Below are 144,179 nucleotides of genomic sequence, written 5' to 3' on the forward strand. Positions count from 1 at the left end.
ACAAAAATTATGACTCATATTACGAAAGCACAGCACTTGTGAAGGGTCCTGAGAAATAGCGCTGGGCTTTTAAAAACTGTTTTAGAAAGGCCAACCAGGAGTGCACAACTTAAAAAAAAAAACCAAAACTGGAATGTGCACTCCACCTTACTAAACACCACCCCCCTCATTGTCGTCAACAGTGAAAACGACAGTTTTCAACAATAGTTGAAAACGCTGAGTTGAGTTTTGTTTTTTGTTTTTTAAGTGTGAAGCCCAAATCAGCACTCATTCTTTTGGATGCTGCTTAAATTTTTCATGGGTAATACGAATACTAGCGATACCAATTTTGAAAACTATGGAACATTATATAAACGAAAAAAACAAGGTTATAATCCCACCATGCAGAGATGAGCCCTATTAACAAACTTTTTGTATTCAAACTTTTCCCACTGCGAATAGTTTCCATTTTGATAGTTCTTTTAGACAGACATTCTTTTTAACAACCAGTGCTTTTAAACAAAAATTACAGAAAGTATTAACAGTCCCTCTTTTTTTCCTCTAGCAGATGGGATCCAGAAATTGTTGTAGGAAGAAAGCGTTCTTAATTGAAAAAAAAAAAGTTGCACAGAAAAGTATTCAAAAAGAGAAATAGAAAACATTACGCCTTTATTTTGGTGAATTAGCAACAAAGAAAAGGATTAGCTTGAACGGGTTCTTTTCAAAAATATTTTTTTTCCTCTGGCTCCCGCTAGGGTGGAGGAAGTTGTCTCTGTTCGGAGAGGGTGGAATAGAGTGGAAGAACAAATAACTGGGAGGCTCTGCCTCTTTCGGGAGAGCGGGGGTCGGCTGCGGGCGCGGGGGGAGGCGGGCTGCAGAGATGGAGGCGGCCAGCAGGTGCCTGGGCTCCAGCCCCCTACCCCCACCCTCACCCCCTCCCTCATCCTCACCCAGAGCTTGGCCTCGCCCCCTGGCGGGCGAGCGTTAGGTGCCGAGGCGCGGGGGCGGGGGGCACAAACCCCGCGGGCAGCGGGAAGGAGGCCGAGGGGGGCCGCCCGGGCCCGACACACACCGAGAGGTCGGCACCCCCCGGCACCCCTAGTCCGCAGCCCCCAGGAATATGTCCGCGGCCGGGGCGCGGAGTAGAGCCCCGGGGAGGAGAACCGGGGGAGGGCGTGTGCAGTGGCGGCGGCGGCAGCGGAGCCGCTAGTCCCCTCCCTCCTGGGGGAGCAGCTGCCGCCGCCGCCACCATCAGCGCGCGGGCCGCGGCCGGAGCGAGCCCGGCGAGCGGCGCGCGCGGGGGAGGGCGGGGGCGGGGAGGGGGGTGGGCGAAGGGGGCGGGAGGGCGTGGGGGGGGAGGGTCTCGCTCTCCCGGCGACCAGAGCCCGAGAGGGAGACCCTGGCGGCGGCGGCGGCGGCGGCGCCTGACACTCGGCGCCTCCTGCCGTGCTCCGGGGCGGCATGTCCGAGGCTGGCGGGGCCGGGCCGGGCGGCGGCGGGGCAGGGGCCGGGACAGGGGCCGGGCTCGGGCCGCTGCTCCCGCAGCCCCCAGTGCCGCCGCCCGCGCCGCCGCAGGGCTCCCCGTGCGCCGCCGCCGCCGGGGGCTCGGGCGCCTGCGGACCGGCGACGGCAGTGGCGGCGGCGGGCACGGCCGAAGGACCAGGAGGCGGCGGCTCGGCCCGGATCGCGGTGAAGAAGGCGCAACTGCGCTCGGCTCCGCGGGCCAAGAAACTGGAGAAACTCGGAGTGTACTCCGCCTGCAAGGTACTCGCTCGCCGCTCCCCGGCCGCCCAGGGGGGCTAGGGCCCTGCCTGCGGGACCCCCGCCCCCTCCCCCTCCAGCCCCCGTCTCCGCCTCCCTCCTCCCGCCTGGGGCCGCTGCACCGCGGAAGTGCTGCTGTCGCCCGCGCCCAATTAGCTGCTTCTCGGACCAGAGTCCTGTTGGGTTGGACGGAGGGGATCGCGGAGATCGGGAGCCTTTCATTCTTACCCCTCTGCGTCTGCGCTCCTAGGCTGCCCTGGGGCTTTGTTGCTCTGTAGGAGCTCGCCAGAGGCACCTTTCAGAGAGTGGAGCAGCGCTGAGTGGAGAGCGCCCCAGGGCCAAGGAAACCTCTTTTGGGGTATCTGAGCGCCCCCTCTTTCCCCGTCCTCTCCGCGTGTCCCATTGGGAGGAGCTGAGTGGAAAGAGTGAGAGTGAAATAGGCTTCAGGACTCCCAGCGCTTTGGGAGCTTGAAGGGGCGGAACGCGCGGGGAGGGAACGTGGGCACAGCCCGAGGCCGAGGGTCCAGGAGCTCCCGGCTCCCTGGGCTGAGGGCGGAGGCGCTGCTGCGCGCGGTGACAGCCCGGTCATTATTGTATTATTACTTGTTTAGTTAAAACGCTGTCCCAGCTGCTCGAGGTGTAAACAGGATTTGGCAAGGTGACAGCCCAGCGCGGCGGGCCCTACTGCTCAGTTTGAGGACACGCGTTTCTTGCCATCCCCTTTGCGTCCCCGCTCTCGGCCCCCCGTAGTTCCTCAGCTGCAGATCCAGATGTGGGCGCCGTGCTCCCAGGGTGAGAGGATTGCCCGAGGCCGCGGGGCAAGCTGGCCCTGCGCTGTCAGCAGCGGCTTTGTTTTGACAGGGTGACAGCTGAGGGGGGCGGGGACTTGGCCTTGTCAGCTCCTGCGGCCTGTGGCTGAGGCGGGGAAGAGACACTCACACACCTCCCATGTATATCTCCGGCCTGCTGCAAACAGGGTCAAGTTCCCAGATTCCAGATTCCCACAACTAAGCTCCAGGGGCCACTTCTGAATTTTAATGTAAAGATTATTAATTCTGCTGGAACCTCTCTTCCAAGCGAAGCTGTTTTTAGTATTTACTGGAGCCTCTCAACCTCGGGAGAAGTCTGTGCTTACCCTTTTCCCCACACCATTCACATCCTCACCTATATGTTGAATGCCTACCGTGTACTTAACGCTATATGGGTTTAATAAATATCTGTTGGACAAATGTAGGATCTAGCTCTAGTGATTTTCAAACTTTAAGGTGCATAGGAATCACCTGGGGGAACTGTTAAAATTCTAATTCTGAATCTATAGACCTGGGTAAGGGGTCGGCCAGATTCTGCATTTCTAATGAGCTCTCAGCAGATGTGATGCTGGTCCAGTAACCACAGTTCAAGGAGCAAGTCCCTAATTCAGACCCGGGCAGTATATTATAATCCCTTTCGAATTCGGTCTAGAAAGCACACTGCCCTCCTCTGAGAGCAATACATGGTTGGTATTTATGGAGGACTGCGAAAAAGATAGAGGGGAGTATACTTCTAAGAAGGGTGACGGGCCAAGAGGTGGTTATAAAAAGACATTAAGACTAATGGCAAGACCTGGAGTGCAGTGGGCAGAAGGGAGAACTGTGCCCAGAAATGAAAATAAGCTCAGTTCCTTTGTGGACCTGACGTTCCGCACTCGGAATGGGCTCACATAGGAACTGTCAGTTCAGCTTTTCTGTCCTGGCTTTTTATTGGGTTCCCATGATGAACACTTTCTTTCCCAGCTGCCTGCTATTGCCTTAATACCTGAAAACTTCCCTGAAGTTTTGGTTCCCCAAACCATGAGCCTGTGTTATGTGCTCTGCATTGTTATTTTTGATCCTTTTGGATTTTCAGGAGTGAAATATTAGGCCCTTTTCTAACATTTGTGACTTGAGGGGTCCTGTTCACATTAACAACCATACTTTTAGGAAGGGAAAACTTCTCATCCAAGGCCTCTTTTTCTGGTCCTGGTAGACTCTGGAAGTGTCTGTTTTCATTTGCTCATTCATTCACTAAATATTTAGAGTCATCTCAACTAGGTGCCAGGCATTGTGCTGGATGCTGGGACTATGACCCCCAGAATGTGTCTTTCTGGAACTACTGAGTGTATGTGTATGTGTGCGTGCATGTGGGCATATGTGGGTTTGGGGCCCGGGGAGGTGGGCAGTGAACCATTTACAACGATCGGGGAAAAAAACCTGCTTTCTCAAGGTGCTGTTAGAACTCAGAGGAGAGCAGTTCTTGGGCTGGAGCATGGGTGGGGTAGGAATGGCTTCCTGGAGGAAGTGTCAGCGGGTGCTAAGGACTCTTGGCAGCACGGGGTGGGGTGACGCGAAGCTTCTTGAAGTGGAGAAACTGAAAGCACTTGTGAAAGCTTGGAGCTGGGCCAGAAGGAGCTAACACCGCCTTGGCAGAGGCCACCAGGTTGGGGGACAATGTGTGTGGCCAAGAAGGCATTGTGGAATCCAGGAATTTTAACCTGGAGAGTGACATTCTCTCTGATTTGCCTTTCCCCCCACCCCTTCTTTTTCTTTATTAAACTGCTTTGTTGGGTGTGAGTGGTTCTTTCTCAGCTTGTCTCTATCCTTCACCTGAGAAAGCCCCAAAAGGACAGATTCCTCTGCCTTTTGTCACTGATGGGCCCCTTGGCAAATTGGGGGGAGTAGAGAGGTGAGAGAATGAGGAGGGACCTGGAAAGAGATGAGTAGTTTATTGGGGGCTATTAAAAGAAAAACAGGTCCCAGACCTGATAAAAGATCTGGCCTTTAAACTTCACAAATGAAACAGAAGGAGGAGGGAGCTAGTTCACAGCTCTGGTGGTATGCCACACCCTGGAGAGGAAAAAAAAAAAAAAAAAGAAAGAAAGAAACAAACAAACTTGTTTTGCAGGATCCAGGGTAGAGTTCTTTGAACTATGTTCTGGCAAAGGTTGCTTCAGAGATTCCCTTTGGTTCTGTGTGACCCAGTCAGAGTAATCATTAAAAATGTAGATCTAACTATGTTATACCTCTGCTTGGGACCCTTCATTTCCCTTTGCTGTGGTCCACAGTGCCCTGTATTGCCTGACCACTATTATGTCTGGCTCCTTTTCAGTCTTCGTGAGCATGATTCCCTTCTACCTCAGGGCCTTTGCACATATTATTTACTGGGATTAAAAGCTCTTCTTGACTCACTTTCAAATTAATTCCCAACTCTTCCTGCGCATGTAACATTCCTTGCATTTCCTTTACCTGACTGGCCAGCCCTCCCATTGTAAATTGTTTGGAACCCCCTTGTGCTTATTTTTCCTTCCTAGTGCTTTTATCACAATTTTTAAGTGTGTGATTATTTGGTATGTGTTTGTCTCTGAAAGGATTCTAAGTGTTGTGGTTCTTGACTGGGCAAATGAACTAGAGAAGAGGAAACTGAGGAAATGATTAGTTCTTAAGGAGAGTAGTAGTGAAATTTTAGCCTGACTGCTTCTTGACAATTGGGTAGAGGGAATTCTTTAACATTATACATTTCTAGGTATTTCACAGGGGTCCACCGGACTGGGTTTTTAGTGTTAGAGAAAAAACTCAAGTAAATGTATGGGTAGGCCAAATCTCAGTCTCCTTGAATTTAAGTATAATTCATCTACTAAAAAACCCCACTGACTCTTCCTAATGAAATAGGCCATTTGTACCTGAAAGGAAGTACTAGGGTATAGTAACCAAGAGCATGTGCTTCTGTGTTTAGATTTCAGGATGTCCAGCAGTGTCACCTTGGACAGTAACTTTGCCTCAGCCTCCATTTCCTTGTGTGTAAAGTAGGAATAATACTACTGTCTCATTGCATAACAGGGAGGATTTAAACTGGGCTAATATGTATGAGGCATCCAGCTTTGTGTCTGGCCCATGGTAAGCCCCTACGGCAGCCCAGAGTGGGGAATACACTGCTAATGTAGAAGTCAGGAAGGAACGTAGGATTTAGAGAACCTCAGATCTCAGCTCTGCCACTGTGTGAGGCTGGGCCAAGTCATTCAGTTTTTCCCTGAGCCTTGATGACTTCCTCTATAAAATGGAGACTGTAACTTCAACCTTAAAGTTAAAAGAGAAAGGGTCCTCCAAAGTTCCTGGAACCTAAAAGTGTTGGATTGATGCTGGGTAAGTGGAATTGCTGCATTGTCTGTCAGTCAGTGGCCACAGAGCATTGATGGAGAACCTAGTTGCTTTGATTCTGGACTGATTGCCATACTTGGAGTGTGACACGGGCTATAAAATTAGGCTTCACTTAAAAAAAAATGGTTTATAATCTAAATGTAACACTGATTGTAGAATATGTAGAGGACAGAGGCAGAGAAAAATTACCTGCCTACCAGCTAGGAGCTGGTGAATGGGGCACTAGAGCAAGCCTTAAAACCGGGGAGAGCCCACAACACCCTTGTATTTGTCAGTCACTCCTCCAGAGAGCAAATTTCTTTTTCAACTGTCAAAATCTTGAGCAGTGGATCTTACCCAGAAGCTATTTTTACCCCCAACTCCCCAGGGGATATTTGGTGATGTCCGGGGGCATTTTTGGTCATTGTCAACGTGGGTGAGGGAGTGTTACTGGCAACTAGTGAATAGAGGCCCAGGATGTTACTAAGTATCCCACTCTGCACAGGCCAGACTGCGCAACAGTTATCTGGCCGCAAGTGACAGTAGTGCTAGAGTTGAGAAAACCTGTTTTAGAGGAAAACTGTATTGACCCATAATACCGTGAATACATTTGCAGCATAGGAAAAAGTAATGCTTTTAAGGTTAATTTGCATAACACTTGAAACCTGAAAAATGTCACCTTGTGAATCATGGGGCATATTTCTAAACAGCTTTACTGTGGTATAATTTATAGATCATAAAAGTCACCAGCTGTAAGTGTGCAGTCATGCTTTTGAGTTAAGGTTCATAGTTATGTGTCCATCACTACAGTTTAGTCTTACAACTCTTCTGTCTCCCTAAAAACTTTCCTCTGTCCTGGGCACCTCTTTAAGATGATACTTTGTATCAGTTCACAGCTTGCAAGCAGAAACCAAATTAAAAATATCTTTTTGGAGACTTGTAAGTATGATTACAGTAAAGCACAAAACAGGGAGGGGTGTAGATACAATATTTTTTTGGGTTTTTTGTTTTGTTTTGGTTTTGGTTTTTAGATGCAGTGTTTTTAAAAGAGTGGTCTTCAGCCACAAAAATCTATAGCATACAGCAATTTCACGTGTGGTGTCTTCTGGAAGAGCTGTGGTATCGTGGAGCCAGGCACACATAGGAAAAATATTTGGCAGGAGCAATACAAACAGCCGGAGAGAAAGATTACCAAATTTAATTGTTTCCTCATAAACTTTCAGGGAAGATGGAAATTCAAGCCTGCAAAGCCTTCAGATTGCGATTTGCAGCTTTATGTAACTGAGAAAGTAGTTTACAGGGCAAAAGAGAACAAAAATCTGCTGAGGAGTGTTTTGTTTTCGGAAGCATGTGCTTGCTAATAGCGTTTGGTGATGCAGTGCTGGTGTGTTGTTTTTGATTTTGATTTTTTGGGGGTGGATTATTTTGTCTTTTTTTTTTTTTTTTTTTTACACTGAGCAGATCTAAACCTGATTACCTGTCCACATAGGCAGGATTTAATTCTATTTCTGTCAGGTAAATCCCCAGGTCTAACCTATCATAAGGGAGTATTGAGGGTAAAATACCCAGTTTCATGTGAGGTAACTTGGAACGATCAGAACATCTGCTTCTCAGATAAAAGATTTGGATACTCTGTGCAGTGCCAATAAAACTCGGATTTCCAAGGCTCAGTGCCTTCTGATTTAGTTCGCTCCCCGCTCCAGCAGAGGAAGGTTGTTATTTAGGAATGCTTGTCAACCGTTTCTTACTCTTAATGGTTTCCTACTCCTAATCTGATTCAAACTCAAAGCACCTGTGGCAGCACTGGAGGCAGGCTGACTGGCCAGCTACTTGAGCATACTGGCAGAATCCTCCTCCTTCTCCCTCTGTGCTAGGTGCCTTCGGGCAGTCACGAAACAGTGTCCGGCAAGTGAGGTCGGAGTCGCGGCCCGCCTCATCCACTTACTGTGAGGATGGAGTAGGTTAGCGTATGGGAGAGTTCTAGGAATACAGGTAGCCCACCTACGTCAGTTTTAGTTCGCTTTTGGAAACTTTTCACGGGTATCAGCTGTTTTGTTGATAGTGTTTTGCCACAGTGTTATGTGCCTTGTGTCATTTGATTTTTCTACCTGGGGCAAGAGGAAGGTAAGGAAGGTCATTTTACTAGCAGGGAACCAAGACCCAAAGAGGTTAAGCAGCTTCCTCAAGGGCAGTGGTTGCTCAGGGAATAGCTGGGCCATGTAGTCGATTTTCTTTCCAGTGCACGATTATTGCATCCCCATTCTAAACTTGCACATGGGGTGAAGGGGATGGTCTTCTCCGTGGTTTACAAAGAGGATTTCGGTTCGGGCGTTCCATGGTTGTCATTTGACTTTTATTGTTAGTCCTATTGCGAGGTATGTTCAAAGGCTTTTCTAGTTCATTGAAACTGTGCAGGCCATAAAGCAGACAAAATAAGCGTTTTTTATTACTGGCCTAGGGCAGACAGATGCATGCCCTTGATTGTTTTAAAGCTGACAATCAAGAATGGTCACTGTGCTGGCCCATTAGAATTCCTCATTGAAGGAAGATGAAAGTGGTGGCTACCCAGGCTGTGGAAGGTGCTAGATGTGCCAGAGAGGTAGGGAATTGGCTTTCTTGGACTTCTAGAAGTCCCAAAACAGCTCCGTGGGAGACTGTACACAAAGCACTGTTATAGCGCAATTTGAAGGAAAGTCATTTTTTTCCTTCATTTTGTTATGCAGACAGTAACGTGCTCATATCGTAAGCATATAGCCTGGTGAATGTTCACATAGGCACGTGGCCATGCAGCTGCCACTCAGAGAAAGCTGTCCGAGCATTTCCAGCACCTCTCAGGCCCCCTTGTGTCTCCTCTCACCTCTGGTAACCCTTATTCTTTATTATTAGAGATCACTTTTGCTTTTCTGAAAATTGACGTAAATGGAATCATGTGGTCTGACTTCTTTTGTATCTGGCTTTTGCCACTCACTTGGTGTCTGTGAGCTGCATCCGTGTTACTGCATAGAATAATTTGTAAAGACACATGTTCTTAATGTAAAAACGAGTTTAAAAATCACCAGCCATTTTCAGGAATGAAGTCTTGGGATGTGGACAACTTCCTAAAATGAACTTTAATTAAATCTTTGAAGGAGAAGATGGGAATTCGATATTTCAGAATTTAGCATATGTGCAAGTTCTTGGAATACAGGGAAGAACCCATGAGGGCAGGAATGGGGACAAGAAGCCAAGGATGGCTATAGATTAGCACTGGGACGGAGGAGGGGCAGAAGGCTAGGGAGGTGGGTGCTGGGGGCCTGTGATGTCACAGCTGGTGGAATGCCCAGTCTGAAAAGTTCCTTTGCCTCTGGAATCTGTATTGGTGAGTCCTTACTCGTAAATATACGTGTGGAGCCCTGCTGTCCCACAAGCCTTGGTTCTGGAAGATGTCTAGAATTATCTGTCGTATCCTGCAAGCCATGCAGAACCATACGTGTTGGGAGCTGTGGCAGAGTTTCTAGAGGGTTGGCTACAGCCCAGCACCTAACACTCTGGTAGGCATTGACATCTCTGTGTTGTGTTGTGTTGTTGGCCTTTGGGATGGAGATGCAAGAAAGAGAGCATTTTCCTTCACCCTCCTTCCCCTCACATCCCAGTACCTGGACGTGTGAAGCCATCTCTTTTCAGGAGTGGCAGTGAGGAACACAGATTTACTCTTTTACTCAAAACATAATTTTGGCATAACAGCTCTTCTTTGAAAACTCCTGTGAAATATGTAAACTTACTGTTTAATGGAATCATATGGACTGTCCACTTATGAAGTAATCTGTTCTGTAGTTGATGTATTTAACACAACAGGATTTTTGTCTTTTTAATTTGTGTGCGCATGTACGTGGGCATGTTACATTTTACTTCTTGCCATTTATTCTACATTTATTACCATGGGCTGCTGTAAATTTCTGCTTAGGTAGCTCTTGTCTAAATTCCTTATGACAACTCACCTTTCATTACAATTGAAATAGAATTGAATCTTTCTATATTTTTAAAGATTTATTTTTTTAGAGCGAGTGAGTGCACACACAAGGGGGAGGGGTGAAGGAAGAGGGAGAGGAAGAGGGAGAGAGAGAGGGTGCCTGGGCAGCTCAGTGGGTTAAAGCCTCTGCCTTCAGCTCAGGTCATGATCCCAGGGTCCTGGAATCGAGCCCCACATTGGGCTCTCTGCTCAGCAGGGAGCCTGCTTCCTCCTCTCTCTCTCTCTGCCTGCCTCTCTGCCTACTTGTGATCTCTGCCTGTCAAATAAATAAATAAAATCTTTAAAAAAAATTTAAAAAAAAAAGAGGGAGAGAGAGAATCTCAAGCAGACTCTGCTGAGAGGGGAGCTCGATGTGGACCCTGAGATCATGACATGGGCCAAAACCAAGAGTCAGGTGCTTAACTGACTAAGCCACTCAGATGCCCCTTGAATCTGTATAATATTGAATTGCTCTCATCTCTGACACTCAGTTATATATGCGGATACCCCCTGCAGTGCACACTCTTCTTCTCCACATATTGGTGTGGCTTATTGTCAAGCCTCGTTCTGGTCTGCTCTCAAATACCAACTTTTCAGAGAAGCTTTCCTGACTACCCCCTCTCAGAAAAAGCAGCTCCCCATCACTCTTTAAGTTTACCTGATTTGTTTTCCTTTACTGCGTTTTTCAACACTTGGAAATCATATATATATATATATATATATATATATATATACACACACACACACACACATACATACACACACACACACGATATCATATTGTTTCCTTTGGGACAGTAGGGACTTTGGTTTACTTCCTTTCCCAGGTCTGCTGACTTTGCTTTGCACATAGTAGGACTCAATACATATTTGTTGAATAAATGGATAATTTCATATTCACAATGAATTTCCTATTCACAGGCTTTGTGAGATTGGAAGAGAGGAAATTGTATTGTAGAAACAAAGTAACTGAGGTTCAGAGAGGTTTAGTAATGTGCCCAAAGCCACGTGGTCCCAGGAGCAGGGCAACCCCCCACACCCTGTCTGGAGCTGGAACAGCATCTTCTGACTCTACCTACAGAGCTAAGTGCAGTTCCCTTTGAGCTTACAACAGACCTGGTGACCTTCAGCGCTTGTTTGATGGCCTGGATTTCTACAAGATGGAGCAAGGGGAGTCATCACACCTACTTTGATCCTTCTCTTGAGTGAATGATATGAGCTTCTCTGACCACCATTTCTTCTTCTGCAAATTGGAAGTAAATTCTCGCATGGGAGTTGTGTTGTGAGACGAGCAGAGTTAAAACATAGGAAGTGAGGGGTGCCTGGGTAGTTGAGTTGGTTAAATGTCTGCTTTCCGCTCAGTCATGATCCTGTCTGTTGTCCCAATCAGGATTGAGCCCACATTGGGCTCCCTGCTCAGTGGGGAGTCTGCTTCTCCCTCTTCCCCTGCTCCTTCCCTGCTTGTGCTCACGCTCTCTCTCACTCCTCACTCTCTCAAGTAAATAAGCAAAATCTTTTTCTTTTTTTTAAAAAAGATTAAATTTTAAAAAAGATTTTATTTATTTATTTGACAGAGTGAGGCACAGCGAGAAAGGGAACACAGGCAGGGGGAATGGATGAGGGAGAAGCTGGCTTCCTGCTGAGCAGAGAGCTGGATGGTGGGCTCGATCCCAGGACCCTGGGAACATGACCCGAGCCAAAGGCAGATGCTTAATAACTGAGCAAGCCAGGTGCCCCTAAATAAACAAATCTTAAAAAGACCAAATCCCAAAAACCCATGAAGTAAGAAAAAAGCCGTACCATATATTCTAAAAGCCTATATGGTGTTAGTGAACTAGAAAAAAAATCATCTACAAAGACATGTTTGCTAACTGCTATTTATATTTTTTGTTGGTTTCCTGCTCACTTAAACTAAAGGTTATCATGGGCTTTCTTTAATATGTTCTTCTCTTTGTATCCAGATGCCCAGACAGAGGGCTTATTATTTTTTTAATCAGGAGATGAATGCATGTATTTCGCAAAAAAGTGTGAATAATGTCTGTAATGATCCATTTGGAATGATATGCCACTTGACCTTAGAGGAGGCTTTGAGTAATCTCTTCAGTGACCTCGGGGCAGGACACGTGGGGTTGCTTCCATTAGTTCTCCATCCTCCTAGAAAGCCCCCATCATTGCATGCTGTCAGCCTGTGCAGCCTTCCACGAGGCTTCTGTGGTATGCCGGAGATTCCAGAAGTACAGGGATGAGACCTGAGTAGTATCATAGTGACTGATGGTGGCAGCTCTAATTTGCATTAGCTCTAACAAGCTGGTGTTGAAACTGGATGGCAGAATGCCAAGGAAGCCAAGGTCAGCATTACTTTGAAATAGCAAAGTGAGTCATGTAACCCAGGATTTGCACATACCCGCAGGACTACCTGACTCACCCCACCTCCACGGGAGCACATCCATGAGTATTTGTTAGGTGCCTGTGCCCAGGCTCTGCCCTGGTGGGTGGTGAGTGACAAAAGGAAGTGAAAGCCACAAGGATCCCCTCATCTTCCCCTCATCTTCCTGGGGAGACAGGTCTAGAGGGAAAGAAAAATTCAAGCGAATGATCAAACATGAAGTCAACACAGAGAAAACCCCTTATAAGTTGGGGCAGGTAGAGGTGTAGGAGAGAGGCTCAGCCGAAGTGGAGCAAATGGTGTAAAACAGCAGAGAAGCAGAAGTGAAGGGAGCAAGACATCAGAGTGGTTTGGAGCGTGGACCCAGGGAACTGACTGCCTGGGTTTGAATACTGATGTGCTGCTTCCTCGCTGTGTGAGCACGGGGAGATGCCTTACCCTTTACAAGCCTCAGATTTCGTAGCTGTAAAATGGAGAGCGTGATATTGTCAACTTCACCCATTCATTCAACAAACTGTTATATCATGTATCATGTGCCAGGCATTGATTTAGATGCTGGGGATACAGTGACAGATGGGTTTTTACTCTTGCATAGCTTGCTTCTGGTAGCAGAAGCAGACAGTAAACAAGAAAATAACAGAAAGTGGTAAGTGCCACATGCCACACAGAGAATGAAAACAGAGAAGTAAATGAGAGTGCCTGGGGAGTTCTTCCAATACATGCCCAGGAAGGTCTCTCTGTGGATGGGACCTGGTCTGGGGCCTGAATGATAACAAAAAGCCAGTCACTGGGTGTGTGTGTGTGTGTGTGTGTGTGTGTGTGTGTGTGTGCAGAGGGTGCCAGGTGGGGAATGCAAAGACTTGGGGGTAGAAAGGCTTAGCATACTCAAGGGTGGCCAGGTGTCCCTTGTGGCTAGATGGGGGCAAGGGGAGGAGTGCAGGAGATGAAGGGAGAGGTAAATGGGGCCAGATGGCTGAGTATGTATAATTTTCACATGGTGAAATGATTTGATTTCTAGTTCTGTTCGTTTTCACCAAATGCATATCAAGACCCAGAGCATTTTAATCACCGTAGAAAGTTTCCTTTTGCCCCTTGCTGTTCAAATGCCTCTCAATTACAAGTAACCACTAATCTGCTTTGTGTCACGATATATGAGTTTCGATACTCTAGAATTTCATGTAAATGATGCCACACACTATGCACTGTTCTTCCATTCAGTGTGGTCTGAGATTCATCCATGCCGCATGCCTTAGTGTGGTTAATTTCCTTTTATTGCTGAGGTACTGCACTGTAAGGATGTACTGGTTTGTTTGTCTCTTCACCTGCTGTTGGGCATCTGGGCTGTTTCAGATGGATTTGGAAAAGATTTGGGTCTTAAAGCATCCCCTTTGGCTGCTTTGAGGAGAGTCAAGTGTGCAAGAGAAGGAGATCCAATTGAAGTTACGGCCATGTAGACGGCGGCAGGGTAGACAGCGGATGGTGGCTTGCACAAGGGTGATGGTAGTGGAGGGGGAAAATAGCAGAAGCGACAGAACTGGATTTGTTGTGGGGGGTGGTGTAAGCAAAAGACAGAAAGGAGCCAAAGGTCTAGATTTTAGTTTGAGCAATGGAAAGGATAGTAGCTCCATTTACAAAGTTGGTCAGGACCTCCAGCGCAGCTGTTATAGAAGTGGGCAAGCATCAAGAGTCCTTTTTCCAGATGTGTTAAATTAGGTGTGTCTTTTAGTAGTCAAGTGTTGTTTTGATAATAAAATGAGGTAATCCACTTAGCTAGTTTGGTGTGGTATCTGGAATAGTCCAAGTGCTCGAAAAATGGTAGCTGCCGTTGCCGTTAAAAGCAGAGCTAAATGGTAACTACTGATCTTAATAAAGAGACCAGCCAAATCGAAGAAAAAGGAAAAACAAGTACACAGGGATTGTGGGGGGTGGGGGCAGGAAGGAGCCTCTGTCTGGGTAAAGAAGAAACCAGCTGATAGAAAGTCTTGAATTTCAGGTAGAAAATTTTGGACTCAATTCATTTGATAGTAGCGAGTCTTTGCACTTTAAGAAGGAGGAGCCCCGAGATATTTCAGAGTGCCAGCGAGAAGTTCTAGGTTTTGGTTTTGGCTCTCTGCTTCTTTGCCAGCTGGGGTAACTCAGGCAAGCCACACCCCTTCTGTAAGCATTGAATTACTTGTCCTGTGGGGTTGTTGTGGGGGAGGGAATAAGATGGTGTTGGCTATAATTGCCTTGGGAAGTATTAGGCAGGAATGCTGGACGTTGTTAGATGGCATTTTGGTTCGTGCATTTTAGATGGAGCGAGAGTGGGGATGTATTCAAAGTGAGAAGGAAGCTGTTTTTTCTGACCCGCTGTCCAAGGCCTGACCCAGGGCCCTGCCAGTGAGAATGGAGAAGATGTCAATCTGGGAGAGACTTGGAAAGAAGAGTCAGATGGCCTTGGGTGAGGGCAGTGAATGCAGATGTACTGAGCCTTAGGGACTGGGAGAAAGGGGGATGGCACCGAAGGGGATAGGCTAATTGAAAAGGGGTGTTGGGATTGAGGGTTAGCCTGATATTGACTTCCTGGGCAGAGATGACGGGTGTGGAAAGTTGGGGACAAAGCCTGGAAGTTTTGGTTTGCAGGTTGGGCTGGTTGTGTGGGGTTGCCAAGCCTCAGCCCGAATGATGCTGGGTATACCATGAGAGTGTGAGCTGTCCAGAGAAGCAGCATATGTGGCGCAGTTTGTTTTGCTCATCCCGCTGACCTGGTGCCAGAACAACAGGCTTAGAGTGAAAAATTCTGTCCGTCAGCAGGTTGTCCGGCCTGCTCCATGTCAGCCAAGCAGTTTGACAAGTCTTTCCACTGGTGAGGACTGAGCTATCTGTGCTGGCAAGAAGAGACTCAGGGATTGCCTGGATTTAGGGTTCTGGGATACCAGTTTCTTGGCCTTGGTGTCATTCAGGGCCTCTTGAGGCCCTTCCAGGGGAGAGGCGTGCTGGGGTTGGTCCTAGAGGCGTGACTCACTTGTGGTGCAGGGTCTGGCCCATCCCTAGGCCATTTAATAATGCTGGAGTCTTTTAGCAGCTCTTTAGATAATGCCTAAAGGTTGGGCCTTTCATTCATTCAGACCTGATAATTTAGCATAAAGAGGGCAGTTTGTGATTCAGCTCCAGCCCAGGCCTAGGATTCCTTCCGGACAGTGAGGTCAGGAAGGTTTTCTGTTGATAGGATGTTGGAGTCGTCTTGGAGAGCTTGGAAGATGAGCGTTTAAATAGAGTGTTAATACCTGGGTCATTTCCTCATGGCATAGTTTCTATTCCCCTTCTGTATCCTTGACCACTTTGCAGTATTTGCTTTGTGTTCTCGTGACTTCCCAGACCAAAATGGCACTGTTCATTAAGGTCTTCAGAGACGTTTCTGCCTGAATTAGCACGCTGGTTATCTTTTCTCCCCTTCCACTTCTGTTTTTACTTTCAAATCCGGGCAAATATATCTCCTGAGGAGAGTCTCCACACCCACTCCCACCTTCTCCTTTTCTCTTACACCAAGAGTACCCAGATTTTGGGGGGCCCCTGTCTGGCTCGGTGGAGCATGCCACTCTTGATCTTGTGGTGAGTTCGAGCCCCACATTGGGGCTATATATAGAGATTACTTAAAAAAAAAATCTTAAAAAAAAAAGTACCCAGTTTTTTAAAATCCCAGTTTCAAGTCCTAGCTTTATGGTGTCTGCTGGATTTCCAGGTACAACTGTGTGAACTGGAAGGATTTTCACGGTGGAGAAAGAATTTCTGTCCCAGAAAGGATTAGCTAGCCATTTACATTTAAACCGAATATGGAAACTGAAGCTTATCTTGGGAAAAGAGTAAGGTGTCAGCACTTCCATCAGACCACTTTCTTCTTTCAGGTCTTTGCTACTCCACGTGTGATCCTCACCTGGGAACTTTTTAAGAAAAGCAGGATCTTGGGCTGCACCTCAGACTTAACTGAATCTGAATCTGCATTTAAAGATTTCCTGGGTGATTCAGGAGCAGATTAAAGTTTGAGAAGCCCAGCTCCAGATCCCAAGAGCATTATCCAAATTGCTTCGAAAGCAGTTGGCTTCCAAATTTATTGGGATCACAACTGCTTTCTGGACTTCAGGTGGTGTTGTTTTAAAATAGGATTAAAAGATATATATAGGGCGCCTGGGTGGCTCAGTGGGTTAAGCCGCTGCCTTCGGCTCAGGTCATGATCTCAGGGTCCTGGGATCGAGTCCCGTGATCTCAGGGTCCTGGGATCGAGTCCCGCATTGGGCTCTCTGCTCTGCAGGGAGCCTGCTTCCCTTCCTCTCTCTCTGCCTGTCTCTCTGCCTACTTGTGATCTCTCTCTGTCAAATAAATAAATAAAATCTTAAAAAAAAAAAATATATATATATATATATATTTTTTTTTTCCAGAGTAACACGTGCACACCATTTAGAGGAAAATTCAGACAGCTCACTACAGTGGCAAATGAAAATGTTAGCCCTCTCCCCCAGTCTCCTGCATCCTGGCTTTCACTCCCTTTCTTGAATCTGCAGAACGAGTCTGTCTCCTCTCCCTCCCCCGCAGACTGCACCCTACAGTTTATACTACAATCCAAGGAGCGCAACTAGATTCACTGTACAGAAATCCATTTAGAGTCCGGTTAGGCTTGAATTGAAGCTGTGAACGTGCCAGAAAGTTGGATGTCGGCAAGTCTAGAGTGTTGAATGAGAGAGCCCAAAAGAAGCACCAGTGAATACGGCTTCATTATTATCAAGTTTTAATTGTTTCAAAGTCTCCATTCATTTTAAAAACAGGGCAACCTACTTAATGACTTACTCCCATCATTCCTCTTTCGCCAAGACAAATTCTGACAGTGGAACTGTGGCTACCTAGACACTAACTTTTTTTGCCTTTTCACATCAGGGGAGGACAAGGATGGAGACCCCCATTTGCTGGTCTTCCCCCCTCTCTCAATATTAAAGAAGCACATTAAGCTTCTTTAATGTTGAGGAAGCTTACTAAGCCTCTTTAATGTTGAGGAGAAAATATACCTCAATTTTGGGACGCATTTTTGGCAAAATTTTGCAGAAAACCTGTATTTGAAAGGATAATTAGTTATTAGCAGTTCTTGCCTTTTAATTTTTAAAATTTTATACTTTTTAAGACTTATTTATTTTAGTGGGAGGGGAGATCAAGCCCACTCTATGCTGAACTTGGAGCCCATCTCAGGGCTCAGTCCCATGACCTTGATATCACAACCCAGGGCAGAATCAGACACTTAACCATCTGTGCAGCCCATGTGCCCCAGTTCTTGTCTTTTTAAAAAACTTTAGTGAGATATAATTGGATGCCCTAAAAGTCTATGGTTTTAAGTTTACAATTCAGTGACTTTTAGGAAAATTAAGTTTTAGATTTCCATCTCCCGCAAAAGATCCTTATATCCATTTGCAGTCAAACCTGTTTTCACTTCAGCCTCAGACAAACCAATCTACTTTCTGTGTCTATATATTTGCCTTTTCTGGAACTGATATAAATGGAATTATACAGTATGGGCCTGGCTTCTTATACTTAGCATGATGTTTTGAAGCTCCTTCCTATGGAATATATATCACTATCTCATTCTTTTTTAACGGCAGATAATATTCTCCTTTGTGGAGATGCCGTATTTTGTGTATGCATTCACCAGTTGATGGACATTTGAATGCTTTCCGCCTTCGGCTAGCTGGTATGAATCATGTTGAGTGGACATGAGTGTACAAAGGTTTGTATGGGTATAGGTTTCATTTCTCTCAGGCAGCTACTTTGGTATAGGTTTGAGGGCATTATGGTAAATTTATGTTTAACGTTCAAAAACACCTTTTTTTAAGTTGTGGTAAAATACACATCACATAAAATGTACCATCTTAACCATTTTTAAATGAATCATTCATTAGCATTCGGAAACTCATGTTGTTGGGGCACCTGGGTGGCTCAGTCAGATAATCCTCTGACTTTGGCTCAGGTCATGATCTCTGAGTCCCAGGATGATTGGACTCTGCCCTCAGAGGGGGGAGTCTCCCTGTCCTGCTGCCTCCTCCCCACTTGGGCTCTCTCTCACTCTCAAATAAATAAAATCTTCTAAAAAAGAAGAAAGAAGAGACACTCCTATTGCGGTGCCGCTGTCACTAACGACCAGTATCTGTGAACTCATATCATCTTCCCAAACTGGAACTTTATACCCATTAAACAGTAATTCTCATTCCTCCTTGTCCTCAACTCCTGGCAGCCATCATAGTCTACTGACTTTTCTGTGATCTGTCTACGCTAGGCATCCCAAACAGATGGAGCCATACAGTGTTTGTCCTTTTGTGACTGGCTTATTTTACCCAACACACTGCCCTCAGGGTCCATCCGTATTGAACCATGTGTCAGAATTTCTTTTCATTTTTAAGGCTGAATAGTATTCCCTTCTGTTATATACTACAGTTTGTTTATCCATTCTCTGTCAGTGGGCACTTGGGTTACTTCTACGTTTTAGTTATTACAAATAATGGTTTTGTGAACTTGAGTGTGAAGTTAAATATTTAAGTTCCTACTTTCAATTCTTTGGGGTATATATCCAGAAGTGGAACTGCTAGATCATATGGTAATTCTATTTTTAATATTTTGAGGAACTGTCATACTGTTTTTCATAGTGCCTGGCCAATTTTCCTTTCCACCAACAATGCACAAAAGTTCCTGTTTCTCTATTTCTCTACATTCCCACTAGCACTTGTTCTTTTCAGTGTTTTTGTTAATAGCCATCCTGATGAGTATGAGGGAATATCTCATGGTGGTTGTGATTTGCATTTTCTTAAGGATTAGTGATTTTGAGTATCTTTTCATGTACTTATTGACCATTTGTATGTCTTTAGAGAAATGTCTGTTCAAGGGGCACCTGGGTGGCTCAGTGGGTTAGGCCGCTGCCTTCAGCTCAGGTCATGATCTCAGGGTCCTGGGATCGAGTCCTGCATCGGGCTCTCTGCTCAGCAGGGAGCCTGCTTCCTCCTCTCTCTCTCTCTGCCTGCCTCTCTGCCTACTTGTAATCTCTCTCTGCCAAATAATAAATAAAATCTTTAAAAAAAAAAAAAAAAGAAATGTCTGTTCAAGTCTTTTGTCCATTTTTTCTATTAGGTTGTTTATTCTTTTGTTGTTGTTGTTGAGTTGTAGGAGTTCTTTATATAATCTGGATATTAACCTCTTACCAGGTATTTGGGAGGGATTTTTTTGATTTGTTTTTGTTTTTTAACATTTTATTTATTTATTTAGAGAGAGACCACAAGTAGGTAGAGAGTCAGGCAGAGAGGGGAGAAGCAGGCTCCCTGCCGAGCACAGAGCCCATGCAGGATGCAGGGGCTCCATCCCAGGACCTTGGGATCATGACCTGAGCTGAAGGCAGAGACTTAACCCACTGAGCCATCCAGGTTCCCTGGTTTTTTTTTTTTTAATTCTGTGGTTTGCATTTTCACTCTATTGATTGTGTTCTTTGATGCACAGAAGTTTTAAATTTTGATTAAATCCATTTTTTTTCTTTTGTTGCATGTGTTTTTGGTGTCCTATCAAGAAATTATTGCCAAATTCAATATCATGAAGCTTTTCTTCTGTTTTCTTTTAAGAGTTCTATAGTTTAGGTTTTATGTTTAAGTCTAATCCATTCGGAGGTAATTGTTGTATGTAGTGTGAGGCAAGGGTCGAACAGCATCATTCTTTTGTAGGTGAATATCCAGTTTTTCTGGATTGAACCAAACTGTCCTTTCCCCATTGAATGGTTTTGGCAAAAATCATTTGATTTTTTTTTTTTTAAGATTTTTATTTATTTATTTGACAGACAGAAATCACAAGTGGGCAGAGAGGCAGGCAGAGAGAGAGAGAGGAGGAAGCAGGCTCCCTGCTGAGCAGAAAGCCGGATGCTGGGCTCGATCCCAGGACCCTGGGATCATGACCTGAGCCGAAGGCAGAGGCTTTAACCCACTGAGCCACCCAGGCACCCCCCCCTTTTTTTTTTTAAGATTTTATTTATTTGACAGATGGAGAGATAGCCAGAGAGGAAACACAAGCAGGGGGAGTGGGAGTGGGAGAAGCAGGCTTCCTACTGAGCATGGAGCCCGATAGTGGGGCTCGATCCCAGAACCCTGGGATCACAATCTGAGCCAAAGGCAGCTGCTTAATGACTGAGCCTCCAAGATGCCTCAAAAATCATTTGAATTTTATTTGAGGGTTTATTTTTGGATTCTTTATTCTATTCCATCAGTCTGTGTTTAAGAAACCACCAAACTCTTTTCTACAGTGGCTACTATTTTACATCCCCTCCAATATTGTTTGAAGATTCTCGTTTCTCCACATCCTTGTCAACATTTTTTATTGTCTGCTCTTTTGATTACAGTCATCCTTGAGGATATGAAGTTGTATCTCATAATGGTTTTGGTATTGACTTAAACATTCTACTTTGGTCTAACCCAGAGTGGAGAGGTAGTAAAATAGAGTGAGGACGTCCACATACAACCACAGGACCACAGACACCTGCCTGAATATACCCAGTGCTTCTGCAGGATAGACTGAAAAGGTTCAGGCAGATCTTAGAGCCTCAATTTTCTCTTCTGAATAATGGGAATAATTAATACTTTCCTCATACAGAATGAGATAAGAACAAGTGTTCAAGTGCATTTCTTATTGTGGGTGCTTAATAAATGTTGGATTCATAGTTTTACTCCATACATTTCCATTCAGTGTGTTCTTGCTCTGGGACATCCCTGTCACTGATTTCAGTTTTCTAGCAAATAGGGCTTCCCAGTATTTTAAGCATGACTGAATCCTTCTAGTCAGCTTGGCTGTCTTTCTCTTGTTCCTCTGGATGTCACCCAAATATCTGCACACCCATCTCATCGCCACTGAGTGAACTGTAAGCACTCTACTCACTTGTCTGTCTGTCCTCTGAGTCACGATCGCTTGTTTATCCAGTTCAGCTTCCTTCTCATCCTCTGTCCTGGCTTCTGCAGACTACAACAACGGAGGCTGTTGCATTCTTTTGCCATGTAACCCTGGATTCTACTGGGGCAAAACCATTTTTATCCTGGGCCTGTTGAAGCAATCCAGTGGCCTTTTCTTCTTGGTTCTGCTATGTCTGTCTTGGGGGAGACGAAGTCATCTGGGCAGCTTTCCCCTCCTTGTGCCCGGGTTGCTAGCTGCTGTGGTAATTGGCTTAGCAGCACAATCCCTGAAATGTTGTCCTTCAGCTGGTACTTAGTTAAAGCCGCAAGGCCAGTCCCCGTGGGAGTGCCTGTAGATAGCAGCTGTCTTGCCTAATTAAGGAGAGACGGGGAAAGGTGCTTTGAAGGAAAACTCTTATCTGGAAGAACAGTGGCTGGGCCTGCACATCTGGAAAGGAGATATAAAGGCCAAGGCAAAGGGCATGGGGCGGTAGCTTGGAACACATGGCAGAAAGTGCTTTGCTGGCAGTCAAGGATAATGGCATTGAATGTTTCCTAAAGACTTAGTATGTCCTCTTTAGTAAACTGGGCAAGAAGTCCCACACGTATTAAAATTTTTGTGCGCTGAGGTTTCCATGTTTCCCATGGTGCATGTACATGTGTAGGAAATGCTTTGTATATCCTGCCCCACCCAGCCACCTCCCCAAAATCCTGAAACAAGTGAGCCAAGCTCAAGGAATTTCCAGGTATCTCAGAGGGGTATAACTTGAACCACTTAGAACCACTTAGAAAATGTTGGGACTATTCTAGGCATAAGCTGTAAGGGTCTACAGCAAAGACTTGGGTTTTGGAGGTGGGGGGTAGATTCCTTTTAAACTCTAGTGCAGTGATGTCCAATGGAAATATACTATGAGCCACATATATAACTGAACATTTTCTACTAGTCATGTGTATTAGTTTACTAGCACTGCTATAACAAATGATCACCAACAAGGTGGGTTAAAGCAACAGAAAGTTCCCTTGTTCACAGTTTTGGATACCCGTGGTCTGAAATCAAGGTGTCAGCAGGCCACATACCCTTCAGAGGCTCTGGGAAGAATCCTTTTGTGCCTCCTGGCAGTCGTTGGCATTCCTTGGTGTGTAGATGTATCACTCCAAGGAATGAGTCTTTGCCTCTGGCTTCACATGGCCGGTGTATCTATGATCTCCCTCTCCTTTTTTTTTTTTTTTTTTTTCTTATGAAAGCACCACTTACTGGTTTCAGGGCCCTAAGTCCAGGATAATTTAATCTCAACATCCTTAAGTAATCATACCTGCAAAAATCATCTATTTTCCAATAAGATCCCATGTGGGGCTCCAAGTGGACGTGCACTTGGGGGGGTCACTGTTCAACCCACTCCAACACATTGAAAAAGGAGAGAGAAAAATCAACCGTTAAATTTGATTAATTGTAGTATATTCTTTAACTTACTACTCCACAAGATCACTGTAACATGTAATCAACAGAAAATAATTCTTAATGAGGTATTTTAACATTCTTCTTTTGCTTTTGACACTAAGTCTTTGAAATCCAGTATTTACGCTCAGGAGGCATTCCCAACCTGCTACCTTTTGAAGACTGAACCCCCACTTGTGGCTGCCATCCACATCCTGGCCAGCACAGTTGCAGGGCTGTGGGGCTGACAAAACGTTTAGACTTCTCTGTGTTTTTCCTGTGTTTTCTTCCTCTCTCCTTTGCTCTCTCTGTCCTTTTATCTTCCTGTTAGTTTTCAGGGAGTTTTCTATTTATTTGGAAAAAGTCTCATTTGTTCTAACAAAAGACATGAAAGTCTACTTTGTGAAAACTGCTGGGATCCCAGGACTCAGTGGGGGAAGCAAAGTGAGCCAGTTCTGAAAGAAAAAGTCCTTTATTCAGTTACATTTGTGAGTGTTTATTGTTGAATTCATTAAGCACTTCTGTCACAAGTAGCTTAAATAAGTGTGGTTAATATTTGGGATGTAACATTTTTTATTAGTAAGGGCAATACAAGAGTTTATTCTTCCCAAATCTCTCTGCCATGAGATCTGTGACCCATTTTCAGCCCTCCATGAAGGGGCCATTCTTCCCTGTCATGTTAAGACAAGAAGGGGAATAAAGTTTTCTTTCTGGGCTGATTACTCTAAGTCTGTTGCAATAGTGAAGTTAAGATTTATATCTTTAAAAATCTATATTGTCTTCTTCAAGAATTGCAGGCTTGTTACTTTTTGGCTTGAACCTCAGTAAAGGCTTTTATGAGCAACCCCATGGGAAGAAAAGTTTTGGATCCTTGAATTCGTAAATGTGGTTTGTGATAAGGATGTGTGGTTTCTGCCCTTCCTCCCCCACAACTGATTTATACCAAGCCTCTTTTATTGTCGTTGGAATTTTTCTGGAATTATGATTTCCCCTCAGATGAATTAATGTTAAAGAAAATTAGCAAGCAGCCCATGAATATGCACTTTAGAGAAGAATATAAAGTACAATGTGAATATTCCTTTTCCTCCCCCAGTTTTGCCCCCCCCCAATAAGTATGTATCTATCTGGTTTCTCTGTGTATCCAAATAATACATGTTTAAATTGCTTATTCACTAATTAAAAAAAAAAAAGATATTGGATTACGCTTTGAATTATTCTATAGTTTGGTTTTTCAGCTTTTTATTAGAGTACCTATTTTAGTTATAGAGAGGTTCTGTACAAGTTAGTTGTATGGGTAAATAGTCTGTGGTACCCATCTGCGTAGCTTTTTTTTTTTTTTTTTAAATCAGAGAGAGAGAGAGCACAAGCAGGAGGAACAGCAGGCTTCCTGAGGCAGGGACTCAATCTTGGACCTTAGGATCTTGACCTGAGCTGAAGGCAGCTGCTTAACTGGCTGAGCCATCCAGGCGTCCCCCAATCTACATAACTTAGTAAATTCTTTCCTTATTGATCAGATTTTACCTGACATGACATATATATTTCTTTTGTTCTATTAAATGGTATACGAATATCATTGAGCACATGTCAGTATGTCTGTAGGAGAGCTCCCAAGTAGTGTCCTTCAGCCAAAGGGCACGAACGTGGCAGTGTGTCTTCCCACACAGGGTATATGAGGCTGTGTGTTTCCTCACATCTTGGTCAACTTTAGATACCAGTGTCGACGTTTTATTTATTTATTTTTGCCAGTTTAATTAGTCTGAGGAAATATGCCACAGGGCTTTTAATTTTTCATTTCTCCAGTACTAGTTACTTGGACCATTCTGTTGGTTTATTTGCCTTTAGCATTTATTTTTCTGGAATCCTGGATTTGTGAATTTTTTCAATTAGACCGTGCCTTTTTCTTATTGTTTTATAGATGATCTTGATATATTCTGAATATTAATACTTTGTTACATATGTTATAAGTAATGATTATGAACTTACAGATTAATTAAAGGAGAACTGTTAGGTTTACAATATGGTGTCTTCCTATCATGAATACTGCATATATTTCCTTGTTGCAGTGAAGAAACTCATTCAATCTTTAGTAGAAAGTTGTAGTTTTCTGTATATAGATCTTACTCATCTCCTTAAAGATCGGTCCCTAAGTATTTGATGGCTTTCGTTATTAGGGTTTTTTTTCCTATTACAGTTTCTAGGTGGTTATTGCTGAGAAAGAGAAGGAGTTTTGATCCTATTATCCAGCTGATTTATTTATTTCTTTATAAGTTATGATAATCTCTAAAGATTGTATGCCAATTTTTATAGTTTTGTGTACTTCCAGGACAATATATATTTTTTAAAAGACTTTATTTATTTGACATAGATCACAAGTAGGCAGAGAGGCAGGCAGAGAGAGAGGGGGAAGCAGGCTATTGCTGAGCAGAGAGCCCGACGCGGGGCTGGATCCCAGGACCTCAAGACCATGACCTGAGCCAAAGGCAGAGGCCCAACCCACTGAGCCACCCACGTACTGCACCCTCTTCGAGGGCAGTACTGAACAGTGGTTGTATTGAGGGCTTCCTTGTTTTGGTAACTTTAATAGGAATGAGGTGTCTCTCTATTTAGTATAATGTTTATTTTCAAGTTAAGATTATTTTCTTCTATGACAAATTTGCTATTTTTAAAATCAGAAATTGATATTAAATTTTATGAAAATTATGAATTTTATGATATTGAATTTTATGAATTTAAAGCTTTTTTGGCATCAGTTGAAATTATTTTTTCTTAGTTTGTTAATTGATTAATTTGTTTGAAAGGACTATCTTTTCTTGTAATAAATTTTACTTAGTTATTATGTGCCAAAATGCATGATTTTAATCGTGTACTATTGTATTTAATTTACAGATACTTTATGTCAGTTTTTTGTGTGTGTGAGATTGGGCTAGTGACTTTTTTGGTGTTTTTTGCTCTCTTTCCGTTTTTGTGTCAGGGTTATACTGGATTCATAGAATGATGTTGAGTTTTGCATCTTTTTCTAATGTTCTGAAACAATTTACAATAAAAGGAATAGTGTGGTCCCTGGCTGTCCAGTGTGGTAGCCACTAGCCACAGATGACCATTGAGTACCTGAATCATGACTAGTCTGAATTGAAATGTGAGGTCATATATGCCTTGGGGTTTGAAGACTTAGCATAAAAAATATGTAAATTGTTTTATTAATAATGTTTTTATTCTGATTCCATGTTAAAGTGGTAATATTTGGGTGTATTATGTTAAATAATCTTATTATTTACTTTTTTTACTTTTAAAAATGTGACTACTGGAAAATTAAAAATTTTACTTATTTACTTATTTATTTTTAAAGCTCTTATTTATTTATTTGTCAGAGAGAGAGAGAAGAGAGAGAGATGGGTAGAGGGAGAAGGAGCCTGACAGGGGACTCAATCCCAGAATCCTGGGATCATGACCTGTGCCAAAGGCAGACACCCAACTGACCGAGCCACCCAGATGTCCCGAAAATTAACATTATATTTATTTTGGCTAGCTCTTGAAAGTTAATTGGAACTTACCTATAAAACCATCTGATCTTGGGACATTTTTATATCTTTGATGACCTTTTCATTATCTTCTAGGGTTGTCAGAAAACTTTACTACCTATTAAATGAGGTTAGATAATTTCTGTTTTCCTAGGATGTCACTTGTTTCATCTGGTTTTTCATAATTATTGATATAAAGTTCTACAGAATACTTATTTTATTTTATTACTTTTTTAGATTTTATTTATTTATTTGACAGATAGATTGACAGAGATTACAAGTAGTCAGAAAAACAGGCAGAGAGAGAGAGAGAGAGGAGGAAGCAGGCTCCCTGCTGAGCAGAGAGCCCGATGTGGGGCTCCATCCCAGGACCCTGGGATCATGACCTGAGCCGAAGACCGAGGCTTAACCCACTGAGCCACCCAGATGCCCCCAGAGTACTTATTTTAGTTATAAATCTGTAGTTTTTATCTCCTCTCTCACTCTTATTTTTTCTCTGCCTTCATTAGAGTCTCAAGAGTTTGTTTATTTTAATGGTCTTTTCAAAAATCAACAATTTATTTTACTCATTAGGTATATGATATTGTTTGTTGATTTCCCTAAATTTTTTTTTACATTAGTTCCTTTTATCAATTTTTCTTGAGTTTATTTTGTTACTCTTTTTCTAGATTTCTCTAAATAGTCCATCAAGATCACCCAGTAAGCCTTTGAATGACTTCCCACTGCTCTTACCTACAGTGGAAATGGAGCCAGTTTATTCTTTGAGGAGCATAACTTTTTATGTAATTCATAAGCTCCCTAGTCTTTTGTTCAGTAAGAGCTATAGCCTCTTGCCTAATGATTGGTGCCAGTATCCTCAAACTACTTCCATTGGTTGCAACCTCTTCAAGTCCTTGCTTTAAAGTACTAACTGTCATAGTTCATCATGACCTCACCATTCACCTTAACAGAGTTCTCCTTGCACGTTATCATTATCAGAGTCACCATAATCTTTATTACTACTTCCATTAATTCAGCATCTGCCTCCATTAATTGTTTAATGCCCCAACAGTCCTGTGAGATAGGTATTTTAAAATCCACTTTAGGGGGGCGCCTGGGTGGCTCAGTGGGTTAAGCCGCTGCCTTCGGCTCAGGTCATGATCTCAGGGTCCTGGGATTGAGCCTCGCATCAGGCTTTCTGCTCAGCAGGGAGCCTGCTTCCCTCTCTCTCTCTCTGCCTGCCTCTCCATCTACTTGTGATTTCTCTCTGTCAAATAAATACATAAAATCTTAAAAAAAAAAAATCCACTTTAGAGGCTGGGAAGCTTGGAGGGGTTAGTGATTCACCTAGGTTTACATAGTAAGTGTTGCAGCTAAGATTTGAAACTGTATTTCCATAGCTCCCAAGTCCTTTACTCTTGATCATGGCACCGATACGTCTGCTGTCACCTGGAGCTCTTCTACCAACGTCAACCTAAGCTGAAACATTTTGCTGACCCACCTTTTGCCTGCATTCCTTCACCTGTTGCTGCTGTGAGTTGAACGAGGGCAGGATGTTGAGGGGCTTTGGAGAAAGATTTAAGAGTACTTAGCGAGAATGTTTTCTCAGAGTTTCTTGGCAGTCTCTTTTGTGATGGAGAATAGTCTCAAACATCACGTCTTTCCCCTGGCCCATTTTCTATGTCTCCGGCCTCTTTGCTCCTCCACAGGCTGAGAAAGGCAGTATAGCCTGAAAGAATGTTCTAGTTCATAGGTTTTGCTGCTGGAAGATCTTGTCTCTTTTCACACAACGCTTTGGGAAGATTTCCAGGAATCCATTTACTGAGCAGAGCTTCAGGAGGAATTGGTATGCATCACCTATTTGATTCAGTCCCAGAGTCTTATCTCTTCTAGGCCAGTGGTTCTCAACCTTTTGCTTTTAATTTAGGTTTAATTTTTTTTTTAAAGATTTTATTTATTTATTTGACAGAGAGAGATCACAGTAGCCAGAGAGGCAGGCAGAGAGAGAGGAAGGGAAGCAGGCCCCCCGCTGAGCAGAGAGCCCGATTCGGGACTCGATCCCAGGACCCCGAGATCATGACCTGAGCCGAAGGCAGCGGCTTAACCCACTGAGACCATGACTAAAAAAAACAAGGGCCAAGCAGAGATCTATAAATGACAGGCTCAAAAAAAGTGGGGGGATGGGACGCCTGGGTGGCTCAGTTGGTTAAGCGGCTGCCTTCGGCTCAGGTCATGATCCCAGCGTCTTGGATCGAGTCCCACACTGGGCTCCTTGCTCGGCAGGGAGCCTGCTTCTCCCTCTGCCTCTAGCCTGCCACTCTGTCTGCCTGTGCTTGCGCTCTGTATCTCTCTCTCTCTCTCTCTAACAAATAAATAAAAAATCTTTAAAAAAAAGGGAGGGATAATTCTGCGATATATTTGTTTATAGTGATAATTTTAGAATTTTAAACTAGACATGTTCTTTTATCCCCTTCATAAAAATCCTAGAAAATTCTGACACAGAGAAGGTGTTAACTTCTCTCTTTTCTCCTCTGTTACCCAGCTTCAGGAGAGTACCAGTGGTCTCAAATTCCATAAAAATGTTTTGGAGAAAGCAGGCACCTATATATTTAACTATACATGAGGTGAGGGGCAAGAAGTATGTTCCAAAGCGCACACATGCTGCTGTTCTTCAGAAATGGTCTGTTCTTCCCCCTCCTCTCATCCCATGTGAAGGATCCCTCGTCTGTATAAGCCTTCCTGACATGCTCCAATTAGTGTGTGAGTGTGTGTGTGTTTAAGATTCTATTTTTGGTAATCTCCACATCCAAGGTGGGGCTTGAATTCTCAACCCCGAGATCTTGAATCGCATGTTCCACCAACTGAGCCAGCCATGCATTCCAAGTGTGTGTGTTTTTTCATGGGTCCGTTCCTAGTAACCCTTGTTTTAGATCAGAGATGCTCAGCTTTGTCTACACACCAGCATCACCAGCTTAAGAAACATACTGATGCCTGGTATCTATCCACAAAGATTGTGAGTTAATTATTTTGCAGTCAGTTGTGGGTATCAGGCTTAATGGAGCTCCCCAGTAATCTTTTTTTTTTTTTTTCTCTAAAAGATTTTATTTATTTGACAGACAGAGATCACAAGTAGGCAGAGAGGCAGGCAGAGAGAGAGGAGGAAGCAGGCTCCCTGCTGAGCAGAGAGCCCGACGCGGGGCTCTATCCTAGGACTCCGGGATCATGACCTGAGCCGAAGGCAGAGGCTTTAACCCACTGAGCCACCCAGCCCCCCCCCCCCCAGTAATCTTAATATTAATTCCAATATGCCTCTAAGGTTGAGAACTGCTTAATAGACTGAGCAACCCAGGCACCCATAGATTTTTATTTCTGCAGAAATTTGTTGTGTCCGCGGTATCTGCTCCTATGATGGACATGTAGTAGGGGCTCAGTTAGTGTTTGCAGAATGAATAAATAGTGCGAGAGAGAGTAGGAAAGGTTCACATTCTGTCTATGCTTTTTCCTCTGCATTCTTTCCACCTTCTCTAAATACAGAGAAAAGACTCCCCGTTAGCACTGTCTTCTGCGGTAATACATTCCTAACACAGTGTTAGGTGAAAAGCTCTGGTATAAGCCCATGGATTTCAACCCCAAGCACGAGATGGAGAAATTTCTTACCTGTAGACTCAAACCTTTGAACCAAAAAGTGGTGTTTTGTTGAGGTTGATGGCTCTTGTAGAGGCCCGTGTAGAGGCCCACATACTTTTGGGTTGATTCAGAACGAGTTGGCTTCTCAAGCTTCCTTGGAAGGAGGAATTTCATCTCACTGGGTCATGGTCTCTCTGAGAATCTGGAGTTACAAATACTGGCTGTGGGTGGTGTTATTCTGGTCCATACAGAATTCCTCCCAATTGTCCTGCCTGCCCGTGGAAAACCTGCCAAAGGAGGAGACTTAGGCCGTGATTGCTGATGTGCCCAGATGGCAAAGGCCATCACGTTTGTCAGAAGCTAATGCGGCTACCTAGGTGAATGAGGACAGATTCCCAGATTACATAATTCCTTGGGGTTTTGAGCTGAATTTATTACCCACCTGACTCCTAGCCTTAAAGTTAATCTTGGGCCTTAGTAAGTATTGAAACTCTTAACTAGACAACTTGGCATCTTTTTGGTAATTCCAGGGGAATCTTGTGTTCTTTTGGTGGGCCTTGGTTAAGGTATTGGAGTTCTTTTCCATCTAGATATTAAAGAGATTTATAAATTCAGGAAAGTGTGAATAATTAATGTGCTTCCCTGTGTAACAGAATATGTATTTGATCCTGGAGTGGAGGTAAAAAATGAAAGGAAATAGGATGATTTGCTCCTGTAAGTTAGTGACAGAAAAATGAATGCCTCTGTGAGTAATGCCAAAGAAAAAGAGAAAGTGGGGAGGCTTTCTACACTAGGAAAGGAAAGAAAAAAAAATGAGTTTGAAAACATCTGGCTTTGTGTCTTTGTGTTCTCTTCCTATACCCGTTTCAAGCCCAGAGGATCCTGTTTGGGAAAGGAGAGACGACAGATCATGTAATCAAGCTGAAGTACTGCTAATTGCCTATGATACCTTGTAGGATTTCTCCTACTTCCAACTCAGCTCTTTCCTTTGCTCACTGTGCCCTATGCATGCTGGTCTTTGCTGTTTGTTGAGCGAGCCAACCACTCTTGACTCTGCCCTGCCTGTTCCCTTTGTCTGGGATGTTCTTCTACCATATATCTAATGGTTAACTCCCTCTGCTCCTTCAAGTCTTTGCTTTATTGCCACTTTCATAAAAAGGCCTACTTAAGGGACGCCTGGGTGGCTCAGTGGGTTAAAGCCTCTGCTTTCGGCTTGGGTCGTGATCCCAGGGTCTTGGGATCAAGCCCCGCATCAGGTTCTCTGCTCAGCAGGGAGCCTGCTTCCCCATCTCTCTCTTCCTGTCTCTCTGCCTACTTGTGATCTCTGTCTGTCAAATATAAAATCAAATAAAATCTTAAAAAAAGAAAAAGCCTACTTAAAATTTCAGATTCTGCCCTACCCTTCCCCAAGCCGCCTTTTCCCCATCACTTCTTTCTTTCCATAGTGCTGTCACTTTCTAATATACTGTATAATTTGTTAATTTGTGTTGTCTGTTTGCCTCATTCTCACTATCCCAAGGACAGGATCTTTATTCATTCCCTTTCCATACCTAGCAAAAGTACCTGGCACGGAGTAGCCCTTCAAGACATACTGTCGAATGAATGACTCAGTATGCATTGTAGTTCTTTGGCTTGGAAATTAGTTCTGCAAACTCAAAAGGTTTTGGGCCATTGCTGTTGCTCCTTCTAGGTTTGGTCTGCTGAATGTAATTAATTTGTTGGGACTATTATCATCATTTTTCCTTCTCTAGCCAAAGTCTTTTTTGGAAGGGGTGGGCAGTAGGATCAGACCAACTGCTCAGAAAAGCCAGAGGCTGTGTGAGACTCTTGAAGTAGATATTCCACTGCTAGGAGAGGAGTCCCCAAGGCGAGTGGTTTCCTCCATCCCTACAAAGACTATAGGCATTCATGTAAGTTCTCATGAGAGTCTTCAAAAACATGGCCCTTGAGAACTTTCTAATCTCTGAAGAAGTGGGTGGCTCCTTATAGGGAATTTCAAGTCCAGTTCAGCTTAATAACGAGCACTGTGGTTAACCTTCAGGTCCTGATGCCTTGGCCAAACAGAAGAGGGTCACTTGAGCTACTCATGGGGGGTTGTGCTACCAAGTTGCTGTTTTTGGTCTTGGCTTCTCTGTCCCCAGTGGGTTAACATGTGAGAAGCAGTCAGGTTGGGCTTGCCAACATTCATCGGGTCCAGCTTATCTTCAGAAGCGTAGGGAACTTATCTTTAGAAACACATTTTCCGTTCACCTTGGCCTTCTTGCCTTGTCAGCTATTTATTCTTTCTTTCCTTACTCTCTTAGATGTACACACACTTCAGAAATTGTCCCTGTCTTGGAGAATTTTCTGTATGAAGTTGAGGTAGCAGCCATTCTGTCATTTTCTACACATCCAACTTCTACCAGCTTCAGCCATCTGCTACAGGGTTTGGGGGTTTGAGGGCTTCAGGGGTGGGAAGCAGGGTGAAAAGACCTGTGATCAAAGATCTACCACAAAGCCCAAGCACAAAAGTCTGTGCGATTTGTTTTGTTAGAACAGTGCTATTCCGGAGAAGAAGAATGTGAACCGCATATGTAATTTTAAGTGTTCCAGTAGCCACATTTAAAAAGTAGAAAAGAAACCAGTCAAATGAATTTTCCTATTTTTTATTTAACTCTATGTATCTAAAATACTACATGTAACCAGTGTGAAACATGGGTCAAACAGGTAACCAATGTGAAAATAACGAATGAGAAGTTTTTACATTAGTCTTCTAAATCTGGTATATATTTTATACCTGCAGCGCATTTCAGATTGGACTAGCTATTTTTCTTTTTCTTTTTTTTTTTTTGAAGATTTTTATTTATCAGAGCATAAACGCAGGTAGAGTGGCAGGCAGAGGCAGAGAGAGAAACAGGCTCCCCGCTGAGCAAGGAGCCCAATGCAGGGCTCATGACCTGAGCCGAAGGCAGCGGCTTAACCAACTGAGCCACCCAGGTGTCCCAAGAACTAGCTATATTTCAAGGGCTCAAAGCCACCTGTGGCTACTGGCTACCATATTGGACATTTTACGCAGAAGGCTCTCCCCCACAGTCAGCTGTGTTCCATTTTATTTTTATGATTGAAAATTGTTGACATCTTTCTATCCTTGTCCTCAACTTTATACCCAACACTCCACAAAAAGGCTAAATCATAAATCGTATTCACTGATCTCAAAGATGGTAGGGAAATGTGAAGCGTAAGGAAGATTTCTTGTAAGTGTTGCTAAAATCATAAATACTGGTATTCTGGTACAAGGAACCGGAGAAGTATCAAGATGGAAACCCCTGACTGCACAGTGAGGCCCTCTCCATCATGTAGCTGGGAGCCTACAAAAGACTTGGAGGAGCTAGCAAATGTGGCCTCGAGATGGGTGTGTCCCTCCTCATTTCCTTGAGGTTGATAACTTCCTCAGTTTTGTGGATTTCCTTCCTGGTCCGTGGGGCAGAGTTGCAGCTGGAGCCTTCAAGTATGCAAGGCTCAGTCATGGCGGAGGCCCCGGACAGGTTCCAAGGATCTCTGGACAGTCTGGCTTGTTGCCTTGGCCAGCTTTATGGATGCGCTTTCTCAGAACTGACCACTTCATGGACATTTGCTTGGGGGCAGTGGTATCAAAGGGCATGCGTCTGCAGTCCGAGTGCAGTTCTCAATTCCAGCCAGCAGAAAGGAAACCAGCCAAGACATTAAAATCCAAAATGTCTAGATCAAACAGCCTCTTTGCCTTTTTCTATTTTTATTTTTTGTGCATATGTAGGAAATTTTGAAGTCAGGAATGGGGAGGGTAGCTGTCCTGTAACTAGTGGATATTGATCTCACGGAAAGCATGGAGTCCATTGCTGCCTGTTAAATAATTTTTATCTCTGTTCCTTTTTTAGGCCGAGGAGTCTTGTAAATGTAATGGCTGGAAAAATCCCAACCCTTCTCCTACTCCCCCCAGAGCTGACCTGCAGCAAATCATTGTCAGTCTAACAGAATCCTGCCGGAGCTGTAGCCATGCACTAGGTGAGTTCCTAAATATCTTCAAGGGAACTGTAAGGATATCACTGTTGCCTGAAAGTTCTAACTGAATTTCGTGGGTTAGCCATACTTGGATGCTGTTTGCCTCTGGGTAACAACGGAGTCTGTTTCGTCTCCGGAATTTGCGTGACAAGCCCTGTGCTGTTACCATTGCCTTCTTACCATCTCTTCCCGTTTTCCCCGGAGAGCTGGATTCGACTGGGGGATTGCCAGATGAGATGAAATGTGACAACTGAGCTAGCGGGTGGAAAGTGTGCCAGGTCCTGATTCATTCTGATCGGGGCCTGAGGGTCTTTGATCTCCAGGATAGAAAGCTTGACCAGCTGGTTTTTTGTCTAATTTTTACTACTACTACTACTACTACTGTTATTATTATTATTATTATTATTATTTTCTGATTGTCTGAACTTTCTGAAAGTGCTTCATTGTATCCTTGTATTCTTTAGTTTCCTGCTTCTGGTAGCTCGCTCTCTTCCTCAGGGTTGTGTTTGATGAATGTTTACTTGTGTTTTCCCTTTCAACCTTCTTATCTATCCCTGCAAGATAATCTTTGTCAGTTTGGCCAGATAGACTCTGCCAGAGTTACTCAACAGGACTGTGCTAATATGTTCTTGTTCTGATACGAGTTTTAAGTTAAAAATTTTTAAATTGTGTTTGGTTTGGGTAGATAAAAGTTAACGGTAGTTTTCCCTAGATATTCCGATTCATACAGGATCAGCTTGGGATATTCTACTTTTCCACCTTCAGTTACCCAGTCTCCCAAAGAACGTCTTTGTGTCCAGTTTACTGTCCAGGCTGCTCCTGGTAGAACATTTTTACTGAAGTGCTTACCCGCCCCCCCACCCCCGACCATTTCTAAGTTGGTGCCTTCTTTTGGATGTCCTCTTTCTTTCAGGCTGCTTGGTGATATCAAATAGTTCAGTGTCAGCCTTCAAGGTAGCATGGTGTCAGGCCGAGTCTGAAATTTTATTTTGTACTCAGCTGGAGGGTATTTCAGTACTCAGAGAATAGAAAAGTAGATCATGTGATCTTCCCAGGAAGTTACTGCACTGGACTAACCTTCTGAGAAAGGATAGAGAGAACCTTGATCTCACAGAAGAAATAAACACACCAATAATTACAGCATTGTAATAACTGGCATCTAAAATAATTTAAGTTTTGATTTTTGAAACAGCTGGTGCAAAGGAAGAATTCCAGAAGTCACAGAACACCTTTGCTTATAACCTACCTTTTTCACAATTGATCCCTGAGCCAGTGCCCTTTAGAATTTGCCTCAGGAAATATGATGCAATATGAAGCTGGCTCAGAAACTTCTTAAGCACTGGGCTCCAACTGTATTTGGTATTGATTGGGAAATCCGATTATCCTACATCAATTAACTTTTAAAAACAGAGTTCTCTTTCTTAGCTGAGCAGATTGTCTCCATTCTGAGCATGTAAACAGACATGAATGCCCAAAGGCAGAAATGGCCTTTTACAAAGAAAAGCCAACTTTGTTCTCCTTTACATTTCTTAGTAAGCTTTGAAAACAAAATACCCTTATTGGGTGATATATAATCAAGAATGGAAACAAAAAAAAAGTACATATCCTTTGACCTGGCAAATCTCAGCCAGAAATTTAACCTACCTATAAATTAAGATGTGCCCTCAAACTCAAAGAACAGTTAATTACAGCCACATTAATGACGTTAAAAAACTAGAAAAAACCTAAATACCCCAATGTAGGAGATAATTGCTTGAATTATGAAAATCTATATTATAAATTCAATATGGCTATTAAAAATGATATATTTCCCAATATGGAAAGGCATTCTTAACATACTATAAAATGAAAAAAGTAAGTCATAAAGCTGCTTAATTGGAAGTTTTATAATTTAGGACTAAATTAAGGCTCCGACAACCCAATTTCAGATCTTGGCTCTCCAACCAGTCACTGTCTGTTGGGGCATGTTTTCATCCGCCTGGAGCTCCATTTTCTCAGCCCTGAATCGAAGTTCATAGTATTTATCTCATAGAATTGTTGCGAGGCTTCAGCGAGATAAAACTTATAAAAACTTTAGAACAGTACCTGGCAAATTATGATGCATTACTCTTAGCTCTTTTTGTTAATAGTAGTGTTCCCATTACTGCCAGAGTTCTTTTGCTTCAGCCGACAGATAGGCATTCTGCCCAGCTTAAGTAGGAAAACAGTGTTTATAAAAAGGTACCGGGAGCTCCCAGAAGCTGAAAACAATGGGAAACGCAGTTTCAGTTTGGTCCAGGGAATCTCAGAAGCATAAATTTGGGGCCTTCTGTCCAGGACACCCTGACTGGGTGAGGTCCATCGGCCCCTGTCCCTGTGAGTATTCCATCCCTAGAGGATGGGATCTGATTGGTGTAGCATCTGTCACGTGCCCAACCCTCGCTGCACCCTTAGGGAACTGAATGGAAGGTGGTCATTCCCACGTAGGCAAGCTGACTTAAGAACAGCATTGTATGTATGGGGGCGCCTGGGTGGCTCAGTGGGTTAAGCGTCTGCCTTCCGCTCAGGTCATGATCCCAGGCTCCTGAGATCCAGCCCTGCATCGGGCTCTCTGCTCAGTGGGGAACCTGCTTCTCCCTTTCTCTGTCTCTGCCTGCCTTTCCGCCTACTTGTGCTGTCTGTCTGTCAAATAAATAAATAAAATCTTAGAAAAGAAAAAAAAAAAAAAAAGAACAGCATCATGAGTACAATCTCATTTTATCAGTTTAGAAAATATGACATATATTTTAATATGTACTAATAAGAGCAGCTCTGGTGGGATCATTGTTGAGTTGCTGACAGTGCTTTTTCTCAGGGTATTGAGGTTTATAGGTGTTTTAAAAATATTTTTCTCCCTCTCCTTCCCTCCCATCCCTTTTCAGTCTGCTTTCTTAAAATTGAAATGTCTGTGCATTTTCAAGCTCTTGAAATTATTGGCAGAATGCCATAGTTTATCGGGGCTGTAGAAAACCTTTTTCGGAGGTTATGCTTCCTCTCAACCACACCCCTACACCTTAAAAAAAACTTTTAATATGGAAAAGCTCCAACATATGTAAAGTTAGAAAGAATAGTTTAATAGGTGCCTTGTACTCATCACACAGCTTTAATTATTAAAATTTGCCAACATCTACAGCGCCTGGGTGGGTCAGTGGGTCAAGAATCTGACTCTTGTTTGGCTCAGGTCATGATCTCAGGGTCTCGGGATCAAGCACTGACTCAGGTTCTGTGCTCAGCTCTCTGTGCCAAGAGAGTCTGCTTCAGATCCTTTCTCTCCCTCTACCTCCACTCCCCCTTGCTTGCTTGCTTGAGCCCTCTGTCTCTCAAACAAACAAACAAATAAACTAATTAACTAACTGACTTTATTTATTTATTTTTTGACTTTGTTGCAACTAACTAACTTTAAATAAAACTTTGCCAGTTTCCCTCCCCTCACTTTTTTTTTGGCCAGAGTATTTAAATCAGGTTTCATACATATTGTCCTATTTGTGCAGATTACTTCTTTTTTTTTTTTTTAAAAGATTTTTATTTATTTATTTGATAGAGAGAGATCACAAGTAGGCAGAGAGGCAGGCAGAGAGAGAGGGGAAAGCAGGCTCCCTGCTGAGCGGAGAGCCCGATGTGGGGCTTGATCCCAGGACCCTGAGATCATGACCCGAGCTGAAGGCAGAGGCTTAAACCACTGAGCCACCCAGGTGCCCCATGTGCAGATTACTTCTTAAATATTACCAGCGAAGTAGAGATTAGGGTATAGGGAATTCTGTTAGGCTTCACGCAGGTCTGCATCCTAGGATGCATTTAAATTTGCATACACTGTCCTGATTCCCAGTCACTCTGCTGGATATGAATTCTGTCTCCAGTGATCATGCACATGGGTCAACCTGGAACATTTCTGTCCTCACCAACACATAACCTTCAAGCTTCTCGACTGAGACCATGTCTGTTCTGTAGCTTCGCTGTTGGGTACCCATTTCAGCTGTACATTTTCTCTTGACAGTGAGTTCTGGTTTCTTGTGCTCTCCTGAAGGTTAACTTCCATCCCAGGTGTCCTTGGCCTGCCATCATTGGCTGCTACTCTGTGTCTTCTGGGTATAAAACATTCAGTTTTATATTTTATAAATTAGGAATTAGGAAGCAAGAAATGTAGGCTGGGCTCAGCGGTTTACCAGTCTCTTAACTTCTTTGCAGTTTGCTCTCTTCATCTACAGAGTGAAATGGTTAGTCTAGATTCATGCTGTCCAGTGTTATAGCCACTCGCTACATGAGCTAATGAGCACTTGAAAGATAGCTGTAAGTTGAGCTGTAAGTATAAAATACCTATCAGATTCTGAAAGCTCAGTATGAAGAAAAGGGATCTATCTCATTAATATTATTACATGTTGAAATGATATTTTAGGTATACTGAGTTAATGAAATATATTATTAAAATTAATTTCACCCATTTCTTTTTTCAGTGTTGCTAATGGATGACTTAAAATGACACATATGGCTCACATTATATTTCCTTTCGTTAGTGCTGGCCTAGAGCTTTCTGGTCCCCTCTCTGAAATTGTTTCTTATTTGGGATTGGTACAGTAAGGTTCAGTTTACAGAAATTCAACAAAGGGTCCTAACACAACACTTCAGTGGCCCAAACATTTCTCCTTATTTTAGTATTAATAAAAATTCCTTATTTGGGAACCACTTTATTTATTTATTTACTTATTTATTTTAACTTTTTATTTTTTATAAACATATATTTTTATCCCCAGGGGTACAGGTCTGTGAATTGCCAGGTTTACACACTTCACAGCACTCACCAAAGCACATACCCTCCCCAATGTCCATAACCCTACCCCCCTTCTCCCAACCCCCCTCCTCCCAGCAACCCTCAGTTTGTTTTGTGAGATTAAGAGTCACTTATGGTTTGACTCCCTCCCAATGCCATCTTGTTTCATTGATTCTTCTCCTACCCACTTAACCCCCCATGTTGCATCACCACTTCCTCATATCAGGGAGATCATATGATAGTTGTCTTTCTCTGCTTGACTTATTTCGCTAAGCATGATACGCTCTAGTTCCATCCATGTCGTCGCAAATGGCAAGATTTCATTTCTTTTGATGGCTGCATAGTATTCCATTGTGTATATATACCACATCTTCTTTATCCATTCATCTGTTGATGGACATCTAGGTTCTTTCCATAGTTTGGCTATTGTGGACATTGCTGCTATAAACATTCGGGTGCACGTGCCCCTTCGGATCACTACGTTTGTATCTTTAGGGTAAATACCCAATAGTGCAATTGCTGGGTCATAGGGCAGTTCTATTTTCAACATTTTGAGGAACCTCCATGCTGTTTTCCAGAGTGGTTGCACCAGCTTGCATTCCCACCAACAGTGTAGGAGGGTTCCCCTTTCTCCGCATCCTCGCCAGCATCTGTCATTTCCTGACTTGTTGATTTTAGCCATTCTGACTGGTGTGAGGTAGTATCTCATTGTGGTTTTGATTTGTATTTCCCTGAATGGGAACTACTTATTTAAATAACAATCTGGTTCTGTGATCTGGAAGGAGGAAATGCCATTGTGATCAAATCACTATTGGAATTTTTGTTGTCATTTTGGAGTCCATTATTCTGTAACAATTCACCCCTGATTGGGAACTACTTATTTAAATAACAATCTGGTTCTATGATCTGGAAGGAGGAAACGCAATCACTATTGGAATTTTTGTTGTCATTTTGGAGTCCATTATTCTGAACTATGCCAGGACATACTGATTATTAAATTTGACTAGTGATAGTTCTTTGCAGTTGTATATGGGAGGTTTTTTTTTTTTTTTTTAAGATTTTCTTTTTTTTGACAGAGAGAGAGAGATCATAAGTAGGCAGAGAGGCAGGAAGAGAGAGGGGGAAGCAGGCTCCCTGCTGAGCAGAGAGCCCAACACAGGACTTGATCCTTGGACCCTGACTGAGATCATGACCTGAGCTGAAGGCAGAGGCTTAACCCACTGAGCTACCCAGGCACCCCAGTTTTGGTTTTTTTTTTTTTTTTTTTTTTTTTCAGTGCCATCACTTTTTCTGATAAACATAGATGCATAAACATGGGTCATGTAGACACTTATATTTAAACATTGCGATGGTAGAAATTGACAGGTGCCTCCCCCCCCACCACAACCCCTGCCCTGTGGTTATGTCTGCTTACCTGCTTATTTACAGTAGGAACTTTCTAAGGCAAGTAAAGACTACCATGGACCAATTACAGTAGAGCTTACTTTCTTGACTAGGAGTAGGTATGAGGGGACTACGAGTGTTTTTCTCATGGACTGTTTCAAACATTTAAATCATAAGTAAGTCATTTTCTTTAGCTTTACCCATTTTCATAGACCTCTACCACTTAATCACTCCTAGTTCCCATTTATATTTGTACTGTGCAGATGCCGAGTGATATAAATAGGGGGCCTGGCACAGCCATCCGAGTCAAGTCATCGTATTTCTCTTGGCTGGGTGTCCTCTGTTTTTGTTTGTTTGTTTGTTTGTTTGTTTTAAAGATTTTTTTTTTTTTAAAGATTTTATTTTTAAGTAATCTCTACACCCAACATGGGGCTTGAACCTACAACCCTAAGATCAAAAGTTGCACGCTCTATCAGCTGAGCCCGCCGGCTGTCCCTGTTTTCACTAATTCCATCTTTTACACATGGGGTTTAAAGTTGTCAGGAGCTGTGAGTCTGGGACAGCAGGAGTTAAGTGGGTAAATCTGGTAATGTTTGTCCTCCTCCACTTGATGTGAGTTACTTTTCCCTCCCTCCCTGGGGCATGAAGGCCTGTTGACTTTCTCTCCGTATGCCTCCTTCCAGCCCTGCCTGAATTCAGGTCTCTTCTCTGTGTTCTTTGGTTGTATATGCAGCAGCACCTGGAGTCCCCAGTTCCATCCTTGTGCACCTGGCTTCCCAAGAAAGTAGTGATCCAGTCTGATCTAAACATTCTCCCGTTTAGCCCCTCTGAGCCTCCCTCCCACTCTCTTCCGGATGACGTCCAGCTTTGGCTGAGCCTGCAGGATTGTTCTGGCCTCTACTGTCTGGCCTTTCCCCCAACCATCTATGCTGCATTTTGGCCACCAGGCTGCTCTTTGTTCTTGGCATGTTCTTTGCCCTTTCTCCCACCTCTGCTGTAGACCTGGAGGCTCACACCACCTGCCCAGCATTTCCTTCATTCTCCAGGGGAAGGCTTCTCACCTCCAAGGTTTGACTTGTCTAGAGCCTGGTAGAGAGAATAAAGGTTTTCTTGGGGCTGCATTGCAGTGTTTGTTCCTTGCATCACTATAATTATTTATAATTATATATATAAGATATATAATAAATGATTATATAATCTGTAATTATATATAATTTATAATAATTTATTGTAGGTTTTCTGTAGGAGACTAAGGTTAAGGACTGACTTTTTCTCTAGTTCCTAATCTGGTCTGTTTCTTGGGCATAATTTGGCTTATTCCTTCATTGATAAACACTGAATTCAGGAGTACTAAAAAGATACTGGTTGCATTTATTTGCAGGGGGGCTCTCACAGTTTGTAGTTTGTGCCTGCACTGTGCATAACAGTAGCCACTAGTCTCTTGTGACCGCTGAGCTCTTGAACTGTGGCGTGAATTGATACGCACCGCAAGTGTAAAACGCACGCTGGTTTTGTACAGTGACAAAAGAATGTACACTAGTAATAATTTTGTACATTGAGTTCATGTTGAAATGAAAAATCTGGTGTGAAGTTAAATAAAATGTATTACTAAAATTTCACCTATTTTACCTTTCTAAAAGTGGCTGCTAGAATATATATATGTACATTTGTGGCTTGTATTCTATTTCTGCTGGACTGAACTCATCTAAAGGGCTCTTAATTTTTAACTTCTCTTTTTCTCCATCCAGATCTGAGATTTCAAAAGAGGAAACCACTTTTAAGTGATAAACTTTGGCACTTTAGTCAATTCAGAAGATTTCATTGAAGGAATTTGTTTTACCTCTTTTAGCTTTGACCTCAAATTCCCATGAGCACCAAATGTGTTTGAACAGCTTACAGGGGCTGCGGATGCCATGCTGTTTGCTTTCTTTCCAGTCCAGAGGAGCAGAGACATGGTAGCAGCCTGCCCAGCTGCTGCCTGTTCACAGTGCAGGGCATGTGAGGACTGGCAGGCTGTCCTCAAGAGAAGTGCAGGCCAGTGATCCACAGGGCCAGAGTCGAGAGAAGGTCCCAGCATATGGTGACAGTGTGCTTCCTGTTCCCAGCAAGGCAACAGCTGCACCGTGATCCTTGGCAGCAGGCGTTTGGCAGGTCTCCCTGGGGCACCCTGGGCCTTTGTAAGTCTGGCACAGCGCTGAGAGGTGCCAAGGTACATCCTCCTGGAGCGAGAGAAAGAGAGCAGAGCCTCCCACAGTCTTCTGGCTCCCACCTTCCCCTTGCTTCCCTCCGCTCCCTACACACGGGAGATACTGGGCAAAGCCATGGGTGACGGGAAAGAGTGAGCTTTTCCCACAAGTCACAGGGGTTGGCCAGCTTGGGGTAATGCTATCCATGTTTTGTACCATACTCTCAGAAGACTATTTGAAATGAAAGTAGGGTTCTTTCTATTTGATTATTCAGTTCCAGGTGGATGAAAGATTTAAAAAAAAAAAAAAAAAACTTAGAGAAAAGTCACGAGAAAAGTAACAAAGGACCTCTCCAAAGCAAAATCCCATTTTGCTCACATTTACCTGTTGGTAGCATTATGCCCTATTGGCTTTGTTTTTTTTTTTAACTATGTGTGTGTGTAGATCTATATATATATATATTTTTCCTGGATCGTATGAACTTATGTTGCATATACATCATATAGCCTTTTCCCCCTACATACATTATATATTTCCTAAAATCAAAGATATTCTTTTACCTAACCTTAGTTCAGTTACCAGCTTAAGTAAATTTTAGCATTTATGTCATATTTTAATGTACTGTTTGTATTCTTTTATCAGTTGGCCCAAAAATGTTCTTTATAGCATATTTTCCTTCACAGTTAAGCATCCAGTCTAGAATCACATGTGTAGTTAGTTGTCATGTGAAGGAAAACAGTTTGTCTACTCATACTCAAAATCTTTCCAGAATACTTCTGGCGCCAAGTATGTGGGGTTTTACACACGAGCAATTCTCCAGCTCTCCAGTGGACAGCTGGAGGGTATCTTGCAAATTCTAACTCACTTCTACACTGCCTTTAGTTAGTGCAGACCCCACAGGTTAAAGGCTTAATCCCTCTCCTTCCTTCACTTCCGATGCCAGTTGCAAGTCCCAGTTTTACCTGTGCTTCTGACCAACTGGATGTAAACTGGGAGATTCTGACGACCCCTTCCTGGGGTTGGATAATTTTCTAGAGCAGCTCACAGAACTCAGGAAGAAGGTTTGCTTATTTGATTACTGGTTTATCATAAAGAGATGCCCAGAGCAAGGCAGGGGGAAAGGAGCATGAAGTTCTAAGCACACCACTCTCCCAGCACCTTTCTGCAAATACCCTTTGGAAGTTCTCCAGACTCTTTCTGTTAGGGTTTGATGGAGACCACATTATGTAGGCATGATTGATTGCATCTTTGACTATTAGCGATTAATTCAGCCTCCAGACCACTTCCTATCCCCACCATATAGATAGGAAAAGTGGGGCTGAAAATTCCAACCCTTAGTGACCTCTTTTTTTTTTCCTTAGTGACTTCTTTGATTTCCCTGGCAAACAGCCCCCATCCTTCAGGGACTTTAAAAGGTCATTAACATAAACTCAGGTGTGGTTGCAAGGGACTTGTTATGAATAACAAAAGACTCTTCTTTCACGTTATTGCTCTCATAACTTCCGAAATTCTGAGGGTTTTAGAAACCCAGTGCCAGGAAAAAAAAAAAAAAAAAAAAAAAAGCACTGTGCCATGAACAAAAACCAAATATGTATTTCTTTATAAGTTGCAGTATCACAACAGGTCCTTTTAGTTTCCTTTTATCTGGAGCCGTTCCTCAGCTTTTTTTCTGTTTTGCTTTGTTTTGTTTTGTTTTTGGTCTTTTGTGACCTAGACATTTTGGTGGAGGAATGTTTTAAGTTTTAAAAACAAACCTGTTAGAGAGCTAGGAGAAAATACATTTTTTGTCCTCGTCTGTTCAAGAAGGGAGGACCTTTGCAAGCAAGACCTTAAAGAAATGCCAAGCATAGATTTGACTTTATGAAAAATTTAGAATTCCTTTACAGCCTACCCAAACGCCCAACAAAATCCAGGAGCATTTACAGTGAATAGGACAGACTTAAAGCTCTTTCGAGGCAATAAGAAAAAGACTAACATCCTAAAATACAGGCAGGGGATCTGAAAGTGGTGCCCAAAAGAACAAATACAGATGGCCAGTAACCTGAAAAACAACCCCTCCAAGGGCATTCCAGTGAATGCAAATCAGAAGAGCGGGGACTCATTAATTTTCAAGATTGATTCAATTACTGAGAATGATTCTTCACTGTAGGCAAGAGTGGGGGAAGGCACTTTCTCTCAGACGGTTGGTAGAGTGTACATTGATGGGAACTTCTCTGGTGGAGGAAGGTAAACCAAGCAGTAGATCTAAGAGCTTGCTTGCTTTATTTATTTATTTAAAAGGTTGGTTTTGTTTTTTGAAAGATTTTATTTATTTATTTATTTGACACACACAGAGAGGTCACAAGCAGAGAGGCAGGCAGAGAAAGAGGGGGATGCAGGCTCCCCGCTGAGCAGAGAGCCCGATGTGGGGCTTGATCCCAGGACCCCCAGGATCATGACCTGAGCCAAAGGCAGAGGCTTAATCCAGTGAGCCACCCAGGTGCCCCTAAATCGTGTTACAAGTTCTGTGGCAGATGAACTGCTGTAGATTTGTGCATTATAGGTGACAGATTTTGAGTTTTTTTTTTTTTTAATTTTTTATTTATCAGAGAGAGAGAGAGGGGGAGAGAGCGAGCACAGGCAGACAGAGAGGCAGGCAGAGGCAGAGGGAGAAGCAGGCTCCCCGCTGAGCAAGGAGCCCGATGTGGGACTCGATCCCAGGACACCAGGATCATGACCTGAGCCGAAGGCAGCTGCTTAACCAACTGAGCCACCCAGGTGTCCCAGATTTTGAGTTTTTATCTTATAGTTTTTAGTTACTCCAACTACATGAGAGAGGCCTGTTCTTTAGGAAAATAAGTTTTAGATCATTGAAGGTAACCTATTAGCATCAAAAAGGCTTCTTTAGAAAAGATTAAAAGAAGGGTTTCTTTCCGTGAGGAGTGACCCTTTTTAGTTAAAAATGAGTTACCGGTACAATAGCTAGTTTAGCTTGGTAGTTAGAGTGAGGTGCTCCTGGGTGTTTGCATGGGTTAGGGGTGATTATGGGCTTCTGAGGAAGTCCTGTCTGTTTCTGGTCAGCAGGTCCAGAGACTCCGTGTTTGGATTTGGTGGAAGTGGGCTCATTTGTAGAAAATGGTGTTCTAGGAAGAGTACCCTGGGCTCAGAGAACACAGTCTGGGGGTTTCGGTACTCTGGGCTTGAGATCCCAGTGACCGGCAAGGTAGGAATAGGGAAGAATGGTGACTCTGGGAGCCAGTGAGGAAGCTTCCTGGAATCTGGTGACTGGGAATACGCAGGAGGTAAAGGACAACAAAGGAATGGATGACAGGCTGCCTCTCACAGGCAGGGCTGGCAAGAGGGAATTGCCATCTTGAGGAGGGCCATGAGGATTTTGACCCGAGGGTGAAGTTTCCCTTGATGGTGGCACACTGATGCTGAACTGGGGAGGTTGTGAGGTAGTTGGTGGTGTGGATGTGATGAGAGGAGCTCATCCCAGAGAGAGCTGACAGCTAGATACAGAGACTGGAAAAGGGGTCTCGGTCAGAAGGGGCCCATAGGTGGAGAGTGTGAGCACACAGCAGGTCCATACAGTGAAGTATTTATACAGTGCAGACGGGACTGTCCTTGTCTAGCTTTCTTGTTCCAGGGAAGCTTCTCTTTCCTAGCAACTTGTCCAAACCTCCTGGCTTGTTGTTGTTTGTTTTTTGGTTTTGTTCTCTCCCTCTTCTCAAGGGGATGAACCACCCCTCTACTTATATCTGTCTTCCCCCATCCCATTGTTTATTCAAGGAAGCTTAACCCTTTTCATACAGTAGTATCCTTCTGCCTCAGTATACCCCCTTGTACCTCAGACGCCCCTTTCTTTTATTCTCAGAGGAAGAGATACCTACACTCTTGTGCTGCAGAGGTTAACCCCGTTTGTCCAGTTCCGCCTTTCCCTCCCTCCTTCTGGGAAACTGGATGTTCTGTTTGCCCCCGGTCTCCAGCTCCGTAGTTCTTTGTGCTTTGGCTTACACACCGCTTTGAGGAGAAATCACAGACTTCATTATACAGAGAATCAGAAGGAAATGAACTTCCTCAGGTCACACTTCTTAGGCATTTTAATGTTTATCTAGTCTGCTTTTCAGAATATGCTGGAAGATGTTTACACACAATGCTTTCCAAACTGTGGAACACCCCCCACCACAAGAGGAGGGGATGTCCCCCGCAACTTCTCCTTCTGAAAAATGGGCATTTCTAGCTTTGTTTTAACCAGAATAGCTCTTTCTAGTTCTGATTAAGAATTCATTTGGGTTAAGTGTTTTGTGACTTAAAGAAAATCAACTACTGGTTCAAATAATAAATCATGGGGGCACCTTGGTGGCTCAGTCGTTGGGTGTCTGCCTTTGGCTTGGGTCATGATCCCAGGGTCTGGGATTGAGCCCAGCGTTGGGCTCCCTGATCAGCAGGAAGCCTGCTTCTTCCTCTCCCACTCCCCCCGCTCGTGTTCCCTCTCTCAGTGTGTGTCTATCAAATAAATAAATAAAAGGTTTAAAAAATAAATAAATACATCATTGCTTGTACTTCCATGAGTTAGACTCACTTACATTAGCACCTTAGTTACACTGTTTTATACTAGGGTGAATCTGAAGGAATTGATGTTATATATATTTTTAAAAGATTTTATTTATTTATTTGACAGAGGCGCAGCAAGAGAGGGAACCCATGTAGGGGGAGTGGGAGAGGGAGAAGCTGGCTCCCTGCTGAGCAGGGAACAGAATGCAGGACTCTGGGATCAGGATCTGAGCCAAAGGCAGACTCTTAAACTTAACTGACTTGAGCCACGCAGGGACCCTGAATTGATGTTATATTGTGAACTGATTGCTTTCATGGCTTATCACTGAAAAGCAATTAAACATTACAAGGCAAAAATAGTCTTCAGTAAAATTATTTCTGTAAATAACTGACATAAAAATTTTGACCTAGTTGTCTCCAGAATGAGGCTCGTGTCCCAAAGGCTTCACACTGACCTCAAGGAAAATTTTGCAGACTTAAAAAAAAAAAAGAAAAAAAGGATGACCCGTGCAAACACTCTACCTAGAAGGAAGTCTAATTTGGGGCCTCTTTTAGAAAATGTTGAAGTCACATATTGGATAGCCAAATAGAAAGGAATAGATTTGCATTTTATTTTTTCACATGCACACCCATATATATATTTGTAGTTTTCCCATGATATGTTACTTGGGTTCTGAGAGACATTTTAGTCAGTTACTCTATTTCTGTTTGGTGATTGTAACAATATAGTGTTGATGTTTTCACATTTAGATGTATGTACTAGATTTATTCCACAATATCTAAGGCAGACAGATCACCAAATTTCCTTTCTTTCCTCTTGTCTTTTAAAAATGCATGTAGAGGGGCCTCTTGGTGGCTTAGTTGGTTAAGTGTTTGCCTTCGGCTCAGTTCATGATCCCAGAGTTGTGGAATCGAGCCCCACGTTGGGCTCCCTACTCAATGGAGAGCCTGCTTCTCCTTCTCCCTCTGCCTGCTGCTAAGCCTACTTGTGCACTCTCTCTCTCTTTCACAAATAAATAAAATCTTTAAATAAAATGCATATAGTTATGTGCACATGATGCCCATCACCAATATCCCATGACCTTGGGCCCATCACTCTGCCTTTCCATTTTTATGCACAAAGAAGGGAATGAAAAAGGGGTGGCTTCTACCCCCCTTATTCTGAGTTCTTTAACCTGGCTTCCTTGTGGACATTTACAAGTCCTAACCTCTTAGTATCCAAATTAAGTATCCTAATTAAGTATCCTTAATCCTCTTGACTCTGAAAATGGTTTTGATCGGGTATTTTATTTTTTATTATTTTTTAAATTTCTTTTTTATTTATTTGACAGAGAGAGAGAGAGAGTGCGCAAGTAGGCAGAGAGGCAGGCAGAGAGAGAGAGGGAAGCAGGCTCACTGCTGAGCAGAGAGCCCAGTGTGGGGGCTTGATCCCAGACCCTGAGATCATGACCTGAGCGGAAGGCAGAGGCTTAACCCCCTGAGCCACCCAGGCACCCTTGATTGGGTATTTTAGTTTATACTCCCTCAAAAACAGATTCCAAGACAAGGATTTGAATATAAGAAGTTTATTGGTGAGGGGGAGGCACCTGGGTGGCTCAGTGGGTTAAAGCCTCTGCCTTCAGCTCAGGTCATGATCTTAGGGTCCTGGGATTGAGCCCCGCATCAGGCTCTCTGCTCAGCAGGGAGCCTGCCTCCCCCCAACTCTTTCTCTCTCTGCCCGCCTCTCTGCCTATTTGTGATTTTTCCATCAAATAAATAAATAAAAATAAAAATAAAAATAAGTTTATTTGACATGAAGCTAAGGGAGTAGAAAAGTGAAATAAGGCAGAAAAAGTGGCCAATAAAGGGTGAATTATTGAGCCAGCTCCCACCTTGGGCAGCTGCTACTTAGTTTTGTTGGGGGTGGGTATTTAGGAGCCAGTTATTCAAACTGGGGAATGAGGGATCTGGTTTTTTTTGTTTTTTGTTTTTAAAGATTTTATTTATTTATTTGACAGAGATCACAAATAGGCAGAGAGGGAGGCAGGGTGGGGGCGGGGGGGGGGAGGAAGCAGGCTCCCTGATGAGCTGAGAGCCTGATGCAGGGCTCAATCCCAGGACCCTGAGACCATGACCCAAGCTGAAGGCAGAGGCTGAACCCACTGTGTCCCCAGGCATACCTGGGGTTTTTATTTGTAGGCTAATGTCTTAGTTTTGGGTTGAAGGCTGCTCTTAAGGGGCAGGTAGGTGGCAGAGCAGATTACAATGGTAGGAAAAGCCCTTAGGTAGAGAAATGGAGTTGCTGGTAGTTGGATGCTGGGAGGTATGCCCTGAAGTGGTAAGGGAAGGAGATGAAGGCAGGGTACCAGCAACATTCTCTGTCCCAGTCTCCTGATGGAGCTTCATGGCTTCTTTATTTTTTTTTTCAAGATTATTTATTTGAGAGAGAGAGAGATAAAGTTTGTGTGCAGGAGCTGGAGGGAGGGGCAGAGAGAGAGAGAGGGAGAGAGTGAGGACAAGTAGACCCCCCACTGAGTGTGGAGCCTGATGCGGGGCTCGATCGCAGGACCCCAGAATCATGCCCTGAGCCAACATCAAGAGCCTGACACTCAACCGACTGAGCTCCCTGTTTGCCCTGAGCTTCATGGCTTAATGACAGGAGCACGGTGGTTTCTGGAGTACACTGACCCCTGCCTGATACTTCACAGGTATTCCTTAGTATTCTTTAGTTATATCTCCTTTTAAGAAGGCAGGGGAAAGCACTCCGCTCTCCTCCATAGTTTAGCCTTTAAAAAATGATCTCAAACCCTTCTGTATGTAAGTATTTCTAAGCCAACACACCAAGGGCTCTACCCAAGTGGTTTCCCCTCAGAGTGCGGGAGCCCGTTATATGACAAGCATAGTAATAAATGCTGGGTGTGCAGAGGTGAGAGGCATGATCCTGACCGAGGACTTCCTGGGCCAGGGGCTGGTTATTGAGTGGCTGACCTAAAGAAACTTTTCCAAGTGATAAAGGACTTCAAGTGAATCACCTAATCAACAAAAAGTGTGCTTGTGGGTGCTTTGGGATTCGGGTCAAACGTTCCTCCCTTTCAGACCCTGGCTCCATCTTGTTGGCTGAGTGACATTAGATGAAACGGCCTCAGTTTCCTCACTTGTTAGATGGGATTGCTGATACCTACTTGTGGGATTGTTAGAGGATTCAGTGCATTAACCTTGATAAATAGACCAGGTTTGGGTAGAAGAGAGGACAGGACATGGAGAGAACGTTGATGGCTAGGTAACTTACTATATATATATAAGAACTAAGGTAGGAAAAATGGGTTTGGGGGCTTGATCACAGAAGGCACTGAATCTCAAGCTCAAACAGACCTTGGGACATGGCTGCAAGGGCAGTGAGGTTTCATCGCATCTCAGAAAGGCTGAGGGAAAGGGCCATCATTTCAGTCTTCACACTAATAGGATAGTCTTGGCTCACTGAGCTATTCATGGGCATGGTAGAGACCAACCATATTCTTATATGGAAACATAGCAACTTAACTCTGTCAAAAAGCAGAAACAGGGGCACCTGGGTGGCTCAGTTGTTAAGCGTTTGCCTTTGACTCAGGTCATCCCCAGGGTCTTGGGATCGAGTTCCTCTTTGGGTTCCCTATTCTGCAGGGAGCCTGCTTCTCCCTCTCCCATTCCCCCTGCTTGTGTTCCCTCTCTCACTGTGTCTCTGTCAAATAAATAAATAAAATCTTTTTTTAAAAAAAGGCAAAAACAGACCCATAAATACAGAGAACAAACTGATGGTTGCCAGAGGGGAGGGTTGGGTGGATGGGCAAAATGGGTGAAGGGGGTAAGGGGAAGTATAGGCTTCTAGTTACTGAAGACATAAGTCACAGAGAGGGAGGGGGTAATGAAAAGGATAACCCAAGGAGTAGAGCCAGTGATACTGTGAGAACAGTGTGTGGTGATGACAGCCGCGTCGGTGGTGAGCACAGCAGAGTGTAGACTGGTTGAATCACCGTGTTGTGAGCTGGAAATTCATGTAATGTTGTGTGTCGACCATACTTCCATTAAAAAAAAGAGCTTAACACTATGAGGACCACCACGTGGTGCCAACAAGGTCTGGATCTTAAACTGTACATTACTGGAATACATTAGCTGCTGGCCCATTTTTGGTCTTGAAGGGGGAAGCTGAGGCTTAGCAAGGTGACAGTCTTTTAATGGTAAGTCGACTTTGTGAGAAGACCTAGATGTACAGAGGTTCAGAAATTCCCTCTATTGACAATGCCATTTGACGGATGGGTGTCCTGGAAGGTTTTGAGAGAGCCCTTTTCTGTTTTAAAATTGAGAACGTTTGCAGTTTCCAACTCACGTGTCACACATGTTCCTTTGGTCTTTGTCTTCAGCTGCTCATGTTTCCCACCTGGAAAATGTGTCCGAGGAAGAAATGAACAGACTCCTGGGAATAGTGTTGGATGTGGAATATCTCTTTACCTGTGTCCACAAGGAAGAAGATGCAGATACCAAACAAGTTTATTTCTATCTATTTAAGGTGAGGTTTTTTTTTTTACCACTTTAAAAAGGCGTTTTTTCTTTCTCTCACTGTTCAGATGTGCTCAGTTTCTGCACACCAGGTCATGGGTGGGAAGGCCCTCAGCTCATGATACGTTTGCCCTCAGGGTTTGTGGAAGCATGCGATTCTTCATGAGGGATTCTCTAAAATGACCCACCACCTGTTGGATTCATCACTCTTCTTGAGAGCCTTCATATTTGTATGCAGACTTGAATATCTTGATTTGCTTATGCGTGTAGATTTCTTCCCATCCACTCATCCATTCGTCCATCTGAGTATGTGTTTGGCTCACCTGCCCTGTGCTCCGTGCATGGCACTCATGTAGGCATGAGGGATAGATCAGTGGGCTAAGTCCTTGCCCTCAAGGAGTTGACTTTTCAGTAGAAGAGGCAGACAATCAACCAGTAAATAATATATTTGCAGGTGGTGATAAGTGCTGTGAAGAGAAACAAAGTAGGGTAAGTGGAATCAGAATGGCAGGGATGGTGGTGGTGGGGGAGGACACAATCATGAGGAAGGGTAGTTAAGGAAGGCCTCTCTGAGGAGACCACAGATGAGCAGGAACCTGAGCTCTGGGGACAGGAGCTGTTGCTGAAAAGGGCTGGGGGAAGAGCTTTCCAGGCAGCAGAAGCAATGCCATCCGGTGATGGTGTGATGTGGGAAGAGCAAGGAGGCCGGTGTGGTGGAGCCCGGTGACCAAGGGGAGGGTGGGAGGAGATATGGTTGGAGGGTGGCCCCAGGGCCTTGACTCCCACGCTTCACGGAGAGGAAGCAGGAATTTCCAAATTTGGGCATCTCCCTTACTGTCCTGTGTCTTGTTGACCCCAGTCACTGGTCACCAGTTACTGCTCCCACTTCCCCACTCCCCATAGCTGCTGCTTCCTGCTTTGTCTGAGCTCCCCTTGGGTCACATCCATCCCCTTTCTGCAGACATATGCCTCCCCATCTTCTGACTGCAGTCAGGATGGACAGGGGTAGGAGAGAAGTGGGTGGTGGGAGCAGAAAGATGAACTTCAGGGGGCCAAAAATACATTCTTAAAGAGAGCAGACAGAAGAAATAATTTAAAAAAAAAACCTTGCTTTTGAGGGCACTGTTGATTATGTTGTATTGTGTAATACTTAAAAGGTTCTTTAAGAAAACAAAACAAAACAAAATGCTCCACTCAGAGCTTATAGCCAGGAAAGGTTTGCCTCTTTAGTGAACCGTGCTTCATTTTATATGACAAGGATAGAAAAATTTTCCATTGAGTTCCTCTTTTGCTTTAGCTGCTAGGAATCTCAGTGCAATTTTTGTGCTCAATTCCTGTAGCTTTTTTTTTTTTAAGATCTGAATTTACTTGATACATAATTTTCCCTTCTCCCCATTTATTAACTTTTGTGGGTTTTTTTTTTCATTGTTTTTTGTGGGGGGTGTTACTTATGGGAATTTGGGGATAGATAGGAGACAGGTGTGGAAGTGAGAATTGTGTTTTTTAACTTTGGGGTCATGTGTGGGGTTACTGGTTCTACAAAGATAAATGGGAGGTTGGAGGGAAGAGAAAGGGGGTTGGGGGGAGAGAATGCACCGCTGAGTTCCTCACCGCCATTAGCAGGCACTGGTCTACTCCAGGTGACAAGTTGTTGACATGGCTATTGAGTCCTGAGTCATCCAGATTGAACCCTGGCAGGTTCATGCTGTTTAGAGCTTCTTTGGAAAAAGATGTTAGTTGAAGAAAAACAACGTCTGCATGACTGCAGTGATTATTTTTCTTGGAACTGAGTGGCCTGGCAGCCCCATAGCCCTGCTGGAAATGAAGGTGGTGTTAAGGTTTCCATCCTGCCGGCCTCCTCAGGATTTTGGTTATAACTAACCAAATAGGCCAGGCAGCACTGCTTTGTTTTGAAGTCCGTTTTTCTCTCTCTCTCCTCTCTTCCCACCTCCCTCATCTTGTAACAGCACAAATGTATTTACTCATGGGAACAAAATCTAAAATATTCAGCATTCTCCCCCACCATACCCCCCCCCACCCAGAGTCATTCTTTGGGTCAATAAGTAATAAATCCTGCATTCCTTAGCTTTTGAAAGGCAGTTCCTGTGTCTCTTATGTCTCAGTAATTAAATTAGAATTAAATGTATTATTCCTTTAGTAACATTTAAAAAACTTCAGGCTTAGATGTTGAAAATAAACCCAATGAAAAGCTGCTTCCTAAACTCAGTGTTTTCCTCAACCCTGTAACTGTGGCACTAGAGCTCGACTCTCTGGGTTTCAGTCTTGGCTCCATCATGTGTGAAAGGTGACTTTGGGCGAGACATTCTCCCGCAGTTTCCTTATCGGTAAAATACAGTGATAGCACCTACATCTGAAGGTTGTTAGGGGTATTAAATGAGATACAACATAAAGAGCGTCTGGGGAACCTAGGGGTGCAAATGCTTGCCGCTGGCATTAAATTTCTTTTCTGTGGCCACTTAGCCCAGCTCCATCCTTTTGTAGATGAAGAAACCGACATTCAGCATCTCCCCAACCCATTAGTTTATCTCCAAATTGAAACCCCCAGTGGACCAAGTTTTCAAATGGTCTTATTTTAACTGGGCAAAGAAAGTAGGCAGGCAGAATGATCTGTATTTGAATTTGATGATCTATCCATATCCTTAGAAACATATTAGTGACTTATCATTCCTGCATGTTTATTTTTTATGAAAATGGGCACAATACATTGAAAGGATCAACAGATGCCTCACACTAATTATGTATATGGTGCCCCAGAAGGAATTGAAGCCCTTGTAAGACATGTCTCAGGGGGACACATGGGGACCTTGAAACTTTGTCCATTTCTGTTAACTCCTGGGAGCATGATTGCCACGTCTTGTTTCTGTTGAAAAGGCAGTAAGTGGAGAAAGGAGAGAAAGATAGAACTTAAATAAACGCATGGTCATGCCATACCTGGCCCGCATGTAAAGGTCACAGAATTTTTAAGCAAAGGTTGAAGGAAAGGATTTCAATATCAAGTTTATTTTCAAAGTAGGTCTTGATTAGTGACTCTTGTGTTGTTGTTTTTTTTTTCTCTCGGATATATGTTCTTTGAGAGCTTCAAATTCCAGTGGCAAGGATTAAGAGCAGTGTTTTGTTTTGTGGGCATTGAGATGCCAGAACACTTGGCTTGTATTCTGTGCATGGAGAGGAAATGAAAAGAGACTGCAGCAGTGAAAGTTGCCAGTTGAGAATTCCTGCAGAATTCCTTCCCGAAAGGCCAAAGGCCGGGGCCCTGGACTAGGCATAGGATGCACAGCTGGTACAAACAGCCCTCCCCCCTGGCCTCATTTGCACAGAATGGCTCCCTGCCTTCCTGGGGTATAAATATGAACCTTCATCAGGGAGCCTGGGTCGTGCAGTTGGTTGTGTCTGACTCTTGGTTTCCGCTCTGGTCATGATCTCGGGGTCTTGAGATCAAGCCCTGCATGGGTGTGGAGCCTGCTGAAGAAGGTTTCCCTTTCTCTGGCCCTCCTCCCATGTGCTCTCTCTTTAAATAAATAAAAAAATCTAGAAAACCAACCGACCGACCCTCCAGAGCATGAGCACAGCCTGCAGGCGCCTAGCTGGGCATGGGCAGAGTGTGTGTGCATACCGGGCCTCTGGGTCAGTGGGAATCTGGAGATGGTGGGGAGAAGGGAAAGGGACTAGGAGAGAGCCTGGTGCTGCTGGCGGGGCTCTAGGTTGTGCAGAACACAGGAGGGGTTCAGTTTCTCCTCACTCTGGTCGGGGGTATGAAGGCAGATTTGGGTTACCTGGTAGTCACCCACTTTTAGTGACTTAAGGATTTATTTACATGTAGATAAGATAATTAGAATATGGTGACTTCCCTTCAGAGGCTGTGTTTTGTGTTGTGTGTGTGTGTGTGAGAGAGAGAGAAAGAGAGAGAGAGAGACATTGATTTTTTTTTCTTTATGATTTTTTTTGCAGCTCTTGAGAAAGTCTATTTTACAAAGAGGAAAACCTGTGGTTGAAGGCTCTTTGGAGAAGAAACCCCCATTTGAAAAACCTAGTATTGAACAGGTAAAATTTTAGTGGGGGGACACCCTTATTTTTATTGCTCTAAGGCTGAACAAACCTAATCTTCCATCTCTCCATGTGTCTTTCTTCCGTCCTCTAGACCCAGCTTAGAGATGCTCACTGAGTGTAGAAATTGTCTTGGACCCTTTGCATCAGAAGTGGATACTTAATTTAATAAATGATCTAGCTGTTGTCTTTTATGGTTGCTGTATATTCAGAATTCACTGAGTTTGGGGAAGAAAAGAATTAAGCAGAACATGTAGGTCGTAGGGACACATGGAATGTGCTTTTTCTTGGTGTTGATGTTTTAAAATTAAGTCTTTGTCCTTTTGTTTGGGACTGTCTGAAAAAGCCTATTGAGGTGAGGGAATTCAGGAACATTGTCAAAAACATTGTAAGTCAAGCAAAAAAACACAAAAAAGAAATGAGGTTTTGCATCCAGAAATTGACTTCCTGTTACATTATGATTCCTGGAAAGAAACCGGTTTACTTGGGGAATCTGTTGACATGTATAGACTTTTTCTGTGAGGTGTTGTGTCTTTCCTCAGAGTCACTTTTTAGCCTGCCATTCTTGGCTAAAGAAATCTCAGATACTCTTGACTGAATTTCTTGATGAGAATGATTACAGAAGATAGGACATCAGGGTCTCTACAAATACAAATAAATGTATTTTTATCAGTCCGTTTTCAGTAGAAGAAATTTTACTTTTGTCTCCAAACTCTATTCAGTAAGAATTTATATGAAATTGGATTAGCTGGAAGTGTCCCACAGAAACATTGAATTAATCTGCAAATTCTTTTAAAAGCTCATGATTTTGAGTAAGATTTTTTTTTCTTGGTAATCTTGCTGAAACTAAAAGAGTGATAGTAAGCAGTTTAAATTGTCATGCTTTAGTTCAGTGGAAGACATGCTAGCAGTTTTCTGATTAAAATTTTGGTAATGTAAAAGTGTAATGTGTATCCAAGAACTTCATATACATGATGGACATATACATGATGTCCTATATGGATAGTGCAGCAAGAATTATTCTGCAAAATAATCCTGTTTTATTGTTTAATAGGTTTTGACCTTTTCAGTTTGTGATTCTGATTTTCTCTTTAATGCTTGAGGATTGCAGCGGGCATAGAATAGCAACCCACAGCTTCTCTGTCTTGTCACTTTTCATCCACTGTGATCTGTGGCCGGATTCCCTCTGGGCATTCCTGTTTTCTAATGGGGAAAAGGAAGAGATTTTTGTGAATAGAGAAATGTCTGTTCTCTAGCTAATAGCCACCAATGGCACTGACTGTGTGGGTGTTCAGAATTAGTATGATTGCATAGCTGTATGAATAAATTGCCTTCCCTCCTTTTCAGGGTGTGAATAATTTTGTACAGTACAAATTTAGTCACCTGCCATCCAAAGAAAGGCAAACAATTGTTGAGCTGGCAAAAATGTTCCTAAACCGCATCAACTATTGGCATCTGGAGGCACCATCTCAACGAAGACTGCGATCTCCCAATGATGATATTTCTGGATACAAAGAGAACTACACAAGGTAATTTGATGACAAGTTCTTTTCTTTAGGCCTCTTAGAACCCATTGCAGACGTAAAATTACTACTTGTCCCCACAAGCAGAGGGTTGCCCAGTTATTGTGGTAACTCCATCAATTCAGAGAGAATGTTTATATAATTTAACTTCTTATTAATACCATGATATTTTGAGGCGTGAGGGATCCAAACCAGCTAGCCCTATACTATCCAGTTTGATAGTTGATAGCTACATATGGCTACGGAGCACTTGAAATGTGGCTCGTGTGAATTGAGATTTCGAAGCATATACAAACAAACAAACAAAAGAATAAAATATTTCATTAGTAGTTTTTTTATATTGACTCCATGTTTAAGTGATAATATTTTGGATGTATTCAGTTAAGTTATGTTAAATTAATTTCATCTGTTTCTTTTTACCTTGTCAGTGTGACTATTGGAATATTTAAAATAACTTGTGTTGCTTGCATTATATTTCTGTTGAACATCACTGATCCAGGTAACCATACTGTGACTCTTTAATGATTATACAGAAACTTTCACTCATTTAAAAAAACCAAGAAAACAATGACCACAGATATAATAGCATTAAAAAATTTTTATAAAGAAGGAAAGGTCACGCTAGTCCCAGCACCATGATGAAACCGGTATCATTAAACATGTTGTCTTCCAGTCTTTGCCCTCTAACTATTTTATATTATTTAGAATGAAAAAAAAAATCTATAGAATTTGCATCCTGTTTGTCCCCGTACTTAACAGCATATCAAACATTTTACTGGTTACATTATGGTCAGTTGAGTTGATGTACTGTAATTTGCCCAACTCTTTCCCTGTTGGTGGACATCAGGGCTGTGCAAATATTCTTGGATTGCATGTTTTTTTCCCTTAACATAGGAGTTTGTTTTGACTGTTTTTGAATTGCAGAATAATTGAACTGACTTTAAAAATCTTAAACATGGGCGACACAAAGTAAGATGACCTACATTTATTTTCATTTAGGTAGGAGAATGACTTGATTCCCATTTTATAACTTTCCCCCTTTTGTGCTTTATTTATTTAAGTAATCTCTACACCCACCATGGGGTTTGAACTCACGACCTAGAGATCAAGAGTTGCATGCTCTTCCAACTGAACCAGCCAGGTACCCCCACCCCCTTTTATATTTTACTGGCATATCAGGCTTGCTTCAGGAGGTATTCCTGACTTAAAGTAGGCAATTTTTTTATAACCTGAGGAGCGCTTGTACCCAGGTTATTATTTTCTTTTTAAGATTTATTTATTTATTTGAGAAAGAGAGAGAGTGTGCATGAGCAGGAGGAGGAACAGAGGGAGAGACTCTTCAAGAGGACTCCCTGCTATGCATGGAGCCTAAGTGGGGACTCCATCTTAGGAGACTCTGAGGTCATGGCCTGAGCTGAAACCAAGAGTTGGACATTTAACTGACTGAGCCACCCAGGCACCCTTCCAGGTTATTTTCTCTAACAGTAGGAATGAGTATAGTTTAAGATGAGTTTTCCAGTTGCCTGGGTGGCTCAGTGGGTTGGGCCTCTGCCTTCGGCTCAGGTCATGATCTCATGGTCCTGGGATCGAGTCCCACATCAGGCTCTCTGCTCAGCAGGGACTCTAACTCCCCCCTCTCTCTCTGCCTGCCTCTCTGCCTACTTGTGATCTCTCTCTCTCTCTCTCTCTCTCTCTGTGTCAAATAAATAAAATCTTAAAAAAAAATTTTTAAAAAGATGAGTTTTCCTCTTTGATTATTGACCCAATATTCATGAGTAATATCCCCTTTCCTCTCCTCCTTTCTTTTACAAGATATGTAATTTGAGTTATAAAGTATTTTCATACTAATGGACTTTTATAGGAATTACAGATTTCTTTATCAGTTTTTTAAAATTACCTATTTCTATACTTTCATTTCAGAATTTTTTATGAAATAATATAGTTCCTATATTATTTTAAATGTCATTTATAGTAAGGGCTAAGATAATCTATCAAAAATATAGGGACGCCTGGCTGGCTCAGTCAGTCGAACGTGCAAGTCTTGATGTTGGGTTCATGAGTTCGAGATCCACGTTGGGTGTAGGGATTACTTAAAAAATCTCTGTGTGTCTGTCTTTTAAACCCATCTGTGAACAATTGGCTAAGCTGAATATTTGCTAAAGCCAGACCTCTGAAAGTATTTACCACTCTTAACAGAGGAAAAATTGTTTCATCGAGAAGGAGAATTAAATGTAAAGCAGCATGGGAGGTATTACTGTATTTTAGAAAACAGTAAGAATATGTACTGTGTAGCATTTGGGAATTACCAAGAAATGGGTGGCACTTGCAAATACTTAAGGAGTAGTAAAATTAGAAATGGAACGTTGAAATGAACAGTGGGTTTGAATCATAGCTCCATCCTTCCCTCGTTCTGTATGATTTAGACCAGTCACTTCACCTCCTTGACCTTCAGTGTCTTCGTCTGTCCGAGTCTCATGAATACCCTGAGTGTTCTGTGTAGCGTCTGGCACACAGGACGGGTGGTAGGAAGATGCTAGTCATTGTTTTCCTCCCACACTTGTTCTCTAAAACTCAGTTGCTGCCAGCGTGGGACTCTTAAGCTAGAGTGTGTACAACTGAAGGAGAGATTCAGTATTTGACTATGAACTTGAGAAACTAAAATAACAGGGAACAGAAAGACAACAGCAGATTCCTTTCTAGCCCAGCCTCTTGGGCCACGGGCTGAGGGCTGCAGGAAGAGTGGGGTCCAGCCACGGTGAAGAGAATCCTGCTGAGAGACTGGAATGAGTATACCCCGATGAGTTCCGAAACCTGCTGATTTCTAGGTGCAATGGAGACAAGAGCCTCTGTTAATAATAAATAAGGAAATGAAGGTAGACGACGCTCACCTCCCCCGCTGGCCCGTGATCACGCCACACTGATGAAGAAAGGGAAGTACAGAGAAGCAACCTGTGAAAATTATGAGAAGCAGTAATTGTTTCAGAGTAAAACCTCACTGTCATGAGCCCTTAGGATGTTAGTCAACCACACACCACTACAGCATGGTGTCTCACCGATACTCATCTTCTCAAAAATGGGTAATATTACAGGCTGCAGGCACCACCAGGTTTTATCTTGATGTGTAAGTGAACCTCAGGACCTGTAATGCTGGTTCAGCATATAATTTACAGCAGTTGTAGCGGTTAGAACAAAGGGGCTGAAAGCTTCTGGAGCTTGTACGTCAGCAAGGAAATGGGGGCAAGTCGGATTCTCTGTGGAAGAGACCAGACTCAGAGAATGATTATCGCATAGCTACCCTGTGAAGGTTTTCCAATAAAAAATTAAGTGCAGATTGAACAGTAGAATTGCTTAAATGACTTAATCCTCTCTGTTCTGAGTGAAGGAAAAATACGAATATTTTACATACTGAAAATATCTGATATTGTCATGCTAACTATAGGTAATGATAATAATTAATGGAAGTATATATCCCCGGAAATCACTGTGGATTTAGAAAAAGATCTGGACAAGTGTTTTGAAGTTTCCTGAATTTTGAGATGGTGCATTAATACAATTCCATGAAGAAATAACCAGAAAGTAAAGTGTCCGAAGATGGCGACTTTTTTTTTTTTTTTTTTAAGATTTTGCTTATTCATTTGACAGAGAGACAGCAAGAGAGGGAATACAAAAAAAGGGGAGTGGGAGAGGGCGAAGCAGGCTCCCCACTGAGCAGGGAGTGGGATGCGGGGCTTGATCCAGGACCCTGGGATCATGACCTGAGCCTTAAGGCAGATGATTAACGACTGAGCCACCTAGGCACCCCTGAAGATTGTGACTTTTTCAAATACATCTGACCAGCAGAATCTGCTACTAGAAGTGGTGAATAATTAGTTTTAGACTTTGAATTGTGCAGATCTTCTGAAAGGTGTGACGGTCACCCCTATACTGGGGAGCTGTTTTGTAAGAATACAGTGCAAGTAGGATATAACTAAGTTGATTTTGGTGAAACAGTTGTATGTAACCATTGTTGCATGACTAAGCAGTCATCATTAGGCGTATAAGTCTAGGAGAGTACACAGCAGGAACATGGAAAGAACAGTGGGCTAGGGGGTAAGAGACCCCCAAGCCTTGAGTTGGGGTGAACTAGGACAGGTCACTTAATTCCTATATACCTTGATATTTTCATTCCAGCAAGTAGGATGACATGGTTTGTGCTCAAGTTCTCCAGGTCTGTTCACATTTAAAAAATTTTTTTATTTTTATTTTTTTAAGATTTTTATTTATTTGACAGGCAGAGATTACAAGTAGGCAGGGAAGCAGGCAGAGAGAGAGGGGGAGGCAGGCTCCCTGCTAGCAGAGAGCCTGATGAGGGGCTTGATCCCAGGTCCCTGAAATCATGACCTGAGTGGAAGGCAGAGGCTTTAACCCACTGAGCCACCCAGGCGCCCCCTGTTAACATTTTAAAGAAAACAAGGTGGTTGGAAATCATCATGATGCTCTCAAAACTCTGAGAGAGTTATTTGCTGCATACACATGCCATTTTTATTAGTCATACATACATGAATGAACTATCCTTTCACTGGTTTTTAGAAGACCTGAAACCAGTCATTTAGGTAAAATCTTTTCCTACGGTCCAGTGTTTGGAGGAGTGTGTGTGCAGAGACGAGGCATACGAGTTCCCATTTCTTCTTTCCGTCCCACCCCGCTTGATGACCGTGTCATTTATTTAAAGTAGCACCCAGACACTATCCGTTGACTCAGTCTGTCTTACCATCCCATGCACCTTAACAGATTGATCAAATGAAATTAACCTTGGAAGTCAAAACAAAGCTAAGAAGTATCAACTATGGTCTGTAAAATGGTTTTCAGAGGAAATGAATGGAAGTCTATTACTTGAAACATTTTACTAGGCAGTAACAATCTGCGTTGCCTTCCCTTACCCTGGGAAGATTCCATGGCCTGTTAAGCACTTCTTTATAGCACTTCATGATTTTATGGTAATATTTATAACCTACCACTGCTATAGCAGAAATAACATCAGTTTTAAATAGACTCTTGGACATCTGTGACCCCTCCACAGATGGAAATGCTCTTTAGACTCAAAATCAGCACCTGCCATAGACCCATAGTGTGAGCCACAAATGTAATTTATAATTTTCTAGTGGCTACATTTTGAAAAGTAAATAGGCACGGGACATTAATTTCAGGAACGTGTTATTTTACCCAAGATATAAATACTATTACACTGTGTGATCAATGTGAAAAATTATTAATGATGCATTTTTACCTTCTTTTGTGTGGTCTTTAAAATCCAAAGTGTATTTTATCCTTATGGCACATCTCAGTTCATTTCCTCAGTTTTAAATGGTCAAAGGTACATGGAGTCCTACCAGAGCAGTAAAGTTATGTTTCATGGAGAAGTATTTCACACTGTTTCCATTTAAAAGTAAATTTTAAATTGATTAAATGCCATTAAAAGTTGAGCTCCTCAGTTGCCCTAACCACATTTCAGATGCTCAGTAGTTACATGTGGCTGGTGGCCTTTTTATCTGCACAGATCACAGAACACTCCCAGCAGCAAAGACGGCTGTTTCGGACAGTACTGGTCTAAATCCTGAGAATCTTTAATCTTCCAGTACAGAAAATTGGACATATTTTTTACATTATAGTCTTGAGATGGCCCAAGTCTCATGAAACTGAGTTTCTGATGATTAAAATTTGTAACTTTAACTCTTAACGTTTGTCATTTCATAATTAGTCACTCGGGAGCTGGCCTCCCTTCAGCCCCAGATATCTTATAACCTCATTAAATGGCCACAGACTAACATCCAGCTGAGGCTGGCCTTGAAGGTGATACAGTTCTGTACGAAGCACAAAGTAAATGCTCTTGCTAGCTGTCCGCTACCAGGATCACTGTTCTGATTTTGACAAGATACAGTGACACTTAAGATGTCCAATTGGTAATCATAAAATTACATTGGGTATAAATTGTTAGACAGAAAAGCTGAGAGAAGTATAGAAATAGTAGCAGGATTTTAAGGTTAATTTTGAATTTAGGCAGGTGAACTTGAACTAATGAAAACTGTGTTTTCGGGAGAGGAACTACCACCACTGCCATCATACACACAGGGAAACTATGAAGTGATACAGAGTAAGATAAAGAAAGCAATAAGCATGAGTTAGTGACTGTTATTCCACTCTTTATTAAGGGTCTGAAAGTTCGTCAGGAGCTTCCCATTTGCAGTTGGGTCTCTCTGAGCCCTCTCTCCCACTATAAAGATCAGGAAGGCTCACAGAGAGCAGAGGTGTTCATTTTTAGAAAGCAGTCTTGTCCTGGAAAAGTATGTTTGGCTCTGCTACCAAGGAGTAAGGATCTTCTGAGGTTCTGAGCCTTGGTCTGGTTCCACCCTCTGACCCCCACTCTACAGTGATGGGACTGGGTCCTGGGAATTTGAGACCTTGCATCCGGGCCGACCATAAAGGAAGAGGGCTGATTTTGAATAAACTTTCATTCTCCAGCTCCTCTTGGCTGAGGGAGCTTTCTGCATTGTGTGCCCTACATAGCCAACGTAGCCCAGGACTGTGGTCAGATCTCAAGAAAGCCTCTGGTTTCCCTCTGGGCCTGGGCACTCGTCCAGCTTTCTGTAATGCTGAAGTGCATTTTTAGGTTAGAGACTGAGTCATTGAAAATGTACCTAAGCGACAGATGGTGAAGCTTATTACTTCCTGCGTTTTGACTGAGTTTTGAATAGTCTTGAAGATCTTTATCTTCCCACCAAAGCTTAGGGGTATGTGAGTGCTGTGTAGGCATTTTAAATTTTACTCAGAGAACGAGTTGGTGGAATTCTGAGTCTTTCACAAACGGGACTTCCTCAGCTTCCCCTTTAATTTCTTCTTTTATTTAAACTACGATTTATGTACCAGAAACTTGAATTACAGTGTGTACTCTCCATACAGTATCTCCTGGCATGGGTGTACCAACCCAACAAAGTAGGTATTATTGCTGTCCCCTTTTTACAGATAAGGACCTAGAGACTTAAGAACATAATTACAGTTTCCAAGTCATGGCAAAGCAGGGGTTTGACCCCAGGACTGTCTGACCACAGGACTCACTGCATGATGCTGCAGTATGGGATGGTTTTCCTAGAGCTGGACCCTAGTGCTTGTATACAGGCGAGCTCCTCTAATTCCCAAGGTTCCTTAGCTGGCAGGGATACTACTGCTTATCACTGAGCTCTAGTTTCTTCTGCTGTGGTTACTGGTGGGAGAGTCACCATCATCGGACATGTCAGAGGACCTGGGCGTTTAAGGGATATTGATGGTGCTTGTCTCCTCTTATCACAGGTGGCTGTGTTATTGCAACGTGCCCCAGTTCTGTGACAGTCTACCTCGGTACGAAACCACCCAGGTGTTTGGGAGAACACTGCTGCGCTCAGTCTTCACAGTCATGAGACGACAGCTCCTGGAACAAGCGAGACAGGAGAAAGACAAACTGCCACTTGAAAAACGAACTTTAATCCTCACCCATTTCCCAAAGTAAGAGAGCACCCTTGCTGGTCTTTGATCCTGGAGCTTGTGATTGATAAACACACACCGAAGCCTGTATCAGTAAGGAGATCAGGAATGCCAGCAAAGTCATCCCAGGGAAGAGGAAGAAGGGACCCTCTCCTTCTCAGCTCCCCTTGTGGGTCTTTTTTGGTATTGCACAACGAGCATATCCATTGTTGGTGTGAATTTGTGTTGCTTGCAGACATGGTTCCCTTGGCCCCAGCTCATCCCACCTGGATCCTGGTCTCTGGGTCTCGCAATGGGGTAGTGCTTTGTTTGGTGTATTTAGCTGCCGGGAAGCTAGAGGAGGATGGGGGGAGTGGTCAGAGCAGTTTCCATCTACTCGGCAGGACAACTCAAGTGGATCTTTTTTCCCATCCCACATCTCCAACGCTTTCGAAGCCTGGTGAATCACTCCTGCCTCAGCTACAGTTAGCCTGCCCCCTTACTCTTTGTGAACTAGACTCCAAGAGCAGGGCTGGACCGGAATAGGCTCCCTTCGGAATGATCTTCCTGTGCCTCTGCTCAGTTTTTTGTAGAATGTATGCAACTCGTTTGCACCTTGCTTCTGGTACCTGCAAGAGCTCTAACAGAGAAATAATCACTTAAATATTTTTCAGATGAAGGAAATGTGTTTAAAGGAATCAGAAGTTTCAGTGCTGGACTCTTGGCCTGGGAAATGCATTTTCAGTGCTAAGAACCAAAAATTTAAACTAAAAGTCTGACTGCTCATGAGGGGCTGAGGGTGCAGTTGTCGACTTGTGAGTGAGCCAGTTTATTCCGTGGGTGGCATTCTGCCTAGACCAGCGCTTCTGGTGAAGGAGGCAGAAGATATCATTGGAAAGGGCTTTCTGGGTTCGATAGAGACTTTGTTTTCCACACCATTGAGAACTGCGGGTGTAGAGAAGAGCATTTATTTATTTATTTACTTATTTAAAAAAAAAAAAAATTTTTTTTTTAATTTGTTTGACAGAGAGGGAGATCCCAAGTAGGCAGAGAGGCAAGCAGAGAGAGAGAGGAGGAAGCAGGATCCATGCCGAGCAGAGAGCCCAATGCAGGGCTCGATCCAGGATCCTGGGATCATGACTTGAGCCGAAGGTAGATGCTTTAACCCACTGAGCCACCCAGGTGCCCCAATTTATTTATTTATTTTTAAAGATTCTATTTATTTATTTATTTATTTATTTATTTGATGGAGAGATCAGAGGCAGGCAGAGAGTGAGAGGGAAACAGGCTCCCGATGAGCAGAGAGCCCAGTGTGAGACTTGATCCCAAGACCCTAAGATCATGACCTGAGCCGAAGGCAGAGGCTTTAACCTACCCAGGCGCCCTGAGAAGAGCATTTACTTTTATTTATTTATTTTTTAAAATTTTATTTATTTATTTGACACAGAGAGATCACAAGTAGGCAGAGAGGCAGGCAGAGAGAGAGCGGAAGCAGGTTCCCTGCTGAGCAGAGATCCTGAGATCCTGAGATCCTGGGATCCTGAGGCAGGGCTTGATCCCAGGACCCTGAAATCATGACCTGAGCTGAAGGCAGAGGCTTAACCCACTGAGCCACCCAGGCACCCCAGAGAAGAACATTTAGAGGTATTACATATTTTAAGCAAGTACTGATGATGCCCTGTTTTAGTAGGGAAGCTAGATTTTTATGATTAAGTTACTGTTAATTGGATTACCCAGTTTATTTCTCAGGAAAGATAGCTTTAATTTTTAAGAATAAGTTAGGTCCAAAACAACCACAAAAATGTTTTTTTGCTAGAAATTAACTGTAAATTCCTTTGCAGTTTAACACAAATCCTGAACTGTGGGTAGAAGATGTCGTGGGTAATTCTGGTGAGCTTTAGCTGAACGCCTGATATTTGCACATAAATCCTAGCATCCTGAGTTTCAGTGTTTTCTTCAGGCAGCTGGTTCCTGAGACTGAGGCATGACAGGAACATTTTGGTATTCTCCAGGAAAGAAGGTTCAGAAGTACTGGAGCTGCCATTTGGGTCTTGCCCCTAAGTGGGTTAGGATCTCTTATGCATGCTCTCATATCTAGTAGCTGCCTTTTCACTGGTCTGAGCTCCTTTCCTTCAAGATTGAGAGCAATTTTCTTTTCTTTTCTTTCTTTCTTTTTTTTTTTTTTTTAAAGATTTTATTTATTTATTTGAGAGAAAGAAAGAGAGAGAGAGAGCATGATAGGAGAGGGGATCAGAGGGAGAGGCAACTTCCCACTGAGCAGGGAGCCTGATGCGGGACTCAGTCCCAGGACTCCAGGATCGTGACCTGAGCTGAAAGCAGACACTTAACCAACTGAGCCACCCAGGCACCCGAGAGCAATTTTCTTATTTCTCTATTACATCTGCCACATAAACAGAATTTTATATTTTTATAGTTGTCATTCTCTGTGTCTAAGCCAAGGCACAAAGAGGACCCTCCCCCCTGCTCCACCTTTTATAATACTTAAAGAGAAATTTTAATTACCTTACAAAGTAACAGGGTTTTTTTTTTTTCCCCCATAGCAATTTCATTTTGCTTCTTGCAGATATTTGCTAATTATAGTGTGTTATGTTCCTTCATCCCATAGTTCTGGCATGCTTATGCTATTGAGTTAAAAAATCAATGCTGTTTTTTTTCTCTTCTCTATTACTAATGGTAGGGTAAAGCTACCACCCACTTCTCCTTTTAAATCCCTTGTCATTGAATATGACAACATGGAGGCTGATGGGGATTTATACCTCTAGCCTTGGCAATAGAATCACGCACATGGAAGCTTAAGGTGCTGTTAGAGTCTTCGGTGCCGGCTCAGGGTGAGAGCTGTGCCTGGCTGCATACCACTCCCCGAGGTGGCTGTGGTTCTCACATGCATTTGCAGGGCTCACATCTTCATCTTCCTCCTCTTCATATGGGCCCTTTCTTCCGCTTGGCTTTAACTTATGCCTTTCCTAGGGCACTTGGGTGGCTCATTTGGTTAAGCATTTGCCGCTTGATTTTCGCTCAGGTCAGGATCTCAGGGTGGTGGGATCTAGTCCTGTATCTCTCAGCAGGGAGTCTGCTTTCCTCTTTCTCCCTCTGCCCATCTCCCACCTTGCTCTTGCTCCTGTGCTCTCTTTCTCAACTATATAAATCTTTAAAAAAATCAGTATGTAAATAAACAAAAACAAAACTTGTGCCTTTCCTCCCATCTACCAACTTACAAGATTATTATTGGAAAGGTTCAGTATCTATATTTTACCCTAAAAGTGATAAATAAATGTGCATGCTGATGAAAATTTGGTTAAGAGAAAACAAAGAAGCAAAAGACGCCCCCCAAAGCCCTACCACTCTGAACTACTTTGTGTTTTTAGAGATTTTTGTTTTACGCCATGGATTGTTCTTTTATTCTACATACAGTTTTGAATCGTATCTGTACACAAAGTAAGCTCTCATGTCATTGCATGAAACTATTCTTTATGATAATAACTATATATACGTATATACAGATAAAACACACACACACACATACGGATATATAGAATATTTTTCCTAAATTAGTAAAGGCATTCATCCTTGGTGAGTCTCTGCAAGGCTTTGTGAAAGAGTGTTCTGATCATATAATTACTGAGAGAAGGAGCCTAGAAAAGGAAAAGAAATTTACTTCTGTGATGAAGGGCCGTTGAGGAAATCTTGAGGGCTGTGTAAAAAAGGAAGGGTAGAAAAGGCCTCAAGCACTTTCTTTCTCCTCAGCAAGATCACAATGTGATTTCAGTAAGGCTCTTAACCTCCTACTGCTGTCAGTCTTTCTGTGATTGGTAAGAAACATACCAAAATGTTTTAACATGTAGCATAATGGTGGCTTGGTTGGAAGTAGAAGTGACTCATGCAGTTTCTATAAACCGTGAATTAAACTATCGTGTACGGGTAGGTACTCATTCAAATGGTACCTTGTTCTTGAATCTGAGATTTAATCTGAGCAGCAAGTAAGAAGACCCCTCGGACCTTTCCCCACCTATTTTCACTTCAACAAATAAACATTTCCCACCCCTGAAATCATTTAAAATCATGCAGGCATTGATAGGTGAGAAGAATTGTGGTACTTTTAGTGATAGGGATAATGATGATGATGATACTGATCCTTGATCAGTTGTCCAAAACCTTGATACTGGTGTTTCAGAATTCAAGATTTAAAATATTTTGTAGAGGTAATATGACACTTATTTTATATATCTCAGTTCTAGGAATAGGGACAGTCCCCCTAAATCATATCTACTTACAATCGTAAAAACTATAAATAGTTTTATGTATGTTCAGATCAGATTGTTATGAAATGGGTCATGGAAGATCATTTTTAAAGAGCTTTTGGGGTTCAGAATTTCAGATACAGGATAGTGGACTCATCATATTCAACCTTTATTACATCATTGCAGCGTGAACTTCATGAGGGCAAGATGTTCACTCTGTCCTCACAGCACCTAACACAGTGCCTGGCACAGGGTAGACATCCAGCCAGTATCTGTTGAATGGGTGAATGGAACACTTACATGGGGGTCAGATACCATTTTATGTTGAACATTAGCTTATTTCTCACTGTGACCCTTTGCAGGAATTACTGTTGATATTTCTGTTTTATGGAAGTGGAATCTGAGAAAGAGGAAAGCTAAGAATTTCTTTCAAGGATCACAGAAATTGAGTGGTGAGCTTGGCCAGTGGATTCTAGAGCCCAGGCTCTTAGCCATTTTTTTTTTTTTTTAAATTCCTCCACTAGAATGTATGTGCCTTAAAAAGAGGCTTGTAGAAGGGTATTCCAGTACCAGACGTGTAGATTTGTATTGGTATTTTAATCATAATTCTTTAATTTTTGTGTACATAAGTCTAAGATACTTCATCAAAATTTAATGATCTAGGCCTGTTCTTATGGACTCCTTTTCAGTAAGCCCAGGTAGAGCTTGGCTATCTATATTTCTAACAAGATCTCCAGGTGATTTCTGTGTGTCCCTAAACTTTCAGATCATTTGGTTTATAACTATAACATAGTAATCAACCACAGTCTAATCCTAGCCCTGTAATGTACTAATTGTGGAACTTTGTGCCAGTGATTTAATATCTGTGCTTTAAGTTTTTTTCTTCTGTAAAATGGCTATAATAATGGATTCTGTGTCATAGGTTTTTTAAGAAGATTACCTGAACTAATAATACATCAACCACTTAGAACAGTGTTTGTAAGAGTTATATACATGTGTGATAATAAAAATAAAATATGTGGCTCTTTGGTTTGATGTGAGGATTTGATAAGAAGTTCATAGAAGAGTATAGGCACATGGCAAGCACTTGATAACTATGAGCTTTTGGGATAGACAATGACAGTGGTAATGACAGCTACATAGATGGTGAAAAAAATTTTTTTTAAAGATTTATTTATTTATTTAAGAGATCACGAGTAGGCAGAGAGGCAGGCAGAGAGAGAGGAGGAAGCAGACTCCCCACTGAGCAGAGAGCCAGATGCGGGCTCAATCCCAGGATGCTGGGATCATGACCTGAGTGAGCCAAAGGTAGAGGCTTTAACCCACTGAGCCACCCAGGTGTCCCAGATGATGGAAATCTTGCTCTGAGGTTGAGGAGTACTCAGTGCACAGCATTCCTACTGATAGAACACTGTGCAGTCTATCATGTCAAACCATGCAGAATCAGAAGAGAATAAATTTGTAAGAAATGCATTTTTAAAATTTGATATCCTGGAGCCGCCCACAGATCATCATCCGAGTCATCATTCATGAGCGTCTTTCTGAGTTGAAAGTGAGATGCTGATGTTGGGATGCTTGCCATAGATGGTTAGGGCTTTTCTCCCTCTGGTAGTGCATTAGTTTTTTATCTTACTGTTGCTTTTACTCTTGGTGCCTAGGTTCCTGTCCATGTTAGAAGAAGAAGTTTATAGTCAAAACTCTCCTATCTGGGATCAGGATTTTCTCTCAGCCTCTTCCAGAGCCAGCCAGCTAGGAATCCAAACAGGTAAATTTCTTTTTGCATAAATTCGAGAACAATTGGGAAGTGTTAGTCACAGCTCACTCTGCATTTATTTGCGTTTTTTGTCAAAACACTGAAGAACAGAGCCAGCAAAAAAGGAACACTCTAGCAAATCTTGTATCTGCATCTCTGTTAATGAGGAGCGCAGGTGCAAATCAGTTAAAATCAACTCCTCCTTGTACTAGTGGGTTTGCTTAACTTGCGCATTATAATTTTATAAGAGGTGTAAAATACCACACAGCTCGGCTATGTAGTCAAATGCTGGCTCTTTTTAAAGACACATAAGGTCTCCGTCCATGGCCAGATATGCCTGGGAATCCAGTCTTGATCTGCTTTGTGAATCTGTGGTGTCTGTTGGGTGGTGCATCAAGTTACTCTCATGGATCAAGGTAGGGAGGTGAGTGGAGAGGAGCAGTCTTGAATCTCAGGTCATGAGATCCTTCCCAGTGGGGCTAGAGCACCCTTGGCATTGCGTTGAGTGGCATCATTTTGACAAAAGAAGAGACATGAGACATCTGGAGTCACACTGATCCCAGAGAGAGGATCTGTATTGCCGCCTTTGACACTTGGAAGACTCTGGAGAAGTTTAGCAAGAGAGGCCAATGCAGTCATTTATATGTGGCCACAGGGAAGGAGACTGCAGAATTTTGATGTCAGTTTTCAGTGTATCTAGCTCAGTGTGTAGTATTTTTGCCTGCAGCAAAAAAAAAAAAAAAAGATTTATAGTCAAAGTCACCTTCCTGAGTACATGGTTCTGTGAATTCTGACAAACACACACAGCTGTATAACCACCAGTCCCATCAAAATACAAAACAGTGGCCTCACCCCAGAAAACTCCTTTGTAACCCTCTGTTGTCCGTTCATTGCCCTGCCTCCAGCCTTGGCAGCCACTGGTGTTGCTTTTGTTCCTGGAGCCTGCCTTTTCTAGAATGTCCTATGAATGGAATCGTATGGTACACCATTTTCTGAGTCTGACTTCTTTCACTCCACGTAATACATTTGAGAAGGTGATTAAAAATTTTTTTTTCATCTAGAGCCCAAGTTTGGATGCAGATATAATTAAATCCCTACCAAGCAGAGTACTTAGGGAATGAGGTAGTTTCGCTTGGATCAGATCCTTTTTGTTTGAATTCTCGTTTTTAGAGGCTTGCGTTTTTAGCATGGGCAGGACGTGTTTTCTGTGTAGCTGGGCATATCCCCTGCATTGCGCTCTTTGTCCCTGTGTTGTTCACTTTATCTTGATCTCATCTGGTTTTCAAATGACATCTCTCCCACAAACCTTTTCCTTACTCTTCCTGTGCCTTCCATACTCTTCCAAACTTTCACAGAACCTTGAATATATCTTATCTTTGGTTCTCTTAACTTGTCTGCCTGTGGCGTCACTTGTGATGATTTAAAATAATACTGATTGCTGAGGCTTTTCCCAAGAGAGTGATATAATTGGTCTTGCTTAGACATTGAGACTTTTAAAAGCTCCCCAGGTGATTCTGATGTGCAGCAGTATTTGAGAACTGCTCTGTCATACAGCACTTAACTCCTGCTATCCTAACCCTGTTTTTCTATAAGCCTTGTCTCCTCTGAGTTTGACTCTTGGGTGGTGAGAGACCATTTTCCACAATAATAATAACATAACTTCTGTTAAGTGCTTCCCTATGAAGTTTGCTTCATATGAAAGCCTTAGCACAAACCCTGAGAGGTCGATATTATTATCCCCTTTATGTAGATGAGAAATAGAAGCTGCGAGAAGAGCACCAGGTGGGCCCACAGGCAGAGCTGTAGGATTCCTTAACTGCTTCCTTTCGTGAAGAGCCGGACTCGAGCCACTAGCCTGCGGTGCTGCTCTGGCATGTGCTGCAGATGTGCCGGCAAATGCCTGTGGGTGGAACCGTGAAGAACACAGCGCCTTCCTTAGGGCAGGGGACAGCAAAGCTGACAACTGAAGTTGACAGCAGGGTCGGCTTTGTTCTTTTCTGGAGGCTCTTTCCAAGAGGATTCCTCTCCCTCTGAAAACTGCCCTTGACCCTCGCCTGCTCAGAGTGCTTCCCAGTCTGTTTGGCTTCCAGCACATTCTGTGCCGTAGCACAGGATGGAGAAGGCGGACGTTGTCTCTTGACTCTCGGGATTCCACATTTATTTCTGTGATGAAGGTTGTAACCCAGTTGAGCTGTATTGTGCTCTTTAATACTACCCAAATCTGTCAGAAGCAGGCTGCCTTTTCCTGTTCTTCTGTAATTGCAGTGTGTTCTCTGAGGGGAAGGAAGAGTGTAATCATCTACTTAATTGGCATGTCTGCACGTCTCTGCAGCTGTGATAAATGACGTTTGTAATGATGGCTCTGAAGTTTTGCAAGATACTCAGATGTCTTCAGAGTCACCGGAGTTCCTCTTTGTGTGGAATCACTCCAGCGCACTTTGAGATTCAGAAGGCCTGTATCCTGGAAGCGAAGCCACATAGCCTGACACTTTAAGTGTATTCTGAGCCCTATGGAACGCTGCCTCTGTTGGTCCATTCACGTCCTCCATCACTTTATTGGCTGTTGAGAACGTTCTCTGGGTGCTTAATGGTGGCTGCATTGAAACTTAGTTGAGCATTCTCTCTGGGCACCCGGCTGCCCTGCCTTACTCTGTCCTGTCTGAGACCAGTGCCACTGAGAAAGTCTGTGTCCTTCATCTGCTCTCACCCCATTAGCTATAGATCAGTGGCACACTCTCAAAGCAACGTCCTATTTCCTACAATGGCTTTATAAAACAAAACGGAGAAGTTTTTTTATTTGTAAACACTCCCAACTTACAGAAAAGTTGCAAGAGTAGGACAAAGAAATCTTGCATACTGCATCTCCTTTCCCCAGATTCACTACTTATTAACATTTGGCCATATTTGCTTTATCTTCTCCTCTCTCTCTCTCTCTTTTTTTTTTTCCTAAACTGTTGGAAAGTTGCAAACGTCATGCCCCTTTACTGAGCTCAGTGGGTATCTCCCAAGAACAAGGACATTCTCTTACTTCACAACAGCACAGTTATCAAAGTAAGGAATTTAAGCTTGATGCAATATTATTATCTAATCTGTAGCTGCTTTCCATTGTGCCTCTTATCTCAGTCATGTGGTTTATAGCAATTTTTGTGCTGCTTCATGAGGCACATGATGTTGGCCTTTCTCCTTCTTGCGGGGATAAGCTTGGTCACTTGGCGACGGTGGCCTTTTCATGGTTTCTCTGCTGTAGTTTTAACCATTTTTCCTTTGGCAATAAAGTGTTTTTTGTGGAGAGATACTTTGAAATTATCCTGTCTTCATGAAAATTATACTCCCAAGGTTTAGCCGGCACAGATGATTCTAACCTGAATCAATTATTATATGCTGGCGCCAAATGTTTTTTGTTTTGTTTTGTTTTTCCCTCCTTAACATTCATCATTCCTTCCTTTTTATTTATTGGTGTTCTCCTTTGAGGAAGACTTTTGCCTTCTTGCCTACTTATTTATTTATTTATTCTTTCATTATTTTTTTCAATATGGACTCAGATCTCCTTGTTCTATCCAGTGGGCTATAATCTGTTACTTACTTTATTATATCCTCACATTGGCCCCAAAGCTATTTTATTTTCATCAATGAATTAACTTTTAAAGGATTTTATTTTTAAGTCTTCTCTACACCCAGTGTGGGGCTTGAACTTACAACCCCAAGATCAAGAGTTGTATGTTCCATCCCCTAAGCCAGCCAGGTACCCCTCCATGGCTTTTATTTTGAAGATGACTTTGTTGTGGTGTTAGGCAGGAATGGGATGGTTGCATGTACAGTTGGTTCCTTATTGCCTAAGAAAGGAGTCACCTAATACCTTTTTTTCTTTTTGGGGCCAGTCATCAGTCCACCTCCTGTAGCTGGGACCATTTCATATAATTCAAACTCATCTTCTCTTGAGCAACCTAATGGAGGGAGCACCAGTCCTTCCTGCAAAGGCTCTTCTGGGCTTGAGGCAAACCCAGGTAAGCTCTTAACCGGGCATAAGAAGAGGCTATGATTTGCTGTAGAAGTTCTGTTATCTGGGGAGTGCCATAGGTAGAGTTAGACCAACTACAAATTGTGCATGTCCAGGATTTCAATGGCTGAAAATCACGTTGAGCTATACTGGTTAGTTATTGCTATGTAACAAAGGAACCCAAAGCGCAGAGATTTCAAACTGTAGTCATTTATTATCGTAGCTCACTCATGCTGTGTGTTTGCTGGAAGGTGGCTGATCTCAGCCAACCTCGTTCAGTCTTTACTAGGCTTGCTCATGAGTCTCCCTGTTGACCGGGAGCTCTGTTCTGGGCTTGGCTAGGACACTTAAGCTGGAACATCTCTGTTCCACATACTTCTCATCCTCCTCCTGGGATCCTTGGGCTGCTTTTTTTTTTTTTCTTGGGGCAGAATATGTCCTTCTGAAGAGGCCAGAAGCATCAGAGAACAAGTAGAAATATATACAGTTTCTTGAAGCCTAGGCTCAGAACTGGTATTGCATCGCTTCTGCCTTATTTTGTCATCTGAAGCCATTACACGGTCAAACTCAGAGTCGAGGGGTGGAGAAATGTGCTCTGCTTCTTTTGTAGGGAGAACCGCAAAGTCATATGGCAGAGTGTGGATACCAGGATGCAAAGAATTTGGCCACTAATGTAATAGTCATGTGGGCAAAAAACATCTCCTAATCCTACATGCATTTCACAGTCACAGAATGTTTTGAAGGTTGCATTTCTGTCCACAGACTTGACATCAAACAAATCTTGGGTATGACCAAAGTTTGACATTAAAGAAGTGGCATAAGCAAGGGAAAGAAGAAAAATTTAAGTGTGGGACCACATATTTAGCGTATGTGACATCGTTTACTCTCTCTCACTTCTGAAGGAGGCATCACTAATCAGTCCCAAAACTCTTTGCTGGTGAGCTGGAATATAGCCTCAGATACTTTCTTACCATAACTCTTATTAGCAGTGTATCAATTCTGGGGCATATTACTTATAAACCTCAGCTACAAAATAAGTATTTCATAACATTACTCTTGGGGAATCACGGAACTTGAAAGCTTCTTGGTCAGATGACTGAAAATATTCTCATTTACCTTTAATAACAACTAAAAAAGTTACAAAAACAAGAACTCAACAAAAGCCATTTAGTAAGTGACATAATGTTTTTGAAAGCTTCTCTTATAGATAAGGTACTTTACCTTGTTCTGTTCTGTTAACTAAAGATGTTGAGAATGCTCTGTGGAAATGCACTTAGTAGGATTCAGATATGGGGAATAATTAGATTTGAACATCTAAAACATGTTTAAATTTTTAATTATAAAAATAAATCCATATTATGATGGCAGGGAGAGCCAAACATGATAGTAGAAAGGACAAAAAGTCACCACATAATCTAAGGAGGAAAATTTTCTTTTCATGGCCTGTCCCAGCACATGACATGTTGAGAATGGCCCTGCTCATTTGTGAGGTATCATTTTATGGCAAAAAAAAAGCATTGTGAGAGATAAAGAAGGTTATTTTATAATGAAAAAACTAAATTCACCAGAAAGATAAAACATTTCATTCGTATATTTCAAATAGGTATAGACGTATACATAATATACACATACACATTCAAATATGTATAGGTGTATACATAATATACACATACATACACATATAATATACACGTATACATAATATACACATACTATGCATACACACATGTATACATACGTACATACATGAGAGAATTAACCACAAAGAGAAATAACCGCATCAACAAATAGTTGAAGGCTCAAAGCAACATCTCCGAATAATTCCTAGTTCAAGTTGACACAGCTATCATTAAGGATATAGAAGCCCTGAAAACATAATTAGTAAGCTTAATCTGATGGATGTACAGAAATCATTATTGCTAAAAGTCAGAAAATCACACTATTTTCAAGAAGATACAACACATTTACAAATAATTGGTAGTATTCTACGTTCTCAGGTAAGATTCAAAAATTTTTGGTGTTTTGTTACTATATGGACCATGTTCTTTGACCACAAAGGGACTAAATGTAGAGATTAGTAATCATGATAATTGAAATCACCCTTGCATTTGCATATGAGCAAATACATGCCTTCATAACTCATACAGCAAATAAAAAAAATTATCATAGAAAATATTCAGAATAGATCCGTGGTTGGCAGTTACTGTGACGTCCTCCCTTTTCTTTCCCATCTTCCACTGCTGCCCCTTCCCTGGATAAATGGAGAATGACTTCCATGCCCATCAGTGTTCACAGAAAGTTAATTAAATTAGTGGGCATGCATTACCTGCTTTGTGTTTAAGATCATCCATTGTTTGCCCTTTTATTTTGATCATCACAGGAGAAAAGAGGAAAATGAATGACTCTCATGCCTTGGAGGAGGCCAAGAAACCCCGAGTTATGGGGGATATTCCAATGGAATTAATCGACGAGGTCATGTCTACCATCACAGACCCTGCAGCAATGCTTGGACCAGAGGTCAGCAGGGTAAACAAGAGCAGCCCAGCCACCTGGTAGACCATTTTTGTTTTCCTGGCTACTCCAGCTCTTGGAAGCAGGGGTGGTATCATTGAGAGAGAGCGTGTTAGGCTATCCTGGTTTGCGTTTAACCAGCTGTTCATGGTATGGAGGGCAAGACAAGCTGGTGGAGAGGTGATTCCCCTTGATAAATATCACATTACAGAGAAACGTACTAATAATACCACACAGTTGAAGGCACTCTCACCTCCCTAATCTCTTAATCTTGAAATATTTAAATCCTCATAAATGTTAGAAACATTCCATGATAAAGAACCATGGTTTGTTTTTGTTTTTGTTTAAGATTTTATTTATTTATTAGACAGAGATGACAGAGAGCACAAGTTGTGTGGGGGAGAGGGAGAGGCAGGCTTCCCACTGAGCAGAAAGCCTGATGCTGGGCTTGAGCCTAGGACCCTGAGATCATGATATGAGCCAAAGGCAGCGCTTAACTGACTAAGCCACCCAGGCATCCCTGAGATCCATAGTTTCTTTATTTAGATTCACCAACTGTTAACATGTTACATTTGTATTACCTCTATCTTTCTCTCCTATGAACCATTTGGAACCATTTCAGAATTCAGTATAGTTGTCATAACATTTCACCTCTATATTTTCCTGTTTCTTAAGATGAAGACTTCTCTTTTATATTACCATATAACCATGTAGTACCATGTAACCATGTAGTACCAGGTAACCATGTACTTACCACTATCAGAAAATTTAGCTAGGTTATATTTTCTAATGTATGGATTTGCAAACTACAGCCAAATCTGGCCCACTGGCTGTTTTTGTAAATAATGTATTATTGAAACATTATTTATGTCTTCCTTGCACTACAAGAGCAGATTTGAATAATTAAGACAGGTGATATATGACCTGCAAAGCCTAAAATACTTGTATCTGGCCCCTTTATAAGAAAGTTTGCTGACCCCTGGCCTAATGTTTAGAGAGCCCATATCTGAGTTCCCCTTGTTAACCATATTATGTCCTTAGAACATTTGTTCCTGTTGTTGAAGGATCAGGCAGGGATCATGAATTGCATTTAGGTTCTTTCTCTTCATCTCTTAGTCTCCTTTAATCTAGAACAGCTACCCAGTCCTTTTTTTTTTTCTTTTTCTTTTTTTTTTTTTCTTAATGGCAGTACCATTGTTCGAGTCCTGCTTACTAATTTTATGTAACGACCCCTTTGGATTTGTCTGTTTACTCGTGTTTGGATTCATGTAAAGCAGTTTTGGTAAAAGCTCCTTTATTGCATTGCATCCAAGGCAGTTTAAGACATTTCTGGGGCTCCTGGGCGGTTCAGTCAGTTAAGCGCTTGACTCTTGATCCAGGGTCATGGGTTCAAGCCCTGTGTTGGGCTCCACGCTGGGCTTGGAGCCTACTTTAAAAAAAAAGAAAAAAAACATATCTGACAGCTTCCAGGAAGTAAAGAACTGGCTTGGAGATTATTTGGTAAAGTATCTTTTAAAAATTTTTTAGTGTGGCTTTGCTACATCAGTTTTTAATTTGTCATGCTTCTGAGATATTTATTTTATGGTATTGAGGATAAGTCAGAGAACTAGAATGTTTTAAGAGAAAGACCTCTTTGTAAGAATATTCCTCACATTTCCTGGTAGAGATCCAGTCCTGGTGTCTAACACTGTAGACCTTTTGTGGGCTTGTCTCTCAAGGGGTTAGTAACTTCACAGGTTAGTTTAGCTCAGGTTTTTCAGCTGTGAAGTATGGATGTCAGCACACATTTCAAAATTCGTTGGGTAGATTTGATAGTGTAATGAGGTTGGCTTGTACAGGCTTGCACAGGCAATTGTTAAATTTTCAAGAGTTTTGTGAGCTGGGTGTTAAATATGTTGGTAGCTTGAAATTGACCACAGTTGCCCTGGTCACCTGGGCAGCCAGTGTAGACCAGTGGGATGAGCAAGTGCTCCCATTTGGGGCTCTTCTTCCCTGGGGGACTGTTGAACATTTACCTGCATACCCCTGGGTGGATTAAATAGAGCAGGAGAATAAGGTGCTGGCACAAGGTTGTGCTGCCAGCTGCGGCTGAGAGTGGGACGGCAGATACCCTCAGACTGAACACTGTCCTCCAAAAAGAGGTGCTAACACCATAAATGTGACTGCCACTGGGTTGGGACTGTGATGGGAATTTTGCAGCTCAGTTACCCTGAGGGTCCTGTAAAGCTTAGCCAGGTGGGATTCCTCCAAACCAGGAGTTCGTACACAGGACAAATCTGGTCTGCTCAACCCCTGCCCCCACCTTGTTAAAAAAGATTTTATTTATTTATTTGAGAGAGAGAGAATGAGAGAGCACGAGACGGGGGAGGGTCAGAGGGGGAAGGGTCAGAGGGAGAAGCAGACCGCCTGCCGAGCAGGAAGCCTGATGTGGGACTCCATCCCAGGACTCCAGGATCATGACCTGAGCCAAGGGCAGTTGTATAACCAACTGAGCCACCTAGGCACTCTACCCCTTCCCCCTTTTAAATGTTTTATTGGTGCTCTACTATACTTATTCATTCATTCATTCATTCATTCATTCATATGAGAGAGAGAGAAGGTACACAAGTAGGGGGGAGGAGCAGAGGGAGAGAATCCCCAAGCTGCTGAGTGTGGAGTCCTCTGCAGGTCTCGATTTTACAGCCCTGAGAACATGATCTGAGCCCAATCAAGAGTTTGACACCTACCCAACTGAGACACTCAGGCAACCCCCTCCCCGGCCACAATTTATTGATATATGTCTGTGTCTGCTTTCACACTACAGCAGGGTTGACTAGTTGCCGCAGAGACCTTATATTTACTATATGGCCCTTTACAGGAAAGTTTGATGGCTCCTAAGCCACGCCGAATATCCATGTACACTTATGATACTCTAATTTCTCAAAATACTTTATCTCCCGTTTCCGTTTCAGTTTTAAAACTTGTGTATGTTGTTTGGGTCCCTGAAAATTCACAAATGTGTATCTTATTAGAACAAATCAGAGAAGCATGGAGGTGTCCCATCCCCATTGTCTTAAGAGAGGAGTTGTGTGTAATTTTTTCCTGTCTCCCGCAGACCAATTTACTTTCAGCACATTCAGCCAGGGACGAGGCAGCAAGACTGGAAGAGCGCAGGGGTGTGATTGAATTTCATGTGGTCGGCAATTCCCTGAACCAGAAGCCCAACAAGAAGATTCTAATGTGGCTGGTCGGTCTCCAAAACGTGTTCTCACACCAGCTGCCCCGGATGCCGAAAGAGTACATCACACGGCTTGTCTTTGACCCGTAAGTGGAACTTGGCTCTTCTTTCTTTCTTACTTACTTTTGAAATGAAGGGGGAACCACTCAGATAGTGGAAGTAAGCCAGGGTCAGCTACTGAATCCTGCTGCCTCTTGTCATGCTGGGGAGTACAGAGCCACATCAAGGTAGTTGCCACGACTAAAAGCAGTCAGATGAATTTTTCAGCAATTCATACGTTTCTTAGTTAATAAAATGAAGCTCTGTATTTTAAGTTGCTGGTGACTGTCCTATAGTTCATTCATTATAGCAGTGAAGAAATATAAGCACCAAGTAGATGTCCTACTTTGCCTTACTCAAAACAGTCTTGAATTTGGTATCTTAAGTCGCTACCGCTGTTGCTGGGTCTTAATTTAGGGAAAATTATTGGGCTGTCAGATAGGTACATTTGAAAATCCATTGCTTTAAATAAAACCCAAACAACAGAAAACCTAAAGTTTTCTAATTGAACGTACTTGAACATACATAGCCTAGCAGCCTATGTGGAATGTGATCTCTTCATGTGACAATTCAGTGACACCTGAGACAGAAGTTCTCACAGGATTCTACAATGCAGGGTTTGGTAAATTGTATGTGAGGATTTTGTATTCTCTTCTGTAATATTTCTGCAATATTATAGAGTAACCCTTCAAAAACATACCCTGCATTTGTCCATGAGTTAGTGCTTTCCCTCCAAATCCGCACTGTGGGTCCCTTGGCATTGAGCATACCACCATTCCAGTACAAGTCAGCACCTCCACACATAGCTTATTCTTTATTTATAAACTTCAGACCCTTCTTAGGTGGCTGGCATTTTGTTGTGATGGAAGCCCTGATGAATGAAGTCTTGTGCCCGTGAACTTGCTCTAAAAAGTGCACATTAATACGGTTTTACCTAGATAGTGGGTAGATAAGGGAGGGTTCCATAGAAACTCAAGAAAAACACTTTCTTCCTTTCCTGTTTGATTACTAAGGAACCCCCCCCCCAAAAAAAAAGTATTTTTGTATAACCAAAATAGGTAAAACTTTGCCATAATCTTATTCTTTCAGGAAACACAAAACCCTTGCCCTAATTAAAGATGGTCGTGTTATTGGTGGTATCTGTTTCCGCATGTTCCCATCCCAAGGATTCACAGAGATTGTTTTCTGTGCTGTAACCTCAAATGAGCAAGTCAAGGTAAGGGGAACCCAAGGTGTTAGAAGAAAAGCAGAGAATATGGTGCTTCTCACTAAAGCTGCAGAGTTTGGGCAGGTCTCTCTGTCTGTGCCACGTCCACAGAAGGCTCGAAGTGGAGTTCAGGACTTCCTGAGAAGAGTTCTTTTGCTGCAAATGTCTGTTCATGTGTGTGAAGAGAGCGAATGTTCCACATCCCAGCAGGTCAGGTTCTGCCAGGGCTTTGTTGGGACCTGGGGCAAGGTACAAGGACCCCACACAGCCCCAAGTGCAACTGAAGTATAGTGTATGACAAGTGAGGGGAGGTTTGACGACAAATCTCCCTGCTCGTTGTTAGCTTACACGTGCACACGCATGCACACACACAGCTGGTTACACTGAACCACCAGAAAGGATATGGTGAGATGTGGGTTACTACACTCAAGAAAGAAGTCTTACGGCTTTGTCCCTAAAGGTGGTCAAGGGCTAAAGAAATTCTGTAAAGGAAGTTGTGGAAAATTTGAATAAATTTATAATTCAGTTTTAGAAGTATTCCTGCAGGGTTTGGAATGTGGGGTTTCTTTGGTGTGAGAGTGTGTGTGTGTGTGTGTCTAATTGACCCTCCCAAGTGTCTTTGTCAGTGTCCCTTCATCCCCAGGAGTTAGGCTGTTTCACTGAAACTGCAGCTGGTGTTTTGTCGGAACTGGAATAAAGTGTAGACTGTCTGCAGAAAGACCTCCGGTGTAGGGTCTGTTGTGTCCTGCTCTGCTGCTGCCCTCAGGAAAACAGGACCAGGAAAAGTGTCTTTAAACTAATATTCACTTGGTATTTTAGGAACCCTAAAGAGGGTCATGCAGAACTAGGGCAAATGGTGGAAAGATAAGTAGCTCAGGGTTAGGCAGTTGCTGAGAAAAGTGACTGGAAAGTCTAAGGTACTGTTACCTAATGAAATAAAATGTGACATGCAAATGTGAGCCATGCATGTAATTTTAAGTTTTCTAGTAACCACATTAAAAAAATTAAAAAAAAAAAAAAGGAAACAGACAAAGTTAATTTTGAAAACATATTTTATTTTACCCACCATATCCTGAGAGGTGTCCCTGCACCGCAGGTACTCATGGCACAGAGAGTTACTGATGAGACATTTTATATTGTTTTGATTCAGTGCCGGAACGTAGGGTGTGTTTTACACTGCAGCACATCTCAGTCTGGCCAGCCATATTTCCGGTGCCCACTGGGCACATGTGACCAGCGCTCCCGTATTGGGCAGTGCAGGCCTAGGGACAAGGTTGTCTTCTCCAGCTGCAAAGAAGCAGTGCCATTTATAAAAACCAACAGGAAGTCACTGGAAGGAATCCTTCCCTGCTTGAGGGCTGAAGCCAGTGCTGTGGGTACTTTTGTTTTCATTAAGAGCTTTGCTCCACCCAGCCTGTTAGAGCTGCTGTGATTTCTTCTCACAAAGCACACGTGGGCCTTTTTGTCTTTGACTTGGAGTGCTAAGCATCAAAGGATAAACAAAACCCATCATTCATACATCTGTCATTCTGACCGGGGAGGGTGAGGGCCCAGGTTTGCCTGAAACGTGTGTCTGGCGCTTTTGCAAGAATTTCTGACAGTGTGTCTTTAGATGGTGCTGTTGCTATGCTTATCACTTTAAAAAATTTTTTCCCTAGTCAAAGTGAGAAACAATTCACATGTCCAGAGTTCAGAAACTTACTTAGAAGGAAAATTTGTTTGGCTTTTTTCATAGGGAGAGGTTGCTGGCACATACGTCCTTGGTTTATAATTTCAGAAAAAGATTGCAAAATTTTTGTTTTTAAAGAAAGCTACACCAACCAAGCACCTTGTTTGGAGAGGTTGATTAAGATTGACTTGGACACTTTTAGGGATACAGAGGGAAACTAAAGGTATTTAATATGAATTAGATGCTTTGTCTTATTACTTCCCAGAAGGGCAATTTATTTTTTTCCCAAACCATGTAATTTTCTAAAGACTTACAGGAAGGTGTCCAAACATAACAAACTCAGTAGGAAGAACTAGAAAAAAAGCCATGTTTTGTAAATGATTTGAAACTATAGTTCTAGAAAATGAAGATTAGTCTCTTCTAGAAAATGAACGTTAGTCTTTCACAGTTGAATGGAATGGGTAAGTTATGAAAGGCAGTGCAGATGGCACCTATTTGGAAAAATAACTCAAGTTTTGTAAGTGGAGGTTTTAGATTTTTATTTACTATGTTAAAAATCTTGGCTAAGTGATACTTTGAAATTTGCATTCACTCATTTTAGAGAAGCAGGCTTACATATAAATTCCTGTGAATGCTTTAAATTAGATTTGTATGTGAATTTATCTTGCTCAAAGCACACACAAGATGACATTTCAGAATTTGCGTAAAAAGCTCATCACCTGGTTTTAGAATTATCTTGTCATCTAAGAACTATTTGGATTTGAAATCATGCAGATTTAAAGTTACATAGCTAATATTTATATATCATATATTTTTTAAGATTTTATTTATCTGAGAGACAGCAACAGCGGGGGGGGGGGGGAGGAGGAGGGGCAGAGGAAGAGGGACAAACAGACTTCCCCACAGAGAGGGGAGTCCAATCTGAGCCGAAGTCAGACACTTAACTGACTAAGACACCCAGTATCATAATAAATATTTAAATAAACACTGAAATTGCTTGATGGATTTAGAAAAAAAACTCCTTTGGTGGTAGTTAAAAATAAAGGCCCACAAGGGGTGTCTGGGTAGCTCAGTCATTTGAGGGTCCGACTCTTGGCTTCCGTTCAGGTTTTGATCTCAGGATCAGGAATTCAAGCCCCATGTTGGTCCATGCTCAGTTTGTAGCCTGTCATGGGGCTGGAGCTCACAACCCTCAAATTATGACCTGAGCTGAAATCAACAGTCGGGCGCTTAGTGGACTGAGCCACCGAGGTGCCCTGCCTTTTTCTGTATTATAGATACAAATACATCACTTTATATTAATGCTGCACAATAGATATATGCATTGGGTCTCAAATGTAAGCCACATATATAATTGTAAAATTTTCTAGAAGCCATAGTTTAAAAAGTAAGAAGCAACAGGTGAAATTAATTTTGAAATTTTAAAAATTAACTTAGTATATCCAAAATATTGTCATTTCAACTTGTAATAAGGATAAAATGTTATTGAGGGTTTTTTTTTCTCTTTTTCCTGATGTGTATTTTACATACTCTAGTACATCTCAGTTTCAGCTAGTCACATTATAGTTGCGCAAAAACCACATGTGGCTACTGGCTACCATATTGAACAGCACAGCTCTATACTCTCACTACATATTTATGTATTTATCTTCCCCATTTTACCATCATCTCCTCAAGGAGGGAGATATTTTGTTCCTCTTTTTATTCAAGTTGTATTGCAATTTAAAATATATTAGTATTGTAAAATGTTTGGGAAAAGCTAAAATGTCCTTGGGTAACATCAGTGGAAGAAGAACTTCTTGAGCAGAGAGGTAGTGATACTCTTCTCCTATTTACCAGGCAGATCATCCCCTAATTACTATGTTTGGTCCTTCCATGCTTCCAAAGGGCAATGTTATACAGGAGAAAGCCCAGAAAATAGTGATTAGATTAGTAAGGGGGTCTTCCAATCAATGCCTTTTAAGGAATGACAGAAACCTTGATGATACTTCACGTGGGGTTTGGGAGGTAGGGATGGGCATGAAAGAGTATGGTCTTTAAAGGCTTGAAGAATTGTTAAGAGCAGGAATGAGTCTTTGTTTCTCTGAGAATAGAACTAAGGTCAAGAAGTAGAAATAACAAGGGGTCAGATCTCAAATAAACGTTAGGAAGAACTCCCCAACTGAAGATGACCTGGTTTACCGAAGGACCAAGGGATCACCCTGTGGTGGAGGTTTCTGACAGCTCACCTTTTCAGGGTAGATGGCAGAAGATTTCTAGCATCACATGGAATAGAGACTTAGACCAAATGATTTCTAAACATCCTTTTCCGCCTGTGGTATTGCAGTTCCATGAGATCATACCTGTAAGCACATTTGAGTCCTTTAGAAAAGTGTGTCATCAAATTCTAAAATATTTATGTGAAGGTATTTGTGTTTGGGATGCTTGGATTTACTTTCACCTCTTTTAATGAGGTTCTAAAACAGCCACTTTAAATTTATAGATATTTTCTAACCTTTGTACTTCACTGAAAAACCTTGTACTTGCATATTTTTTTCATATTTCTATCATTAATTCATTAAACATTGTTCACTGTCTTTAATTTACTTCCTTCTATCCTCTGGCTCACTTAGAGACTCTGGATTTCGTAGACCTTGCTTGGAAAGGCTTGATAAGACAAAAACGAAAATCCTGTATATGGGATATGATACATTTCTTTCGTAGAGTTGCTGATTTGTATACATTCAGGAAACACTTGGGTTAGTTATTATTCTAGTAAAGGTTAGCTTTTTATTTACATAGCTCTTTGCATCGCAGGTTCTCAAATACTTTAAAGATAAGCAGAAATAATCATCAGTGTTGACTCCCCAAGCTTCTTTGTTAACATTCAGCAAGTAGTCTTTAGGTTTGAGCCACAGCTTACAGCCTTGTTGTATTACTTCCAAAGAATCAGAAATTTGTATTTTAAACTGATGATTGTATCTCAGGTCAAGGATTTTGAATTTATTGGTTTTTTGGGTCATTTTCAAAGTTCAGAAATGCAGGAAAGGGTGTGTTAGTATTATATTGATAAAATATATCAAAGTACCAATTCCTAAATTTGCCAGTGTTTCTGAGTGAATCTGTAGGAATGGATTGTCTTTTTTTCAGAATCGAATATGTTTATGTGTTTACTAACTTCCACATAGGGCTATGGAACACACCTGATGAATCACTTGAAAGAATATCATATAAAACATGATATTCTGAACTTCCTCACATATGCAGATGAATATGCAATTGGTTACTTCAAGAAACAGGTAAGTTTTTCACTGTGCAACCCTGTTCTGTCATTTCTTTTCTTTCTTTCTTTCTATTTTTTTTTAAAGATTTTATTTATTTATTTGACAGAGAGAGATAGCAAGTAGGCAGAGAGGCAGGCAGAGAGAGAGGAAGAAGCAGGCTCTCCGCAAAGCAGAGAGCCCGATGCAGGACTCGATCCCAGGACCTGAGATCATGACCTGAGCCGAGGGCAGAGGCTTTAACCCACTGAGCCACCCAGGCGCCCTGTCATTTCTTTTCTTAATATATACTCAGGTAGCCTTCATCTAAGGAAGTTTTTCCCCCTAGCATTTTCTATTTATAAGAAGGACATGGCAACTACTTGTTAATCCTTAACTAAGCTTCAGATTTTAGTAGCGATTATAACCAGCACAGTAAGTACTAGAGATTTGTTGAGTGAGTGAATGAATGCCATCTATAAAGGAAGTATAATATTGCATCGTGGAATTCTAAAATATGGTATCCCCAGGCTAAGGAGAAATTCCCAGGGCTAGGTAAGTAGAGTTCTCCATGAGTAAGAGAAATAGATTTCTGTGGATATCTATTTGTCTGTGGAAATCCTCCATTTATGTCAGCAGAAAGAAAGTTAGGAATATTATGAAGTACTTTTTAGAATCCTTTTTTGGCAGCACACAGCAGGCTAGGAGCTTGGCTGCCATCTTGGTCCTTTCTTACCAGAAGTTTTCAGCTCAACTTTTTTTTAAAGATTATTCATTGACTGCATATTTTTTAAAATAATGCTTTATAATTCCTAAACATTTTCATTTACTTCTCTAACTACAAAAATAATGTAAAGTTACTATAGAAGTTTGGAAGGCATAGTAAAGTAGAATGAAGAAAAATCGATTGTAATTCTACCACCAAAGAGATTTACTGTTACTATTTTAATAGATACCCTCCTAAAAATTGTTCTGTATATGTGCTAATGTGTATATATGGATATAAATATAAAACTGGGCTCCTTTTTTATGTAATTGAATTACTTGCCTTTTCACTTAATCTGATTATTAATATTTATATCATTTTAAAAAAAGATTTTATTTATTTGAGAGAGAGAATGAGAGAGAGAGCATGAGGAGAGGGAGGGTCAGAGGGAGAAGCAGACTCTCTGCTGAGCAGGGAGCCTGATGTGGGACTCCATGCCAGGACTCCAAGATCATGACCTGAGCTGAAGGTCACTTAACCAACTGAGCCACCGAGGCGCCCCAATATTTATATAATTTTTGATGGTTCTTTGAAATTTTATGGTATAATTAGAAAATACTTCATTAAACCAATACTACGTGTTTAGAACATTCAGGTGTTTGTTCTATGTAAATTACATTTATAAGTGTGTGTTTGTAGGTATGTTATCTCATCTGTGGTAAGTTTGCTTAGAATAAATGTCTAGAAGTAGAGTTGTTTCCAGATATATCTGAGATTTTGTTAGGCATTGCCAAATGCTATAACAGTTTCTGTTCTTTTCGGCAATATATAAGGGGGTTCAGGAAAAAGTTTGATGATTGAAAAACTTTTTTTTTTTTTTTTTTGCTCCTTTCCTAGATAATAAATTGTATATGTTTATATTTATTTAATTATTGTGGTTTGATGTGTTTTTTCTTATTCAGTGGCCCTTTGTGTTTCTTTTTCTGTTTTTAAATTGCCAGTTCATTGTATTTTTGCCTCTTTTTCTACTAAAATATTTATTTTCTCTTTGATTTATGAGGACTCTTTATATATGAGGATATTAACATCTTATTATTTTTCTCCCATTGGTCAGTTGTTTCAACATTGCTTGTGACTTTTGATATACAATTTCTTATAGACTTCATTACATAAAATCTGTTGACTTCTTTATATAAGTCTCATGTAATTAGAGAGCTTTTCTTCCTCTGATGTCAGATAGTTCATCTCCTATTTGTTTTCTTCTCATTCTTTGGGTTGTGTCTGTGACCTTTATAATAAAACTCATTTGGGAGAACTCAGTGGGATTGTTAACTGAAGGCTTGAGTATCAGCTTTCTTGGGCAGCAACTGCATTGCAAAGCTTGAAATACCAGTCATGGTTCTTAAAATGACTTGTCTGTTGTCCTCTATGAGGATGATGGTAATGATTGCTTGGAGAATAAATTTTGCTGAAAGGGAGGCAGGGTCATTGTGGTAGTCTGAATTCTAAGTAATTCACTGCAAAGAACTGAGATAGGCATTATAAGGAAAATTATGTTTATCATATAAATATATGAATATATATCCTGTAGCACTTGGTTATTGCAGATTAAAGTATATAAATGAACATATTACAGATAAATGTCACTGACACAGCTACACATTACAATGGTCTGGAAGTTTTTGCCTATATAGTTAGTAGGGGTTTCATTTCATCAATATTGAAGTTCTAATTATTGTATATGTATATTTTAAAGATTTTATTTTTGGGGCACCTAGGTGCCTCAGTCAGTTAAGCCTCTGCCTTCAGCTCAGGTCATGATCTCATGGTCTGGGTTCAAACCCTGGTCAGGCTCCCTGCTCAGCAGGAGTCTGCTTCTCCCTCTCCCCCTGCCCCTCCTCACTCCCCACTTGTGCTCTTTCTTTCTCTCTCAAATAAATAAATAAAATATTAAAAAAAATGAAAAGGGTAATAAGTAATTAAGTAATGACTGTACCCAATGTGGAGCTCCAGCTCACAACCCCAAGATCAAGAGTCTCATGGTCCAGGGTGCCTGGGCAGCAAACTTGGTTTCAGTCTAGGATATGATCTCAGGGCTGTGAGATCGAGCTCTGCATCCAGCTGTGGACTCAGCATGGAGTCTGCTTCGGTTTCTCTCTCCCTCTGCTTCTGCTCTCCCTACCCCTCAGATAAATAAAATCTTAAAAAGAAAAAGTCATATGCCCTACTGACTGACCCAGGCAGGTACCTCTCATTACTGTATTTTTTGATAAACTTTTCTTTTAGAACTTAGATTGGTTTTTGATTTGTTGAGAATCCTGGGGTCCCCTCCCCAATTTGGGAGAATTTCAATTTAATGGAATTGGAGAGGAATTGGGAGAATGTTCAATTTAATGGAAAATTCAACCATAATATTAGGTCTGTTAAAAAACTGTTTAGTATAATTTGTGTTTTACTAGGGTTATTTTTTTATGTTGTCTTGCTTCCTGTTTGGAATTTGATTCTTGATGTTTTTGAACTCCACAGTGGGGATGCTGATCCTTTCCTGAGTAATATGATGAGAACTTGCTGTTCTACTGTGTATCTTGCTGCCTACCATACAGTTTGCACTCAGTGGATATTTGTTGCACAAATATTCATATTTGTTAGCTATATGAATGAATTTATTTGCATTGCAGGGTTTCTCCAAAGAAATTAAAATACCTAAAACCAAATATGTTGGCTACATCAAGGATTATGAGGGGGCCACTTTAATGGGATGTGAGCTAAATCCACGGATCCCATACACAGAATTTTCTGTCATCATTAAGAAGCAAAAGGAGGTAAGCACAGGACCGCCTCCTGTTCCTTCTCTACAGGCTGGTCTTTGTTGGGTGAGTTGCGTGTCTCTGGGCTCTGTGTGGATGGCTCTGTGGTGTGTCATCATGATTTCGGTTTGCTGTGGTTTGTACAGATTTCTTCTTTGATGGGATGCTTGATCTGTTTCCTTTTAGGCACCATTCCTAAGAGGGTCAACACTTGTTAAATGGGTATAAAATATAAAACTTGTAAAATATGATGACATCTTACCTTCGCCTTCAAGGCCTTTACAATTAGCCTCATGCATCCTTCCCAGACTTCGCTTATCTAAACTCTTCTCTAAAAGCCATTACCGATGCTTTAAGCCTCTAGCTTGGTGTCTTGATCCATTTCCTATCTCACTTTCCCAACACACATACGAATAGGACCACTTTTGGCCTGTGTTCAGTTTCTTCTTTGAACTTCACTATCACTAGTTTGATCCACTTATTTGAATGTTTGTTACTCATCATCTTATATGGGCATTTATCTTAGCACGTATCCATCTCTCTTTTTAACATTGCGAATTTCGAAGGCCTGTATTTGTAGGAATCAGTGATTTGCTATCCCATTTTGGGGTGAAGTCTTTTATACATAAGAACTAAAAGAGAAACAGTTAGAGGAAAGGTTGAGAGATTTGACTATGTAGTAGTTTTACATTTGTCCAAGACAGAAGAAAATACCATAAAAAGAGCATAATTGGGGAGTGTGCATTTATTAAATGAACGAATTTTGTGTTAAGCCCAAGATCACCTCCTCGCTCCCCCTAGTTCATTGGCGTTCAAAAATGGGCTTTGTGGCTATGTCATCCCTCATCATTTCCACTTTATACTCCTGTTACTCATTTTAGTGCATTCTTTTTCTAGCAAGTAACTAGAAAAAGCACCTGTCTTAAATCCCATCTTTGTTTTCTGGTTTCTACTAATGACCCTTAATCCCAGTTCTTGGTTGTTTGTCAGACATCATCAACATAACAGACATAAAAGTCCTTATGCAGTGTTTGGTGCATAGTAGGTGCTCAAGAAATATTTTCCTTTTTACTTAATGTGGGTCAGGTTTGTTCTTATGAATGTGAGCAAAAGGTACTTTTTTTTTTTAAAAGAAAATAAAAACAACCTTTGTTGTTGCTTGCTCAGAGATGCCAGCCTTAGAGTAAATTCCTAATAGGGTACTTGGAGAGTTAATAAAAGCACAGCAGGCCCCTCTCTCTGTCTCTTTCTAAAGAGCTAGCTTTCTTCATTGTTCTCTTTGGGGTTTAATGAGCAGGTCTGTATTCAGCAGCTCCCCATTCAGCATGAGGGACTGCTGGCCAACTAGAGCCATCACCAGGCAGTCAGCTGCTGGGCCCTCCTTCCTCCTCTAAGGAGCACCCATCTCTGGTGAAAGAAGAGAGCAGGAGTCTCCTAGATTCACCTAGTCTGGATCTTTTGGCTCTTAGTGCATACAGGGGAAAGCCATAAACACAGAGCCAGCAGAGCAGTCAGTCCTTTAGAAGACAGTGCTCCTTCCCCTTCCTTTTGCTTGTCCCCTCTTGGATCTCATCTCCCTCTCACCTCCCCTTCCCTGTTTGCCTCCAGCCTTCTCTAACACATGCCACTGAGTGGATGATGCAGTCTGGGAGCTATTAAGCTAGTTTCTTTCAAAAAGACTCGAAGTCACCATAATAAAATACTGGATTTCATGTCGTATCTTCTTCCACAGAACTTGAATGATTTTCACGAGTATCTTTATTTCAACTTGTGAAAACCCTCCTTGCAGAAAACAGGGACGGATGGTAGTAGCAGACAAGTTGTAAGCAGATGGAGGCCTTTGCTGGCTCCCAAAAGCGTGCATGAGCAGAATAAGTTGTGGTTGTGTCTAGTGGAGATGGAGAGAGAAAGTGCAGTGGCACCGGGGAGCAGAGTAGGAGTTGAGGGCTACTTTGTGAGTGTTGACTCCAAGGGCAAGAGGAAGGTGCAGTCCTTTAGGGGCCTAACATCATGGGAGGTGTCTTTGTGGGAAATATGTTTTGAACTGTTTTGAGCCTGCTGAATCCCATCAGCATGAGCAAAGATTCAGAGTCCAGCATAAGTAGATTCATGGGCACATGCACAGCTAGGACCCTAGGTGTGCCAGTGAAATAGCCACTGTTTGAGAAAGTATAACTAGGTCATGAGAAGGCAGAGTTGAGTGTATATATGCATGTATGTGGGGGCGTGGAGCTGGGATGTAGGGATACATCTCAAATCTTCATCCGAGAGTAAGATGACGAGGGACTGGGTTTGGAGGATCCAAAGTAAGGGTGATGCCAACCAATGGGATTTCTTTGTAAGAACACATGCTAAGACTTGGTGACGTATTAAAGATTCCCCCAAATCTTGTGTTTGGGGAGACTAAAACTGAAGCGATGAAATGGGAGAATTTGAGGAAAGAATGATGATGACATGGTGGAGAAGTGCAAACATTTTTGAGGAAGATAAAAGACTGAAACAGAAGTAAAGTGTCTCCTTTCTCCAGGGCAACCCTTGGAGGCAAAGAAGGGTTAAGAAGCTCTCCGCTGTCATTACGAGTCACTCACTAGGGCTCCGCCACCTTCAGGGTGCTACACAAGGAGTGTGGAAGCCACCTGGGTGGGTCATCACATCTGAGAGTATCCGTGATAAAGAGAAAAAGTTTTAAAATTATATTTGAAATTATATTTTCTGAAGGTGTTTATCTAACAGATTACCCTTGGCATTCTCTTTTAAAAAGACTTAGACTGGGGTGGGGTGCCTGGCTCTCTCTGTCAGAGAGCATCTGACTCTTGATCTTGGAGTTGTGAGTTTGAGCCCCAAGTTGGGTGTAGAGATTACTTAGATAAATTTAAAAACTTAATAAGGCTTACACTCAGGGCACCTGGCTGGCTCAGTCAGAAGAGCATGTGACCCTTGATCTTGGGGTTGTAAATTTGAGCCCCATGTTGGCTATAGAGATTACTTAAAAATAAAATCTTTTTCTCTTTTTAAATTTAATTATTTTACAGAGGGAGAGCATGCAGGTATGGGGAGGGAGGGGCAGAGTTAGAGAAACTCACACACTCCTCACTGAGCCAAATGCCTAATGGGGCTGGATCCCACAACCCTGAGTGTACTATGTGAGCTGAAACCAGTAGGGGGACACTTAACCAACTGAGCCACCCAGGTGCCCCCAAAAATAAATTTTTTTTTTTTTTTTTAGTGTTTTATTTATTTGACAGACAGAGATCACAAGCAGGCAGAGAGGCAGGTGGGGGGGGGGTGCGGGGGGTGCGGGGAGCAGGCTCCCTGCTGAGCAGAGAGCCTGATGTGGGACTGGATCCCAGGACCCTGAGATCATGACCTGAGCCGAGGGCAGAGGCTTAACCCACTGAGCCACCCAGGCGCCCAAAAATAAAATTTTAAAAAAATAAATAAAAAAATTTGGACTCGTAAATAAACAAAGGGAAAGCATGCATCTAGATCTATCCTATCCAGAGTAGCAGTCAGTAGGTACATTTGGCTCCTGAGTGCTTGATACGTGGCTAGTTGAAATTGAGATGCTCTATAAGTATAAAACACTCTGATTTTGAAGACCTGTTAGGAATAAAAGAATGTAAATGTAAAATATCTCCTACTTTTTTTTTCTAACTGATTATATGCTACAGTGATAATATTTTGGATGTATTAGATTAAATAAAAACATAAAAAATGTATTGTTAAAGTACAGTTTCTCCTGTTACTTTTTACTTTAAAAAATGTGGCTACTGGAACATGAGTGGATGGGGAAGGTGGGTGCCTTTGTGGCTCAATTGGTTAAGTCTCTGCCTTCAGTTCAGGTCATGATCTCAGGGTCCTGGGATTGAGTCCCCAGTCTGGTCTGATGGGAGCCTGCTTCTCCCTTTGCCCCTCTCCACTGTTCCTGTCCTCTCTCTCTGAAATGAGTAAAACCTGACATGAGCTAATTGCATGATATTTCTTTTGCACAGCAGTGGACTAGCTTTACCAGACATACACTTTTACTAGTCCCAGTCACCTTATGAAGTTCTTTGTTTAATTGTCAGGATTAAAATGTGTTCATGCTGGAGCATTTATACCAATGATACATTTGAGATCAAGCTGTTAGGAACTGGAATTTTTAGTTTACCTTTGTGAATTCAATTACTGACTGCTACTGTGTTTTTCTTTCTCAAATTATTATTTAAATTCTAGTAAGTTAACTTACAGTGTAGTATAAAATTTAGTGATTCATCACTTATAACACCCAAAGCTCATCACAGGCGCCCTTCTTAATGCCCATCACCCTCTATCCCATCCCCCACTGCCCTCGTCAACCCTGTCTCTTATGGTTTGCTCCCCTCCATCCTTTTTTCCCTCTCTTTTATTTTTTCTTTTTCAAAATCAGTTACGACATAGTTAATTTCTGGATGGCTATTTTTAATTAATTTTTCTTTTTTAAACAGGAAATGGCACTGTTTTGGAAATAGTTGACCTCAGTACTTCAGGAACTATTTAACAAAACAAACTTCTCTCAGAATTCCCAAATCATTCATCCTGGCTGCTCATACCAGGGGGTGTGTTGCCTCAACAGTTTGGAGCCGCTTTTCTGATGCAAAGAGTATAGGGCTCAAGCCTTGAAAATTTTGAATAATAATATCAACCTTCCTGGCACTGGGGACTTTCTGAGGCCTGTTCGAGTGCCCTCCAGTCCAGAGAAAAGAACACTTAGCTCCTAGTAGGGGGATGTGAAGAGGTCCAGGCACTGGGGCTTGGGCTGGGTAGCTGATCAGCTCCGGCAGAGGCTCCTCAGAGAAGGAGGGCAGGACACCTGGCTTCTGTGCCAAAGAGGACAGCGGGCCCCCAGGGCAGTGTGTTCTCTCACTGTTGGCTTTTTTGATGGCAAGGGACAAGTATTCAAAAATGGCTGTGTGAGGGGCACCTGGGTGGCTCAGTGGGTTAAAGCCTCTGCCTTCGACTTAGGTCATGATCCCAGGGTCCTGGGATCGAGCCCCATGTTGGGCTCTCTGCTCATCGGGGAGCCTTCTTCCCTCTCTCTCTCTGCCTGCCTCTCTGCCTACTTGTGATCTCTGTCAAATAAATAAAATCTTAAAAAAAAAAAAAAAAAAGGTTGTGTGAATGCCGCTGGAGGGGTATGGTATAATAGTACATTTCCAGGTCTTCTCTGTTAATTGCATTCACCCCCTCTCCCTTTTCGCGTCCTGAAGACTTTATTTAGGAGACTGACTTTTTAGGTGGACTGATGTCATCTGTAGCCAACAGACTTCTGTCACTAAACACATTTTCTTCCTGTGCTTTACAGATCATTAAAAAGCTGATAGAAAGAAAACAAGCCCAGATTCGAAAAGTATACCCTGGACTTTCATGCTTTAAAGATGGAGTTCGGCAGATTCCAATAGAAAGCATTCCTGGAATTAGTATGTATAGATTTTCTTTTAAAAGCAAAATCTTTTGGGTTTGCCATGCACTGTGTTTGAACTGGTTGCCAGAGTGCATTGATTTGGAAAGATTTTTGCTTTGCTTGTCTCCATTTGTGGTGTTTGTAGTCGTGAGGGAGCAGATGCTTTCCCTTTGTCTTTTCTCTACTGAGTGCAAACAAATTAAGGAGGACTTAGATGACTCCTCCTTATCTGTTCATATCCATCATTTACTGAAAGATGGCTGTGGATAGCATGGGCAAATTCTACTTTTACGAATGGGGAAATTGAGTCTCAGAATGGTGAAGTCCTTTGATCGCAAATAGCCCATGGCCAGTAACCGTCAGAATTAGCTGCAGTGGGATGCTGGTCTGCGGATTTGTTGCTGTGTGCACCCTTGCTCATGCTCGCAGGACTGCAGCCCGCCCAGGTGTGTGCTTGGCCAAAATTGTCTCCAAATTTCTAGAAAAGATGATTGGGAAACATGTAATTTGTTTCATGTTCCCTATTTTAGAGTAGTTTTCCCAAGGGTTCTTATCTGTGGGCGTTAGAATTGTTATGGATGAGAACTTGAAAAATAGCTGTTTTTGTAGATTGAAAGCTGTTGAATAGCCACACTTTCATTGAGTTCAAATCCAGGGTCTTGTAGCATATTGAAGATTGAATACACAGCACAAAATCAAACAAACCACAGCTCTCCAGAAAAAAGTAAGACCTTATTGCAGCAAGATACATTCCTTCAATACAGTAGCTACCCTATAGCAGATCTGACTTTTACTTCTAGACCTAGAAATTTCACTTCCCAACATTACCCCTGCTAATGGCATCATAGCTATCACATTGCTGAATGCCCACGTGTGCCGGCATTCGCTGTTTTGTTTTTCCATACATCAGCTAATTTCAGAAGGGATAATATCACCTAATTTTTAGAGTTCTGTTTTATAGATTGATAAATTACAGAGGCAAAAGGTTAAATAACTTATCTCGGATAAGTTAGCTTTTAAGGAGAGAGCAAGAAATTAAATCCTTGAGGCTGTAGTTTCTTTCTGCTGCACTAAACCATCTTGTATTACAAGCAGGGTCTTTGCCAAATAAAATAGAGGCCAGGATAAGGTTTGCTCTAACCTAAAATAACAGCTTAACTCTTTTACATGGTGATTAGCAAAATATGTGATTTAGAGTTTAAAATACACACGTGCCCCAAATACTGGACATACTTATTTTTTATCTTTTCCTCAGAAAAGTTGGGAGTTCCTTCTTTAAAAAACGCCAACCGAAAGAGATGTTGGCTATCTTGAAAATGTTTCATGCTGTTAGCTATAGAAGGAAGTAATTAATTGCAGTTGATTTCTGTCTTCCCAGAGGTAGACTTTTATTGAGGCATGCTTGTAATTTATTTCACTTTTGTTAAGTATTACTTTTGTTACTCTCTTGACCAAAAGCAGTTCTCATTCAGTGTTTAATTTTGTTGACATATAGGAGAGACAGGCTGGAAGCCGAGTGGAAAAGAGAAAAGGTAAGTAGGATGGGTGAGAGGATATTAATGGAAGTGATTTTTCTCTCCTTCCAGAAACTTAGAGGAAGCAGGCAAACTGCTTATAATCACCCATTACAGCACTTGCTGCTTTTCGGTTTTCATAAAAAATTCTGGGATGGCTCCCATTTGAGGTTTTGGTCAAAGTAAGCAGAATAGGAATCCCCTGGCAAGGGGGCAAAAAACTAATCATGGTTCTCTGCTGTTTACTCTTTTCCTTTCAAGTAAAGAGCCCAGAGACCCTGACCAGCTTTACAGCACTCTCAAGAGCATCCTGCAGCAGGTGAAGGTGAGGGTCTTCTTTTCATTCACCTCATGCAGATATTTTGAAATGATTTCCCACATGGAATTTCCATATTAGATACCTTACTTTTTTCTTTACTCAAGAGCCATCAAAGCGCTTGGCCCTTCATGGAACCTGTGAAGAGAACAGAAGCTCCGGGATATTATGAAGTTATAAGGTTCCCCATGGGTAATGCCATTAACATTTTCTAAGTATAGATTTAACTCTCTGGATGGTGGTGTGGGGGACACGTGGTTGCTGAGGTTGATTTGTACTCTTCTGTTGTAGGGTAGGGTGTGTGTGGTGGGGTTCCCTGCATCCGGGCCACTGATACAGAGCAGAGTGATAAAGGACAGGTGGGTGGCCCAGTCTCATTAGATATGCCTGCAGCTTTGACAGCCACCTGCTACCGGCACTGGATGCAGAGAACCCCGGTGGCGGACTGCACCCAGCCATAGATGCGAAAGCTGGCTGTTCGGACATAACCTGGTTTACATTCTACCCGTTTGGTTGCACATGGAGAACTTCAGGCTGTCCTCTTGATATATGTTGAGGCTTTTGATAATTTTTGAAAGCGATGCAAAAGAAGTTGGAGTAAGGCTGCTTGCCTGCTACACTAGCAGAGGGAGAAATCCTAGTAACTCAGTTCTCGATTTTCTATGCTCTTGATGGATACTATTAGTGTCACTATTTATATTCCCGTTAAAAGCTTTGTTCCACATCCAATGCCAGACAAACACAAAATGCTTTAGAAATGTAGAATTGTGGAATTTGCTGCTGTGCCTGCACCATGCTAAAATGATTAATTGAGCCAATTGAGAATCCAATTAAGCTAATTTGGCATTGTGTAGATGACAGACAACTAGCTGAACTGTTTTCAGTCAGTTGTGTGGCCATTGTTGCGGAGGCAGCCTGTGTCTTCTGTCCCTTTTCTACCTGCAAACTGTTCCTGGTACTAAGATGTTATTAAAATACGAAAGGAAGAATGAAAGGGCTCTATTAGCTCCCTGATAAAAGAGTTATTTGTGGGTGTTTTCACTTTCGTCATTGTAATGATTTTGGTAGTCTGTCCTCCTTGACATGGACCTACATCCTTATGCTTTTCTTTCTCTGTTCTCTCTGCCTTGTTTCTCTGTATCTTAGTTATGAAAACTGAAGTGTAAGGGTTGAGTGAGTCTAGAATTCTGAATGGAAGAGTATTTGGGGAATCAGTATTTTCTTTTCTTTTTATTCTTCTTTAAAGGTCTTATTTTTAAGTAATCTCCATACTCAACATGTGGCTAAGACTCACAGCCCTGAGATCAAGTGTCCCATGTCCCATTGCCTGAGCTGGTCACATGCCCCTCAGTGTATTCCATCCTGTAAAAAATATGTTAAAATCCTTTATTTTATTTTTTTAAAAAGATTTTATTTATTTATTCGACAGAGACACAATGAGAGAGGAAACACAAGCAGGGGGAGTGGGAGAGGGAGAAGCAGGCTTCCCACTGAGCAGGGAGCCCGATGTGGGCCTCGATTCCAGGACCCTGGGATCATGACCTGAGCTGAAGGCAGAAGCCTAACGACTGAGCCACCTAGGCTCCCTGTTAAAATCCTTTATGCCCATTTCCAAACTTAACTGACCTTAACTGACCTTTGTATCCTCATCACCTGGACCATCTCAACTCCCTTCATGAAACACTCATAGGAGGTTGTATATGGTTGGGGGAGAATAATTATCTTTCAGCCCTGCTCATGTACTCTCTGAAGACCTGCAATGGTAGGTCTAGAAGGTCCCTTCTGTCCGCTCTGGAAATGTTTTGCTTGGTCCAGCCCGAGAAGGGAATGGGCCTCTCCAGTTGGATACCACCTGCGTGCATAGCTGACTGCTCGAGTGGAATATTGGCCCTGTTGAGTAAGCCCAATGGTAGACCGAGGTGTGTTCTAGACAAAGTTACAACAGTGAGTGGTGCTTTTTAGGGGAGCAGTAATGTTTTTCTTAGGGTGCCTTTAGGTGCTGAGTGAAAGGTATATCTTATCCTTAAGATGGTTATGCTTCTAGGGCAAGACTGACAAATCTGTAATTTGACTTTCCCCCATTATTGCCTTCTCAGCTTTTTCTAAAAACATTTCTTCTCTTTCCTTTGTGCTCTCAGAAACTCTTTTTCTTCCATAAGAATGAGGTCCAGCCTGTATCATTTAGAGAATCTTGTTCAGAACATCGTCTAAGTAGTCTGGCCAAAGCATGTCTTTTTACCACGCGTGGATTGCTGGGCAGGGTTTTCCTATTTACTCAGAACTCCACCGATGGTGGGAGGGATGAAAATGGAATAACTTAGTGATTTTTCCATATGTGATATCTTTGATACTTAATCACTTTCTTTAACATGCCATTTGGTCAGTAAGCTTCTAGTAAGGCTAGAGGAAGAACGATGTTATTTACTATTTAAAGATTGTATTTATTTATTTGACAGAGAGAGCACAAGCAGGGGGAGTGGCAGGGAGAGGGAGAAGCAGGGAGCCTATACAGGGTTCAATCTCAGGACTTTGGGATCATGACCCGAGCCAGAGGTAGACACTTACCGACTGAGCCACTCAGGCACTTGAAAGATGTTATTTATAACTTAAGAATAGAATAGAAATATAGAAAGACAATAACACAGAATTGATTTTAATTATTCTGAAAGATCCAAATACTTCTATGACTCTCATTTTGTTTCTGCTATAGCTTAGGCTCTCTCCATCTCTTCTTACCTCCTTTCTTCCAAATAATAGTTTGAAATCTTTTGGATAAACTTCTTTGTGCCATGTTTCATTCCCCCCACCCCCTTTTAGTTACACAACTCTTCCTTCTAAAACATAAACACTGTATTGAGCAGCTTATCTTAAGTGGTAGGCATTAGGTGGTAAGGTAGATATCCAACTCTACCTAGACAGGCACAGTTAATTTCATTGCTCTTCTTTCATTTACTGAGAGGACATCTTCATCTGCTCAGTCACACTTGGGTGAGACATCTAGTGGGGTATTTGCTGAGCCTTTATAAAGTATCTTAATACTTGCCAATTTTTCTCTCCTTCTTAACTGTTTTAGTTAGAGAAGAAAGAAAATTGAAAGTTGAACTCTCAGATACGATGACATACCACTAACCAAGAGAAGCTTTAGTCAAAGGAAATAGGCAAAAGTACCTATTTCGTATTTTTTTCTTCGGTGTTTTGTGGTAGATTTAAGATTTTGACACAAAGGAATTCTCCCCATTTTTGGATGTTGCTCATAAATTTATATATCTCACAGGCTGATGATCCCAGTGTATTCAGTTATAAGTTTCTTTCCTTCTGGAAAATGTGATAATATAGTGGGAATTTGGGCATTGGTAGAGCTATTTTATTTTTTAAACAATTTTGACTTACTTTCCCATGTACAGTTAATATAATTTTTAATGACAGAACCAGACTTAAAGACAACTAGGGGACCTATAAGTAGACAAATGTTAGCATCTTCTTTATTTATTTTTTTGTATAAGATTTTCTTTCTTTTTTTTTTTTTTAAGATTTATTGATTTATTTGAGAGAGAGTGAGAGAGTGCACATGCTAGCCAGGGGAGGAGCAAGAGGAGCATAGGGAGAGGGAGAAGGAGAGAAATAAACTCCCCACTGAGCGTGAAGTCTGCTGTGGGGCTCTATCCCAGGACCCTATCCCATGAGGTCATGACCTGAGCCAAAACCAAGAGGCAGCTGCTTAACCAACTGAGCCACCTAGGTGCCCCTATTTATTTGAGAGAGAAATAGGTGCCCCTATTTACAGAGAGAGGGAGCGTGCATACCTGTGTGGGGAGGGGCACCGGGAAAGGGAGAGAGAATCTCAGGCAGGCTCCATGCTCAGGGCAGAGCCTGACACCAGGACTCAGTTCCCACAACTCTGAGATCTTGACCTGAATTGGAATCAGAAGTCAGGCACCTAACCAGCTGAGCCACCCAGGCATACAGAAATGTTAACGTCTTCTAATCTGCATGGAATTCTGTAAATTAGTTCTAAGAGTGAGGAGTGAACAAGCCCCATGGTATTCTTACAAGTTCATTTTTAAAAATTATTTATTTATTTTAAAAAGGGTTTTATTATGTATTTGACACACAGAGAAAGAGAGTGGTCACAAGCGGGGAGTGGTGGGGGGAAAGGGAGAAGCAGGCTCCCTGCTCGGCAGGGAACCTGATGCAGGGCTCCATCCAGGACCCTGAGATGGTGACCCAAGCTAAAGCAAACGCCCAACTGATGGAGCCACCCAGGCGCCCCTATTCTTACAAGTTTAAATAAAGTACTGTTTTCATTTGTAAAATGATATAATTTAAAGCAAGTGAATATATTAGGAAAATATTATTTTTTTAAGATTTTTATTTATTTATTGGACAGAGAGAGAGATCACAAGTAGGCAGAGAGGCAGGCAGAGAGAGAGGAGGAAGCAGGCTCCCTGCTAAGCAGAGGGCCTGATGTGGGGCTCTATCCCAGCACCCTGGGATCCTGACCTGAGCCGAAGGCAGAGGCTTAACCCACTGAGCCACCCAGGCGCCCCAGGAAAATATTATTTTTACAATAATTTTTCAAAGCTTACTTTAGAAAAGAAATTACTATTTATGTTTTCTTTTTTTTACTGCCTGTGATTCATATTTCATGGATGGAACATGAAACTAAATTCATTTGAACCATTTTATATGCAAGGATACTGGTGTATCTGTAGATTTATTTATGATCAGTTTTTCTACTTTAGTTCTGTTTCTGCAGCTCCAAAACAACTGTGAATGTAATGAAACAAACTCAGTCTTATTGTTTGTATTTAAGTAATGAAATGATTCAGACAAATGTTCCACCTGCTCTACTCTGGGTAGAGAGAGCCTCTTCTGTATAATTCTGGATGAATAGCTAACAGTACTTAGTTTATCGTACTTATCACTGCTGATCTACTTAGCTTCCTTGTGCTGAATAGGGGATTGGGCCAGATGACTAATAATGGTCCTTTCAACGCAAAAATGCTGTGATTTTACACAAGAAGCTCTCACAACAGAAACAACATAAAATTGAAGAACTGTTTTCTGTGATCCTAAGAATGTCTCTTAAGCTTAGGGCTTGGGATGGTAAAAATGTAGCTGTGCTGATGACATAGATTTCTCTCCCTGTCTCCTTTTTTGTCAGCTACTGTTTAAAAGGAGTCAAAGATTGCTAATATTTTTTTTTCCTGTGCAGATCTGAAAACCATGAGCGAACGCCTCAAGAATAGGTACTACGTGTCTAAGAAATTATTCATGGCAGACTTACAGCGAGTCTTTACCAATTGCAAAGAGTACAACCCCCCTGAGAGTGAATACTACAAATGTGCCAATATCCTGGAGAAATTCTTCTTCAGTAAAATTAAGGAAGCTGGATTAATTGACAAGTGATTTTCCCCCCTTCCGCTTCTTAGAAACTCATCAAGCAGTGTGCCTAAAGCAAGGTGGTTTAGTTTTATAAAGAATTGGCCATAATGTATTGAAGATACTTACTTGTAAATGTAATAATTAGCACTTTTGAAAAACAAACAAACAAAACCTCCTTTTAGCTTTTTCAGATATGTATTTAAATTGAAGTCATAGAACATTTTTATTTTATGGAATAGATTTTAAGCTATTTACTACTATTGTAAATTTTCTATGGCATGTCCATTAGCTGAATATTCAATAATAGATGATCAGGGGTTTCCTCAAAACCTGTGTATGAGGAAATTGCACATAGTACCAAGATTTGGGGGAATGCAGAAACTTTTCAGACCATGAATGTTTCCATTTTTTTCTAATGGAATGTGAGAGTTTATTTTTATTTTATTCTGAAGGACTTTAAAGAAGGGATACATGATAAAAAGCCCATAAAAGGTGAAATATGTGATGTTTGAAGTCTCATTGTAGACTTTTTATATATATATTTTTAAAAACACTCATCTAGATGAGGTGCTTTGAGCAGTTCTGAAAAATGCAGTTCCAGAAAAGCAACTGCTTTGATTCCTAAGGAAGAAATTCTAAATAATGCACACTTTTTTATAAGCATCTGGATTTTTGATAATTCTGTCTACCTACAATAAACTCGTGAGCACATAACCACTATTTTAATAATTATTTTCTCTACACAGATGTGGACTATTATATTTGACTTCGCTTATGCAGGCCATAAGTTCCAAAAGGCAATCTGATGCGCAGAGGCATACATTTAAAAACACTTGAGGTTGAATCAATGTGCTTTAATAAGGAATGATGCATCATCTACATATGTATCAAATTTGGTGAATCCTTGTTCTAACAAATAAGGATTTCTTTCCCTTTTCTATGATGTATGCAACCCCACTGATAATGTATTATATGAACATTTTTCCTTTTGCATCTCCAGATTATATTCATTGTCTGAGGTGAATTAAATCACCAAGATTTGCTGTCAGTATTTTAACACCTACATTGGAAGACAGACCCAGGGTAGTATCCCACTAAAATCCATCATACAACCTTATTAACCTGTCTTGGGATTCCAGCTTAGTGCTTGGAAATATCTCTTGATTAACACTACATAGCAAAGTGGGACATCTGCCATCCCAACTCTGGGAAAACCAACTAATATCAAACAAATAAAGGCCATTTTGATGGTCTTTGACACTAATTTTTATGATACAAATTTATAAACTGATTTTTGTAAAGGACTAGGTTTTAAAAGTATATTTAACTTGATGTTTTCTATCAGCATAAATGAGTTAAAATGGTCATGTAATAGTTGTCAAAAACAGTTGCCAGAGATAATCTGCACGAAGGAAAAAAACCTGCAAATGGCTGTTTGCCAGTGGGAAGTATGGTTTTTAATATGTAAGAGATATTCAGAATGCTCACACCGAAAAATGCCTCAACTTTTATAAGTATAAGAAACCACCTTGAGTGGCATCTAGATTTCTAGTGAAGAATGATGATACAGTTTGGATTAAGTATCTTGGACTGGTTTTAAACAGTGCTTTGTCCTGAATCTGCCAAAGCATCTGTCCAGCTTGGTATCCTGTGAAAGTTGTTATTTTCTGGGTAGACTTTGTTATAGAGTATTGTCTTTAAAATCAGATTGTCTCTTCTATATTGAAAGCATTTTTATGTTTTCTAATTTAAAAATTAATATTTTCTTATAGATATTGTGCAATAAAGCTGAAGTAGGATGTGTGGTTTTTGCAAATGCTTTAACAGCAGATAAAATTTTACATTTGTAAAATTAATATATTGTACTGGTACAACATAGTTTTAAATTATATTTTAAAAAGCTCTCAATTTGGTGTTGTGTTTTTTTCTTCTAGCCTATTAAATTTAACAGGGCAAGTGTTTGATCTGGTTGTTGACCATCGACTATATCCATAATTCTTAGATTTTAGGCATTTTGTTGAATATGGTTAGCATTGTGGCATTTGTTGGAAGTTTCATAAAAATTCACAGCCCACCAGTGAGGGAATTTCAAGAGGAGAGACGCTCGAGTGTGTCTGTGTCTTTTGAGTGGTCCGCTGCATCTTGCCCACTGTCACTCATTAAACAAAGAAAAAAAAAGTCCTACGGAAAGAAGAGTGTTACTCTTTTAGAAATTAGATATTTTTTCCCCCAGTTGCATCGGTGAAATAGATGAAGAGACAGCTAAAAATACAGCTGATTCTTACACATCATCTCCTGGGCTTCTCATGTTCCTCAGAATGGTGACTGCAGGAAAGAATACTGTGTCCTCTCTGGGGTATGAGAGAACCCACCAAAGAATACTTTTTCTTTCTGAATCCTGAACCAACTGAGAAGTCAAAAGAATAAGGTATCTGATGGCCAGAATATCTTTATTAGTAATAAAATGGGTATTGGAGAATGTGGCTTGTATATCTCTGGAACATGGGCTAATACTGAACAACATGACTGGCTTGCCAGCAGCTTGGCACCACTGCCAGCTTCCCCTCCAAGGGCAGGGCCTTTACCACCGAGCTCCGGGCATGGCCAACAGCAGTGCTGCTCTCTGGAGGCAGGCCAGCTCTGAAGAGGTCCAGGTGAGCGAGCAGCCACACAGTGCAGTCCTGAGCCTTCCGGTAACTCATCAGTTAGAGGGAGGAGTGAATAAGGGCAGAGGGAGGCCAGGGGGCTTGTCCTTCCTTCTGCTGGAATGTAAACATCTGGATTGGAGAAGTCTCCTTCCCACTCCATCCCATATATCTGTATCAAGAATCGCTACAAAGTTGTTTTTTTCAATACATGTGAAAGCTGGTTGTATTCATTAGAATAGTGAAAAGACTGAGGTTTCATACTACCTGGAAGTAAAATTTAAAATTATGAAACCTAAGATAGAAACAAGGTCAGACTGAGGCACTATGGACAGATCGATAATGTGTCACCCCTTTTAGCTGAGAGTCTTCAGACCAGCCCTCACTGTTTTAAGAGATGTAAAACCTGTACAGGACAGGGTTGTTGGAGGCAGCCTGTGGCTTTTTTCCACAGTGTTCTGCACCGGTCTCCTCCAGCGCTCATTAACGAGTGTTCTTCTCTGAGCAAACTAGAAATGATACTGTGAAGTCAGAGCTTCAGCAAAGTAAACAGAAGATGCTGAGAGAAGGTGAGGGAACACCCGTAAGTATCATGCAAAGTTTTTTAATGTAATTTATGTAGATTTATGACTTGGTTTCTTTATGGGAGCACCCTTGGAACAAAGAGATAAAGCTGGAGATTCTCTCTGGGTTTATTAAAAGCAGTATATTTCAACAAGTCAGAGAAAAGCGAAGAAAACAAAAGTCCGTGTTCTTATTCCCTCTTTATTGGGAGGTGCAACACAACCTGGGCAGAATTAGTTTAAAAAGATGAGAAACTACACGACTGTGTGTGTGTGTGTGTGTGTGTGTGATTTTCTGAGCTGAACCGAAGGTTATCAGTTTTAATTTATGTATGTTTAAAAAAGTTCTTTAAGAGAAATCCCTTGGAGAATTTGTTGGAAGGTAGGGACCCTCTCAAAGTCATGCACATGTTCATGCATAGGTACTTTTTACATACCACTTTACTTGGTTCTTGGACCCTTTCTAAAATTCACTGGTCTCTATTCTTTGCTCTCTTGTTAACCACTCATTTCCTACAGTTAAGAGATGGGTATCCTGTTTATGCTTGAAAATAAGAACAGAAAAAAATCTGTGTTATTGGACAATAAAGCAGTCCAGCAACAGCATAGGCAAAGGGTTATAAGTGCTTGAGTTTGGTTAATGTTCGTTGTTTTAAAGAGTTGAATAGAATACAGACACGGTTTATACAAACCTTGTGACCAAGTTCTAATTCAAATCTTTCTTTTCTCCATACAGTGTTACTAATTCAATGTGCCAGCACTGCTTCTACTCCGTTTTTTTTTTTAAGATTTTATTTATTTATTTGACTGACAGTGATCACAAGTAGTCAGAGGGGCAGGCAGAGAGAGAGGGGGAAGCAGGCTCCCTGCTGAGCAGAGAGCCCGATGTGGGGCTCGATCCTAAGACCTTGGGATCATGACCTGAGCCGAAGGCAGAGGCTTTAACCCACTGAGCCACCCAGGCGCCCCTACTGCTTCTACTCCTTAACACACTCACACTTGTACAGTCATAGCTTGTTTTTTAAAAAACTCAACATCCCCTCCTGTATTAACATTAAACAAATTGAAGTATAATTAATATACACGCAATACAACACAATATCCTACAAAGCACATATAATAAAATACACAGGTCTTAGGTGTAAGGAAAAAGAAGTATCTATCAATCCTACACAAACTCAGAAAAGAGATGTGGGAAGACTTCTGAATCATTTTATGAGAGCCAGTATTGTTTACCCTGATACCGAACCCAGAAAAACAATTCTAAGGAACTATACATCAACACAACCCTCAAAAACACAGATGCAAAAGATCTTTAACAAAATACTAGCAAATGGAATTCAGCAATATATAAAAATTATAAGATCATGACCAAGTGGGGTGTATCTGATTAAGTCAAGGTTGATTTAACATGAAACTTCATTAATGTAATTATATGCACAGCATAAAGGAGAAAAAAAATGTTCATCTCAATAGACAAAGCATTTGGCAAAGTTCAATACCCACTCATAATTTAATAGAAAAACTAGAGGAATAAGAGGAAACATCCTCAATATGATACAGATTATTAATAAAAACTTAAAGCCCATCACAGTAATGCTGAAAAACCAAATGCTTCCAAGGTTGGAAGCGTCCTCAATATGATACAGATTATTAATAAAAACTTAAAGCCCATCACAGTAACGCTGAAAAACCAAATGCTTCCAAGTTTGAGATAAGAAAAAGTGTTTTCTCTCATCACTTTTATTCAACATTGTAGCAGAGTTTCTAGTGAGTGCAGTAAGTCAAGAAAAGGGCATTCAAGGCAGAAGAGAACCCTTTGTAGACAATAAGGTCATGTACATTAAAAAAATTCTAAAGAATCTACAAAAAAAAAAAGATCTAGTGAGTGAATTTAGCAATATTCATACATGAAAATCAATTGCATTTCCATAAACTAGCAGCCAACAAGTGAACATGAATTTTAAAAATACAATTAAGTCAACAATATGAAATGTTTAGGATAAAGTAATAAAATGTGAGCAAAAATTAGACCGACAAGACTTTTCAACAGCAAAATTAAGACCATAAGAAAATGAAATTTGGGGGAAGTAACTGTCAACCTACATCAAGAGTGAGGGAAAAATTCATTTCTAGAAAAAAACTTGACCCTCATCAAAATGACTTATAAAAGATATGCCTCAGAAACTTGGACTTTGGAAATACAAATTAAGCCATTACAGGATAGCCATTTAATGAAAGTAGAAATAGAGACAACTTGACCAATCCAGCGGTAAACAGTAAAGAAAAAAGAGCAGAGTAGATAGCATAAAAATATTTGGTAGAAATAAATCAAATTTAGGAGTTATCAAAATAAATGTAAATGGACTGACCGCTAGGTAACAGATGACAATTCAATTTGAACTAAAGCCAAAATCTAGTAATATGCCCTTTAATGAGATATATCTAAAACATTAACATAGGAAGTCTTAAAGAAATGGAAAGAAAAAATGATATAGTAAAAATACTAATATTAACCATATGCAGGCAAATATTAACCATATATAAGTTGCCTTAGCTATATAAGACATTAAAACAGCATTATGAGGGAAAAAGAGTGACTACAACAGTGATAAAAGCAACAGTTCACAGGAAAATCAATAAACCCAGAAATTTTGTGGAAGATGTTATACTTTTAGCAAATGATGAAACAAGACAAAATTAGTAAAGCTGTAAAATATTTGAAAACATTTTACAACACTACATTCAACAATTAGAGAATTTATATATATATTTTTGGCACATACTGTTAAACATTTGTAAAATTTGACAACTTAGTCACAAGATTTAACAAATAGCAAAGAATCAACATGATACACATAACTTTTTGATGTATTACAAAAGGAATAGAACTCATTAACAATAGAATTCTCCACTTTTGTAGGAAAAAAATGATTTTACATAACTGGTAGGTCAGAAAAGAAATCACCAAGTTAGAAAATACTTGAAATCAAAGTTAAGGATATATAAAACACAGTGAAGAGGTCATGCAGTAAAACAAAGAGGCCAAAAGGTATGACCTTAAAAATTTATGTTAATAAGGAAGGGTGGGGGCACCTGGCTGGCTGCCTCAGTGGAGCATGCAGTTCTTGATCGGAGGGTCAGGACTGGAGAGTTTGAGTCCCATATTTAGTGTAGAGATTACTTAAAAATAGAATTTTTTAAAAAAGGAAGGCTAGACAGCAAGGAGTTAGAAGTTAGAAAATGACAACATAAATGAATGTGAATGGAAAATAACAATAGAAATTAATAAAGTAGAACATGAAAAAACTGAGGATCAACAAAACCTGGACCTTTGAAAAGATTAACAACTAGCAAAATAGATTCTGTACAAAAGAAAGCAGGCAAAAAATAGGCAAAAAAAGAAAAGTGACAAAACTAGATAGTACAGAGATTTGAAAATTTAAGAAATACTGTAACATGCCACTAAATAAAACAGATAAATATGCAATTCCTAAGAAAAATGTAATTTAGCTAAATACAATAAAGAAGGATAAGAGAATTTATAATCATTTTAAAAATCCAAGACAAAGATTTGCCCACAAAACAAGTTGCCAAACTTTGGCAAGTTTTACCAAACCTGAATTGGTAACAATTTGTTCCATAGAGCAAAAAAAAAAAAGGTTCTCAACTAATTTAATGAGGCTAATATGGCCTTGTTTTTAAATTTTATTTTATTTGTGATCATAGGTATAAAAAATCCTAAGCAAAATATTAGCAAACCAATTCCATCTATGGTTTTAAAAACAAATGCAACTTATAAGAAATAATAGAGGAAAAACTTCATGACATTGGATTTGGCAATGATTTCTTGGGTATAACATTGGGTATAACATCTTGGGTATAACATCAAAAGCAAAGAAAACAAAAGGAAATATTGATAAACTGAACTTAATCAAAATTAACTTTTGTGCATCAAAGGACACTCCAACAGTAAAAAGCCAACCCACATAATGGGAAAACATTTGTAGATCACATATCTGATAAGAGATTAATATCTAGAACATTTAAGGGACTCCTAAGATTCATCAACAGAAACAACCCAATTCAGAAACAGGCATAAGGACTTGAACAGATATTTTTCTGAAGGAATACAAGTGGACAATAAGCATATGAAAAGACGATATCATTAATCTTTAAGATAATGCAAGTCAATATACCACAATGAGATGCCATTTCATACCATTAGGATAGGTATTATGGAAAAACCCTACAAAACAAGTATTAGCAAGGAAATGGAAAAACTGGAACCCTTTGTACTCCTGGTTGGAATATAAAATGGTGCAGCCACTCTAGAACACAGTATGTAGGCTCATCAAAATATAGAATTACTATTATCAATTCCACTTCTGGATGTATATTTAAAAATTAAAAGCAGAAACTCAAATAGGTTTTTTTCTTAAAGAGTTATTTGACAGAGACACAGTGAGAGAGGGAAGACAAGCAGGGGGAATGGGAGAGGGAGAAGCAGGCTTCCTGATAAGCAGGGAGCTGGATGCAGAGATCCATCCCAGGACCCTGGGATCATGACCTAAGTTGAGGGAAGATGCTTAACCTACTGAATCACCCAGGCGCCCCTCAAATAGATCTTTGTATTAGCATATATACAGAAAGTAGAAATGACCCAGATGTCTACTGATAAACAAAATGTGGTACATATACCCAATAGAATACTATTCTGTATTCTAGCACTTGAATACTTGAAAAGGAATGAAATTCTGTTAGGTGCAGACATGGATAAATGAAATAAGCCACACACAAAAGAAAAATTAATGTGTGATTCCATTTATATGAGGTACGTGGAATAGTCAAATTCATAGAGACAGAAAATAGAATAGTAGTTACCAGGGGATGGGGGGGTGGAGTAAATGGATAGTTACTGCTTAATGGGTGTAGGATTTCAGTTTGGGATGATGAAAAGGTTGACTGCACAAAAATGTGAATGTAGGGACGCCTGGGTGGCGCAGTTGGTTGGACGACTGCCTTCGGCTCAGGGCGTGATCCTGGAGTCCCGGGATCGAGTCCCGCATCGGGCTCCCAGCTCCATGGGGAGTCTGCTTCTCCCTCTGACCTTCTCCTCGCTCATGTTCTCTCTCACTGTCTCTCTCTCTCAAATAAATAATAAAATCTTTAAAAAAAAATGTGAATGTATGTAATGCTACTGAACTATACACTTAAAAATGATCAAAATGATAAATATTTTACCACTATACTACAACAAAAAAATGTGACTATACAGTAACCAGCTCATTGCTAGACAAATAAACCAATAGAAACCTCAGTGTATGTCAAAGACAGCAGATAGATTAGTCTGAATAGTGCTGAAATGGTAGGCTATTTTCATGGAAAATGAAATAAAATCAGATCCCTGTTTGACAAAATACCTAACAGTTTAAAGACTCAAGTGAAAAAGAGAAAGTACCAAGTTTTAGAGAAGAGAAAAGGGAAAAGGTGATAGAGGACACTGGTATTTAAAACTCCCAAACATCATTAAAAAAAAAGGTAAGAATAAAGTAGAAACCAATAGTTATAACCCATGTAAATAAAGACAAGGCATACTATCCAGAATATATAAAGAGCCCATTCTGTTAAGAAAAAGATATTCTGGTTGAAAAGTGGGCAAAGTCTGCTTTCAGCTCGGGTCATGATCCCATGGTACTGGGATCAAGGCCCATATCGGGCTCTCTGCTCAGCAGGGAGCCTGCTTCCTCCTCTCTATCTGCCTGCCTCTCTGCCTACTTGTGATCTGTCAAATGAATAAATAAATCTTAAAAAAAAAAAAAAAAGTGGGCAAAGTACACAATATGCAATTTATAGAAGGAATGAGTGACCAATAAACATTTGAATTCTCAGAAGTAATTAACTCAGATAAAATCTCATAAATAATTAAAACAAAGAGAAACCACTTCACATTAATTGCCTTAGGTAATTTCAATGTCCAGTGATACAATGTGATATTGTGTGGGGAAACTGGAACTTAAACAGGTTGCTGAGAGGAGAGTGATAACATTTCTCGTGTCAGAATTGGTATAACCACTTTAGAGAGCAACTCCCCTTCCAGGTATCAGCTCCATGGAAACTTACTCACATGTGTGCAAGAATGTAGAATATTCACCGCAGCACTAACTTGTAATAATGAAAAAAGTGGAAGCAAACTATCTCAAAAGAATGTCTAGTTTATTTATTAATAAAATACTGTACAACGATGAAAATAATCTACATCTGCCAACATGGATAAATCTCAAAAACAATGGTGAGTTAAAAGTCAGTTGCAAAAAAATATATACACTATAACATTCATGAAAAATGTTAAAATATAAAGCAAAATGGTCTATGGATAAACGCTACAGCAAGAATACAGAAATATTAAAAGTACAAAAACATCAAATTTGTGATCACCCAATAGTTTTCTGTGGTGATGGAAATGTTCTTTATCTGCATTAACCCCAACATGGTTACCACTAATTAGAGAACTATCCTGAAAGTCCAAGACATAATTTGTGATTTTGCTGAGTTACCACTGAAAAATGTATACACAGAGTTTGGTATTCAGAGCTAGTCACTTACCTAGTCCCTGAGCCTAAGCAACCATTAATTCTTTAATAATGATCTCACATTTTATTTGAAATTTTAAATATAAGAGTGATATAAGGGATCCACAAACATCTTAGGGTATACCCTACTATGCATGCCAAGGATTTATTTTATTCAAATATTATATAGAGTTTCAAAAGATCCTTGGCCTATCTTCAAAAATCATTCATTCTAGTATTTTCCACTTAAGGAAAAAAAAAAAGGGCACCAAAAGCTTGTAATTAAAACATCTTAATTTGATTATTCATTTCTAAAATTTCTGCAGAAGATACATTATGAGTAAAATTAAGAGTTTTAGGCAGTTTAAGAAATAGGGCTTAAGTTCAGTTATTTATATTTAAAAGAAAAAATAAACCAAATTTATTAATGGTATGAAAAAAAGCATCACATTTGAAGTATAGTTTTGAAGAATTTTCGTGATCTAGAGTTCAAAGAATATTCCATGGCAAGAGTTCAACCCTATTATGTACTATCTTAGAGATTCTCTCTTGGAGTGATAAAAGGAGGTGTAATGGGATGAATTTTAACATCATCCAACAAACAGCATCCATCACTGTATTTGCTTCATACTTCTTTTTTTAGAACTGCGTCTGGAATCCTTTTTCTGTTTGAAAATCGGAGAATTTAAGAAACACAAATCTGTAAAAGGGTCTCCTCTTCTCAGTTTCCTATAAGAGTAAAAATAATTCTTAGACATAATTATAAGCATCCCAATACTAACTCACTCTTCAATATAGTTATTGTAAAACATGCCAGTTCTAGTATTCCCACTTCAGTTTTTTGGTTTTTTTTTTTTAAAGATTTTATTTATTTGACAGAGAGAGATCACAAGTAGAGAGAGAGAGAGGAAGGAGCAGGCTCCCCGCCTAGCAGAAAGCCCGATGCGGGACTCGATCCCAGAACCCTGAGATCACGACCTGAGCCGCAGGCAGAGGCTTAACCCACTGAGCCACCCAGGCAGCCCCCCACTTCAGTTTTTAATTAGAACTTTATATCTCAACAAGACTCTTTTTTTTTTTAAGATTTTATTTATTTGACAGAAGTCACAAGTAGGCAGAGAGGCAGGCAGAGAGAGAGGGGGAAGCAGGCTCCCCGCTGAGCAGAGAGCTGGATGTGGGGCTCGATCCCAGGACCCTGGGATCATGACCCAAGCCAAAGGCAAAGGCTTTATTTAACCCACTGAGCCACCCAGCTGCCCCAACAAGACTCGTTCTTTAACAAAGCTCCAAACCTTACTCCCCCCACATGTATCATTAAAGGTGGGTTCCCACAAATCAAATACTTACGAAGCTAGCGTGGGCTCTTTATAATTCATACTGACTGCACACCTGCGCTTAGGCAGAGAGACTCCTGGGCTCTCTTTCTTTTTTGGAGAAAGAGAAAGTTTTCTGATTTTTACCGCAGGATGCAAGGGGACGTTGGTGATATCCTTCAGGCTAAAATGAGGTGAGTGGTGAGTTTTAGGTAGTTCACCTACAAAAACAATTTTTACGGAATATGGTTCCAAATGAAAGAAAAAAACACGAACTATAATTGTGTGCAATTACATATCCTAAACACATACAAATCCAGCATTTTACATATAAAATATATATATATAATTATATAATACAGATCTTTAACTCAGTCATTTTTTCATCCCAGATACAACTGAAATATTACTGTAGATGTGAAGAACTGATATAAGTTACTAAAACTTTAAATTCTTTAAAAAATTTTAATTCTTCAATGATAATATGGGCATAATGAATTAAATTATGGAATTTCATTTTAGTTTCACCTTGCTCTGTTGAATCTTCAAGGCCTCCACCTTTTTCAATACCGAAATTTATGAAGTGCCTTCCTATAGTCTTAAAAAGCCACTTAAATTCACTTTATTAAATAAATGAGAATTCTACACCATAGCCTCTGTGGAGATCAACAGGAAAGGGGTTCCCTCTGGTAAAGCTAATATGTTAAAAAGTTACCCATGTTTTTCCTATCATAAGCATCCAAATTATTCTACTTTGGAGACAGATCTATATTGAGTGACAGGTACCCAGCACACAGAAGGACAATGCAAGACAATCTCTTCACACAGCTTTAAAAGGCAAATTGTTTTTTGAAGTCAAACTGTAACTGTAAAATGCCTATATTTAGCAACCATTTTCTCCAGGGTTATCTAGGTTTCAAATAATGCCTCTTTTTGTCCCCACATAAGTTTACTGTACTATACTAATTATTCCAACTTTTAGCTTGGAGAGTATGGCTAAGCAACATCAGATCAGTTGCTATATTCTGGAACAATGCTTCTTAAAATTTACGTATATACAAATACCCCAGGGAAACTGTTAAAAAGATGCAGATTCTGAATCAAGGGTATGGCCCGAGATTCTGCATTTTTAAGAAGTTTCACCTAAGGGGCACCTGGGTGGATCAGTGTTAAGGTCCTGCCTTGAGCTCAGGTCATGATCCCAGGACCCTGGGATAGAGTCCTGCAAGGGCCTCCTTGCTCAGCTGGAGCCTGCTTCTCCCTCTGCCTGCCACTCCCCCTGCTTATGCTCTTTCTCTAACAAATACATAAAATCTTAAAAAAAAAAAGTAGTTTCACTTAATTGATGCTAGTGATCTGGGGACTAAACTCTGAGTGACACTATATTAGAGTGTAGTTTTTTTTTTTTTTTAAATTCACTGTGTAAAATTTCAAGGATACACAAATTTGGACACAACAATATAATGAAACCCCAGTTACCACACTTCAACAATTATCAACATTTGGCCAATTTTGCTTGATTTTGTAACACTATGATAGCATATTAAAAAAAAACAACAACAACACATTTGCATACTACCACGGCTGCAGAGGTTGACCTTGGAAAGTAATTTAAATTTTTTAGGTTTTAAGTTTCCTTAAAAACAATATAAACATGGTGGTACCTACACATCATAGAGTTTTTCTTTTGTTTTTTCAAGATTTTATTTTTTTATTCATCTGACAGAGAGAGCATAAGCAGGGGGAGAGAAGCAGGCTCCCCACTGAGCAGGGAGTGTGATGAGGGGCTTGATCCCAGGACTCTGGGATCATGACCTGGGCCAAAGGCAGACACTTAACCCACTAAGCCACCCAGGTGCCCCTTCATAGAGTTTTTCTGAGTATCAAATGAAATAGCATGACAATGTTTTGGGAATGCTACAATCTGACCATATGCATTAGTTTTACCACACTAACTAAATTCCCCAGATGAGACTCTCTGGACAGATGGAGGCTCTATTATCAACTTTTGAACCATTTCTACGTTTGATCTTACTAATAAAAGCAAGATTTTCTAAGCCAAAGTTTTTAGATGTCTTACAAATGTCTTAGAGAAGAATACTTAGTCCATACTGAAAAAAAAAAAAAAGTTTGGTCTAGTGTTTGGCCACCTTTCATTAACTAGAATGAATCAATTTAAAATCATGGTTCCTGTCAAATTGAATATGAAGGAAAGTCATTAAAATGACAGGTCACTGGATTCAAATTTGATTTTGTTTTCAAGAGCCTGTTTCAAGTGAGTATATAGAAGGTATTTTAATTCAACTGAACTCCACCAAAGGTTTTTGGTTACATTGGAAGGCTTCATTTACTAAAAGTAAAAACGCTTTCTCTGTAACTAGTATTTGTTCTTAAAGAAGATTTAAATTAGCTTAGAGTAGGTCATAGTCATACAATTGTGATTTCCACCCCAGGCCCCGATTGTTTAATCAGACTGTAACTTCCCCCAGAGACAGATGGCAAGTCTCTAACCTCCCCCAGAGAAACAGATGGTAAGTATAGCATATAAGCATCAGGAGTGATCATTTATTATAAACATTAAAAATGCAGGCAAACAAGTAGATCACTTACTGATAGGAGTTTTTGTAAGCTTAGAATCCACGATCTCATTTTCATTCCTATATTTTAGTGCTCTTCTAGGTCGATACCTGGTGACTGGACTCCTATCTGATTCACTAGAGACATCTTGACTGTACTTGCAAGTGGGCAAATAGAGGTCATCGGAATCATCTCCTGAACCACTTGATTCACAGACGCTCACTTCAAATTCATTGTTGTTTTCTTCTCTGTTAGAATCATTGCTCACTTTTTGGCGGAAAGGTGTGATATGAATACCCTCTTCCAAATTAAAATTGTAAGCATCACTGGAAGTGACAGATTCGTCCAACATTTTTTTGGAAACAGTTTTTTTATTTTCACTTTTGCCCCCTTTATACTTCGGTACAGATTTTGATTTTCTCCTTCTGTTAGCTTTTCTTTTCTCTTTTTCTTTTCTTCCTTGTGCACTTCTATGCTTGCTTTCAGTTTGTTCAAATTTATATTCTAAAATGTTTTCTTTTGCTTTAGCAGGTGTTCCTGGGTCAATCAGCTTTAGTGATAAGTTAGTTTGATTCTTATTCCATTGACAAACACTTTGTTCTATGTTTTCAGGTATATTCATGTTTACTAGTGGGTCTGCACATCTAATTCTTTCAGATTCAAAGGGCTGCACTGAGAAATGACTGGTTTCAAAATCATCCATGGTATTGAAATGAGATAGATTGTTAAAATGTTTCTTTAAACTTCGACGAACAGATACAGTTCTAGGTAAGACATTATCAGCAGATTTATCTTCTTCTGAATCCCAATCAAATCCCAGTCTATCTTCAGAAATAGGTATTTGCTCTGAGAATTTTTTAAAAAATGAGAAAAATAGTTTTACTTTATGGAAGTTTTAATTTTAGCAATCTTAGAACTCAAAATTAAAAATGGAATAAATGAAAAGTCATTCTGTAGCTTCTCCACACTTGTCTAAGTAAATACAAATCTGAGGAACTTAATATTGCCATTTATTTACTTAGCAATGATCAATTGATGGCTTCTATCTGACCTGTGAAAGAACCTTACGTAACTTTTGAAAATATTCTAACTGAAGGTTTTCTGCATCCCTGATTTAAAGGTTTAAAGAAAAACTAGTAAGCTATATGTATTTATGTGTATAGGATTCAGTTGGAAAGAACCTCATATTTTAAAGTAGGACAAGCACACTTGAGAAAGTGGGAGCTAAGGTGTTCCTTGAAAAATTAGTAAGATTGGGGTAATTGCAAAGCCCTTTAGGTAAGAAATATAATCTGTATTTTTAGGAAAAGTGAGGATATTTGGTCCTCTTTATTCAAATGCTATCCCTTCTTCAAAGCTTAGTTCAAGTAGAAAGGATTGATATTTGAGAGCAGGGACATGTCAGTTTAGAAGTAGAAAGAATGGCATGGCTTTCGAGGTCAGCTTTGAGTTTAAACACTAGGCTTTTACCATTTGGGCCACTTCTTGTGAGATTATTTACTTCTTTGAGTCTATATAAAATGGGACCAATTGCACTTACACTCCAAGGTTGTTGTGAGGGTCAAGTGTTATAATGTATGTAAAATGGCTAACACATAGTAGCCACTGGTATACATAGTAGCTATATACATAATAGCTTCATAGTAGGGCTCAGTAAATTGCAGCCATTTATAGCTGATTATAGATTTGGCAAAATAAATGAATGTATTTTAAAACTTATTATTTCATGTAAAATAGATTTGCTTTAAGCAGAAAAAATCCAGATGAGCAAATTTAAAAAGTTAAAAAATATTAGAGAAATTTAATTTTTACTTGTTCACAAAGATCTGTTTCCCTAATATTATTTTTAGATTTTCACTTAAATTACCTTCTGTTTGGAATGATTCTCCTTGTCCTGGAAGGTGAGCTTCCTGAAGAGGAACTTGTCTAGCCAAAGAGAAATAGAAATTTATTTTATAATTATATAATAAAAACAAATTTAAGATTTTCTTAAAATTGTTTTTCTCTTTCTTTAGTATTTCATAATTCTATTCGAAATCAGTATATCTGTTCAGTATCAAAGAAAACAAACAAACAAAAATATATGGAGGCTTATATGGAGGCTGGTTTGTTACAACTGACATTTAACTTCTACTGGAAGAACTACCTTATCAATGAAGACATGCCATAACTCATAATTTCATTTACGTGGAGAAACAGTCAGTTGGAACTGACTTACAAAATATATCACAGAAATGCAATTTGATTACTCAACTCTTTATCAGCCTGCTTCATCATTAGTCGAGCTGTGATCTTTTTTTTTCTTGGTAGTATATGTTTTTATGGTGCCTAACTACTGACCTCTTTGAAGTTAACCTATTTGTTTAAAAATATTGTCCCTCTTTGGCTCATGAAACAACTTTCTTTATGCTTTAATACTATTACTGGCTGTTTCATCCTAATTTTATTTTTTATTTCCTATAGAGAATTTTTCTCTCTAGACATTGAAAATTAAATATAGGTTTAGGTAACAGAGTTATGGTAACTAACAATTTGAGGAATCTTATAAAAAGTCAAGTACTCCATCTTACTTTTTCACCATTACATAGATATTTTGTTAGATCTTACAGTTCAACTATTTTCAACTATTCATGATTAAAATTAATACGGGGATAGAAATCATCTTAGTGATTATTTTTGTGAAGAGAAGGGGAAAGACTTGAAAGGGATAGGTGATGCCTTAAGGCAAAGATTCTAGTTAGGGATAATTATAAGGTTAGGTGGCACTGTCAAGTTATTTTTGTTCTCATAACCGGGGGAGGGAAGTGCCACTGACATTTAGTGGTAGAGGCCAAGGATCCTGCCAAATGTCTCACAATGCTTAGGATAGCCTTCCACAACAAAGAATGATCTGGCCTAAAATGTTAATAATGCTGAAACTGAGAAAGCCCAGCTAGAGTGACAGCAGTGCTCTATATCATAATGGAGATTTTGGCTCCACAGGTGTATATATTAGTCAGACTCATCAAACTGTGCAGTTAAGATCTGTGCATTTTACTTTATGTAATTATATCTCAATAATTTATAAGCAAAGTATACTTGATCTAAGAGAAGGGGAGGAGGGTATATTGGGTGGTCTGACTGTATTTAGGAATGACATGGATTAACAAGACAGGTGATAGCTGTGTTACACTTGATCTTAGCCAAAAAGCCGAGAAGCGATGTGATAGCTGTGTTAAACATGATGTTTTATTATGTTTTGTTTCTAAACCAGACTATGTGTAGTACTGGTTATTCATGTGAATAACCAATCCATCTTAGAATAAAAACATGACATAAGAAAAATATAAGTGAAGAAGTTCAGATATATTTAAATAACTAGCTTATTCTTAGACATCAATAAAATAAGTATAAGAAAGTTTTGGCTTGGCTATATTTAACAATATGTATCATATTATTTTAATGCATTTTTAGTACAGAAAACATCAGACTCTAAACACAAGAATCTATACTATGCAAATTTTCTTTGGTAAATCCATCATAAAATTAAATCTTTCTTGATATTAGTAATCATAATAATGAAATCTGATACTAACGGTATATTCTTCACAAATAAATCCCCAGAGATGTTGTCACTTTTGGAGTCCATTCCAGAAGGACATATTTCCTGGTTCTGTTAATATATTAAAATAAAGAAAACAGTGGTACAATTGAAATACTCATAACAAAGCCTTCATTTATTTAATAATAAAAACGTATGAGCACTCTATATGGTTCCAGGCTCTGTTCTAGGAACTAGATGTATAGCAATTTAACAATAGATTTAGGTCCAACCCTCTTATATTCTAGGGTAGGGAGAGAAAAATTTAAAACAAAAGAAAAGAGATATGTAAGTAATTTCAGACATTGTAAATGCTATGAAGGAAATACTCAGAGCTGAAGTGATAGAGTACTTGAGATTGGAGGGGTTCTCTTAGGGTGACTTTCATCTAAAATTTAAAGAATGCAAAGGAGCTAGCCATTGAAAGAGCAGGGAAAGAAAAAGTGATAGAAACAGCAAATACAGAAGTCATGGTGTAGAAAAAACCTTGCTGTATTTAGAAAAGAAAGGCCAGGGGACCTGGGTGGTTCGGTCATTAAGCGTCTGCCTTCGGCTCAGGTCACGCTCCCAGGGTCCTGGGATCAAGCCTCCCTGCTTTGTGGAAAGCCTGCTTTCCCTCTCCCATTCCCTCTGCTTGTGTTCCTGCTTTCACTTTCTCTCTGTCAAATAAATAAATAAAGTCTTTGAAAAGAAAGGCCATTGTGGCTGGAGTCACCTATGACCTTTCTCATAGTGAGAACAGTAGGGGGTGTGTGCACAGAGACCACATAATGAAGCCTTGGGAGTCATGAGTTTGAATTTTAGTGTAAGTGTGATGGGAAGTCACATAAATAGTAAGAAAGAAAGTAAAATGATCTACATTTTAAAAAGATCAGTCTGGTCACTGTGTGAAACATGGACTGAATTGGGGCCAAGAGCAGGAGGAGTTGGGAAGTCATTATAATAGATCTAGCAAGACATGCCTATGTCTTTGTAGCCCTAGGACACTAGTCCTAGCCCTAGGACACTAGTCCTAGGGCTACAAAGGTGAAGCCCAGTGGAAGGTGTTAAGAGGATAAAGTGTGCTGGATTGAAGAGGGGTAGAGGTGGGGACAGTAAGGGAGAGGGAAGCCTCTTTGGTTTTGAGCAAATGAGTAGATTATTTTATGAGATAAGACTCACTGACAGAGGCAGAAGTATACAATCTTTGGGAGAGGAAAAAATAGAGTTGTACTTTGTACAAAGCATGTTTAAGATCCTTTATAAGTATTTAAGTAGATATATCAAATAGTAGTTTTGTGTGTGTGTGCTAAGTTATAAATTTGGAAGTCATCAGCAGACAGATCACATTTAAAGCCATGGGAGTATGGGTCTAGAACAATTGACATTTGAAAGTAAAGAAAAGAAGTAAGAAGCTGACCCGGAACAGTCAGAAAGGCAGGACAACCAGGAGAGTATGATAGTAAGAAAGCTAAGAAATCAAAGGGTTTTTTTTTTCAAGGTCAAGAAGAAAGAAGTGACCAATAAATTTGGCCACTAAAAATGGGGGTTGTGGCACCTGGCAGAGTGACCATAGAACCATGGGGATAAAAGCCAGGTAAAAGTAAGTTCAAATGTAAATGGAAGCTGGGGAAGTGAAGACAGTAAGCACACTGTCCTCTCTGCTAAAGTTCTGCTGTGAAGGGAAGCAGAGAAATGAGTAGAGGGATATGAAACCAGGAGAGGTTTCATTTATTTTCTTTTTTCTTTTCTTTTAAAAAAAATTTTATTTAGGGGCGCCTGGGTGGCTCAGTGGGTTAATCCTCTGCCTTCAGCTCAGGTCATGGTCTTGGGGTCCTGGGATCAAGCCCCACATTAGGCTCTCTGCACAGCAGGGAGTCTACTCCCACCCCCCCTGCCTGCCTCTCTGCCTATTTGTGATCCCTCTGTTACATGAAGAAATAAAAAATCTTAGAAAAAAAAATTTTTTTTATTCATTTGGCAGTCAGAGATCACAAGTAGTCAGAGAGGCAGGCAGAGAGAAAGGGGGAAGCAGGTTCCCTACTGAGCAGAGAGCCCGATGTGGGGTTCAATCCCAGGACCCCGAGATCATGACCTGAGCTGAAGGCAGAGGCTTTAACCCGCTGGGCCACCCAGGCATCCCTATTTTTTTTCTCACTTATTTTCTTTTCCTTTTAAGGTATGAGATAGTAAAGCACATTTGAGTGATAGCTAGAATGATTTAGCCAAGAGGGAAATACATGGTGAAAGAGCACAAACTTCTAGGAGCAAAGTCCTAGAAATGAGAAAAAGGGAATCTGATGTAGAGACTTCGATAGGGGCAGAGGCACTTCTGCCACTGTGATAGGAGGGAAGATGAAAAACACAGCACAGACACAGACAGATTTGTAGATTTGTATTAGGAAGGTTTTCACTTCCAGACAGATTCCTTAGAGATCACTCTAATCTAGTTCAGTTGTTTTTTTTAATTTGATGCACATATAAGATGCTGACACATTAAGACAGGTTAAAATTGTTCAAGAGAAACAAAACAACTAGAAATTTAATCCTGTTAAATGTCTTCAATTTATTTTCAGTATAGCTAACGTTCTAAACGTTAACGTTCTAACATTTAAGTAGTAGTATTACTGAAGGCAAAGGAGAATATTTAACTATAGAATTTATTTTTATTTTTTAATTTTTAAAAATTTAAAAAAATTTTTAAAAGATTTTATTTATTTATTTGACAGAGAGAGAGAGATCACAAGTAGGCAGAGAGGCAGGCAGAGAGAACGAGGGGGAAGCAGGCTCCCTGCTGAGCAGAGAGCCCGATGCAGGGCTCGATCCCAGGACCCTGAGATCATGACCTGAGCCGACGCAGAGGCCTTCACCCACTGAGCCACCCAGGTGCCCCAAATTTATTTTTATTTTTTTAAAGATTTTATTATTTATTTAAGAGAGAGAGAGAGACAGTGTATGAGCACGGAGGGAGAAGCAGACTTCCCATTGAGCAGGGAGCCTGATGTGGGACTCAATCCCAGGACTCTGAGATAATGACCTCAGCCAAAGACAGATGCTTAACTGACTGAACCACCCAGGTGTCCCCAGAATAATATAATTTAATAACAAGTTACTAAAAGATTCATTATAAAATTTAGGTAACAAAAGGTTATTAGGAACTACTTTGGGATTAATCCTTATAAACCAAGTTAACTATTGACAGGCAAGAAAAACATTTTTCTTATTAAAACATTTTAAGCTTTTCTATCACTCATAAATTGATAAGCATGGAAGCACGAGTATAAGATGATGGATGAGAGAGTATACGGCAGAAAACGAACTTTGATGTTTTAAATGCTAAGAACACTTTTGCCCAGCAATTAATACGTTCTAATAAATACTTAAAAATCATTGATAAATGTCAAAAGGCCTGGAATAATAGAATTTTTGCCCACAGTTTTTGTGATTATCTTATCAGGTACCCATTTTTCACTATTCTATATATGATTCCACCAAAAACTTAGGAAAGGGAAAAGGAAGAGTCAAATATCTTTGGAGGGATTTTTTTTCTTCACTAGTTGACCAAACAAGGAAAAGAAAAAAAAAAAAAAAAGGGAATAATTATATTCTGAAGGAAAAAAAAACACCTTTTAAATAATCTAACCCTTAAAAAAAAATAAAATCTAACCCTTGGGGCGCGTGGGTGGCTCAGTCCTTAAGCATCCGCCTTCAAATCAGGTCACGATCCCAGGGTCCAGGGATCGAGCCATGCATCGGGCTGCCTGCTTGGTGGGAAGCCTGCTTCTCCCTCTCCCACTCCTACCCCTCTGCTTGTGTTCCCTCTCTTGCTGTGTCTCTGTCAAATAAATAAAATAAAATAAATAAAATCTTTAAAAAAATAACCCTCACATGAAGGAAATTATATTGAATCTTTATAGACAATTCTCTGCTACACTACACATGCATATATTGCATATATATGTATATACATTCTCTATATCATACACAGAAAAAATGTGGAATCACTTTAGTTGCTGGGAAGCAAGAACTCTTTCACTGACTCCCCTGTCGGGGTGAGATGACTTCCTGAGTCTATACCCTTCCACTATGGTCTGGTTTTCTTCTCTGGTTTCCTGGCCTAAGTGCCAACACAACTGTCTTCACTAGCAGAGCAAATAGATGGCCAACAGGAAGAAAGTAAACTGTTTCTGTTAATGCCCAGTTAGTGTATAGTTTTCCTTATTTAACCAACCATTAGTAAAATTGACTCTTCAAAAGCACTTAAATACCCCCCTCCCAAATTAAGGTACTTCTTATAAAACCTCAGTAGATGTAACAAAACCACATAGAATAGGTTAAGATTTAAATCACTGATTAAAACTTCTGGACTGTCTACATCAAGTACCACTTTTAGACCTTTCGCTATCTTTGACTCACTTAAGTGAATAGTCAAAGGGACCAGCAGTGCAAGAAGCTAAACTAGTTCTTCTATACCTTGTCTCGCTACCTGATTTCAGAATCAAGTTATATAAGCACAAGTCTCGTCATGTATGTGCTTGAAGTTTCCTTAACTGACAAGAGATGTTTTGATCAATTTGCTAATAACAAAGCTATAAGTAATTAATTTAAATAACACAATTGATCTAAATTACCAATTCATGTCTATTACATTTTTTCATAAGAAATTTACCATTTGTAATAAAATTACCTGAGCAATTTCTTCTGTTTGTTGTGGAGTCAGTTTTTCTTTCAATGCATATAGCTGACATGTGAGGTAGTAACATTCTTTTCTCAGTTGGAGGATGATATCTTGGGCTTCTCTCACTTTGGATTTTTCATTTTCCAAAGCTAAAACTAACATTCTGTTGTTGTCTTGGTAGTTTTTTAGCAGCGTAGAAGTGTTGGCTAAAAGAGGAAAAATTTTTTTTTATTATGTATTAAGTCTAAACGTAAAAAGCAATGCAAAAGGACATGAAAATCTCTTACAGATTACTTGGATTTGGCAAGGTGCAGTTATAAAAGATTTTCGTTTGCCAATCTCTGCCAAATTTTTATTCCTTTTCTCTTTCATCCGTTTCTTTATGTCTTCAAGACTGTCTTGGAAGGACTTTTTAAGGCACCTTTCCTTGGCCATCTTCTGCCTAGGAATTTAAAACAATAAAAAGTATTTAAGTTACCTAAGAGATAATATCATCAAATATAAAATAAGATTGAGAACACAGGTTGTTCATAAAGAACAAATTAAATAAATAGACACAGTAACTGTAGAATTAGCTTATAGAAGATGATACTATTTAGATTTAGATTTTGGTAATAACTTAGATTTTGCAGCTTTAAAATCTCATTAATATTTTGGCATAATATTAGCCTCTTCAGGTACTTTATAGGGAACGTTAATAAGTATGCATTTTCAACCAAAGCCTCTGTAATATGCCACTATTTATTCTTTAACAAATACTCATTGAAGGCTTACTGTAAAGGCATTATGGGAAATAATATATTTTAGTCTTATTATTATTTTGATATTATTATATGTTTCCTACAGGCAATGCATATGACCAACATGTAGTGTTTTAGTGTTTATTAGACTTACAGCATTAGTCAGAGATAATCATATATGTGGGCTTTGTTTTCCAGTTCTGCTCTTTATTATTAATTTATTAGATTAGGTCACTTGATTAACTCTTTCAGCCCAATACTCAAGATATAGCACACAGTTTCAATAAAGTCAAGGTCATCTTCAGAGGTTTCATAAAACTATGTAGCCCTATATGCAATTTTAATAGGCTACTATAACAATTATAGAGGTAGAAAGAATAGGAACTGAGGCAGGGGAACATGCCAGTTTTCTCAAAGTTTTTTTAAAACTCAGGTCTGCTAGCTCCTACTAAGTCATGAATATATCAAACAACATTAAATAAATAATGATTGCTCTACATACGTTAAAAGTATGCCACATAGTGGCATAATGCTACTGAGCATATAAATAAGTACATAAGTATATATAAATATACTTAAATCTTTCAATACTGCAAATCAGATTTGCTTCAATATTCTACTACTAAGCATATCAAATTACTTTTCATGAACATCTTTTTTCCTAAACTGCACTTTGCAGATCTTAAAATTGCAAAAATAATTCTTGTTTCCTACAGCTAGATATACATTACAAAAGACAGCTCCATCTCCTCTCAGTCAAGTATTTTACTAAATCTTACATTTTCTTGAATATTTTCTCCAGGCCTTATTTTCCTTGAAACAGTGTCTGGGGGTGTTAAATATAGATATTATAGATCCCATTATTTTCTGACAGTGTAGATACAACATGTACTGGGATGGTTTTAGTAGAGCAAGCACATTTTTTTTTAAAGCACTAATGTTAAGTGGATTGTATAAAACAATGTATAAAAACATTGTATAAAACAATTGTATAAAACAATGCAGCTTTTGAAGTTTCCACTGGAGATGTTTGAGAGCCATACAAATGAAGTAATTGATCAAGTTAGTTTAGTAAAGACTTACCTAAAAAACTTTTGTTACCACGTTTAACCAACTTAAAATCACAAAAGAAATTGGCCATATCAGAAGTTCCCTGTCTAGGCCAATGGTGTTAACAGGCGGTTTGGTGGGGAGAACTAATGAAAACAGGTCACCGTGCGAGATGAGAGTCCGTCTGTATTCAGATAAAGGGTCTGGATTCAGATGAACCTGGAATATGGGATCTCCGTCATAATTTTTACCATTCGTGCTGCTGAAGCAGCCAGGCAGGACAATGATCAGGGCTAGCTTCTCCCGGATAATCGAAGCGAAACAAGGTCAACGGTATCGTGCTGCACAAAGAACAGCTGCCGGTTTGTGTGCCCTAACATTAAGCCTAGCTTTTAACACTGTAAATGCTTTCACACATAACTTAATCCACAAAATTCTGCAAGGCAGGAGGTTAGGGTATCCCAGTATTTAATAAAAGAGGAAATCAGAGCGTCGGAAGGCGCAAGTCCGGTAGAAGAACACACAAAGGCACCCGATCAATTTGACTCCACAGCCTGAGCTTTTGGACACCGAACTTGGAACGACTGAGAGACCTCTGAAGGAAGAAGAGGGCCACAACACCCCTGTTCCACACCTGAAAAACCTGTGGCCGTTTTCTCGGGGGCCCGGGTAAAGTCGGAGAGGGAGGTGTTGCCGGAAGAGGGCCCGGAAACCCTCCTCCCACAGGTACGTCCAAAACAGTACCTTGACCACCACTTCTGCCGCAGCTGTCGCCCTCCTCCTCACATTCCCAGCTTCCGCGACGCGGTCCAGCCGGTGTGTGCCACGATTCCGACCCTCCGGGTCTAGGTTCTATCTCCTGTCGCCAGTCTGCTAACGCGGCCACATTCGAAATTCTCCACCGCGCTCACCCATTGGCTGGCTGCAGGCGGTCACGTGAGACGACGGTGCGCCGGGGGACGCAGCGGAGTCCCGCCGAACTCTGCTAGCTCACGTGACTCACTCCGAGACTCCTCATCCGGGCGTGTACCTCTCCCCGGTGCCGCGGAGGGGGGCGGAGTCATTAGTCCGCACGCTGACCCGAGGGCGCTTTTATGCAAGTCTTTGGCTTTTAGGGGTGGAGCCGCTGCGAGATCTTTAAGGGTGGGTATATTAGGGCGTTCAGAAGCTTCCTGTTAACTTTAGTCTTGCGGCTTCCCGACTTTGATGTTGTACTCGCGGGCTCCCTCTTGTGTGAGAAGAAGCTCATTGATTGCCCGCTCAAGCCATCGACCTGTTGCACAGAGCCATCGGGTAGGGCCATTAAAGCCAAAATAGGAAGCACGTTTTGGATTAACGGGGTGTTAGGGAAGTTCCAGATATCTGAAATATTCATCTCCAGCCTCTTTGTCTGGCTACTTCTGACTCTTCAACCCTCAGGAAATGGGACTGGCATCCATACAGTATCGAGCCAGAAGTCTGGGCAATTTTCCTTATTGATTTTTTTATTCCCCCTCAGCCTTTCCATGCCCTGTCAGTCACCCATCCTGTCACTTCTGCCTTTTAATTATTTTGTTCACGTCCAAACCCCACTGTTTTCCATATAGCCAAATACCTAATATCTTTCTGTGAACTGTGTACCGGTACCTACTCTGACCCACTCCCTTATGTTCTTCGAGTGATATTTGGACAAAGCAACCAGGCGTATGAAACTCTTATATGACTCCCCACTATATTTAAGATGGAGTTTGATCTCCTAAAGATGTTTGGTCTTTAAAGAGCCATCTGGTTTCTAGTTTCACCTCTTCTGAATTTTCTTTCATTTCCTTGTAATTCTTCTTGCTACTTTTGCCCATGCTATTTTGTCAAGAGCAGTCTTTCCTCCCCCCGGGCCCACTAGTCTTATTAATGCTGCAGGTCTCATTGTAGAGGTGAGTTCTTCCAGAAAGCCTTGTCTGTCCCCAAAGCCCCCTTAATAACCTGTCTTGTACAGCCTAGTGCCATGCATGCACTTTTCCTTTGGTACCCCTTGTGGCACTGACTTGTCATTCATTGCCCATTTATTCAACTTGCATAAGGGTAGGAACTATACGTAACTGTTAACAGTTAAATATTCAGCATCTTTTTAGCAATTTGCTGTTAATAGATATTCACTGGGACAATAAAAGAATAAATGAAACCTAAGCAGTTGTTTTGAATTTAGGCATTCAATTCATCCTGAAGTTCTGTTTATTTGTTTTTAAAATTTTTAAAAGATTTTTATGTATTTATTTGACAGAGAGAGAGCACAAGTAGGCAGGGAGGCAGGCAGAGGGAGAGGGAGAAGCAGGCTCCCCACTGAGCAGGGAGCCCGACATGGGACCCCGACATGGGACCCGATCCCAGGACCCCAGGATCATGACCGGAGCGGAGGCAATTGCTCAACCAGTGGAGCCACCCAGGTGCCCCTGTTTGTTTGTTTTTAAGATAACTAACATTTACATCCTTATCCTTGTCTAGGCCTCACCTCAAATCTTCTTGGCTTGAGTGGAAGAGATGAGAACATCTGTTTTTAGCCAATAACTTGTTCTCCCAGTATTATGAGCCAGGTCACTTCCATTCGTCCTTCGTTTACTACTGTAGGCAGTGTGGTTTATATGTGCAGAAGCATCACGAAGAAAGGATCAGGGCAGGTATGATGTGCTGGCTTGGCTATAGGTGGTGGCGGCTACTGCCTTACAGTGAAGCTCAGGGTTTGGGGCCCATTGCTTGCGCAAACCTCAACTGGCGGCATTAATCACTCTGCTCTGCTGGTGTGGGTGGTTGGCTCAGGGGGCCCTGGCAGCGGTTAAGGTTGGCACAGGTGCAGAGCACATTGGAGTTGCTACTGGGTGTGCATACCGCCTCAGGTCTGTCCAGGTGGGCCTGCATCGGCTTCAGACTGTGTCCCTGTCATGTGCCTACCACCGTGACATCCTGGCTAACTCTGCAGGCAGAAATAAACATTGCAAGGCATCTTAACCAAGAAGTTGCAGTTTGTGCAGATCAGTTGAGGTGGTCCAAAAGATGTCTGGACTCACTTATCTAAAGAATATGTGGAGACTTGGGGCACTTGGGTGTTGTAGTTGGTTAAGTCGAGGACTCTAGATTCTGATTTAGGTCAACATCTCAAGGTCTAAGATAGAGCCCCAGCCTCGGGCTCCATGCTGAGGGGTTTGAGCCTGCTTAGGAATATGCAGAGGCTTATTTCAGAGCTGGATAATTGCCACCCTTTGAAAGCCACTGTATTGTTCTGGATTCAGTTTCCATTGTGGATCTTCCTATCTGTTGCTCTCTGGAATTTTAGCATAGGGCAACACGTTCAGGAGAAGGTTTTTTCCATTCAGAAACCAGTTAGCTACTGATGAGGTCCTGTAGCTTCTTAACCTCACTGCACCACTTGATTCTGCCTATCTTGGCTGGTGTCATTAATTTATTAAATGGGAGATTTTTGCTCTGCAAAGAAATTGGAATGTCTTATTTTCAGACATATGTTGCATACTTTGTTCCTGCGGTATCAGTGTAGATGATTCCAACTGCTGTGACAGTACCTTCACTGATTATCTTCTTCTGGTTGTGCCCCAGCTAATGGGCCTTGCACAGAACTTGCTGCTGTGTTCTCCTGGGTTTTGCCAACTTTGCTGAATACTGGTCACCAAGTCACCAGATATAGATATTCCTTATAAGGACCTCTTGGCTGACCTTTTACACTAAGTTCATTTCAAGAAAACAACATGTTTTTCAGTAATTTCTTTTTTTTTAAATTTCTTTTCAGCGTAACAGAATTCATTATTTATGCATCACACCCAGTGCTCCATGCAATATGTGCCCTCCATAATACCCACCTCCTGGCTCCCCCAACCTCTCATCCCCCCGCCCCTTCAAAACCCTCAGGTTGTTTTTCAGAGTCCATAGTTTCAGTAATTTCTAAACAATTTCAAGTGTCATTATCACAATATATTTAGTCTTAGAAATTCAGATTGATTTCATTTGTTTTTATTTAAAATGATGAATTGTGTGAAGTACTGTGGGTTAAGATATAATCCAAATATATTTGACAACACTTAAAATCTTTTAAGTGCTAGAAATGTATGTCTAATTGTATCCTAAAGGGACACCTGGGTGGCTCAGTCAGTTAAGTGTCTGCCTTCGGCTCAGGTCATGAGGTCCTGGGACCAAGTCCTGCATCAGGCTCCTTGCTCAGTGGGAACCTGTTTCTCCCTCTGCCTGCCATTTCCCTTGCTTGTGAATGTGCTCTCTCTTTCTGACAAATAAATAAATCTTTTAAAAAATAATTGTATGCTAAAAATATAAAAGTAGAATCAAAGTGTCTGGTTCTGCTTATAAAATTACTAGAGACACCAGAACTTTGGAAAACAGGATTAGATACTGGATTATGTCAAATTATACTGACTAATCTCATACATTAAAGCTTTATAAAGTAAGAGAATCCGGTGAGGAAATACTTACAGTTTTGAAGGTGTGGGGGATCATAAACCCATTTACACATCTTCTAAAGCTATGCTTTTCTTTTTAGAAAAATTCTGGGTCTCTCAACATAGGGGCCTTCATTGATGACTCCCCTTACTCTTCTCCAAGGCTTTCTGGTAATTCCTGGTTAAGAAATCTTATTCTAATGGAACACACAATGATGATGAGTTAGAATATGTGCTGCCGAAGCGAGCATCAATGATGATGAGTTAATGTGTGACTTTTATAAAATGGACTCGAGATACATGCAGTAGAGTAGTCCTTACAAGAAAGTACCTAATATGGTAAGTGATGTTGCCTTTCAACACTGTTCTGAAAGAATACAGAAAGGGTACGTTCCTTTGTCTCTAACTTAAGAAGTCTGGAATTGAGTGTAGCACTAAGTACTGCTAGAGCCCAAAGTGGAAACTCTTAAGCATTAAGTTTGTTTAGTTATAGGAAGAAAATCAAAAGGGAAGCTACCAATTAAGGAGGTGATTTTATGAACTTTATTTGGAAGGGTTAAGTACTCTAATGGGTCACCACTATAGTAGACATTTAATATAGGAAAAATTAACAGATAATATAAATTGTGGATCCATTTGTTTGCTTGTTTGATTTGAAAAGATAACACTTTTGTAGTTTAGAATTGCAGTTTAGAATATTTATGATTAAATTTGACAGTCATTTGAGAAGATTAAAAAAATAATAGGAGAAAGGATCACAAATTAAATTAAAAATTTTTTTTATTGCTTGAGGCCAGAAGTTATGAATTAGAAAGTAAGAACAGGGCTGGCTTAATGAGCATGCGACCTACGCTCAGAAAAGCCTTGCACTTGGTTTAATGTTCTGCTTTTGCCCTTTTGAAATGCTTAATAATTTATATTTGAGCTTGTGATTTGTAAGTGAAGTCTGATAAGACAATGGAACATGCATATGAACAAATGAGAATATGTGCAATATGTCTGTCCATCTGTGTCTCTTGTTGCCTCATTGCCATGCTGTGTTCAGGACGTTCACTAAATGGCTTCCATGACACACATATTTTATACCTGCCTGCGACTCTGTGCTCAGAAGGACTTTATACTTGGTGTAGTGGTCTGCTGCCATCTTGAAATTCCTTAAAAAAAAAAAAAGTATATATATATATATATATATTTACTTAGAAAGAGAGAGAGAGAGGTTGGGGGAGGAGCAGAGGAAGAGGGAGCGAGAATCCCAAGCAGACATTGCACTTAGTGCAGAGCCAGACATGGGACTCTGTTTTATGACCCTGAGATCATGGCCTGAGCCAAAACTAAAAGTCAATGTTTAACAGACTGCGCCACCCAGGCCCACCACCCACCCTCTGCCATCATGGAATTTTTAACAATTTTTTTAAAAATTTAATTCCAGTATAGTTAACATACAGTGTTATATTAGTTTCATGTGTACAATATAGTGATTCAACAATTCTATACATCATGATAAGTGTACTCTTTTTTATTTTATTTTTTTATTTATTTGACAGCAAGTAGGCAGAGAGGCAGGCAGAGAGAGAGAGAGGTGGAAGCAGGGTCCCTGCTGAGCACAGAGCCTGATGTGGGGCTTGATTCCAGGACCCCAGGATCATGACCTGAGCCGAAGGCAGAGGCTTTAACCTACTGAGCCACCCAGGCGCCCTGACCATGATAAGTGTACTGTTAATCCCCTTCACCTGTTTCACCTATACTTCTACCCACCTCCCCTCTGGTATCTGTCAATTTGTTCTCTATAGTTGAATCTGTTTCTTGGTTTATTTATTTTTGTTTTTTTTCAATTGTTTCTAAAACTGAAAAATGATTATGATTGAAATCATGAAGCATTTGTCTTTCTCTGACTGGCTTATTTCACTTAGCATTACACTCTGTAGATCCACCCATGTTGATGTAAATAACAAAATTTCGTTCTTTTTTTATGGCTGAGTCATAGTCCAGTGTGTGTGTGTGTGTGTGTGTGTGTGTATTTATCTCTTTATCCAATCATCTATAGATATACACTTGGATTGCTTCCATAATTTGGCTGTTGTTAATAATGCTACAATAAACATAGGGATGTATATATCTTTTCAAATTAGTATTTTTGTATTCTTGGGAATTACTAGATCATATGGTAGTTTTATTTTTAATTTTTTGAGGAATCGCCACACTGTTTTTGTTTGTTTGTTGTTTTTAGAGCTTTTATTTATAGAGAACAAGTGAATGCAAGCAGGGGGAGCAGCAGAGGGAGAGGGAGAGGCGGGCTCTGTGTTGAGCAGGGAGCCCGCTGGCAGGGCTCAATCCCAGGACCCCCGACCATGACCTGAGCTGAAGGCAGACACTTAACTGACAGCCAGCCATGCATATCTCTCCATACTGTTTTCTACAGTGGCTGTACCAGTTTGCATTCCCACCAACAGTGCACAAGGGTTCCTTCTTCTCCATGTCCTTGCCAAGACTTGTTGCTTCTTGAGTTTTTGATTTTAGCTCTCTGACAGGTATGAGGTTATAACTTACTGTAGTTTTGATTTGCATTTCCCCAATGATGAATGATGTTGAGCATCTTTTCATGTGTCTGTTGGGCATGTGTATGTCTTCTTTGGAGAAATATCTTTTCTTGTCTTTTGCCCATTTTTTAACTGTGTTATTATTATTTTTTTTGTACTGAGTTGTATACTCTTTTTATATATTTTGCATACTAAACCTTTACCAGATATGTCATTTGCAAATATCTTCTCCCATTCAGTGGGTTATCATTTAGTTTTGTTGATGTTTCCTTTATTGTGTAGATTTTTTTTTAAAGATTTTATTTATTTGACAGAGAGAGATCATAAGTGGATAGAGAGGCAAGCAGAGAGAGAGAAGGAAGCAGGCTTCCTGCGGAGCAGAGAGCCCGATGTGGGACTCAATACCAGGACCCTGAGAACATGACCTGAGCTGAAGGCAGAGGCTTAACCCACTGAGCCACCCTGGTGCCCCTGTGCAGAAGATTTTATTTTGATATACTCTCAGTAGTTTATTTTTGCTTTTGTTTTTCTTTCCTCAGGAGACATATCCAGAAAGATACTGCTACAGCCCATGTTAGAGAAATCACTGTGTTCTCTCCTAGGATTTTTATGGTTTAAGGTTTCACATGTAGGTCTTTAATCTATTTTGTTTATTTTTGTGTATGGTATAAGAAAGTCGTCATTCTTTTGTATGTAGCTGTCCAGTTTTCCCAACATCATTTGTTGAAGAGATGGTCTTTTTCCTATTGCATGTTCTTGCTCCCTTTGTCAAAGATTAATTAACCATATTATCATGGGTTTATTTCTGGGCTCTCTATTCTCTTCAAAATTCTTAATGTTTCTTTTAAGATTTTATTTCTTTATCTGTCGGAGAGCACAAGCAGGGGGATGGGCAGAGGGAGAAGCAGACTCGCCACTGAGCAAGGAGCCAATGTGAGACTCAATCCCAGGACTCTGGGATCATGACCATGGTGTCCCAAAATTCTTAATGATTTTATCTTTGAACTTGTATATTCAGTTTGGGTCTCACTGAACTCTCGCACTTCTTAGCCTCTAGAGACTTTAAAAAAACCTAATCTGAAAAAAAAACAAAAAAAAAAAAAACAAAAAAAAAACCTAATCTGAGGGTGCCTGGGTGGCTCAGTTGGATAAGTGACTGCCTTTGGCTCTTGTCGTGATCCTGGAGTCCCGGGATGGAGTCCCATACAGGGATCCCTGCTTGGCAGGGAGTCTGCTTCTCCCGCTGACCTCTCTCTTCTTGTGTGTGCTCTCTCACTCTCAAATAAATAAATAAAATTTTAAAACAACGACAATAACAACAAACCTAATCTGAGATTGATTAATTCCAGCCAGTTTTAAGAAACTAAAGTTGACTTTATGGAGCCAGTGAAACCCCTTGGATATCAGCAAAACTGTAGCTGAAAGTTAGTATTTTTAAATGTGCATAAAATCACTATTCTTGCTGCACTTGTGTAAATAACCAGGCCAGATTTAATGAGACTAGACTTATTTTACAAACAAATCAGTGTTACTGTAATGGCCTTTGGTAAAAATGGGGTGACTATAGAGAGAAAAATTGTTTTTCAACAGAAAACTATAGTGTGCCCATTACAGATTCTATTTCTTCTCATTGTCTTTAAGGTTTTGTTATTAACCTGTAAACTGTACTGGACTGTGAGTTCTGCTTCTTTCAGTTTGAGTTCTCTTATATCTGGCTACAAATCTTCAAACACATTTCCAATTTTCTCCTCCACTTATGACTTAGAATCACTGAAACCAAAACTGCCCTTTTCTCCATGCCCTAACTAGCTAAATGGAGACAACTACATGTGTGCTGGAATAGCAGATTTTAGCTACTTGTATGAATAAATCTGTATGTATGTATGCATGTGAAAGTGTTAATTTGTTCATTCTCTCACTTGTATGGACAGAGAGGTTTCTTGTGAGTATTTAAGAGTTAAGTCACTTTTGCTTATGTTATTACTGCTTGAGGTTGAGCCTTTTTGAGTATTTTAAAAATATATACCAACAAACCTGGCGATTCACAGACCTGTACCCCTGGGGCTAATAATACGTAATATGTTAATAAAAAATAAAAAAAATTTTAAAAAGACACGCATAAAAACATTTAAAACTGGAAAATAATAAGCTTTTTAAAAGTTTAATATATATATATATATATGCCAACAGAACTACTCTGAAAAGAAAAATATTGCCACCATTTGTAGACCATGTAAACTTCAAGTGTGTGCTATTTTTATCCCTGTATCTAACTCAAGTCAGAACTTTAAAAACAATTTGCTTTTGAAACTTGAAGTTCTTAAAGTAGTGTGATACGATTGCTGCTTTTCTAGTCCCCAAGACTTTCCTATGTGAAAGCTTGAATCAATACAAATGAGGGAGAACTTGGAATGTTAAGCAAAATAAAATAAAAAAACCAAGGAAAACATGCAAAACTTCAGAGGTTTCATCGCAACAGATCATATGTGCACAATCTTTATACCTCTCTATGTAGGTCACTTAGTTCACTAGAACACTCTGATATCGTCAGATATTAAAGCTGCAAACCAGGAAAACCCATCAGATTGAAACTGCCATCTTCATTTCACCATCTAAAGGTGTTTCCAGCTCAAATCTAGAAATGGTCTTCACTGACTGCTATTTAGCCTTAGAAATTCATTTATAAACTAGTTTATAATTTGCTCCAACTATGAACCTATTTCTCTTTTGATTCCATAAAATGCCTCTTCTTAAATTCCTGATTGCTGACACTGTATAGAGCCCTACTTAGATGGAAACTCCTACCTGCAGTACTGCCTCTTGAAATGAGACATCATCTTATTTTTCCTGTCCTAAATAATTATGACATGGTTCATTATTGTAAGACAAAATGCAATAGTCAAATACTTATTTCATACCATACAAATTAATTCTTTCCAAAAAGTTTTCTGAGATCCACTTCCTAAAGAAGACAATGGGTCCCATACATTAAAACCTAGAGATTTGTTTACTGGAAAAGACATCAATGAAAGATTGCAGTTGCACCTTCCTAGAGGAGATCTACAAAATTTCTACAGTAACAACAAAAATCTATAGGATTTTTAGCCAGAATTATATTAGAGAACCACATAGTCTTAGATTGTTTAGAACCATATAGCTTTAGCTTACGAATTAGAAAGAATGTGTTTTTATTAATACATCATGTTATGCCTATTTGGGCGAAATTGAAACCCAATTATATTCCACACACACACTCCCAAATGCAGATTGGCTTGGAAAAGTAAAATTTGACTCTGATTATAAGCCATTTGATCCTTTTAGTTGGTTAAGTTTGGGTGAATGGGCTGAGACTTGATTTGTGATCTAAGAAATGGTCTATTCTAGAGAATGTTCCATATGTTCTTGAGAAAAATGTATATTCTGCTGCTGTTGTGTGTTCTGTATATGTCTGTTAAATCCATTTGATCTAAAGGATGGTTCAAGTCCCATGTTTCCTTATTGATTTTCTATCTGGATTATCATCCATTGTTGAAAGTATGGTATTCAATTCCTCTCCTATTACTGTATTGTTGCCTATTACTCCTTTCAGAGTATTAGTATTTACTGAATATATTTAGGTATTTCAACGTTGGATACATATATTTACAATTGTTATGTCCTCTTAATGAATTGACATCTTTTCATTACATAATGGCCTTTTCATCTCTTGTTTTTGCCTAAAGTCTATTTTTCTGAAGTAAGTATAGGTACTGTCACTTTCTTTTGGTTTTCATTTGTGTGGAATATATTTTTCTATCCCTTTGCTTTGTCATATATGCAAATTCCACCTTCTTAAAATATGTTTGATGGGATTATGATTGCCTAGAATTATCTAGAGCTTCCTGATTTTTATTTTCACTAATGTTGGCATACTTTAAAAAAATCCATAGTGGATGCAGCCATCAAACAAACTGTAATTTTGCCATTTGCATTGAGGGCTGGAACTAGAGGGTATTATGCTAAGTGAATAAGTCAACCAGAGAAAGGTAATTATCATATGATCTCTCTAATATGAGGAAATTTGGGAGGCAGAGTTGGGGGCCATGAGGGGAAGAGATGGAAAAAAATGAAACAAGATGGGACTGGGGAGGGAGACAAACCATAAAATATTCTTAATCTCAGGAAACAAACTGAGGGTTGCTGGGGGTGGGGTGGGGGAGGAAGGGATAGGGTGGCTGGGTGATGGACATTGGGGAGGGTATGTGCTTTGGTGAGTGCTGTGAATTGTGTAATACTGATGATTCACAGACCTGTACCGAAGAAAATAATACAGTATATGCTAATAAAATTTATAAACATCCATAGTGGGAGTACCCTTAAAACAATTTTAGACATGTAGTAACTGTCACAATAGAAAGTGGTTATCTCCCTTATGTCTTTTCTGAATTATGTTATTGCTTCAAGTATTAGGAATAACTTTCAGTTTGAGTGTTTGTGTTCTTCCCAAATTCTTATGTTTGAAATCCTAATGCCCAATGGGATAGTGTTAGGAGGTGGGGCCTTTGGGAGGCAGGCATTTAGGTAAGGAGGCCAGAGCCCTCATGAATGGGATTAATGCTCTTATAAAAGAGATCCCACAGAGCTCCCTAGCCCTTTCTACCATGTGAGGACACAGGAAGAAGTCATTAAAAACCAAATCTGCTAGCACCACGATCCTGGATTTCTTAGCTTCTAGAACTGTGAGAACTAAAATTCTGTTGTTTATAAGCCACCAGTACAGTAATATTTTGTTATAGCAGCCTAAACAGACTAATACACTTATTGAGTGAGGTAATTTATACCACATTGATGGTATTCTATAAAGAGAAAAAGTATACATAGGACTTAATTTATTTGTGAAAAAAAGATACACACCTGTGCAAAGTTTTTTTTTTTTAACAATTATGTAGTTAACTAAGAATGCTAATGACCAAGATAATAAGGAAATGACTATTACTAAATGGACTTAGAAAACTGATGTTAGGGTACCTGGGTGACTCATTTGGTTGAGCATCGACTCTTGGTTTTGGCTAGGGTCATGATCTCGGAATCCTGGGATCAAGTCCTGCTTTGGGCTCTGTGCTAAGATGGGGGTCTGCTTGAGATTCTTTCCCTCTCCCTCTGTCTTTCCCCCTGCTTGTGCTCTCTCTCTAAAACAAATAAAATATTTTTTAAAAATAAAATGAACATTATTAGTTGAGGAAATTGAAACAATTAAATGACTTTAATAAAGATTTCACTCATTCACAGAATAATTTTTGTTTTGTTTTGCTTTAGAGAAAGAGAGAGTGAGGGGAGGGTGGTGGGGAGGTGCACAGATAGAATCTTAAGCAGGCTCCATGCTGGGCATGGAGCCCAAGGCAGGGCTCCATCTCAGGACCCTGAGATCATGACCTGAGCCAAAATCAAGAGGTGGACTCTTAACTGACTGTGCCACCTAGATGCCTTATAGAACAAATGTCTTTTTAAACACTAAGGCAGAGACTGCTGTTGGCTACCTGTTATCCCTTCTTCTCTCTTAATAATAGAATCACTCTGTTGTTGAGTAGCAGTATGTACAGCTATAATGAACATTTCAAATCTCCCTCTTACAATATCTGATATGCGTGGAAGTCCTTGTATAAGGAACTATGTAAGCTTCATGACTTATTTTCTTAAGTTTCTAGCTTGAGAAGAGTCTAAATCCCGAACCAGGTATAGCAGAAATTGATTCATCTTTCATGTCACATTACATCATGCCTTAATTACTTATTTTGATGTCTCTCTTTCCTAAAATGTATAAGCACTATGATGAGAGGGACTGTATCTATTTTGTTTTATATTGAATCCCAGAAGGAAAAAATATTTGCTGCATGAATGAATGAATGAAGCAATGGCTGTCTGAACTTTGTGTTGATAAGGATTCTGAGTTAGTATTGTACTCGGGAAATAATGTCATTGTCAATTTGACATGAATGTCATAGACATACCATGGTGGGGGGAAATACACACTTGCCAGACATGTGTCATTTTTTGTTTTTGTTTTTGTTTGTTGTTTTAAATTAATCAACTTTAACTTTTAGAACAAATTTAGGGTCATGGCAAAATTGAATAGAAAGCAGAGTTCCAATATACCTCTTGTCCCCACACAAGCACAGCCTCTCTCATTATCAACATCCTGCCCCAGAGTGGTACATTTGTTACAACTGGCGAACCTACATTGATACATCATTATTACCCAAAGTTCATAGTTTAAATTAGGGTTCACCTTTGGTGTTATATGTTCTATGTTTTTTTTAAAAATTAAAATCCGTTAATTAACATTTAGTGTATTATTAATTTCAGAGATAGAGGTCAGTGATTCATCAGTCCTATAGTACCCACTGCTCATTACATCACATGTCCTCCTTAATGTCCTTCACCTAGTTACCCCATCACTCACCACTCTCTCCTTCAGAAACCCTCAGTTTATTTCCTATGATTAAGAGTCTCTTATGGTTTGTCTCACTCTCTGATTTCATCTTGTTTTATTTTTCTTTCCCTTCCCCAGTCATCCTCTGTTTTGTGTCTTAAGTTCCACATATGAGTGAGATCATATGATAATTGTTCTCTGACTGACTTACCATGCATAGCACAGTACACTCTAGCTCCATCAACATAATTGCAAATGGCAAAATTTCATTTTTATGGCTGAGTAATATTCCATTGTGTGTGTATGTGTGTGTATATATACACATACACACACACCACTTTGTTATCCACTTAACAGTTGATGGACATTTTTCTCCATAGTTTGGCTATTGTTGATAATTCTGCTGTAAACATTGTGATGTATGTGCTTTGGGGTAAATACCTAGTAGTGCAATTGCTGGATTATAGGGTAGCTCTATTTTCAACTTTTTGAGGAATCTTCACATGGTTTTCCAGAGTGGCTGCCCCAGCTTGCATTCCTACCAACAGTGTAGGAGGGATCCCCTTTCTCTGCATCCTCACCAAAATCTGTCCTTTTCTGACTTGTTAATTTTAGCCATTCTGACTGTGCGAGGTGGTATCTCTCTCTTTTTTTTTTAATTTGTATTTCCCTGATGCCGAGTTATGCTGAGCATTTTTCCAGGTATATGTTGGCTATTTGTATGTCTGCTTTGCAGAATATCTATCCCAGACCTGTCATTTTCATTAAAGCTTTATGTTATAAACACAAATCACTAATGTTATGGTATTTTAATGGATAAATTTGCTTTTGTGTTATGTGCTGATATAATGAACTAGGAAGCACTAATATAGATCAGTAAAACAGTTTTAAGTATTAAAGGAATAATAAGAATGTTGAAGTTGAATTAAAATTAGATTGTTTTGTTCAACCTCTATTAAGTTATAGATTTTGGAGTTTATGTGGCTTATTGAAAGTCTCACAGTTTCTTGAAGTGGTTTCTTACATTTCCGCCGACAATATGTTCCTGACTCACCTTATTAACCACCTCACCTAATTTAACTCCCATTACAGAGCCATATGGCTAATTATCCTACTGCGAAGGAGGGATTTAAAACAACAGAATCAGAAAGATTATTTTTAAATTGCATGAAAAGTCCTGAAACTCTGAAATTTCAGTTGCTATCTACTTTCACTATCCTCTAACTCCAATTTTTAGGTGAAATTAAACAGAAATTGAAAATCTAATACAGGGGTGCCTGGGTGGTTCAGTGGGTTAAGCCTCTGCCTTCGGCTCAGGTCATGATCCTAGCGTCCTGGGATCGAGCCCCGCATTGGGCTCTCTGCTCTGCGGAGAGCCGGCTTCCTCCTCTCTCTGCCTGCTAGTGATCTCTGTCTGTCAAATAAATAAATAAAATCTTAAAAAGAAAAAAAAGAAAGAAAATCTGGTACAATTTTTCCTTTCATTAAAAAAAAAAAAACCTTCCTTTTTAAAATTTTTTTTTATTTATTTGAAAGAGAGAGAGGTGGAGAGTGTCAGAGGGAGAAGCAGATTCCCTGATGAACAAGGAGTCAGATGCGGGACTTGATCCTGGGACTCCAGGATCATGACCTGAGCCAAAGGCAGTCACTTAACCAACTGAGCCAACCAGGTCCCCCCCCCCAAAAAAAAAAACTTTCTGAAGTATACACACTCAACTCTATTCATTTTGAATAGAAGCATATTTCTTCAACATTCACTTCTACTATGTGAATATTCTCAAGTGTCTACATTTGACACCCTATTTTGATACATTTGTGTTTATCCTTGGATTTCATTTGATGTTATTTTATAGTTTCCTTCAAAACAATTTTCTTCAAATAAACAGGATCTTTCTTAGGTCTGCAAGGTCTGAAAGACTAGACTGGCAATGTGCACTGAGAAAAGGTAAGTTTTGCATTAAAATGGCACTAGGTATTAGAGCAAAAGTGGGTTGATAACTTAAAAAGAGGCCAATGGTAAAAAAGATACCACAATTAAAATGTGGTTTCTAGAATAGCAAGAGATGGCCCTATACTTGTAAAACTCCAAGCTAATTATTTCTTAGATTATCTATGGCAGTGCTATTTTATTAGCATGTCTATTACATATTAAATATGTCAGGTTCTTGTGCAATGTGAAACAACAGGAAACCATTCTAATTTACTATTTTTCCAGAATTCTTGTCTTTAAAATATTATTTTTCTCAAATAGAAATGCAGTGTTTATTAATAGCATTAGATTTTCATCATGATTTAGTATGGAGTTATAATAAAAATAAAATATGATTAGCTCTAGGCACTTGAAGATTTTACTAGTAATCTCTCTCAGTTGTAGAACATTAAATAGTGAATTATTCCATCTGACAGGGGTTGGCTAACTTTGCCAGATTGGGAGAATGGAAATGTGCACTGAGGGAAGATAAATTTTACCTTACCTATGAGACAGATTGGGATAGTCAGATCTTCAAACTCTTTCACAGAAGAACTTGGTAAAAACACGGAGGTGCAGGCCTTATCCTACCTCAACAAGCCTGGGTCTTTCTTGTCTATATTTGTTCTCCAGGTGATTCTGACCTCATCAGACTTTTGTGTGCACATAAATCATCTGGCCATCTTGCTAAAATGCAGATTCTGATTCATTACATATAAAGCTGGGCACGAGATTCTGTATTTCTAACAAGCTCCCAGGTATTGCCGATGCTGCTGGTCAATGGAGCACATTTTGAGTAGCAAAAATCTTAAGACAGTGATTCTCAAACTTGGTGCATACTGTAATCTTGCAGGGGCTTTGAAAATTACTATGTAGTAGCCGTCCCCAGAGATCTTGATTTGGTAAGTATAGATGAGTGAAGCTTAGGTACTAGGGACTTTTAAAAACTTCTTGGTGATTCTAGCATACAGCCAAGTCTGAGACCCGCTGCTGTAAGTGAGTAATTCTAGAACAACTCATCTCCTTTGGTCATTCACCCTCTTGACCACTTAGGTTCTAATCTCCGTTCTGGAGAGTGATCCACCTTTCTATCTATTCCATTTGAAAGCAAGTAGGAGACCCAGTGTTCCTACTGCTAAAAACCTTATATATCTTTCCTAGGAACAAAGGATATTCTCTTCCATAATCTCAGTACAATGATCAAAATCAGAAAATTTTACACTGATAAAACACTATTTTCTTGCCCACAATCTGTATTCAAATTTCATCAATTGTTGTAATAATGTTTTTTATAACTATATTTTTCTTAGTTTCATGATCTTTGCTAGAATTACTTTGCTAGTTTGTTTCTCAAGGTTCAGTTTGATTCTAACTCCTTTACTACTATATGCTAGGATAGGTTGGCTGGGTTCAATTCCCTTGAGTTAATTGTCTTTTGCCTTTTAAAATATAGCTTTACCTGTGTTAGTATGCCTTTTTGCTACTGAGGCCTTCACATATAAAAAGGCAACAAATAAATTTGGTTTAACTTCCGTTTCAGCCTACATTTACTCCTGTAATAACCGCCCTGGATTGCAGACATGATTCTTCAGCCAATGCTATGCAATCGATGGGTCTCACCTATGTGCTTCTGATGTTGGCCATCTTAAAAAAGGTGAACAACTGAACACTAAAAACATGATCCATAAAAGGAAACATTGATAAATTGTACCTCATGAAAATGAAAAAAAAAATTGCCGTGAAAGGTCCAGTTAAGAGACAAGTTACTGACTGGAAGAAAATGTTTGCAAACCCTCTGTAATAAGCTGAACAATGGGTACTTAAAAATATCAAGTCCAATCTCTGGAACTTGTAAATGTTACTAGGAAAAAGGGTCTCCCCCCCCCCTTTAAAACTTCTATTAGGGGCTCCTGGGTGGCTCAGTTGGTAAGCATCTGCCTTTGGCTTAGGTCATGATCCCAGGGTCCTGGGATTGAGCCCCACATCTGGCACCCTGTCCAGCTGGACATCTGCTTCTCTCTCTCCCTCTGATCCTCCTCTCTGCTCATGTACTCACTCATACTCTGTCTCTCAAGTGAATAAGTAAAAAATCTTTTAAAAAAACTTTCATTAATTAATGTTTTCAAAATACATAGAATGTGTCAAGAAAAGGGGTAATTTTCTCACCTAATTACAACTAATTAATTAGATGTAATTAAGCTGAAGATTGTGAGATAAGGAGGTTATTTTCGGTTACCCAGGTGGGCCCTAAATGCCATCACAGGAATCCTTGTAAGAGAAAGGCAGGCAGTGATTTGACAAATACACAGGAAGGAAGATGATGTGAAGATGGAAGTAGAGAGTGCAGTGATGCAAAGCCACCAGGCAAACCCACAGAGGAGAAGATGTGAAGATTGAGCAGAGAGAGAGAGAGAGGACCATAAATTTAGGAGAACTGGCAGCCACTAGAAGCCAGAAGAGGCAAAGATAGTCTTTTCTTCCAGAAGTAATGCCCTGCTGATACCCTGCTCATACCCTGATTTTGGACTTCTAGCCTCTAGAACTGGGGGAGAATACATTTCTCTTGTTTTAAGATACCCACTTTGTGGTGATCTGTTACAGCAGCTGTATGAAAACAATACAACAGCTATCCAACAAAGGGTACATCTTGAATATATAAAGAATGTCAAGGGGCACCTGGGTGGCTCAGTGAGTTAAGCCTTTGCTTTCGCTCAGGTCATGATCTCAGGGTCCTGGGATCGAGCCCCGTATCGGGCTCTCTGCTCAGCAGGGAGCCTGCTTCCCCCCCCTCTCTCTGCCTGCCTCTCTGCCTACTTGTGATCTTTCTCTCTGTCAAATAAATAAATAAAATCTTAAAAAAAAAA

At 40.7% G+C, this 144,179-nt stretch overlaps 2 protein-coding genes and 1 pseudogene across 4 annotated transcripts; 2 read left to right on the forward strand and 1 right to left on the reverse strand.

Annotated features, from left to right (window-relative positions):
- Positions 1-1,440: 1,440 nt before the first annotated feature.
- KAT2B (lysine acetyltransferase 2B) lies at positions 1,441-104,226 on the forward strand. Its single transcript, XM_044252535.1, has 18 exons — positions 1,441-1,743; positions 33,645-33,771; positions 51,033-51,178; positions 55,138-55,230; positions 56,581-56,762; positions 64,080-64,271; positions 70,147-70,253; positions 74,120-74,245; positions 76,619-76,755; positions 79,844-80,052; positions 81,095-81,221; positions 86,049-86,159; positions 89,505-89,648; positions 94,957-95,071; positions 96,551-96,587; positions 96,831-96,894; positions 96,993-97,077; positions 102,101-104,226. The coding sequence occupies exons 1-18, from the start codon at positions 1,441-1,443 to the stop codon at positions 102,292-102,294; spliced, it is 2,499 nt and encodes an 832-aa protein (XP_044108470.1). The 3' UTR covers positions 102,295-104,226.
- A 7,455-nt stretch (positions 104,227-111,681) lies between these two features.
- On the reverse strand, positions 111,682-126,868 carry SGO1 (shugoshin 1). 3 transcript variants are annotated; one of them, XM_044252537.1, is made up of 9 exons: positions 126,712-126,868; positions 126,001-126,186; positions 124,465-124,619; positions 124,187-124,383; positions 119,516-119,592; positions 117,808-117,866; positions 115,974-116,786; positions 113,398-113,584; positions 111,682-112,779 (listed from the first exon to the last, which is right to left on the reverse strand). In XM_044252537.1, the coding sequence occupies exons 3-9, from the start codon at positions 124,610-124,612 to the stop codon at positions 112,662-112,664; spliced, it is 1,599 nt and encodes a 532-aa protein (XP_044108472.1). In that variant the 5' UTR covers positions 124,613-124,619; positions 126,001-126,186; positions 126,712-126,868; the 3' UTR covers positions 111,682-112,661. The 3 variants fall into 3 exon arrangements, with proteins under 3 accessions (XP_044108472.1, XP_044108471.1, XP_044108473.1); XM_044252536.1 differs by lacking the exon at positions 126,001-126,186; XM_044252538.1 differs by lacking the exons at positions 126,001-126,186; positions 126,712-126,868 and adding an exon at positions 126,602-126,622.
- Positions 126,869-128,917: 2,049 nt separating this feature from the next.
- On the forward strand, positions 128,918-129,712 carry LOC122910150 (annotated as a pseudogene).
- The last annotated feature ends 14,467 nt before the right edge of the window (positions 129,713-144,179 follow it).

This window comes from Neovison vison, chromosome 6 (assembly GCF_020171115.1).
Source record: "Neovison vison isolate M4711 chromosome 6, ASM_NN_V1, whole genome shotgun sequence".
Lineage (NCBI taxonomy): Eukaryota > Metazoa > Chordata > Mammalia > Carnivora > Mustelidae > Neogale > Neogale vison.

Bases quoted from the DNA above. Each gene is read 5' to 3' on its own strand.
- KAT2B (XM_044252535.1), top strand. From the start codon at position 1,441: ATGTCCGAGGCTGGCGGGGCCGGGCCGGGCGGCGGCGGGGCAGGGGCC. The intron at 1,744-33,644 runs GTACTCGCTCGC...TTCCTTTTTTAG, and splicing joins GAGTGTACTCCGCCTGCAAG to GCCGAGGAGTCTTGTAAATG. The intron at 51,179-55,137 runs GTGAGGTTTTTT...TTTTTTTTGCAG, and splicing joins TTTATTTCTATCTATTTAAG to CTCTTGAGAAAGTCTATTTT.
- SGO1 (XM_044252536.1), bottom strand. From the start codon at position 124,612: ATGGCCAAGGAAAGGTGCCTTAAAAAGTCCTTCCAAGACAGTCTTGAA. The intron at 119,593-124,186 runs GTAATTTTATTA...ATATATTAACAG, and splicing joins AAACAGAAGAAATTGCTCAG to AACCAGGAAATATGTCCTTC. The intron at 112,780-113,397 runs GTAAGTATTTGA...TTACTCTTATAG, and splicing joins AAAGAGCCCACGCTAGCTTC to GAAACTGAGAAGAGGAGACC.